We start from the raw sequence: 144,179 nt of genomic DNA, 5'->3' as shown, positions 1-144,179 counted from the left end.
GAAACCATTTCATCATCTTATATAACCTGCTGCACATAATAACGCAAAGTTGTGTGATATTATACAATTATCGACCTGTTTCAGGTGAATATGATGATTTATAAACTCGAGAAAATGATATTTCCCGAGGCCGAAGGTCATCGTATTCACCTGAAAACCGATAGATAACTGCTTTATTATATGACAAAACTGCAACATTTTCATATTACAGAATGCATATCATTACCTGTCATAGGATTGCATGAATAATAGTGATCGACTTGAGAAAAGCTCAAATTGACAATTAATAAGTCAAAGTTAGCAATGAATTTAAACTTCATATACTTCGTATACATTTTTGACGACACGGATAGTTGGAAATTCCCTTGTTACTACATTGTATATTCGGGTGCGTAATCGAGTTGTTGGATTATTATATCACCCTGGATTTGACGTCACAGATTGCGGGAAAGTCCCTGTTATTATATATGAGTACGAACTCGAGTTATTGGGTGGTTGTATCACTCTGTAGCACGGATTCGGGGTTGAAAATAATATTTGAGCAAAGTGAGAATGTTTAGAATTGGCCAATCAGGAAAGGGGGAAATCACAGTCATATGATAATACGCGTTATTTAAGAAATAATTAACGATGATTCGTGTATTATTGCAGGATACACAACGAGGACGAGGATATTTTGCAATAAAATTAATAACGAAGGCCGCAGGCCTGAGTTATTAATTAAAATTGCAAAATATCCGAGTCCGAGTAATAACGCGTAATAACGCGAAAGTTTCGCGATATAACGCGTTAGTTTCGCGTAATAACGCGAAAGTTTCGCGATATAACGCGTTAGTTTCGCGATATAACGCGAAAAAAATATTATTTTCTTCTACGAAAATGGTCCCAACCGGCTTTCGTAGTATTCAAAAACGTATCATCCTTAATAAAAAGTCTGGGTTCATCGGTCAGGTTAAGAGAAATTCGGGATTGTGACAGAACTCATACAGTTTGTTTCTTTTTCAAAACTTTCGAATGAATCAATTGAGAAGCACCAGGTGCCGGAGGAAAACGCCAATCAATAACGCATAATTGTAAAGGTACTTAACACAAGCGCGATGGTGATTGATGAATTGGCGCATAGGGACTTTGCCCGAATTCCCAACCCACGGTCAATGTGTATATTATAGTATCGACTGCGGGCTGGAAAATCGTGCCAAGCCCCTGTGAATTGGAGCACGGAAATATTTGCGCTTAACTAAGACTACAGCTTAAGTATGTAGGTTTGCTGTTCTTTAATCTATTTTTTAAAACCTAAAATTTGGGCGGGCGTATAACAATGATCTGTAATGAATGCCACTGTAGTTCTATTAACAGTGTCCAAACACAGGGACCACGAAATGTTTTGCATGTATCTGTAGAATGAGCCCAGAGCGTCAAAAATGCCCTGTACACACTGGATATTTCCAAATACACTTAGACTTATCAAATCACCAGGCCCCTGTGTCTAGGATAGGTTCAAATACACTAAACCAGGTCCCTCTGGCTACATATTACATGCCCAAGTACGCCAGAATTGTAACGAATTCCACGGTTCCTGCACAGGAGTTTGACGTCCTATCAACAAGAATACATCAATATAAGAATCCCTCGTTATAGTATACAGGGTATTATTATATGTTTTATTATATATTCTTATTGATAGAGCGTCAAACTCCTGTGGTTCCTGTGACAAGGAAAGGTCCATATACAGATGTACACCTATACCGTAACGATTTAAAGGTCCCTGTGTCCAGCCTTGATCCTGGTATTCTTGGACATCGATATCTATGTTCATCAAAGCTAAATGGTCAGTTACTGACCACTATTGACTGGTCATTGGTCGTCTTGGATGCTTGTAATGTAACGTAAGCAATTACGATGTAAAGGAATCAAGATCGACCAAAATCATACAGACCGGCCAAGCCTCTTTAACGCAAACCGACAATCAACCGATTCTTACAGTCGTCTCTGCAGAGAGCGCCATAATTGAGTCGCCGCTAGAACGCATAGCAGAAGTCAATACCATGTCTCTAGCGCGTTTGAATTCAAGCGGAGATACTGTGGTAGAACTTTGTAGATAAAGTAAGATAAGGCTTGTAATATATGATATTGCAGTAAATTTTGAAAGTTTGTAAAGCCATGATCTAAAACATTTGAAGATATATTGTATATGAGAATATATACGGTACCTTGAGGAATAAGAAAATGAAGATACTTGCAGCATTGCCTAAATCACAGTTCAGTTGTATAAGATAACTGTAATTCCGGTAGGAGAGGATGGTTAAAATAAAATAAGATAAAATAATAGACCCCTTACTTATCCCCAAGGTGGGATGTTCGTTTAAATGTCTGATCATCACATGATATTCCTATAGGAACGAGCCAGCCCAATGGGATTTACTTTCAACGTGCCATTTATAGTGTTATCTTACTGAAATATCATGTAGAAGGCACATTGGCACGGCATCTTTCCCGGTCCATTATACTGACACGGAATTGTCGAATCGCAGGGCACATTGGCACAACATATCATCTCACAAAGCACTTACTCCAACAATGTTAGAGGATAACACAGCAAAAAACTTATGACAGGCGCCGTGTCACGTCGGTTGGCTTCAGAACCAAAAAATAGCCAGAGACCTTTACCTAGCTGAAGTAACAAAGGACTTTGTCATGACGTCATCTATATCAGGTCAATACTACCTGAAACCTTGAGGTTCTCGTTTTCCACAACTGGCAACTGGGGTTTCCAATGAAGATTCGAATGTGATAGCAGTGTGTCGTAAACTGAAGTCAATCAATGCGAGATTCCCGGCCATCTCCTCAAGTAGCTGTTCACTGATTTCTCTAAAACCTCGACACTTGTGACAGGAACCTCATAATTCAGTAACAGCAACACCTGTCAGTCTTTGCAGGATTCCACGTTTTATTTGCATTATGGGTTTTGGGTACTGTTTCAAATGATGTATTTCTGTATGAACATAGGGCACTGGAATCACGGTTTTATATTACATTCATACTATAGCTGCCATAATGGTGGAATGGTTATCACTCTCCGTTCAACATGAACACATATTTTAATATCTTGTCGTGAAACCTTTATAAAAAACATGTCATAATGATACGACCAAGATAGATGCTTGTTAGATTGGCTGCTTATTCTGGACTATAGAAGATATATCTCCCGTACATTATTGTAATGTAATTTTTATTATTTAAGAAATAATTAACGATGATTCGTGTATTATTGCAGGATATACAACGAGGACGAGGATATTTTGCAATTGAATTAATAACGAAGGCCGCAGGCCTGAGTTATTAATTAAAATTGCAAAATATCCTAGTCCGAGTTGCATATTCTGCAACAATACACGAGTCAAAGTTGATTATTTCTATTCTACCATGTACTGTTTAGTTCTGAGATCGACCTCTTTCTAATAGAAAAATAGCAAAGAAACCCCAAGAAAACCGTGTAATTTATTTCTTGAGTATTGCATTATTTGTTGATGAAATATACAGGCAATACAGTACTACGATCAAGAGCATCTATCATATAGCATTGATTTTAAAAATAAAAAAGGATTAAAAAAAGAAAGAAAAAAAAAAGAAAAAAGGGGGGCCTCCGTAGGATTCGAACTCGTGTCGTGATAAAAATTTATTGACTAACCCATTAGCCCACTCGGCTATGGTAACCTTTTATAAAATGGACGAATATTAGATATATAAAATTGTTACATCCGTGACTCCCGACCGTGTATTATTGGCACGAGCGTGGGTTATTGGAAAATAATACATGGTTTTTAACCAATCAAAACTGTCGTTACATAGCAAACATGGTAGAATATAATCTTTACCACACGTTTAAACAACTCTCAGGACTTCCCAAGCATCGGATCCATGAATATATCACAGGCGTCTGTATCTGGTAAGTATTTATAGAAAACATATTAGCCCCCTACTATACCTACCACATCAACGTTGATATAGTACGAGTAGGGGCTAATATTTGTGCTATATAGTATAACTTAAAAAGGAAATGCAGATTTTATTTATTTATTTTATAGAAAGTCTGTATCACAAGTTGGAACTTATTTGGTGAGCTGAATTATAAGGGGTGGTCAAAAACTTTAACTTTTTCCCCCGGTTTCACCGGTAGGGGTCTAATAATAATCTGTCACTTTGTCAGTGGATGGTTGTATGTATATTAATTCCTCCACCCTTTAGAGTTCTTGTTAAGAGATAGTGTTAGTGGTCACAAAAACTGTTTACAGACTAATGTCTAAATTATGGGTATTAGACCCAGATGATATTATATTGACTGTACATAGTGTTAAATACTGTCGCTCAGCTGACAGAAAATTCTTCTTTGGCTCAGAAAGCAGACCAGTGGATTAGCAGCTGAAGACATGGGTTCGATTCTTGTTGGGGAGAGCAGTGAGAATGTTTTCCCTTTTTTTATCAAATCGGTACCTTAGGAGATGGTGTGTTATTGAGACTGGTATGGGATTTCTGAAATCACAAAAAAAGATCATGTCCATGTGACTTGTACACAGATTTAAATATGGTCTGTCACTCTGAGGTCAGAGCATTCTTCTTTGGTTCAGTAGAGTTTGGGATTATTAGTCCCCTGCCGTTAAAAATTCCGAAATGCGATAAAAATGGCTATATTTCGTCACCTGGGGAGTAAAATAGCTCAAAGTCATAGGTCATTTGAGGTCAAATGTCACTTTTTTTTTCTCAGAAAATTGGAGCTTGTCCGGGGCATAACTTCGGTGTTATTTCACCTATGTTTCACCAAGTAGGTATACTTATGTATTTTTGTTTTTTAGAATATTTGTTGTCAGCAATCTGAAATATTCTTCCTGTTGTTCTGTTGGGAAAACTAGTTTAATATATCTATTGAAGTTCTGTCGAAAATGGACTAATAGATAGGTGTACTCCTAGGTCAGGCAGGGGACTTTGTATTGCTGTTGCAATACTATCCATCCTTGTTATGCTTGATTCCCTGGTTGGATAGTTATTTGAACCCTCAGATGGAAAGCAAAAATAACCCCTACATAAAGTTAATTTTGGCATTTCATTTATTTCATAAAATTTAAATATGTGGCAATATAACAGTCATAGAGAACAAGACAAAATATTATTAACATTTAAGGATAAAATTACATTCAAGCTTCAGAACCACATATCACCTTCCACAACACACACATAAAACTACCATACTTCTCCCTAGCTAAGGTAGGAATAAGACATTGGATGATATATGATTGACAAGTCATGGCAGTGAATTTTGTCTAACAACGAGGGGGAGGTAACAATGATACAACTATTCAGTCCCTAAGGTTAATGAGCTGGGGCCAGATACACCAACATTCCTTAACTTAAGGATATTCCTCTACTTAAAATTTCCCATATGAAAGCGTTACAGAATTTAAGACAGGTTCCTTAACAAAGAGTTTTTTTTTAATTCTTTAATGCTTTCTTATGGAAAATCTTAAGTTAAGGAATGTTGATGAAACAAGGGCCTGTTCTTCTTACAACTGGGTAATCCTCGCCAAACCATGGTTCAAACACATCTCAAAGAAATTTAAGCATTTTTCCAATAATTTTTTCAATCGCTGTACATTGGATGAACTTCAGGAGAGCATTTTTTACCCAAATTTTTGTTTAAGTGCTAGGATGATATACCGGTATTAAAGTAAAAACACACGTATGAGGTGAAACTGTCCTTTGAAAAGTTATCGTGAATTTTACCAAATTTCCAATAATTTTACCATATTATAAAAAAAAATTATATTTGTATAATACCAAATTTTGTGATTGTTTTACTAAAATTTCCAACAATTATATAAAAAAATTTCCAATAAAGAGTGAGAGTGAGTTATGCATGTATTGTCAATAATTCTGTCATCTGGTGAAAAATTTGGACATGAAATTTCTGCAAAGTCATAGTTCCAACAAAATCTTATTAAAATCTGTTGATGAAGCTTAACACGCCTACATGCAGATGTGGCATGTAGTAAACGAGGCCATGAACAGAACAGAAGTTTTCTGTCTCACTCACATTGTAATGCCTTTATAAGAGCCACATAAAATGTACTAGAAATCAGATCTTTCTTACATCCTAAACCGACAACTTTCTTATTATCGATATTTCTATCTTGCACCCATAGGAATGGGAGAAGAAAATATTCAGACATGATTTAATCTAGACTTTGACACGAAATAGACAAAACATAATACCTGACATGAGTTATTTACCTACTACATGAAAACAACCTATTTTCCTGACGAGTCAAGGTCGCGATAGCTCAGTCAGAGAGCCAGATGTCTAACCCAAGGTGAAGATCTGAGGTGTGGTTCAATGCTTACGTTTGTGTTTCTTAGGAAGCTAAGAAACGATCTGGTCTATGCTATAGTGGTTGAGTCCTTGGGCAAGACACTTTACTCTACCTGCTCTGGATGACATGCGACGTGCCTCCTGCATGTTGTTTAGTGAAGTAGTCACCAGCTACTACTGTTTATAGGGCGATAAACCAAGCAAACAAACAAACAAATCCTGACTAGCATGGTTATGGTGACAACAATTATCATAAAAACTTTCTCCAGAAAGCTTGAATCCAAGTTGAGGAATGATATGGCTGTGGGTTTTGGTGCAAAAAAAGGCTGTGGGTTTTGGTGCCAAAAAAGTTCACAAAATGGTAAAATGAAAAAAAAATTAGAATTTTTTTCTTCATGATTTTGGCAAAGCACCACTCCTGGACCTCTAAAGAATGTATAAACCAAATTAGAAGGTTGTGAGGTGTATACTTTTGGACTTACAAGCTTTCCAAAAATTTACCCCAAAAACTTTAAAGTGGGGTGGGAAACCTACGCAGACGCTGGGAGTACAGCATTAGCTCACGGTTACTCATAACCGGTGAGCTAAAAAGAAGACATTTTAAGAAAATTAACAGAAACCACTTATCAACATTTTAGAAAATATCACATTCTTATAAAGTACACTTATCAATATTTGCTTCTATATACACATCTATCAACTTGGATCATGTCATTAAGTGTTTGACCATCCACACATACTTAAGCCACACCTATAAAATAAGACACTTCTTACTTAACAATTCTCACTTTGGTTAAACAGAATAAATAGTCATCTTTGGTAAATGCTTCAATCTTCTATAATTCAAACTTTATTATGTTCATACACTGTATATTTCAGGAAAAATGCCCATGATCCTACTTCAATAAAAATTGAGTTAAAACACTTAAATTAAGCTATTGATGTCCAAAACGCGTAAAAAAAATTCTGAAAAAAAACAACTGTAACTAATCTGACTACAGCATTAATGTATAGTACAATCGAATTATCTTTCCTGAAATGTGATTTCCCAACAAGTTTCTTACAACCGTTGACCCTTCCGAAGTACCAGCAATTAGAACTTCAGCTTCAAACCGAGCTTCCGTAACCAAGCCTCCCTTTAGGATGGTGCCATCCTTTAAAACAACTATGTTTCCTTTAAGGATTATTCTGGGTCAGAGGTTTAAATTGTGGAAAGTTTAAGCTTTAAAGGAATGTATTAATGTTCAGATTTATTTTTCAGTAATGACAGTTTTTCATTTATCAAAACACAAAATGCTGTTCAATCATTATATAAGTAATGTTCAATTACAAGTACACTTTTAACATGCTCACATACAATGGTTCATTCTTATAACAGACTGTATACAAAGGTATAAATATTCAAACAAACAACAAGTCTACATAATCTTACATCTGAAAAACAAAAATTCTTTACCAGTATCTTCATAAAAACAACTTTAAGTGACTTTCTTTTTCTTTTGAAGATAAATTACGGCACCGTAAAAACAAATCTCTTGCCTACATAATGTACATCAAAATACCATAGAAAGGCTTACTTTTATTATTCTCTGAAATTACACACTGTAGCACTATTTGGAAGAGTTCTTACTCAATCATGAGCGACCGGGCGTGAAACGCTTTTAAAATAATGGCCAAAAAGCATTTTGCTAATCAATATATAACAATATACTAGAAAACTATTTCCGGCAGTTAGCATAGTAGACACCTAAGATATTGCAAATTAGCTTTTCCCCCATTATGATAATGGCGGTATATCACAATTACACATTAAATCACAGTTATCTGTCCTTTTTTCTACCTCTTTTGTGTGAAGGAGAAGGAGCGGATCCAGTTGCCCCGACAACTACATGACCTTCTTGTATTTCCTCCTGAGATACCGCCGTGGTCGATGCCAGTTTCTGCTGAGCCTCCAGATAAAACATCACGTCTCGTAACTGATCTCGCAGTTCTTGAATCTCCTGGAGGAGACAGATGAACAGTGTAAGCAAAGACAGATATAGACTATCAGGGGAATGTTTCAATAGCATCCATCAGTACAATGTATCATATAAGAATTTAAGGAAAAAGGCAATGCAAGAAAAATTATTGGGGAAAAAAAGTGACAAATTTCAAAAAAAAAATTTTTTGGATGGAATGATATAAAATAAGTGCAAGATATTTAACGTAAACATATATATATCATATGTTGTTTTTACTTATCAAGGGAACATTTCAATCACATCGATCAACATCATGTAAGAATTTAAGAAATAAACGGCAATACAAGAATGAGTGTATGATATCAGACGTAAACATATACATTTGTATATATATATATATATTTATATGTCAAGTAGTAATAATGACATTACAGACAAGTAAATTGTCAAATTTTCGAGGCAATCTGATCCTTTATCAAAACACAGTAAATTACAAACGATCACATATATATCATCTTATATTTTAAATCAATATAAAAATAATGTTTCATAAATTAAAATATCAGTTGGAAAAAATAGTTTTAATGAAAGTTTGTATGTTTCTGTAGATTCTAACCCTCCCCCCACCCCTTCTGCCACTTCCTTTACTGTACCCCAAACCTCAACCCCTACCCCCCACTTCCTTGACTGTACCCCCCAACCCCCACCCCCACTTCCTTGTCTGTACCCCCAACCCCCACCCCCCACTTCCTTGTCTGTACCCCCAACCCCCACCCCCCACTTCCTTGTCTGTACCCCCAACCCCCACTTCATTGTCTGTACCCCCACTTCCTTGTCTGTACCCCCAACCCTACCCCCACTTCCTTGTCTGTACCCCCCAACCCTACCCCCACTTCCTTGTCTGTACCCCCCAACCCTTCCCCCACTTCCTTGTCTGTACCCCCCGACCCTACCCCCACTTCCTTGTCTGTACCCCCAACCCTACCCCCACTTCCTTGTTTGTACCCCCCAATCCTACCCCCACTTCCTTGTCTGTACCCCCCAACCCTACCCCCACTTCCTTGTCTGTACCCCCAACCCTACTTCCTTGTCTGTACCCCCCAACCCTACCCCCACTTCCTTGTCTGTACCCCCAACCCTACCCCCACTTCCTTGTCTGTACCCCCCAATCCTACCCCCACTTCCTTGTCTGTACCCCCCAACCCTACCCCCACTTCCTTGTCTGTACCCCCCAACCCTACCCCCACTTCATTGTCTGTACCCCCCAACCCTACCCCCACTTCCTTGTCTGTACCCCCCAGCCTTACCCCCACTTCATTGTCTGTACCCCCCCCCCCCAACCCTACCCCCACTTCCTTCTATGTACCCCCCACCTCCAACCCTCCTTCCTAAGTGTGAAGACTTTACCTTTTCCTTGTCTACAGACAGAGTGCGGACCTGTCCCTCCAGCATCTCCACACGTTTCTGCCACGCTCCCTGATTCTCCTGTAAGCATTTATTCATCTCCCGCTCTTCCTGTAGCTCCTTCAGTGTTTTTGTTAGTCTGCTGTGCAGCTGTATTAGAGGAAAAACACAATTTCGTTTACACTTAATATCTCCAAGAAAGAGGTTCATGTGTTTTCACACTTTATTCTGACAGAAAATAAGACAATTCTGTTATAGCTGCCGCCCCCCCCCCCCCCCCCCCCCCCCCCCCCCCCCCTCAATGGACAAACTTTCTTCTTTGTTGTAGGTTAATGGTCGAAATTCAAATCAAGAGTGACCTCCTTTTAAAACATTGCCTCACCTTGATTGACCCATGTTCCATGTATGAAGTAGTACAGGAGATGGAGCCAAGAAAAGATAGAGTTCAAAAGGACATGAGAGTTCAAAAGGACAGCAGAAAGGAAGGACAATGGACAAAAAGAAAAAAGTTTAGTTCCCTTAGGTTCCGGTCGGGAATCATAAATTCATTAGTCCAGAGCTTAATTTTAGTCATGATACAGAATCCACTCACATGAGCAATACTAATTACTGGGGTACATGTACATTACAAATGTACACATTCCTCTTCTTCCTTTGCAACTTTTTTTTAAAAACAAAACCAATGAGTCATGTTTTCTTTCTCATTTGTCCATATATGACCAACTTACATTTGACGACTTTTTGTCCAGTCCTTGTTTTTCTTTTCGAGTTTCAGCTAACATTTGTTGGACTTGTTGGAACTCGTTGAAGTTTTCCTGGTGTCGCTTTTCCAGCTGCTGTATCTGTGATGAAGAAATCACACTTTTGAATTTTAAATTCTTGGTATCTCTCAGAATTATTTAAGAAATCACACTTTAGAATTTTAAATTCTTGGTATCTCTAAGAATTATTAAGTTTCGAAAATTTGTCACCTATCCACACGTCCGTTAATAACAAAATATGTTTTAAGTCAACAAGGAACACTTTTGAAACCTGATCAATCTTCAGGATAGCTGACTGGTAGCCTTCTCTACTCAATCCAACCTGTTTTTGACTCTACATCAAACACTTTTTATTTAATACAAAGGGGGGGGGGGGAAATAGCAGATCAAAACAGTAAGCAAAGGTACACAACTTGATTGTACATGTGTGCTGTGTATTAAAGTTTCCAGTAGTTTGGACAGAAAATGTTTGAAGAGTTGGTGGGACAAGCTTCTGTCTGTAATCATAGGAGAAGGGGCATAACTGCCATTAAAAGTTTATACAGCCGTCAATATCTTCACGTCGGAATTTGCAAAAAACAAAAACAAATAAAAAATGATTTATATAATTATGCAAAATGCTGCCTTGGCTTAAATATGCAGCAAAGAAATCATGGTGAATTTTTTCTCCTTGCATTCCATCTTATCCTCGAATGATAGTTATTGGATTCCAGTTAAGATACCATCACATTTACCGCCTCCAAAAATAAGGCTTTTGTTCCCATTAGTAACCTTGGCTTAACAGAGATTGTGCGGTACCCCTTGAATTTGGGGATGCTCAGATACAAAGGACAGGGGCTGCATTCACTTTTGCTCCCAACACCCCTAGAATCAAATGTGGCTAAATCCAAGGCCTATGACTAACTTGACCAACTGCTGATACATCTTTTTCGAGAAGAAATAACAACCTGGTTCTAACCAGTAAATTAAACAGTATGACAACTTCGAAATTTTGTTTTGTATTTTTTTTTTATCCACAAGTTGGTGATGTCCGAGTCTTCAATTTTGCTATCGTATGTGATTATGTTGCATGGGTGCCGAGTGTTACAGTGAAGGTAAGCCCTACAGTATTGAGGATTTGGTAGAAGTAGAATATGTATGACATATAAGTTTCAATCCATCACATAATTTCCTGAAGCCTTACTCTTTCTAGAGCCTCCTGTTCCACAAAGTTCATCTTCTCTTCAAAATAGAAACGTTGGGACTCCAACTGACTGGTAAGTAGGTAGGTATACTGAAAGTAAAAGATATTCATATATGTAAAGTAAAATATAATTATATATGTAAAGTGAAAAATATTTATATATGTATACCACTGTTAAATTCATTTACATCATATCAATCATGTCAAGAGGCAATATATTGACTCAAATTAAGGATGGACATATTTTGGAACAAAGAAATAACATTGTCACTTAAAAGGGCATTCCTTCGCTCGGACATCAGAAACATGCAAAATTTCTATTGATAAAATCTATGCCCGAATGAGGATTATATTATGACTTTTTATGTCTACCAGTAATGAAAGTAATGCCAAAATGTTCAGAAAAATGACATTTCGTACACAAATACCGTCTGCCTTTGCGGTAATTAGTGATATTTTGGGTTGAGTTAAGATTTTTTATTTGATACTTGAAGCACTTGTTTTCCTTAAGAGTAAAAACTCTTCGTATTAATTTAAAGGTTATATCTTTTATTGCTTGTGAAAAATACACATTCCCCATTAAATTTCATATGGCAACATACACTTTATTCAAAAGAAGGAATGCGCCTTTAACTGAAATATACATATGTAGTTTTACTAGGCATAGAATATTGACAGATAATTGTATTAAAATGCTTCACATGTATTTACATTACACAAATTACCAACCTCTAAACTGATCGAGTCGAGTTTCTCGCCCTGGACTTGACTACTACCACCTTCACCCACTTGGACAAGTTTTCCATCACCCTTACTCTGAACAAGACGATGGACGTAGTTGTCGCCGGCGTAGTCCCACACTTGGTTGTGACCCAGCTGCATGGAGTATGTGTGTTGAGTCTCTTGAAAGTGCCTGTAAGTTCAAAGGTCATGATGAAGGTCATAAATTTCTGTAATTAATCTGTAATAAGCCTGAGGAAGGAGGACACAAAAAGTTAAGAACTGCTTGTAATTATTTAACTCAAAGTCAAAGATGGTCACCTGTCAGCAATTTTTCACTTGATCAATCTCAAAATTACATCATAAAACTGTTAAATGTACAGTCAGGGATAAAGGGAAATCTACTTTTGAAATCAATATATTCTAGAGTACATCTTGAGAAACAGGGAAAGCAATGATTGTTTTAAGACCGACAGACTACCAACCACAGACAAATGCTGATTCACGAAGCTCATTATTCTATGACAGTGGAATTATCAGGGCATCTAGTAGACCCTTGAGAGCATGTTTTTAACTCCCCAAGTTGAGATCGAACTCTCTTGAATTTAAAGGGACTTGCCTATTTGACATATGTTTTGACCCTTCAGACTTCTGAGAAATAGTGATTTGACTCTGAAATTGCTAAAAGTCAAGTGTCAACTAGATGCTGTAGCATCTATTGTGCTTCATGTATATAGATTGAATCCAGGTCTCCGGATTTAACCTCCATGATTCACGTGGCACATGTAAAACTCAACATTCATTGGAATTCCATTTTACATACCAACTTTATTAACTTTTACATCGGAGAGTTCCAATATTTCAGATTACATAGTCTCATACAAGTTATGTCCCTTTACCTAACTTCATACTACTATAAATATATAAGAGATACCACAGATGCCCTGAACAATAAATGTATACTGACTTGTAGGCATGGAGACCAACATAACGTCCACATCCGATGTGTCCACAAATCAGACATATCCACAGGCTCTGAAACAAACCACCAAGGTCAAGGTCAACAACTGTACAACATGAATGTAAGTATAAATAACACTCATAAAATTTGCTATGATGGGCCCTTTCACTCCCATCCCAGGACTTTTAATACCAGTTTATAAATCATAAATACGTACCAATGTCTGTACAATATGCCTGACTCCATTCATGTTGATGTTGTTGTGACTAATACTATAATATACAGTAGTTAATTCTCAATCACATTTGATCAATACAGTAAAACCTGTAAACTTGAGCTTCTTGTTCAGAGTTCCTGGGAGTCCAACACATACTCTCTGACAAAAAGTAGAGGACGGGCTTATCATAGGTCACAGAAATTGTATTTGTTGGTATTCAAATGAGGAACCATTATAGATAGGGATTGGCTTATTACAAGACATGGGCTTATTGCCAGGTAAGTACGGATTCTGTCTTATGTTCAAAGGACATAACATTTAGATAATTATTGGTGAATACTATGGTTCATAAATAAGCCCTCCCCAAACTTTCATACTAGACTTTAGCACCAGAAGATGGGACTTATTTGAGGATAAATAGGTACTAAACTTTAACACCAGGAGATGGGACTAATTTGAGGATAAATACGGTACTAAACTTTAACACCAGAAGATGGGACTTATTTGAGGATAAATACGGTACTAAACTTTAACACCAGGAGATGGGACTTATTTGAGGATAGATACAGTACTAAACTTTAACACCAGGAGATGGGACTTATTTGAGGATAAATACGGTACTAAACTTTAACACCAGGAGATGGGACTTATTTGAGGATAAATACGTACTAAACTATAGCACTAGCTGATGGGACTTATTTGAGGATAAATACGGTAAAGTCACTCACTTCTTGTGAAGAACACTTCATGCATCTGTTGTTGGCCGACTCCTCAGGTGTCTGACTGTACCGACATACCGGACAGCTAGGAAATAAATTACATATATAAAGTATAAATCTATATCATCAGTTACAGACTTAAAACACTTACAGTAAGATTGTTTTTTTGTTTGTTTGATTGGCCGTGACCAGCGTTCTAACCAACTCAGCTATCACAGACCCATTTTACTTACGACATAAAACATTTAAAACTGAAAAAAAACAACTCCACATGCTGTGAAATTCTACGGTATGTAGTTTTTACTCAAATAATAAAATATCATAATTTTCACATGAATATTATTTTCAGATCATAAAAAATTAACTCTCGTATGTTTCAATAAACGTGGTACATGTATTCTCAAGGGCAAACTTTTGGTATAAAACTAAAAAAAAAAAGAGAAAAAAAAGAGAGAGAAAATTGATACATATATTAATTTTCCCTTTAAACTGAGTTTATTTCAGTACCTGAGGATGTATTATGATGTTTAAGCAACAGAAGACTTATTTTAAGACACAAACCAAAAAACTCAAATTTTGAAATATTTCTCCAACCTAAGATCTCTATTTTTCAACATATGACCCTTTGACATATATGTAGTACCTTGTGTCTCCCCATTGTTCCAGACATTTAGTGTGGAAAGCGTGGTTACACAGAATGGTCAGGATCCCATCTACTGACTCGTCCTACAAAAACACAAAATCTTCCAGCTCTGAGATCTAGTAATTACAGGATTACTGCCTACATATATCGACCTATTTTCATTTCCCCGACTATTATCATATAGCAAAATCTGCTTAAATTCAACATGTATCCAATTAAGACAAGAATTAAGGTATTTGTGCGGGAGCTTGTAATGAGATAAATGTCAGGGTCAAATGTCACGATTATTTACCAGATTAATTCACTATGAAATGGTACAATGCCCATTTAATTTTACCTCACAGGGTCATCTACCAGTAATTCTTATCCCAATTTTTTTTTATACTTCCTAAATTATTTACATTTGAGAAAATCAAAGATATATTTACCATTCTCTCCAGACAGACAGGACAGCAGGGTAGTTCAGTGATGCCTGGGGTGGGCAGACAAGCACCCTGTCAAAATAAAATTTTACTCAAACTTTTATATCTATATTCTGAGTGTTAAATCGTTATATGAACATACCAAGTGAAAACAACCAACATTTGGTCATGAAAACACTATGAATACAGTATGAAAACATTGTTTCATGTGCTGATTTTCCACACATTACATCAGTTAAATAACAATACGCCCGAAAAATAGTCCCCATTTCATTTCCATAAATTGTGTTTTCTTTGCCATCTATCTACATAAAATAATTCTAATTTATCAAGAATTATGGTATTTGATGTTATTTGATGACTTATTGTTTTGAATAAAAAGCAAAAACAAAAAACAAAAAACAAAAAAATTGACTGGAATTTGTGGAGCGGAAGGACATGGTAAACGATGGTGCATTGGCAGGATCACCGGCTGTTCCATTGATTTAGCATCTTTTCGTTTATAGATATCAAAAGATAAAATTTTTAAAATGACTCTATTCTTGATGGGTTTTTTTTTCAAATCACCCCAATGTAAATATATTAACTGAATGGATTTATTTCATTTTCCTGGAGGCTATGAATAGCAGTAGCTATCTACATATCTTCCGAGGTGCACTAAATGATAGCAACTACAAATCTAATAATCGAGATAATGGTTTTTAAAGTTGAATCTTCTAAACTTTCTTTTAATATAAGATTCACCTTCTAAGCAGAAAATATCTTTGTAAAATACACATATTTACTAATTCCTGTGGAATTCATTGCAAGGGCTATTCCAATAAAATATATATCCAACAGGAAGAATTCAGAAATACAGATATAGATATTTTACTGGATTAGCCCTTAACAGGTTTTACTGGATAAGATATTGTAGCTGCTTGTAGCTTATTTGAAGCTGTATATTGTACTATGTATCTTTTTGTACTAAAATTTTAGTGCATTATTGAATTTTACCAGAAATGCAGAATTATAAATGTTCCTGCCCGCTTATATAAACCCTACATAAAGACAGCAAAACTGAAATAAGTAGGATTAATTTAACTGAGCAAAGTTCTTCAAGAATCACAAACACTTAAATAAGAGACACACTGAAATATGGATGCTGAGTATATTTCTATGACTGTGGCACTTGAAGCATTAAAGAAATAAACCTAAATGCAAAGTCTAACAATGTCAAACGGACAGATGAACTGACAGAAAAAGATATCCATAAACATGTTTTCCACTGCAGCTGTAAAGTCTGCTTTTCCATGTATAAATAGAAATTTTCCTGTTTTAACCAATCTTGAATAATACATATTTTTGAATAAGTTTTGAAAGTAACTGTTTAAATATTTTTTCCTAAGATTTATCTTCAAAGTTTTTTTGGATTTCGATTTACCTTTGAAAATAGGGGGAAAACAGAACATCTGAAAATAACAGGTATTACAGTACATGTGTGTTGTGTAGTGATAAAACGTATACTTTCAGAAGAGGAAATCCAATTTTTTTTTCAAAAATTTTGCTTTAAAGTAATTTTAGTTTTGTCTTACCTCAGTGTCCTTCATTGTCTCGACCCTGGCAACATAGATGAGGTGGCAGATATCTGGCTCTATAGAGTTGTATGGAGAGTTGTTGTAGGTGGTGAAAAACTCATCTGCTTGGTCCTGTCAACACAAACACGTCATGACTTATGATAAACATATATAACCAATTAAACTGATGCAGTTAAAAAGGTGAAAATATATTCAATTTAATTCAAATAAAATATTTCAACCAGGAAACTCAAAAGGACAGCAGTATTCTGGTAAAATATTTACTCAACAGAAGGACTCCAGGTTTACAACACAGGACCATAACATGTTTCAATTCAAATAGTACCATACAAAGAATAATAAGATACATTTCCTCCTATGCTCATGTCCAATGAGTTTAATTCTGGAGTCATCTGATAGGATATATACATAAAGTGAAGAAATCATGACAAAAACACATAATACATATACACTTATTTCATAATTAGTCATATAATAAAACACTTGTTGACTTCGGATATCGGTTAACACCAAGATTTATCAACCCCTAAAAATCTGATAATCACCGTGATCAGCCATCAACCTTGGTGATGGTAAAATTTCAATGGTTTATAATTCCAGGCGTTAACCTCATCCAAAGTTAACAACTGTTTTTATTTTAGTATCACTATACATCTACTATATCTATAGGTAGACCTTACAGTAGGAGATCGCGCCTTAAATCTATTGTCTATATAGTAGGTACAAACCTTCTATTGTCTATATATTAAGTACAAACCTTCTATTGTCTATATATTAAGTACAAACCATCTATTGTCTAGATAGTAAATACAAACCCTCTATTGTCTATATAGTAAGTACAAACCTTCTATTGTCTATATAGTAAGTACAAACCTTCTATTGTCTATATAGTAAGTACAAACCTTCTATTGTCTATATAGTAAGTACAAACCTTCTATTGTCTAGATAGTAAGTACAAACCCTCTATTGTCTATATAGTAAGTACAAACCTTCTATTGTCTATATAGTAAGTACAAACCATCTATTGTCTATATAGTAAGTACAAACCTTCTATTGTCTATATAGTAAGTACAAACCTTCTATTGTCTGTATAGTAAGTACAAACCTTCTATTGTCTATATAGTAAGTACAAACCTTCTATTGTCTATATAGTAAGTACAAACCTGACTCCTGAACTTGAGCAGCACCATAAACTGGTTAGGACTTGGATCTCTTATAATCCTCATATACTCAATCCCTTCACTGTAAATCAACAATTCAAATATAATTGATACTATTACATTTAAAGGCAAACTTTGTTATCTCAAATAAACTGAAGACCCTGTTTAACTCGAAATATAAATTTACTTCCAACAGTAAAACTTCTATATAAATCAAGCTTAAATACATGAATATCACAAAGTTTTTTTATGATCCCACTTTCTTTGAGATAACAAGATTCAACTGTAAGTTTATCTGGAGATATCCTAGTCAAACTTTGTCATCTCAAACTCTAACAAGGACGGATAGTATTGCAACAGCAATACAAAGTCCCCTGCCTGAGCTAGAAGTGCACCTATTCATTTCCCATTTTTTTTAATGGTTTTTCGAAAAAAACAAATGTGGGATGCACAACTACATGTTATACTGATCATGTATACCAAGTTTTGTTAAGATCGGAGTAGCACTTTAGGAGTTGTCCGGACAACTATTGCGTGACAGACAGACGGACGGACGGGCAGACGGACGGAGGGTAAACCTATAGTCCCCCCGTTTTTCAAACGGCAGGGGACTAATAAATGAAAAGACAATGTTTAACTTGAAATATAAATTTACTTCCAACAGTAAAAATTCTATAAACTTTAACCTTGTTTACTGGAATATCACAAAGTTCTTATCATAAAACAGACTCATAAACATTCCTTTTGAATTTCTTAAACTTATAAAACAGATAAACATACAATTATCTTAGAATCTGAAAGCAGTTTTGAGCTTTTACTTTTTCAGGAGTTTAAACAACTGCATTTCTACTGTACCTGACTGGAGCAGTGAATTTGAGAAGATCGTGAACTGTGTATGCCCCAGGAACGGACAACATACAGATCAACTCACTACGACTGTGATCTCCCTTTACAGGTGTAGGCTTACTGCAAGCAAAAGCACATTCAGTCTAAATATTAGAATCTGTTTAGCTAGATCAATTTTATACTTATTATAACTCAATATTGTTCTCTGTAAAAATATCCAGTAATTTCTGTTTTTCCTGGATTGCATAAGATCTTAGCATTGCTTTAATACCAAATTTGTAAAGTAACTTGCAGTGTAAGTAATAATTTTTTATTTAATTAATTCCAATTATTAGAAAACATACACCTTCTCAATGTACTGAAAGTTTACTGGATCCAAGTGAACATGTGACATTCTATTATGATAAAAGGGTGACAATTCTCCGAAATAAGGTGAAAAAAATGATAATGCTCAGGTGATAAATCAAAAAGTATTTTTAATTTCTTTCAATCAATAATCCTTTCATGAGGCATTCCATCATAAAAATTGTGCTTTCATGGCAAAAACAATCAAAAGGTACACTCTTTAAGTGTAAATGAAAAAAAACTTAACTTTGACTCTAAAATGAGGCCAAGACAGAAGAAATCTAGCTTAACATTGACTTTAAAATGAGGCAGAGAGGGGTGAAATCTAGATTAACTTGGACTCTACTGAAGTCAGGACAGGCGAAATCTACCTTAACTTGGATTCTGCTGAGGCAGAGATAGGTAAAATCTACCTTAACTTGGATTCTTCTGAGGTCAAGACAGGTGAAATCTACATTAACTTGGACTCTTCTGAGGTCAAGACAGGTGAAATCTACCTTAAAATGGACTCTACTGAGGTCAAGACAAGTGAAATCTAGCTTAGCTTTGACTCGAGTGAAGTCGAGACAGCTAAAATCTACCATTACTTAAACTCTACTGAGACAGGTGAAATCTAGCTTAACTTGGACTCTACTGAGGCTGAGACAGGTGAAATCTAGCTTAAATTAGCTTTGACTCGAGTGAAGTCGAGACAGAGGAAATCTACCTTAACTTGGACTCTAGATCTACTGAAACTGAGACAGGTGAGTGAAATCTACCTTAGCTTGGCCTTTACTGAAGTCAAGATGAGTGAAATCTAGCTTAGCTTTGACTCTAGTGAAGCTGTGATGAGTGAAATCTAGCTTAACTTGGACTCTACTAAGGTAAAGACAAGTGAAATCTAGCTTAGTTTTGACTCTTGTGAAGCTGTGATGAGTGAAATCTAGCTTAACTTGGACTCTGCTTAAGCTGTGACAGGTGAAATTTAGCTTAAATTGTGGACTCTAATGAAGCCAAGATGACTGAAATTTAGCTTAACTTGGACTCAATTGAGGCCAACACCGGTGAAATATAGTTCAACTTGGAACATGTACTCATTACGAAATTAACCAGATCTGATATATTTTCAGATTTAACACATGATCTTTCCCTTTGATGGTATTACTTTCCTTAATCTGAATGGTTTCATTTTTGTACTACTTAGTAATAATAAAAAAAGACTACTAAATATATTTAAGAACATGTACAGGGATTTTCCTACAATCTTTCAACTGGGTCCAGGGTCCATTAAATTGGGAATTTCTACGTGACAAAATGTGACAGAAAAAAACAACAAAAAATAGTGAAATTCATACTAATTTCAGTTTTTCTTTCAAATATTGCCTTTATATTATTTTTGGTTTCATTTTGTTATCTATAGCTGCTTTTTTATTTTTCAAAAGTACCTTAGTATAGGTGTTCGCAGAAAAAACTTACCTAATCATTCAAAAGTGACTTCAAAATTGGGAATATTTCAGTGAAAAATTGGAATTTCACAAGGTTTTTTTCAGAGGAATGGGTCTTTTTAACGGACCCTATTTCTATTGTAGGAAAATCCCTGATGTAGTATATCATGGTGAAGTGGTGAAACATCAAAGCCTCTCTATGTTTTCGTAACATATGTTGAATGTTTGTTTGTTTTTATTTAACGTCCTATTAACAGCCAGGGTCATTTAAGGAAGTGCCAGGTTTTGGAGGTGGAGGAAAGCCAGAGTTCCCGGAGAAAAACCACCGTTCTACGGTCAGTACCTGGCAACTGCCCCAGGTAGGATTTGAACTCGCAACCCAGAGGTGGAGGGCTAGTATTAAAGTGTCGGGAGACCTTAACCACTTGGCCACCGCAGCCCCCATGTTGAATGATAGAATAAATACCTTAATGATGATATAATATGAGAATACCATATTTTTGCATGATTGCATGAAAAAAACCAGAAAACTATCCACTGATTATGGGGAATTTTTAATGTGGTGCTCCATTCTCTATATGCAAATGAGCTGCTGAAAATACATAATGCACACATGCATGTGCAAACTGGTTTGTTTTGAAGAATAGCAATGCGATCAAAGCTATGCAAGAGAAGCTGAACGTCGATCAGATGTACTGCTGACTGTCGCAAAGACAAAGAAAAGAATTGGGTAAAAGCACAACATCACCTATGACTTACAGTGTCGACGTGAGTCTGTTAGACAAAAATCAAAAATAGGTTAAATGCCGAAAGACACCATGAATAGGCGGTGAAACTTCTCATAATTTCATAAACAATCTGATGCTTTTCTGTTTATCATCCGGGGATTAAACTAGGCACAAAAGATTGGTTAACATTCTATTTTAATATGTTTATTACATATTTTTCTCGTGTATTGTTGACACTACTGAGCAAATTTGATGGAAACTCAATGAAGATCACCCCATACAGAATTATGAAGTTTAACTTGATAAAGTTTTATATCTATAAACAAAAACATAAAGAGGCTTTAAAAAACAATGTGTATAAAAATCATTGTTGTTAAAAGATTTGAAAACTTGTAAGTATTGAATTGAATAAAGTGTACACTAAATCTACAAATAAAACCCAACATTTTACATACATATGAAAAGAACTTGTGTTTTGTTGTGGAAAGACACTAGATGGAAACTCACTTGTCTTTGTACAGATGTAAGACACCCTGGACACACTCCACAGCAGGATTGCCGGAGTAGTAGTGGATGGTGGCAGGGTAACGTGCAGAAGGGCTGTGGCTCTTCCTGCCACTACCGGGCCGGGAGGAACCACCACTGGTTGGAGAAGGGGCTGGTCCTGGCCCTTCCTCTCCATAAGACCTTGGTGGGGATGGAGCTGGTCCAGGCCCTTCATCCATGTAAGATCGGATTGGTCGGAAATATGCCTCCTTGGGCCCCATCTTGTTCGCCCCACCCATGGAAGCTGTAGAGGACTCTGATCCCTCTCTGGACCGTGTTAGTTCTGGTTCCCTAGAGCTAGATTTTCTATCGGTATGTTTATGTAAATCAGGTGAATCTGATCCTTGGGTGGTGGTGTTCTGATGTAAATCAGACTTTTCTTCTTTGTTTTCCTCCATATTTTCTGTAAAAAAAATACCATGATTCTCACATTATATCAGTATTGTCTTTCTACCACAGTAAAGTGTAAAAAACTTACAACATGTCAAATAATCATTCCTGCTATAAATATGGTATTTATTTCTGCTTATACTTCACAGCTGAAATGCTTGTTGAAATGTCCCCTATGTGATCAACTATTAGTACTACTAAATCAATGGCATCAGGTTCTGTTAAAGAGTGACTTACACATTTTAAGCAACATGTCAAAATGCAAAACTTTGTATCACTATAGTGAATTTCCAATGCAGGAAGGTTAAAAAACTAATTTCTATTTGTCCATAAACTAATGCATATTTTTAAAACACACATGCCTATTTCCTATTTTATCTGAAATTTTAATGGAATTAAATGTAACCCTTACCAATATCAGTCTGTATACTTTTGCCCAAAAGTTCAAAATGTATCAGGAATTTGAAACAGTGGTTATATAATTAACTACATTTAAGAAACAGATGCTTTCAAGTGAAAAATCAACATTCTAAAACTGTAATTGATTGGAAAATAAAGCTAATCACAATGTCCAACCAAGTGGAACACAGGGGTGGAAGGACTAGTTGACAAACACACCATGCCCTTGGCCTTGGTTATTTAATAGCAGAGGTCGACATTGACAGTAAAAATTTCTAATTGTAGTTTTTTCTAATCACCTTTTTAGAATAATATTGCATAACTAACCATAATAATATGTCTCTATTGTAATATCAGAGAACTTTCTGTTTCCTTGGCACTCCTTGATTAAGTCTTCCTTTGTCTGTGGGTTGTCCTCTCTCTCTTGTGATGAAGATGAGCAGGACAATGATTCAGCATATGTTCTCTTAGACTTTTGTTGTAACTCTTCATCCAAGGAGTGACCAGGAGCTGAAAAACAAAAACACATCTTTTACAATTAAGTCAGACAAAGACTCTGCATATGTTTTTATATTCAGAATTTCAGGGATTTTTCTATGGATAATGACTAGTCTACTCATTACAAAGCAGAATAGGGTAACTGATACTGATAGCTCTTTTCAACCCCTACAGTTCTATTCTCAATTCCAGAAGGAAACCCTTATATAGCTAATCAAAAACAAGGCATCAGAGACATGAATTCCATTGTATCAGGAACTAATTGGAAATGTAATATATGTATGAAATTTCACAAGAAATGGATACAAAGTAAAGTCAGTAGAGCAAGACATTAAATTTTGTTTGCTTGCTTTTTTTAGTAACAGTTTTTTACTTTATTTATGACCATAGTTTATCAATAAGTTTACAAATTTCCATGGAAATTTGATTTAACGTCTGCAATCTTCGTAAATACTAGCTGTAGTATACGGTTCAGCTAAAGAGAACTTATCTCTAAGTTGGACAGAGCTAAGCAACGGTGGCCAGGTAGTTAAAATAAAATTATATTTTAAATAAAGATGTTTACTGAAAGTGTTGTCTATTTAGAAACTTGGTGTTACTCTACAAGAAGTATTGTATCAATTCTTGGTACTTTCCTACATACAAATAATTTTTATTTGTGTATTCGAATGATGGTTTTTGACTAAATAAATGCGGCTTGGACAATTTTAAAAAAAAGTTAACATAAGTCCTTTAAGTAATTGTAACCCTGGTGAATACTAGCCACAATATACTGCTCGGTTAGACAGATCTTCTCTTTAGCTCGATCGGTTGAGTGTAAGACTGGTAAGTCAGAGGTCCCGGGTTCGATCCCTAGCGGAGGCAGTGATTTAAATTTAATAAATCATGCATGCAGTCTGTTACATGATTATGGCTAATTTATGTGTTATATATATATGTCAAACGGTGTAGAAGAATTCACCGTTTTCATATGGTAGTGCGCTCTAGCCCTACACCAGACATGGTGACATGGCCAGAGGGAACTCAGGCTATTCAAACAGTAAATTTTGGTTTGTTTTGGTTTAACGTCCTATTAACATTCAAACAGTAAAGACATATCAAGAAAGTTAGTTAGTGCTATGCAAGACTTTTTCATGTGAAGGAATCATAAAAGTAACATTTGTCCAAATATATCTGTCAACCGAAACTATTTAGACTCGGCCAATACGGTTTCGACAATACTGTGTTACTTGATCTGTTGAAAATATAAGGAAATAATTCAAATCAATGTGCAATTCTAATCATTAATCCATAACACCATCCAACAGGCAATTCCGTTGTGTGTATTGAGGGTTCATATGCATGTACCTACGAAAAACTAGCTGTGTCAGCAATTTTAGATAAATACGTAATATGCCGATGAGAATCTATATCTTGTCGATACATTCTTTGAACGTAAAACTCACCGATATACTGAAGGTATTCCAAGCCCTCTTTGGACCCGATTATCTCAAATCTCAACCAAACGAGGAAAATTGACTCTGACATGAGATATCACATGTGATTAAAATCACCATCAGATTGTTGTGTAGCAAATGTCACAAAAATACTTTGCATTCATGTGATTTGCTCAGCATTCATCACCCTTTATTTTCATCGTTGACTAATAATTGTAAACTTCACATAGGAGAGTTCCGAAGTTTGAAGATCATAAAGACGTTTGAATCCAGCTCGATTTTAATGCTAAGCTCTAAGGTGATAAAACTCCTCATGACATCATAAGGAAAGTGGCGGAATTTTCAAAGAGGTAAAACATTATTACCACATTCTGTTCTTATCTGTAATTCTGACATGGAGACAGTGGTAGAATAATCTGTATTCTGTGACACCAAGGTAATATTGTCATAAAACGGATAAACAAGAAATTGCGCAGAGTGCTGAGAAACGAAGACATAAACGGCTGTTTCTACATCAGCAACACAGGATCCTGGATTCTTGACAGTAAATTGCAATAGCCTGAATAGGTTCCTATATATGGACACGGACATTCGGTCCATCAGTGGTTTATTCAAACCACGGACTTAGATTAATATAAACATATAAACATATCTTCTTTTGCATTTTTGGTTTGGGTTCATGTTTCACTGTTTATGCACAGGTGCATGTCTAGTCTTAAAAAAATAAACAGAAATACCTGTATAGGTATTTCTGTTTTTTAATTTTAATTTGATATAAGATTAGACATGCCCCTGTGGTTTATGACTGAAGTTATGTTGCAAGAATGAGTTGATTTATAAATTATCTTTTTCGATTATATAATTTCAGACAATATTTGTTAGTGTGTAACCTGAGCAGTAAGGGATGGAGACTGCCCTGAAGGAAACCTACGACAGGTTCAATAACATCCAACTAAAAGATGAACCTGATTTGAAAAGTGGTCTGTCTTCTCGTGTAAAAGAAGATTCTGACACCAAGGGTTTGTATGAAACTCATGATCACATATAAATAAAACTTCAATCTGAGAGATATTATTCTGATTTATAAGTAAAATCACTTTTTCAACATTACTCATTTTTAAATCTTATAACATGGTCACTAAACACATGTTTTGTTAATATATATTTGGTCATAATGTTTGTATCCATTGGATTTTAAATTCTTTTAAATATTCTAATTTCTAATTTGGTCATATATATTTGAACAGAAAATGTGAAGCCTCGTACAGAAAGTCAAGAGGACTTGGGACATGATGAGCAGGTGAAATTCAATCGCTTGGTCACTAAAGCCTCACAGCTGGCATCAGAGGGACAAGTGCGAATGGCTTTGGAGCTGAACAAGCGAGCACTGAAGATACACCACAAAGACAAGCTGGTCCGACGCATACAGAAGATGGAGGTATATACTAGACACAGAAACAAAGTATTTATTGATACAAATCCTATCAGATCTAATGAGGGTTATACAGGTCCAGAGTACTTGTATACAATCTTGAAAAATCCTTGAATATATATTGTTTGGCCTTGAAAATCCTTGAACATACTGTATGTATTTGGGGCCTTGAATCCTGATATGTGACTTTGAAATGTCCATGAATACAGTTATAATACTGGTATGCCATTCAGCTCTTGACATCCAGGATAATTACACAAAGACAAGCATATACTGTAGGGAAGTGTACTTCAATCCAAATTGGAAAAGTGTGTTTGGTCTATGAATAATGAAATGTGAATAACTATTTTATGTCCTAGACATAAAAAAAATGAGTGTTGTGTATTGACTGTATTCATATTGAAACCAGCCAAGAAAAGCATGAAGCATCAGGCATTGAAAAAATTGTGAATGTAAATCACCTTTAAATGCCCTTTATTCTGTATGAAAAATGAAAATTTGCTAAAAAAATTAATAAAGGTTTTGATATGGCTATTAAAGCCACATACTCCCGAACAACCTAAAATTCTAGTTGCACACTTGTATTAATGGCAATCCAAGATGCTCATTCACGCTCTCCCAACATTAAAATGACCTCTGGCCTGGACGCTTGACCAGGGAGTCCTTGAGACATCAGTGTATAAAAATAACTCGACGCATTTATATTTATAGCGAGATTTGTCAGGGAGCTGAGAACGAGGCTAAAACAACATGCACTGCACATAAACTACACACATGGCCGTTGTTTACATATCGAGCATACGTGATCTATTTTATTTTTGGCGGAATCTGTCTGCGTTTTCGCAGTTCCATGCTTGCGAACATTCCGTCATTTTGTATGGACTGTAAATCCCGCCGTTGCATTGTGGGACTAATTTCAGAGAAGCTTGGTCCGGCAGCCACAGTTATTATTTTTGGGAATCCCCAGTATACTTTCATAAATACACATTTTCTTTCAGTTTCTGATTCACGATAGTCTGTTAGGTATGTATCAAGCCCAAATAGGAAAAAAAACTCAAAATGTAAACATTGATATAAGTTTCTTCGTGAGTATGTGGCTTTAAATTGCAAAAGATTTGGTTTTATCATATCTACATTTTGTATATGCATTGGAGGTATATTTTTATACATATATTTGATTGATTACAAAGTATATCGGGATTTAGGCATACCTTGAGCAGTATGGTGATGGGGAGGATGAGGAATCGGAGGAAGAAGATGATAATGGAATGGTCCTGTTAGGGAAAGGATTCTACCTTTACAGAGACCTATACAACAAACTGTACGACCACCAGAAAGCAGGTGTCCTCTGGTTCTGGTCTTTATTTAAGAAACACAAGGGTGGTATCCTTGGTGATGATATGGGGTAAGATCACATGGTCAATGGTGTGTGGAAACTCCTGGTGCCAACACCCTCTGCCACGCACTAACATAGAAGAATATATTTAATGTACATGCATGTTAAACTTTCATATTTTATGCATTTTGATACAAGAATCCATGTCACTTTGGCATCCGCCCACGGTATTCTTACTTGATTAAATAAAGATTGTATCACTTTAGCAACTTATATGAAAATAAATCAAGTTGCAATTACGTTTTATCAAATGCATCTTAGTTTAAAGGTAGCATTTTGAAGCAAGAGCACGTTCCACAAACAGATGCATAATATTCTTGTTTGACCTTATCCAATGATTTTTTTTTTTTTGGTATTTAAAGAATTCTTAGTCTTGCTGTCCCAAAAAAAGTTAAGTCCAAAATGAGTAAAAAAAAAAAAAAAAAAAAAATCATTACCAGAAATTAACTCCAAATTTTCTTAACACGTCCAGAATTTCAAAAAATAAAAATTATTTCCCCAAATTAAATGCATATTGTCCTTGTTAAACTCCACATTCATGCCAAGAAGTTTTTCCAGTAGTTGTTTTCTATATGCAGCCTGGGTAAGACGATACAGATGATAGCTTTCCTATCAGGATTGTTTGACATGGATAAAGTCCACGCTGTCCTTATTGTGATGCCGGTATCCCTGATCACTAACTGGGAGAAAGAGTTCAAAAAGTGGTAAGGATGAGGAATGTACTGAAATTATTCTAAAATTAGCATCTTTAGATCTTTAATGGTTGTCATTAAGCAGGGATTTTCCTACAATAGAAACGGTCCTTTAAAAGGACCCATTCTCCTTAAAAAATCTTGTGAACAATTCCCAATTTGTCACTAAAAATTTCCCAATTTGGAAGTCACTTTTGAATGATTAAGTAAGTTTTATATACAAAGACCTATATTAAGGCAATTTTGAAAAATAAAAACAGCTACAGATAGCGAAATGAAATCAAAAGTAATATAAAGGCAATATTCATCAAAGAAAAACTGAAATTTGTATGAATTTCACTATTTTTGGTTTTTCCCAATGTCACATTTTGTAGCGTAGAAATTCTCAATTCAATGGATCCTGGACCCAGTTGAAAAATTGTAGGAAAATCCCGGTTAAAAATTAGGAGATTGTATTCTCGTATACTTGACAGTGATCCTGTGCTTGCTAGTGATGGTATAAATTGATCTCACATGGGGGTAGGGAAAAACACCTGGCACACACTATGACGCTACTCTTGTATCGTCACCTATTTACGTAGTATAAACACGTAAATTGATAAGGTCAACAATTTTGACGCTTATTTCATTGCATTTAGACATTGACGATTGCACTAAGAAAAGGTTTCATAACACCTTACGATTTGTTAATTTTTTGTTTAAGTAAGTGAGAAAAATAATCAAACTCTGCAAGCCTTGTGTTGCCAGCCAAACTCTTACACTTGGGTTGAGATATGTCTGTCCATGGAGCAGACCCATGTAAGATTCTATCAATATTCTAAAACATAATCTTTATTTGACAAAAGAGACACAAATGTGTCTACAAATTTACTTTTAGCACAAAAAATGCTACAAATTCACAGGAATACATTTTTGCTTCGTAAATACAGTCAAACTTCGATGTTTCGAAGTTCAAGGGACTAACAGAAAAACTTCGAAACAGCGGTACTTCAAATTATTCATGGTTGACAATAGATCGATGTTTTCTTGAAAATGACCATATATGTTAACGTTACATGTCCTCAGTGTCTTCGTGTTGATCGTTGCCCGTCAGGCTCACATCGAAAAGTTTAGTTAATTTATACCTCAAACACAATAAAATAAAAATACTTTTCATTAATTATACCTAAGCATTTTATTAATTAAACAAACTATGTATCGGTTACAAAGCACTTATATCGCGTTTAACAGATAAGGCAAAAGAAGTACAATGCACACTTACGTAAGTCGTTAGGCTTTTCTGCTAAAGACACGTGCGGTTACGTTATGTGCATATAAAATACGGAATGCCGATCGGTTGGAGAATGCATGATTGAATGACAAATAATCGATTTACTTGGATAGTTATGTATAAGTTTGCAATGTGACACTTATGAGTGAAGACATCGCTAATTGTTTGTGTTTAAAATTGGTCCGCTTGTTTTATAGTTCCGTAAAATTTACTCAACGACCGCTGATTTCAATGGCGGCGAAGATTATCAGAGACGACTACCGAAATGTTTTACCGGAGTGATTAAATGTTATGGCTTCTAAATACACCTTTTATCTATCAATTTGGTCTGATTATTAATTAACCCCATGATCGGGTGTGACAACACACGCTATCGTTATCCCTATTGTCAGTCAGGGCATCTAGGGTAGAAGTGTGAAATCTTGCCGCGGGGGTCACGACCAACACCTGTCCAGTGGTCAGTACAGGTAAATTTTTGTTCGAATCATGAGATGTCAATTACCTATGACATCATAGCTAACGGGCCATGAAAAAAGTTTGATACATCGAAAACTTCGATTTATAAAAATTCAAATCATGCATAGGTTCGTTAGTAGCGTTATATAGTAAGGAAATTCGGGACCAAGCAAAAAGTTCGATACAGCGAGAAATTCGAATCAACGAAGTTCGAATCATCGAGGTTTGACTGTATTGAAAATTCTCTCTTGATTTCTTTTCTTTTCTTTTTTTACTAGAGAGACAAAAAAAATCAATAAAGATGTAAGACATTTTATTACAGGGCACCTGGTATACGAGTGACCTTGTTCCATGGGAGCAGTAAGCGAGAGAAGGAGCGAGCATTAGCTAAGGTCCAGCGGCGTGGAGGAGTGTGTCTCACTTCCTACGGTCTTGTGGTCACCAGCTCTGAGCAGCTAAGTCAGAGGGATAGACGGGACTTTGAATGGGTGAGTGGTAGGGTTGTTTTCAGATTTTCTGTCAAATTTCTCTCAGATCGGGTCCCGATGAAGCCTTTGTGATAGACGGGACTTTGAATGGGTGAGTGGTAGGGTTGTTTTCAGATTTTCTGTCAAATTTCTCTCAGATCAGGGTCCCGATGAAGCCTTCGTGATAGACAGGACTTTGAATGGGTGAGTGGTAGGGATGTTTTAAGATTTTCACTCTCAAATTTCTCTCAGATCGGGTCCCGATGAAGCCTTCGTGTTAGACAGGGACTTTGAATGGGTGAGTGGAAGGGTTGTTTTCAGATTTTTCACTCTCAAATTTCTCTCAGATCGGGTCCCGATGAAGCCTTTGTGATAGAGCCAAAAAAAGTAGACCTGTTCATCCTTTCAAAAACCTTCTTACTGGTAATGCTTGAGTGTTGTGATTAAACCCTGTGTACATTTAAAAATATCATTTACATACAATACGAAGCTATTAAAGAATGTCCATAAATGGACATTATATTTGGCTTGGCATCACTTTAATATCTCAATTTGTTTGTTTGCTGGGTTTATCTCCCCATGAACAGCCAGGGTCATTTTGAGGCAAGATCTTCTTGTAGTAGTTGGTGACTACCTCACTGAACAACATATGGAGCAATTAGGGTAAAGTATCTTGCCAAAGGACAAAACCACAGCAGCAGAGTCCAGTCCATTTCTCAGCTTCCTGAGAAACACAAACTGACACGGGTAGGATGTCACCTGAGATTAAGTGGCCCGCGCACTAACCGACTGACCTAGCATGGCCCCTAATATCACAAATGCTACTTCGAAAAGTATTAGGTTAGGTATTTGAAAATTCTATATATTAAGGAACCTTGAATATTTCTCTCTCTTTTAGGACTACATGATATTAGATGAAGGCCATAAAATAAAGAATCCCACAAAAACCACGAAGGGTGTTCATGCCATTGGCGCCAAGAACAGGATCGTCCTGACAGGAACTCCCGTGCAGAACAATCTGAAGGTGATAAATACAGTTACTTTTCAGACATATTTTTGACAACTTGTTTGTTTTGATATTGAAATTTCAGTAAAAAAAAAACATGCCATGAAGAAGAATTTGATAATTTACTTGGTTGAACAGGACAAAACTTACTGCTGGATAAAAGCAATTATTTTCAATATATTGACTGAGTAAATGACAGATGTTTATAGGTTTTTTTTGTAGATGAATATATAACCTTAATATTTTATTTTTTCATTATTTTATTTTTAGGAGTTATGGGCCCTGTTTGATTTCGTCCACAAAGGAACATTATTGGGGACAGCAAGAACATTCAAAATGGAATATGATACTCCCATAACAAGGGTACTGTATGTCGAAATTTAAATTTGTATAAGATCACGATTTTTACATATGCCAACAATTATCTAAAAGATAATGGTATTTTTTTGCTTCGATTTAAACAACCAGTCTTTCTTCTTCTTTCTTTTTTTCTGGAATATGAACAATGGAAAAACTGCTTTCTCTGTTTGAAATAAAAGCTACAAAATAAAGATGTTGAAAAAGATCTCAATATATATGTAAAGACAATGATTCAACGTTTCAATGGTCTATATGCTACTGATTTTGCAGGCAAGAGAGCGTGATGCGACAGCAGGAGAAAGGAAACTTGGAATGATGATGGCTGACAGCTTAAAACAGATTATTGCTCCCTATTTTCCTCCGGCGAACAAAGGCAGAGGTCGCTAAAAAGGAAAAAACTCTTGATGATAAAACAACCTCAGAGGACGAAAGTGGCAAGGAGTGCAAACAGATCAAGTATGGAGATCTGGCTGTTGTGGTGCGGGATATGTAAATGAGGGGTCGAGTTCTTCAAGCTCTTTTGTCTATTTAAAACTGTTTATTCAGATACTGTAAGGAAGGAAATACAAAAAAATATAGTTACAATGCCATAAGTACATATATGTATGTCTTTGTGTTCCAATCTTTTATATATTTTTTTTTTTTTTTTTTTTTTTACAAATTTAATATTTTGAATCATAGAAAGTTTGTATTGGAGTGTCAGAGATAACTGACTGGACTAGTTACCAGTTAACAATCAATATTGGAACTTATCTACCTAGTTTAACTTTTATCAATTCTGCATTCTATGTACTGTAAACGTGGAAATTTACGCGAGGGAGAAATTTACACCAATTACGCTGAGTCATTTTGATCGCGAAAATTTGCCCCACATATATTATTTGGATACCAATTGGCGTAAGCTCGAACTACAAATGGGTGGATCAATCGTGAAAATTAACCCCACATGTATAGTTTGCATATCAAAATCATGATTAACCCCATGCAAAACTAACCACGTTTACAGTATTCATAAACTTTCAATGCATTTTTAATGGTTCAAAGATACAAAATGTCATCTGATCAATAGATATCCCCCAATCCTTTCTGGTCAAAATGGATCACTTCTCCAAACCGAACCCTCTCCAAACTGACCAAATATTCATGTATCTTGCATGATTGGTTCAGAGAAGTTCCACAGTTTTACAAAATTGCATTTAAATCTGTGTCATCATTAATAGAATTGTTCACATGTACCTGATACCTATATTTTGGTTCAGGATGCCGACCATGACACGCAAGAACGATTTCATTGTGTGGCTATTCCTAACGAGGACTCAACAACAGATATACCAGGATTTCCTGTCGCTGGACTCCGTCAAAGAGGTGAGTCATTTGTAAGAGACTAAGAGCTATAGATACTGCGATGTCAGTAAAGAGATGAGTTACCACACTCATAGCGTTATTCAGAAGAGATTTGATCAGGTACATATGTTGCATCTGTAGATTTAATGATGTCAGAAACCAGGGCCGAGTTGTTCAAAAGTGGTAAGCTTAATCACTTGATTAGTGAAAATCTCATTTCTCCGTTACGTCAAAACCCGAGTGTATGTATTCCTTACAATTGTCAGGTAGAAAGAGACTGACAAGTGTTATAGCTTCATGAAATTTTGTCAAGTTAGTTTTACCAGAAATGATTTTATCAGGATTGTAAAATTGTTGTTAAAATGTGATAAGCCTAATCACCTTTTGAACAACTGGGCCCAGATGGGAAGCAGGGATATATCTGTAAGTTCAAATGTTCAGTTCTTATTCAAAGTATGTATCATTTTTAGCTCACCGGGACAAAGTCCAGGGGAGCTATTGCTATACCTGTGACGTCGTTGGTGTCGTCCATAGACAGCTAGGTTAAAACTTACATAAAATAGTGATTGCCAATACTACTTAGATATTTTACATCTGTGTTCCTTGTCATATGATAATGATGATATGACCATTTCATTTGTACTGAATTTGCCTCCCTGGACCCAGTTACACTAAAGGTCGTAAATCTACACGTAAATGTAAATGTAGACGTAAATAGAGTTACAACTTTCTTTACGATTCTGTAAGGTGTGTCTCACAAAGTGTCGTAACTCTGAATGTAAACGTACATGTAGACATAGACGTAAACGTAACTTAAGACTGGAATGGAGATCAATTATTCCGTAGTTACGAAAACAGATTCTGTGGATTACTTACTTTCGTTTCAGTGTTTTTGTCTTCTGCTACCGGTAATAATAATGGTTGAAAAAAGCAAAATAATAAAAATTAAAAAAAAAACACGGGAACTGAAGTGGACGATTGAATTTCTGGCTGAGTCCTTTTTGTTTGTTCTCCATGGTAAACTTTGTCCTCCATTGACCGCCTACACTAAAAAGGTTGATTAGGAAAACATTACAGAGAAGTGAGTTTTCCCTGTGCTGTCATCAGTAGGGTCGAGTGTTAGTTAATCGTTAAGGGCAACTACAGTAAGTTACTTCAAATAAATGACCTTAACCTTCATTTAATGTCACAGGTGTGAAATACGCTAAAATCTTCACAAACCGAGATGCATAGGGACTTGATATTTGGCCTGTATTTGGCCTTAATATATGGAAAAAAAGTTCTGCAACAAGCCTTTAGATTGTTTTGTTTCACTTACGTTTAATTTTAAGTGTACTCAAGAACAGACTTACATGTAGATTTAAGCATAACTTTTCGCTTTGCGGAGTTATGACTTTTTGTGAAACTCATTGTAGACATAAGATACGTCTGCATGTAGACTTACGACCTTTAGTGAAACTGGGTCCTGCTGACCTTGACGTGACCTTAACCTGCTTTTAAAAAACTCCTTCCAAGTTTCAACCCACTTGGCAAGCCATGTTGTCTGATAAATCCTGTTCAATCATGCACATACAAATGTATATGAAATTATTTAGCTGTTAAAATTATCCACATGTTGTTTAAAGCTGTTGATGACCAAGAAATCTCCCCTGGTGGCGTTGACTGTGCTGAAGAAGATAACGGACCATCCCCGTCTCCTGTCAAAGCGAGCCTGTGCACAGCTTGGACTGGATGGAGAGGATGCGTAAGTATTTCAAACTTTCAAAAAAAGCCAGGTCATTCTTCAATATGATTTTTTAAAGAATAACACATACATATCATGCCTTACAAATATGATAGAATACCCTATGTTCATGAGTGTCAGCTTTTACTTGCAGTTTGATGAAAGATATTAATTCTGCAGTACCAAGATTTTCTTGACAAAGTTTAGATGAAAAGTTTATTTGAATTCCATGGTAACATATCTTATCTGCAAATAAGCTCTGTCAACAAATAAGTCCCTTGTCACAAACAAGCTTTTGTCCTCAAATAAGCCCCCTTCATTTTTGCAGAATTCAGTTTTATCAAGAGTAAGCAAAAAGTGATTAAGAAATAAGCCGTCCCTAAAATTAATAACAAAACTTTAACACTTAAGCATTATTCTCAATTTATTTTTGGTTTATGAAGTCATAGATAAAAAAACGGATGGGCATTCTTCATTGACGCAAAGCGTCTATGAAAAAGAATGCCCATCCGTTTTTTTGTCTATGACTTCATAAACCAAAATATATTGAGAATAATGCTCAAATTTTACTGTAATAACTAAAAACAATACTTATTAGACATAAACCATCATTTATTCAATTTATTTTAACAAATTAATAGATTGATGTGCGGCGCATCAATATTACACCAGCGGTTCATTGAGGCCAATAACTGTGCCGCTGTTAAAATTTCCCGCGAAAACGATCATGCCGAACCGGTTTGATCCAGTTCGCACTAGTCTGAGGACGCAGTCAACAGTCACTCACGGTGCTGTATGCTAACAAATCAGAAACACTGGAATGTTTGTTTATATGTAAGAGCCTTGTGAGGAAAATTAAACACTCAGTTATTGAAAGATGAGTTGGAAAACATCCCCGATGACAGAACATTGCTAATCGAGGAGGCGTATGAGTTGGACGGTATCAGAGGCAAATTGTATTTTCCGCGGCCACAAGTGGGCCTACGCCATTTTGATTATGGCCGCAGTTTTGATTGATTATCGAAGCTAAAGTGTTGCTGATTACACGTTTTTGGTTTGCAGAACATTCTCGACTGTAGCTTCTGATAGAGCTTTCGTATCTCCGATGACTTTATAATCGATATTCTGTTCGATAACCAATCCGAAAATATCCGACGTTGAACGACACATTGATAGTCGCAAGCAGACGACGTCAAAAGTACTTCTACGTGTATTACGTCATTAAAAATGACGTAATTTTTTTCTTAATTTTCCAACCAATGAAAATGAGTGTAACAGATGAAATAAAATTATTAGGGGATGGCACTTATTTGAGGATAAATATGGTACTTAACTTTTACACTAGGGGAGGGGGCTTATTTGAGGATAAATAAGGTATATCATGTATACATGATCCCTCAATCTTTGCATAACCAGGTTGAAAAGGTGTGACTCATGAAAACAAACTATCATAAGCAAACTTTTTTTATATGTACTAGATATTAGTAAATAGGTCAATCTAAAAATGCAGTTTCTACTTCCCGTATTTGTAAGCAATGGTGTATTTATGGATAAACATGGTATGTCTAAAATAGTAAATGAAAAGGTGTTTATTTCATGTGTACAAAATATGTCATTATTTTTACTTGTATATATATATTATATATATACTTGTACATGCACTGACCTTGACATATGAAGAAATTCTTAAATCTGGTGCCATTCAGCCATTTACAGGTAGTTTTGGAACCTTGAATCTTCACATGTTTAAGATTCTAATTATATAGAGAAAGCTTCTCTCCAAATCTGGAACCATAATTGTCTTTCATGATCAATTGTTCCAACCATTTTGACCACAGGCCAGTTACCGTACACATAAACATTTTTAAACAAGCTACTTACTTACCAATATGACAGTGTTTTAATTTTCTAACCAAAAAAAAGATTTATAGATATTTAAAAGAGGGGAAAATATGGCCATTATTACAAAGGGAACTGACAGTCGTCTGTTCAGGGGACATCAAAGACCAGAGAATAATGTCCCCAGTATTCCACTCATGTTGATATAGAAAGCGACTAAAGTCGGTCCCTACAGAATCATGGATTTTTTTTCTGTATCTTCTATTTAGGGAACATCAAAGAGACAAAAATAGATTTGCTGTCCTGATATGAACCTGGCTGTTGGGATTGATAAACCCCTTAAAACAAACAATTTAAATCTTTGTACAGGATGGATAACTCTCTGCTGGAGTCAGAGGAAGGATTGAGCAGTGCAGCAACAGAAATCCATAACATTGATGATAGCACTCTCATCAACGAGTCAGGAAAACTCATCTTTATCATCGAGCTTCTTACACAACTGAAGGCAGAGGGTCACCGCACACTGATCTTCTCACAATCACGCAAGATCTTAGATATAATCGATAAAGTCACCACCAATAGGGTATGGTTTGAGCTGTTAACTGTTAACAACACAAAACTTAGTGAAAGGGGGGGGGGGGGGGGGGGATGTTACAGTGTTCAGTTTGTGAGTCCTTACAAAGGTTAGGAATGAGACATCTCATTGACCCATGTTTAGCCAATATCCACATCATAATGTCCCACCATCAAGCTCTAGACCTGAACAGGTTTTAGTGTTAATTGGACAAAGTTAACGGGTCTAAGGTCACATTTGACCACTTTTGAAAATCAATGCCTTGACACCCTAACATCACACCGTCAAGTTCTAAACCTAAAAAGATTTTGGTTGTCATCTGTCAAGGTTAAATGTCAAAGGTCACATTTTATCACTTTTAAGATTAGAAATAAGATACCTGTGTATGAGAAATCTCATGGATTTCTGGACAAATTAAGTTCATATTCCCACTTTGACATCACACCATCAATTTCTATAGACCTGAATGGATTTTGGAGGTCATCTTTCAAGGTAAAATGTCAAAGATCATAGTTGACCACTTTTGAAATTTAAAATAAAACTCCTGTATACGGGAAATCACATGAACCTCTGGGCAGATTTAGTTTATATTCTCACAAGCAGATGACATCATCCACTCTACATATTTACCAAAGGTTAAAGGTCACACTGCTGACAGCTCTCCTTCCTCATCTGTGTAGAGATTGAGGTACTGTAAACAGCACAGTTCTTCATTTATTAAAGTGTGGATGATTCAAGAATAACTTACACCAAAAAATCTGTCTAAACATTGGACCTTATAAAAACTGATTTAGCAGAGTTGTTTCCCTTGCAATGAGTTTGAAACTGACGAGATAAAGGCTTTACAAGTATGAACATAACTCCAGCTCTACTAGTTTCATTCATCATTATTATTTGTTATAATTCTTTTGGTTATGTTTATATATGTAACAGAGCGCATGATTAATTAAATTTAAATCACTGCCTCCGCTAGGGATCGAACCTAGGATATCTGGATTACTAGTCTTACTTTCAACTGATCGAGCTAAAGAGAAGATCTCTCTAGCCGAGCAGTATATTGTGGCTAGTATTTACTAGGGTTACATATTTATTTTTTTTAATCTGATTTTTGTGAAACTTCATTCTGCTTGACTAATTTTTGCAAGAGTTATGGCCCTTACCCTGTCAGTCTGTCCCCTCAGTTTTCTGCATTTTCTCATCCATGCTTGAAGGTATGTTGGTGAAAGTTGGTATGCAACTCGAGAGTTTCGAGGGTTTGTTGGTCAAGGTCAAGGTAACTTTTACTATTTTAGCAGAGGCCGGTAGGGGACATGTATGGCTTTAGCAATACCCAGCATGCTTGTTTTGATTATTTGATTATTAACAGTATTTGTTGAATGCAGGGTCCCATATTGTTTCACTGTATAGAGACATAGTTTGCTCTTTAGAGTAATAATTATGCCCAAATAGAGATACTGAGTTATCAATATAATTATACAATAAAGATACAATTCAAAAGTGAACAAAATAAATGTACTGTTTGACGTTGAATAATAATTTTGATGGCAGGGCCACAAGGTGATGAGACTAGATGGCACGGTCATCCACATCTGTGAGCGAGACCAGAGGATACACAAGTTCCAGACCGACACCAGCTACACACTCTTCTTACTCACAACACAGGTTGGATAGTAATTCAGAAAACAGTTATTTTCCTGCAGATATATTGGTGTCAGAAATAAGACCCCATTCCCAATGGTGTATGTGTATGTTTATTTCCAAGTAGTCATCAGAATTCGCAAAATATTTTAAATCTGGTATTTTTTAGCCCACCATCATCAGATGGTGGGCTATTCAAATCGCCCTGCGTCCGTGGTCCGTCGTCCTTCGTCCGTCGTCTGTCCGTCCCTCCATCCGTAAACAATTCTTGTTATCGCTATTTCTCAGAAAGTACTGAAGGGATCTTTCTCAAATTTCATATTTAGGTTCCCCTTGGTGCCTAGTTATGCATATTGCATTTTGAGACTAATCTGAAAACAACATGGCCGACAGGCAGCCATCTTGGATTTTGACAATTGAAGTTTGTTATCACTATTTCTCAGAAACTAATGAGGGGATGTTTCTGAAATTTCATATGTAGGTTCCCCTTGGTGCCTAGTTATGCATATTGCATTTTGAGACCAATCGAAAAACAACATGGCCGACAGGCAGCCATCTTGGATTTTGACAATTGAAGTTTGTTATCGCTATTTCTCAGAAACTAATAAGGGGATCTTTCTGAAATTTTATATGTAGGTCCCCCTCAGTGCCTAGTTATGCATATTGTATTTTGAGACTAATCGGAAAACAACATGGCCGACAGGCAGCCATCTTGGATTTTGACAATTGAAGTTTGTTATCGCTATTTCTGAGAAAGCACCAAAGGGATCTTTCTCAAATTTCATATAAAGGTTCCTCTTGGTGCCTAGTTATGCATATTGCATTTTGAGACCAATTGGAAAACAACATGGCCGACAGGCAGCCATCTTGGATTTTGACAATTGAAGTTTGTTATAGCTATTTCTCAGAAACGAATGAAGGGATCTGTCTGAAATTTCATATGTAGGTTCCTCTCAGTGACTAGTTATGCACATTGAATTTTGAGACTAATCGGAAAACAACATGGCCGACAGGCAGCCATCTTGGATTTTGACAATTGAAGTTTGTTATCGCTATTTCTCAGAAACTGATGAAGGGATCTTTCTCAAATTTCATATAAAGGTTCCTCTTGATGCCTAGTTATGCATATTGCATTTTGAGAACCAATTGGAAAACAACATGGCCGACAGGCAGCCATCTTGGATTTTGACAATTGAAGTTTGTTATAGCTATTTCTCAGAAACTTATGAAGGGATCTTTCTGAAATTTCATATGTAGGTTTCCCTCGGTGCCTAGTTATGCATATTGCATTTTGAGACTAATCTGAAAACAACATGGCCGACAGGCAGCCATCTTGGATTTTGACAATTGAAGTTTGTTATAGCTATTTCTCAGAAACTTTTGAAGGGATCTTTCTGAAATTTCATATGTAGGTTTCCCTCGGTGCCTAGTTATGCATATTGCATTTTGAGACTATTCGGAAAACAACATGGCCGACAGGCAGTCATCTTGGATTTTGACAATTGAAGTTTGTTATCGCTATTTCTGAGAAAGTACTGAAGGGATCTTTCTCAAATTTCATATGTAGGTTTCCCTCAGTGCGTAGTTATACATACTGCAATTTGAGACCAATCGAAAAACAACATGGCCGACAGGCAGCCATATTGGATTTTGACAATTGAAGATTGTTATCGCTATTTATCAGAAATTGCTGAAAGGATCTTTCTGAATTTCATTTGTAGGTTGCCCTCTGTGTCTAGTTATGCATATTGGATTTTGAGACTAGTCAGAAAACAACCTGGCTGTCAGGCAGCCATCTTGTATTTTGAAAATTGAAGTTTGTTATCGCTATTGTACAGAAGGTACTGAAGGGATTTTTCTCAAATTTCATCTGTAGGTTCCCCTTGGTCCCTGGTATTGCATTTTGGGACCAATCGGAAAACAACATGGCCGACAGACAGCCATTATCGCTAAATCTTAAATTTATATATAGGTTGCCCTTGTTTGAAAAGTACTAGAGGGCTGTTTCTGAATTTACACAGATTAGTAAGACTTAGAGGAAGGGAAAAGTAGAGAAAAGATCAATCTGACATGGAACCTATAAAGATCATTCAATGGTGGGCGCCAAGATCCCTCTGGGATCTTTTGTTAAGCATAGACACCAAATCAAGCATCCTATATGTTACCCTTTCCTCCCTGCTGCCCAAAAAAATTTGTATATCCTAAAAATGACAAAAAAAATGCTTTTCATGCAAGGATGCAAATCCAGCAACCTTTATGTGACCCTCATTCTTGCTGCACAAAAAATTCTGAATTTCCTAAAATGACCAGAAAAAATGCTGATGTGGCAATCATTCATTTAACACTCTTTGTAGTAGAAGTTAATAATAATAAAAAAATGTGTTTAAGTTAATATTTGATAATTTCTTGCTTTCTTAATGCATTTATACATGTGTCAGTAAAATAAAATGTTCATGCCTACATTTCTATATTGAAAGATGTTTATCCAGACTTTTTTAACAATGGTTTCTGCAGAGGATATTTGGGATGAGAAAACGTTTTCTTCTTTTTTAGAAATTGTTTATATACCCTGATGTCAGAATGAATTTATATCAACGTGTATTACTTTTGTACCAGCATTTGAAGAAAAATATTAGTTTTCTCATACTCCACTGTTACAAAAATCACATAAATATTGATAATAATTTATGCTGTCTTTATGTTTCAGGTGGGAGGTGTAGGGCTAACACTGACGGCAGCAGACCGTGTGATCATCTGTAAGTCAACGAAGACAAATATCTACCTTTAGATTGTACTTACTATGAAAAGTTCTCACATTTCAAATTAGTGCTTTTAATATCTAATATATAGGTCCTTCGTAAGAAAATAAATGCAGAATTACACAATTATCAATATTTCGAACTGCTGCAGCATGATTTAGTGATGCTATGTCAACAGGTCCTTTCAATGTGTTTTCTTGTTTTATTAGTTGATCCGAGTTGGAATCCAGCAACTGATGCCCAGGCGGTGGATAGGGTGTTCCGTATTGGTCAGGACAAAAACGTTGTCATCTACCGCCTCATAACGTGTGGTACAGTGGAGGAGAAAATTTACAGGCGACAGGTGTTTAAGGATTCCATCACACGACAGACTACGGGCAACACCAAAAACCCATACAGGTTAGTACAGGGTAACACCAAAAACCCATACAGGTTAGTACAGGGTAACACCAAAAACCCATACAGGTTAGTACAGGGTAACACCAAAAACCCATACAGGTTAGTACAGGGTAACACCAAAAACCCATACAGGTTAGTACAGGGTAACACCAAAAACCCATACAGGTTAGTACAGGGTAACACCAAAAACCCATACAGGTAAGTACAGGGTATACCAAAAACCCATACAGGTTAGTACAGGGTAACACTAAAAACCCATACAGGTTAGTACAGGGTAACACTAAAAACCCATACAGGTTAGTACAGGGTAACACCAAAAACCAATACAGGTTAGTACAGGGTAACACCAAAAACCCATACAGGTAAGTACAGGGAATAACAAAAACCCATACAGGTTAGTACAGGGTAACACCAAAAACCCATACAGGTTAGTACAGGGTAACACCAAAAACCCATACAGGTAAGTACAGGGTATACCAAAAACCCATACAGGTTAGTACAGGGTAACACCAAAAACCCATACAGGTAAGTACAGGGTATACCAAAAACCCATACAGGTTAGTACAGGGAAACAAATACTTCGCAGAAGGAGACAAGATTGTCTAGTGTGTTGTAAGCGTTTTTTGGGGAAAAATATTTCCGGTCCCATCCTGAACTCATTGGTAGTTATCATTGAAATAAGCAACATTTTGATTCCGGCATAGTTCCGAAAGAATTTGTTCCAGCGAAACTTGGACACACCAGAACAATTACAGGTATCTAGAGACACACATTAAAAACAATTACAGGTAACTAGAGACACACCAGAACAATTACAGGTAACTAAGAGACAAACCAAAACAATTACAGGTAACTAGAGACACGCTAAAACAATAACAGGTAACTAGAGACACACTAAAACAATTACAGATAACTACAGACACACTAAAACAATTACATGTAACTAGAGACACACATAAAAAAAACAATTACAGGTAACTAGAGACACACCAGAACAATTACAGGTAACTAGAGACAAACCAAAACAATTACAGGTAACTAGAGACACACATTAAAAACAATTACAGGTAACTAGAGACACACCAGAACAATTACAGGTAACTAGAGACACACATTAAAAACAATTACAGGTAACTAGAGACACACCAAAACAATAACAGGTAACTAGAGACACACCAGGACAATTACAGGTAACTAGAGACAAACCAAAAGCAATTACAGGTAACTAGAGACACACATTAAAAACAATTACAGGTAACTAGAGACACATTAAAAACAATTACAGGTAACTAGAGACACACTGAAACAATTACAGGTAACTAGAGACACACTAAAAACAATTACAGGTAACTAGAGACACACTAAAAACAATTACATGTAACTAGAGACACACCAGAACAATTACAGGTAACTAGAGACACACTTAAAACAATAACAGGTAACTAGAGACACACTAAATCAATTACAGGTAACTAGAGACACACTAAAAACAATTACAGGTAGCTAGAGACACACCAGGACAATTACAGGTAACTAGAGACACGCCAAAACAATTACAGGTAACTAGATACATGCCAAAACAATTACAGGTAACTAGAGACAAACCAAAACAATTACAGGTAACTAGAGACACACCAGGACACTTACAGGTATCACTGTATCTACATGTAGCTATGTATATATAATTACAAGGTAACTCGGTTGCTTGGTACCCATTATGTCCCCACTCGGTTGCTTGGTACCCATTATGTCCCCACTCGGTTGCTTGGTACCCATTATGTCCCCACTCGGTTGCTTGGTACCCATTATGTCCCCACTCGGTTGCTTGGTACCCATTGTGTCCCCAGCATATGTAAGTGCTAGTATTGATAGTGTCACCAGCACATTACACATCCTAGGAAGGTAGTGGGTTGACTATTCTCTATAGCTTCTCAGAATCATCTCCAGCTTAGAGTTCACCACTCAGGCTCGAATAAATCAAGTACTGAAAAAGCTGTATATTCTGCAATTCAGTTCAAAATTGACTGAGCTATCACAGGATTCAAAGCAAATTTTTTTCTTAAATTATTTCTATATCCGATTTTACAAAGGATATTCAGATTATATTGTACTGTATTAAAGAAATATTGAGATATAATTATAATAATATTTTGTAATGTGTAAGAAAGAAAGAATTTCTTCAAACAAGGTAATTTTACGTAGTGTACTTGTCCTAATTAACAGTTGAAGACATTTATCAGAATAGTCAGAAATATTACTAATGTTGATCGGTGAATGTATTTTGGATTTGGAAATGAGCCCTGATCAGCCACACATGGAAGTACATTCCTCAACACGACCCCAGCATCAATAAGTGCTTGTTGCTAGGATACACAAGCCCAAATGTGATACTAGGGCCCAGCAGGGAACTGTTGTGTCTGGTCCTGTAATCTTATCTCATTGCCCTGTCTGGGCTACAGGGTATATATATATGGTAGACTATAGAACCCCTGTGGTTACCAGACACCCCAAGGGCTGGGGTCTTTATCATTGATTAACACAAACTCATAAAATAAGATGTTTCTAGAATGTCTTCCTTGTAATCCTAGACCACTGGTATGTAGTGGTGCATGGGCTTATTATCAGATAGGGGATTATTGGAGGATAAATACAAAGTTGTTTTCACAGAAATTATTTTTGAATTAACTGCTTATTTTTCAAAAAGACAAATGTAACACTCTATTTTTTAGCTGCCATGTTTTCGTGCAAGAGAAAGGTTTCATTTAATCCTCTTATCTTAAAAGTTCTGAAAGAATTTCAATTAAAACATAAAGTCATAAAAATCTAAAGCTATTACAATTGCCAATGAAAATTAATCTGTTGCAATATTAAATTACCATCACCAATAAGATAGCCTGATACAAAGCTATTTCGACCAATGAGATTGCCTATAACAGCTACGCGCCTACTTTTAAAAAAGAAGTACAGTACTGCTTCCTGTGTGTAACTGGCAATGTTCCCCAGCATTTGTAAGTGCTAGTTTGTTTCAGACACTACCACACTGCAAATACCAGGAAACATTTGGCAGTTTTAGTGGATATATAACTGCATCATACAGGTGTTTTGTCTGTCTAAAACTCAAGAGATAAATTAGCAGCTAAAATGCTGAAATCAAAAAGCCAAGAAAATGAACAGGGCCAACAAGAAATGTTTAAATCAAAAAGGGTCGCCAAGAAAAATCAAAATGGCCGACAACAAATGTTTAAATCTAAAAGGGTCGCCAAGAAAAATCAAAATGGCCAACAAGAAATGTTACAATCAAAAAAGGATCGCCAAGAATAAATCAAAAGGGCCAACAAGAAATGTTTAAATCAAAAAAGGGTCGCCAAGAAAAATCAAAATGGCTGACAACAAATGTTTAAATTTAAAAGGGTCGCCAAGAAAAATCAAAATGGCCAACAAGAAATGTTTAAGTATAGAAGGGCAGGATTATTTAAGCTATGATTTAATAAGTTTAATGATTTTTTTTCAATTTTAGATGAATTTGTTATGATCGTGTGTACTGATATACCCTCAACTGGTGCTGCTGTTCATAAAAAAATTAAAATGTAGCATGGGAAACCTCAGATCCTTAATGTCTGCCAGCAGAGCTTACCAACTATTAATAATAATCTTAAACAATTTTAAAAATCAAACTACTGTCATGGAAACAAGTAAATCTTTATCAATATTTTGTTTGAATGTATCAAGCAGTAAAGATTTTAGTGTAAATGAATCCTAAGAAAATGCAAAAAGTTATTTTTCAGTTAGATGACAGGCACAAACTTAATCATTGATAAAGAAAAAAGGGAAATAGTAAAATGTTCAGTTGTTTCCTTTTAATTAAGGAACATTACATACGTAGTTATCATACTCAGTCCAGCAAGTTGTATGAGATTGGTCAGATTTTACTTTGATGTTGGCCCCCAGCATTTGTAAGTGCTTGTTTTGTGTAATTACATGCACTTTACAAATCCCAGGGGTCAACACCTGCCTCGTGACCTTTTTGACCTTAAACTGAATTTAGTATTGAATATTGTGGATGATAAATAAGTAAAGTAAAAAGGTATCAGCAGAAGATAAAATATTCCATAGGTCTGAAGTAATTATAAGAGCAGTTATGGAAAATAACTGATGTTTCTTATTTTTAAAAGAACATTTAAATTCTCTCAGAAATGAAGTAATTGTATGACTGCTGATTTGCCCTATAAAATCACCTGGCATCTTATTGGTGCAGATTATCTTATTTTCAGCACACAACGAGATCCCAGGGAGCTTATGAGACTGGTGTACAGCGTATTAAATACACAAATTGATGAAATATGAAAGATTTGTAAAAATTCAACATTTTGAATTATCTTTGGAATCTCTAAAACAAAGTAATTAAGAACTGAATCATCTAGATGTTCAAAAAGCAGATATAAAAAAAATGAAAAATGTAAAAGTTGTTAAATTGATTCTTGGTAAAAATAACTGGAAATTTAAGAATAGTTGTAAATGTTGTTGTTGTGTTACCATGACAGCCCTCCGGCATCACATTGGTGCAGTTTTAAAATGTTTAACCTTCACCAAATGAGATACAGAGGCTTCCACAATATCATGTCTTTTCAATTTTCAGTTCAAAATAAACCGTAAATGTTATTCAAGAAATTTTGCATTTAAATGAGATCAGAAATTCAATTATTTTGAAAGCAACCAAAAGTGAAAAATATACATATATAAAAAGCGATAAAATTACAATAATTTGCTTACCTTGTCATGAACTACATATACCTGTTGTGTTCTCAGACTTGAGCCAAAGATGTGAATACCAGAATTGTTGATACAGTATTTATACACAAGATTATTTGTGAAAATCAACTTATTCTGACAAATCCTGTTTTGTGACATTCCATAGTAATAGTATTATAAGCTCTTGAGAATTTTACCTCAAAGGGATGTTTTGTAAATCCCTGTATTGTCCTATAAATTTACTACTTAATTGACACAACAAAAATATCCAGGAATTTTTCTCGGATAAGATATTCTTCCTGAAAAGTGTTTTTGTAAATCCCTGCTATTGTCCTTTAAATTGACTATGTAATTGACACAACAACAAAGAGCTGTCTAAGATAGGATTAATAGATACAGCCCACCTGTAAATCTTATCTCTGTTGTTTTGGTAATAAAAGAGTCAGACCAGGTGTGCCATACCTATACATAATTAACAAAGACATGAACAGGTAGGCAGGTTCACCAGTAATTCAGTTATCGCCCTGTAACCTTAGTCTTTTGTACTCAAACTTGTTTTTTTTTACTTGAAGCAGTTGTCTCCCCTGGAGACTTACATGTCTAGTAATTTGTTTCATCTGAAAAAGGTGTGATTTGGGACAGTTGTTTACATACCTGTTTGTAACCATGACTACCAATTACTTATGTACCTACAGATAGATTACACAATCTCCTTTGTCCTCTCTGCCCTGACATGGGGCCCCAGAAGGGAGATAATCACAAATTTAAGATAACAATATAGATTGAACCTGAATGTATTTTGCTATGAATTTGATATCAGTTAAAAGCTTGATTGGAAAACTTATTTTCATCATAGCTTTTAAAAAATTGTAATGATATTGCCTTGAAAGGTAAATTTAAGTAGCCAGTTAGAGCTGTGTAGTATTTGAAATCTGATTTCCAATAGATGGCTGTTGTAGAACAAATGTCAGCCTGGCATCAAGTTGGTGCAGAACTTATTTATATCAGTCATCAACTTGATCCCAGCGAACCTCTGATCTTGCATAGGAAAACCATAAGAGATTTCAACGATATTTTGTCTTCGGTCGATACGAAAAATAGATTAACAAGAATAAAAAAGGGAATCATTGTTGTTTCTTAAGTAAGATTTTGGAAAGAAGATTTATTTTTTCAGGCTAAAGAGAGAAGGAATCGTATAGATCTGCTGTTTATTAATTTTCAAAATTTTTATATTTCCAAATTTAGTTCTGTTCTTTTATTTAATTTCTCACAAAGAAGTCATCCTAAAATTACCTAGTTCTTATTTGATATTTTGTATGCCAAGACATAAAATCTAGCAACCTAATATTATCAATTAATTATAAATTTTCCCTGATTTTATAATTTTACTGTAAAAAAATGTCACTAGATGGAAATTCCAGGAAAGGTACTGACACCTAATGACAGGAAATATGGATAAACAGGACATTAAACAGGAAATAAAGGAATGATTGAAACCTAATTTTTTGTTATTTCTATTATGTCCCAGGTGCCATTGCCCCTTGAGCTCCCAATCACAAGGGGCCAGGGATGTTACATAATACAGGTAAATAGCAGACATACAGGTGTTTTCTTAGGGACTGAAAGGGGCCTAGTCGTAACAAAGACATCAGAGCCATGTCAAACTGAGAGGTGCCCTAGGGCTTTCACATGTTCTTACATGAATTGGTCAAGTTTTCCTTACATTGGTCAATAGAAGCCCCTAGTTATACATAACCACTAACATCAAAACTAACATGTTGATCAACTGATAGTAGCTCAATGGAATTCCAGAAATGTTTGTGCAGTTTACAAGAAGAATATCTTTAATAAACCAAATAAAAGAATAATTATGTATACCTAGATTATCTATAAACTACATGTTTAATTAATATAGAATTAGGTAGATATCAAAAAGCAAAACAAAAAACTTTCAATATCTAATATTGAAGAATAGTTTGCAAAATTATTTTAATGTAAAATGATCCTATTCTCATCAGGAGTCAATGTATACACTTTTATTGAGTTATTTTAAGATAAATTCTTGAGAAGAATTTTAACATTTCAGTAAGATATTTTTTAACAATTTTGGTATATACCTTATTACTGATTATTTTCCATGAGAAATATTTTATTTACAATTTAACATGTAACAGACATGATTTCTACACATTGCGGGTGTGCCTAATGAGTGTCCTGTGAGGAATGAGTGTCCTGTGAGAGTTTTTTCACGCCCCGCAATTCGTTAAGTGATATTTTTAAATATTTTTTTCTGTATCATACAGATGAACATCGAACCCATTAACATGCAAAATTTGACTTGGATTGGACGTGTGCATATTATGCATTTTTAACGACATAGTTACGGTGCAGTGCACATGCGAGTGTCCTGTGAGGTTTTCGCACGCCCCGCAATTCATTAAACGATATTTTAAAATTATTTTTTCTGTATCATACAGATGAATATTAAACCTAATAACAGGCAAAATTTGACTTTGATTGGACGGGTGCATAACATGCAAATGTAACGGCGAAGACGAAGTAACGGTGCCATAAAACTGCGAGTGTCCTGCGAGGAATGTGACCTGTGAGGAATGAGTGTCCTGTGAGTGTTTTTGCACGCCCCGCAATTCATTAAATGATATTTTAGAATTTTTTTTTCTGTATCATACAGATGAATATCTAACCTATTAACATGTAAAATTTGACTGTGATATAACGAGTGCATACTATACAAATGTACCGGCGAACACGAAGTTACGGTGCCATAAACATACGAGTGTCCTGTGAGGAATGAGTGTACTGTGATTGTTTTTGCACGCCCCGCAACTCATTAAATGATATTTTAGAATTATTTTTTCTGTATCATACAAATGCACATGGAGCCTATTACCATGCAAAAGTTGACCTTGATTGCACGAGTGCATATTATATAAATGCACCGTCAAAGTTACATTGCAGGGTGTCCCGCGAGGTGTTCGCACGCCCCGTGATTTTGTTTACCTTTCGAATACAGTGTGTACTAGGCTAACTAGTGAGTGTCCTGTGGCGCCGTGCCAACCTCGGGTACCTTGCCGCAGGCATGGTCACTGGTGATTGAACTGCTCAAACTTCAAAACTATGTCCGTTATATAAGAAATACAAATACACCTATTTTCTCCCAAAGTCCGTTTATAAGAATTATACAATAAATAACTTTATTACGCCTGAAATATACGTATTTTATCCCCAAGTCCGTATATAATAATTATTCAAAAAATTTACTTTATCATGCTCGAAATATACGTATTTTCTCCCAAAGTCCGTTTATAGGAATTCTACAAGAAATAACTTTATTACGCCTGAAATATACGTATTTTATCCCCAAGTCCGTATATAATAATTATACATGTATATTTATATAAAGTGAGTTAGTTGGCATCACTAATCAATTCATATACCCTGTACTGTTAATTACCTTTTGAAAAAGGAACGATGTAAACAAATAATTATGGTTAATAAAATATAATGAAAAGTAAAATCCTTCAATATTTAACTAACGCTCACTATCAACATGTACACCAAGAAAATGCACAGTCTTAACTTTTAATGTAATTTCTAATTACACGTATTTATTAAAAGTGCAAATACACTGTCTACATAGTTAACGCACTTTAAAGTTTAAATACATTTAAACATATAACGGCAGTACTGCTTTTCGTACATTACCAATAACAGTTGTTTTTAACGTTTAAAATTTAAGGCCTTTATTTCGTAGAGCAGCGCAAAAATCTTAACCTATTTACCCTTTACTCAGTGATGACTTCAAAATAGTTATACTATTAGTTAATATTCATATCTATTACACGCCTATCAATTCAACAAAACGTGCAAAAAACTGACATGACACTCACCTTAAACTTACTGTAAATTCGTCGTAGCATTTATTTTATCCAAATATATTTTATTGACAAAAAGTACAGGGGCATTTGGCACAAGTTTTTGCAACTTATCAACGCCCTTTCCCAAAACAAATACAAAATTACAATATTTGACAAAATAAAGACTAAAGGTCACCAATTCAATATTTTTGTAATATCTTTGTAACATTGCTCTCCGATTTGTCAAAAGGCAGGAAGTACAGAACAAACAAATATCATACATTTTAAAATCTATTACTTGTTTTTCGTAGCATTTGCTAAAATGTACTTGTTGATAGTAATAGACATCGCGTATATGTACGAATTGTGGGGTGTGAAAAAACCGCACTGGACACTGCACCGAAAATGAATAAATTTTCGATGTTCATCTGTATGGTACAGAAGGAGTTAACAAAAAGTACTACTTATCGAATTGTGGGGCGTACAAAAACTCTCACAGGACACTCATTCCTCACAGGACACTCACATATATGTATTGCACCGTAACTTCGCCAGTATATTTGCATATTATGCACTCGTCCAATCAGAGTCAAATTTTGCATGCTAATAGTTTATATGTTCATCTGTATGGTACAGACAAAATAATTTTAAAATATCTTTTAATGAATCGCGGGGCGTGAAAAAACTCACAGGACACTCATTCCTCACGGGACACTCATTCCTCACGGGACACTCATTCCTCACAGGACACTCATTCTTCTCAGGACGCTCACATGTGTAATGCATCGTAACTTTGGCGGTACATTAGCATAATATTCACACGTCCCATCTAAGTTAAATTTGGCATATCAATCGGTTAGATGTTCATCTCTATGATACAGAAAAAAATATTTTAAAATATCACTTAACGAATTGCGGGGCGTGAAAAAACTTTCACAGGACACTCATTCCTCACGGGACACTCATTCCTCTCAGGACGCTCACATCGTAACTTTGGCGATACATTAGCATAATATGCACACGTCCCATCTAAGTTAAATTTGGCATATTAATCGGTTAGATGTTTTTCTGTATGATACAGATTTTTTTTTTTTTTAAATATCACTTAACGAATATTGCGGGGCAGATCAATCGATTAGATGTCCATCTTTATTATACAGCAAACATAATTTTAAAACATCAAATAATGAATTGCGGGGCGTGAACAAAAACGCTCAAATTTTATTAACATGACAATATATCACCTGTCGACCTGTTTGTGATTGTACATTACAAGTTTTCAGACTGAGATTAACAAATTCTATGTATTAATAACAGTTTACCATTATATTTGGTTATATATTATGTATAAGTTATATTGTTCAATTCTATATTAATACGTCTAACTCAAGTAGCTTAAACAATGCATTAAGTTATCATATGTGCGTAAATTACATGTAAAAGGAGCAGCACAAACCGGCCCGCACATTTAAGAAAAAAAGGTTTCAGCAGTTTAATTAACAGTGATCCATGCCTGCGGCAAGGATATATAACTAACACGTCAAGGTACCCGAGGTTGGCACGGCGCCACAGGACACAGGTGGTACATGTGTATAACCATCGGTAAATGGGGCGTGCGAACAAATCGATCAGCACCGTAACTTTGTCGTAAAAAATGCATCATATGCACACGTCCAATCGAAGTCAAATTTGGCATGGTTATGGGTTAGATGTTCATCTGTATGAAACAGAAAAAAAAATTAAAAATATCACTTAACGAATTGCGGGGCGTGTAAAATCACTCACAGGACACTCATTCCTCACAGGACACTCGCGTGTGTAGTGCACCGTAGCTTCGCCGATAGATTTGCATATATTTGCATTATATGCCCTTGTCCAATCATAGTCAAATTTTGCGTGCTAATATGTTCTATGTTCATCTGTATGCTAGAGAAAAAATAATTTTAAAATGTCTATTAATGAATCGCGGGGCGTGAAAAAAGTCTCACAGGACACTCATTCCTCACAGGACGCTCACATGTGTAATGCATCGTAACTTTGCCGGTACATTAGCATAATATGCACCCGTTCAATCAAAGTCAAATTTGGCAAATTAATCGGTTAGATGTTCATCTGTATGATACAGAAAAAAATATTCGAAAATGTCACTTAACGAATTGCGGGGCGTGAAAAAACCTCACAGGACACTCGCATGTGCGCTGCACCGTAACTTTGTCGTAAAAATGCATAATATGCACACGTCCAATCAAAGTGAAATTTGGCATGGTAATGGGTTCGACGTTCATCTGTATGATACAGAAAAAAATATTTAAAAATATTACTTAACGAATTGCGGGGCGTGAAAAAACTCTCACAGGACACTCATTCCCCACAGGTCACTCATTAGGTGGACCGCACATTGCAAGCTGAAGGACAAGCACAAATCTATCACTTTAACAAACAGATTGTTATGTATTTCAAGTTTAGGTCATGTTTAAGCAGTAGCAAAATGTATCATGATTGCAGTATAAATTTGTATTCCTAATACTTGCATGCCTTCAATTAATAATCCATACATAACAACTTAATTTTGAAAGCTCAGCAAATTAATGTTATGTGAATTTTCTTGTTAAAACGTTCACATGAATTTGTGTTCATTTCCAATGATACATTTCTTTTTCACAAGATACATATTTTTGGATCCCTTAAGATTCTGATAGATGCAAGTCTCAAAACAAAAAATGTTGATGCATGGACAATTTACCTTTAACTTAAGGTCTTAAAAGATGTATGAATAAAAATAGAGAAAATGTTTTGCATTTCTCTTGATCACAAATTAAAGGACTGAAAATATCCAAAGGATTAAAGTTCTTACCTTTCTGTTTTAAGACATACAATGTATGCATGAAGATAGAGAAAATGTCTTGGATACTCATAGTATAAAAGTCCTTACCTTTCTGGTGAGCTGTGAGACTTACCACAGGTGTCCTGGATTGTGTGGAAATGTCTCACTGCACCTCGGTTTTCTTGGTTGTATCTGTCAACAGCAAGTCCAAGCAACTTCTCTTCTTCTTAAACTGGTAAATTAGTCTCATTGTATTCTAGGAATGCCAAGAACAATATCTGCTTAGCTCCAACTTTCTGATCCCTACTTTTCACCCTACCACCTAAAACCCTAACAGCCAAACCAGAGAAAGGGAGTTCGGGAAACAATGGTGTTGATTAAGGCTCTAGAGTGGCAAGCTAGTCTGTTGTTGGCTTAGAGGGTTAGATCTGCCACCCTACTGGCTTGGGCCACCCCTGATTGTAATCCCTGGGGTGTTTGTTATTGGTCAAGCTGGAGAGTTATTAGGGGTCAGTTTCTATGCATACACTAGTGACCCCCTACAGCTATTAGCAAGACAGTCAAAACAAGAGCATGTCTACACTATAGGAGATTGTGGGGCTACTTAGGGGTAATTGTTTATCAGCAATACCATTGTGTATAAATAAATATATATTTCATTTGTTTTGGTCGTTTTTACTAACAAATTAATTTTCTTCTTGTTGATAATTCAGTCATATATTCATTTCAAACGTATCTTTCATTTTTATTTTAGATCATGAGTTCTCAGAAATGTCCCTAATTTTCCCCCTCTGGTACCCAGGTTAGTCATACTGACAATGGATACCTTGGTAGATATATTATGTAGTGCTGTTTCTTCTTGTCTAGTTGGATACATCAACTGGTATCATGTCAGATTCACCATTACCTACAAAAATCACAAAAACCTCACTGACCATCCATAAACATGTCTAATAATAGTTAAAGCAGTATAGGAATGATTTTTCTGTATGCCCAAATTCAAGTCATGTCAGAAATATTGAAAACTTATTGATATTTTAAGAAAATTGTATTTTGAAAAAAAAGAAGGAATAGGATGACAGCTTTCTTTCTTTCTTTCTTTCTTTCTTTCTTTCAGAGACGTATATACCTGATATACAAGTCTTTCTTTCTTTCTTTCTTTCCAGTAAAGAAGATTTCTACCTTTTCTTGATAATATATGTCTTACTTGCAGTATTTGCCCCCCCCCCCCTCCTTTTCATGTAAGTCATTAATAGAAATCAATTGTGAGATGTTTAAATCTTTACAACAAGCATTCTCATAAAGAACAACATAAATGGACTGTGCATGGTTACATAGGGAATATGTGTTCTGTCTCAGTGTCAAATAGAATACTGGCAAATCATGTTGCTGAATTTAAAAGTATCTACATACATTTGTATATAAGTAAATTTATTTATTGTATTTTTTTTTAAATTTGTAATTAAATACCGAAATTTTGTTATTTTAATATTGAAATTTTGTAAGTAAATATTGAAATTTTGAAGTATAATATTGAAATTTGTAATTTGATATTGAAATTCTTATTTTCTTTTGTCTTTATGAAACGCACAAAAATATTCGCAGTGAACAAGTTGATTTTATAGAAAATGTCTGGACTTTTTTGTTTGTTTGTGTGCAGTAAAACATCATGAAGTACTTGATTGTGTTTACCAAAACAGAAATTTACATGTTCCTAGATATGCAAGTTATCCAACATTGAGATTCTTTAGATAAGTACCTGGTCTAATGTTAAGTAATCTGGTTTTAAGTTAAAGAGATTAACTTACTGTAAATACCTTGTTACACAATAGATTACAATTAGCCTGCCCCTGTTCATGTATATACCTGGTCTCGGTGAAGATTAGAAATTTACCACAGGTAAACAAAATTTACGTTAACCCTGATTTAATAACAGTTTATCAATTGCATAAAATGAAATGGAGAAAAAAGAAAAGAAAGTTAAATATTAAAAATTCACTAATAAAGTATTGTATGAATTGAGTATATGTATCCTTCAGTCATATTTATTTGCTCATTTTTTTTTTTTTTTTTTTGTAGTTGGCTAGACTTCAATTAATGATTTTTTTTTCAAGAATTAAAATTGTTCCATTATGTTGACTGATCACTATAATATTCCCTTGTTCTTTTATTTCATGAAATGATTATATCTTTATATTTTTTGTAAGAGGCTATAACAATATATATGTCTAAAAAACAAATGACTTTTTCTTTTTCTGATTTCAAGAAAGATTACTTATATAAGAAAACCCGACTTTAAGATCCCTGTACCTTAACAGGCCTTGGTTTGATTGGTTATATCACATCCAATGTACTGTTGTCACTCGATCAAGGCATTGTTTACCTGATTATAAGTGGTCACTAAATATGTATCCCATATACCTTCTAGATAAATTAATTCTGCTCAAAGATCAAACTTGCACAATTCTACCTACAAATATGTTCACAAATTTTGAAACTTTTAGAATTTTAAGACATCAATTAATTTGAAAACATTTTAAATTTTGAACTGGCAAGACAGGTGAAGCTAACACTACTTTTTATCTTTGAAATATTGTCTTTTTCTGAAGCTAATGACCATCTAGCTAATTGCCATGAATATTATGTCTAATTAGTGACACCTATCAGAGATATGTTAATGAGCTGGCCAGGTGGTCAGAACCTTCAGTGATTGGTAGGTTGGCAGGCTTGTAATAGAGTAGAGCTGGCTGGGATGATCTGCCATCTGTTGATAGGGTATGTGTGACTTACACCAGGGAGTGGGTATGGCTGTAATAGATAGCGTAGAATCTGTTAATAATATAAAACAGTGGATTAGAGTTATTTCTTCTCTCAAAGGCTGTTATAGCGGAACGTAAAACCCATACATAAATAAAATAGGGTATTTCTTCTTCCCTTTCTATGGGACAATGAATGGATGTATCATGGAATGTTTGTCCATCTGTCTATCTATCTGTCTGTCTGTCAACAACACCTTTTGATAAAAGCTTCGAGGAATTCTATAGTTCTCTTCAGGGCTCTAACCAAGATGCTACTGAAGAAACTTCCCCCAGAAATTTATCCTGATTTTTCTTTTACCAAAAATGGCTATGAATTTAATTTGTAAAAAATATTTCTGTATTTTTCATTATTTATTTACTATTTGTACATTTTTCATGTCTTTATTAAAACAATTGTTTTACTTCTTTTGTTTGGCAATTTACGTTTTGGTAAAAAAAAAAAAGATTCAGATTACATGGTAACATTTAAGGTGATGTTCTTCCAAGTCCTACTTCTTCAAATTATAAAATGTATGTAATGTCCTAGTTTGTCAGTGCTCTAACAGCTTCCTTCCTTAAAAGATTTTGATCAAATTTCACGCAATGATAAAGGACCATAATATCTCGGATAGAATTGAGTTTCCGGTTTTTTTTGTCAAGGTGAAGGTCACTATTTTTTAGAAGGGGACATATATTGATTCAGCAATACCCAGTATGCCTGTTGTTCATGTCTCCATCTTGGCAATGGAGAAGAATTCAATGTTTCCCTTTGTCTATCTGTCCATCATCCTCATTACTACCATTGGTTAATTTTAATTTTATTTTCTGCACCCACGGAATATTTTGTGCCAAACTGAAGGCTCTGTCACCACCACCATCTTGTAGAAAAAGCAAAAAAGACTGCTTTGATCCTTTGATGTGATCAAATGAATCTCAAGTGTCACCATACAGGTATTTTACATTGACTGACTTTAGTGTAGCAGCGAGGAAAGATTATGCCTGCTGTATCTCACTGCATGATGTAAGAGGTAACTAATTGGGGACCTCCGTCAGGGTTAGTTCTCTTTTCTCTTCTGTTCAGGGCACATAAGAGAGCCCAAGAATAAGACCACTGTATGTTGATCGTAGAAGAAGACTAAATTAGATGAAAACTGGGCCCCCTGAAGAAAAAGGGATTTCAGGTGTTGTCTTTTTAGTGTTGTGCTATGTTTTCTTACTCTAGGTATCTCCTTGACACCTATCCTTATATGACCCTGGTTGTTGGTGTCTCTTTGATAGCTGTCCTTATATGACCCTGGCTGTTGGTGTCTCCTTGACACCTATCCTCATACTACCCTGGCTGTTAAAAACCTAAAAACAAAAAAACTTTTTTTGCGCCCCTCCTGTGTACTTTGAATACACACCCTATCCCCCCCACCACACGCTTAGTAAAGGTTAAAGGTCAAAGGTCACAGTTGACCACATTTGAAATAAAAAGATTACATGTTCACACCATGACATCACAGCATCTTTAATTCTACCCCTAGTTTGATTTTAGTGGTCATCAGTACTAGTCAAGGTTATAGGTCAAAGGTTACACCTGACCACCTCTGGGATGAAAAATAGGTAATTATACCCCCACAATGAAGTTAGGGGGGCATACTGGAATCAGGTTGTCCGTCCGTCTGTCCGTCTGTCTGTAGACACATTTTGTCCAGACAACTCCTCCTAAACCGATGCGCCGAATCCAATTAAACTTCACACAAATATTAATGATCATGTGTAGATGTGCATGCCACTTTCTTTTCTCAAAATTATGGTTGCTATGGTAACTGGTCACTATAAACAGGTTTTCCGATAAGAACCATAACTTTGAGATTGTCCAGACAACTCCTCCTTAATTTATGGGTCGATTCCAATGAAACTTCACACAAATATAGAGGACCATGTGTAGATGTGCATGCAGCTGTTTAAATTCTGAAAATTTGGTTGCCATGATAACTGGTCACTAGTAACATGTTTTTCTTGGCCGAATAACTTCTCCTAAACCTGTGGACCGATTTTCACTAAACTCTGCATGAATGTTTGGGAACATGTATAGCTGTTTAAATTCCAAAATTCAGTTGCCATGGTAACTGATCATAATCAGGTTTTCCTTGTTAATATTAAAAATTTTGATGTCGCCATGACGGATTGCAGGGGTATCAGTCAGCCATTCTGGCGACAGTTCTAGTTGTGTACAAGATAACCCTTTGAACTCCAGGGTAGATTTATTTTATTATTGAGGGGGGTGGGGTATATGTATGAGCCCCCGAATTCATTATGAATACCAAAAAATGCTATTAATTTCACTGTCCTGTAATAAGCTCATCCTCCTACTTTGATTCAGAGAATGTGTTGTTTCCATTGGATTATTGCGAAGAAAATTCTGTAAGATTGTTTATTGAAGATATAAATTCATGTCTTCAACTTATTACAGGTACTTCACGAAGCAGGAGTTGAAGGAGCTGTTTATCCTGGACAATCCTCATCACTCCAAGACTCAGGTTCAACTACAGGAGATGCACCATGGAAGTCGTATCTCCGACACCTCCCTAGATACTCACATTGCTTTTCTCCACTCTCTTGGTGAGTCATTTCGAGTTATTACTGTCTCCACTCTCTAGGTGAGTCATTTCGAGTTATTACTGTCTCCACTCTCTAGGTGAGTCATTTCGAGTTATTACTGTCTCCACTCTCTAGGTGAGTCATTTCGTGTTATTACTGTCTCCACTCTCTAGGTGAGTCATTTCGAGTTATTACTGTCTCCACTCTCTAGGTGAGTCATTTCGAGTTATTACTGTCTCCACTCTCTAGGTGAGTCATTTCGAGTTATTACTGTCTCCACTCTCTAGGTGAGTCATTTCGAGTTATTACTGTCTCCACTCTCTAGGTGAGTCATTTCGAGTTATTACTGTCTCCACTCTCTAGGTGAGTCATTTCGAGTTATTACTGTCTCCACTCTCTAGGTGAGTCATTTCGAGTTATTACTGTCTCCACTCTCTAGGTGAGTCATTTCGATTGTTATTACTGTCTCCACTCTCTAGGTGAGTCATTTCGAGTTATTACTGTCTCCACTCTCTAGGTGAGTCATTTCGATTGTTATTACTGTCTCCACTCTCTAGGTGAGTCATTTCGATTGTTATTACTGTCTCCACTCTCTAGGTGAGTCATTTCGAGTTATTACTGTCTTCACTCTCTAGGTGAGTCATTTCGATTGTTATTACTGTCTCCACTCTCTAGGTGAGTCATTTCGAGTTATAACTGTCTCCACTCTCTAGGTGAGTCATTTCGAGTTATAACTGTCTCCACTCTCTAGGTGAGTCATGTCGATTGTTATTACTGTTACATGTATAATCTAACTTAAATTCCACTTGATAAGTCTCATTGCTAACACATTTATACAAGATGGGGTCTGGACAGGGTATGTTTTTGGCATTGCCAGACCATGAGTTTGTCAGTACATGACTCAGAGTTGCCAAACTTTCTTTAGCTATAATTTCAGAATCGAGATGTATCGCATACTGAAATTGTACAACAGGTACAATCACTGACCAGAGTTATTGTCCTTTCTTCTGCTTGTCTGAGCAAAGACTGACCAGCATAACATCTTTGGATATGGCAGTATCCCACACTTATGGTTTTACTCTGGTCAGGTGGCAGAGTGGATATCGCATACGCTTTTCACTGCGACAACATAGTTCAGTTTCTCAGTGTGGAAATTTATGGGCTACCTGAATGACTATGTAGTTTATCTATCAGTTTTCCCTTGGTACCCCTGTCTTAATTGGTTTACATAAAAGTCAATGGTCAAATCAAGATAAACTGTATTATAAAATAAATTACAACTTGTATACACATTATGCATATATATATACTGTATGGTTGTAGACCTGTTTGGACTCAGTGATCATGATCTGATGTTTAACAAAGCCAGTGAGGCTATGGATGACCAGCCGGAGGACCAAGAGGAACCAGTGTCCAAGTCTCACCTCGAGGGCAATGACTACATACAGCACAGGGTAAGGGGAGACAATTACATACAGCACAGGGTAAGGGGAGACAATTACATACAGTACAGGCTAAGGGGAGACAATTACATACACTACAGGGTAAGGGGAGACAATTACATACACTACAGGGTAAGGGGAGACAATTACATACACTACAGGGTAAGGGGAGACAACTACATACAGTACAGGGTAAGGGGAGACAGTTACATACAGTACAGGCTAAGGGGAGACAATTACATCCACTACAGGGTAAGGGGAGACAATTACATACAGTACAGGGTAAGGGGAGACAATTACATACAGTACAGGCTAAGGGGAGACAATTACATACAGTACGGGGTAAGGGCAGACAATAACATACAGAACAGGCTAAGGGGAGACAATTACATCCACTACAGGCTAAGGGGAGACAATCACATACACTAACAGGCTAAGGGGAAACAATTGAATACGGTACAGGCTAAGGGGAGACAATTACATACAGTACAGGGTAAGGGGAGACAACTACATACAGTACTGGCTAAGGGGAGACAATTAAATATGGTACAGGGTAAGGGGAGACAATTACATACAGTACAGGGTAAGGGGTGACAATTACATACAGTACAGGCTAAGGGGAGACAATTACATACACTACAGGGTAAGGGGAGACAATTACATACACTACAGGGTAAGGGGAGACAATTACATACACTACAGGGTAAGGGGAGACAACTACATACAGTACAGGGTAAGGGGAGACAGTTACATACAGTACAGGCTAAGGGGAGACAATTACATCCACTACAGGCTAAGGGGAGACAATTACATACAGTGCAGGGTAGGGGGAGACAATTACATACAGTACAGGGTAGGGGGAGACAATTACATACAGTACAGGGTAAGGGGAGACAATTACATACAGTGCAGGGTAGGGGGAGACAATTACATACAGTGCAGGGTAAGGGGAGACAATTACATACACTACAGGCTAAGGGGAGACAATTACATACAGTACAGGGTAGGGGGAGACAATTACATACAGTGCAGGGTAAGGGGAGACAATTACATACAGTACAGGGTAGGGGGAGACAATTACATACAGTGCATGGTAAGGGGAGACAATTACATACAGTACAGGGTAAGGGGAGACAATTACATACAGTACAGGGTAAGGGGAGACAATTACATACAGTACAGGGTAGGGGGAGACAATTACATACAGTGCAGGGTAAGGGGAGACAATTACATACAGTACAGGGTAAGGGCATACAATTACATACAGTACAGGGTAAGGGGAGACAATTACATACAGTACAGGGTAGGGGGAGACAATTACATACAGTGCAGGGTAAGGGGAGACAATTACATACAGTGCAGGGTAGGGGGAGACAATTACATACAGTACATCGCATATAGTAATCACGTTGACTGTGTCTGATAACATTGTGTACACAATATTTCATGAACCCCTAGACAGATTTACTAATTGTTCATATTCACATTACACCATCAAGGTCTACTCCTGATTTTGGTGGTCATTGGTCAAGTTCAAAGGCAAATCCTTGACAATTTTTGAAATAAAAAAAAGCTTGTAGATATCTCAAGTGACCTATTCTAATACCCTTTTGTCCGTCGTTGTCCGTCCGTAACAATTTACATTTTCGACTTCTTCTCCAAAACCCCTAAACCAAATTCAATGAAATTTGGCAGGAAGCTTTCATGGCTATAGGTCAACCAAAATTGTGAATTATATAGTCCCCACCCCCAAGGGGCCTGAGGGGCGGGGCTAAAAAGGGTCAAATTGACTAAAACTTCAAAAATCTTCTTCTCTACTCTCAGATATGGTGGAATCAAACACTCTTCATAGATGGAAGGGTCTTAAGGTGCTTTACCAAAATTGTGAATTTCCTGACCCTGGGGTCTCACGTTTGCCCCTGGGGAGGGGGTAAACTTTACTATAGTTTATATAGGGAAATCATATTTTTGACTTTTATTTGTTGGATTTCTATTGGAATTCATTCTTACTTTGTTAACATTATCAGCTTGTGATGGCAGTTTGATGGTTTAAACATGTTGGCCCTGGCTGACCCCCAGGGGCTGATGGGTGGGGCTAAAAAGGGTCAAATTGACTGAAATTTCAAAAGTCTTCTTCTCTAATCTCAGATATGGTGGAATCAAATACTCTTCATAGATTGAAGGGTTTTAAGGTGCTTTTCCAAAATTTTGAATTTCATGACCCTAGGGTCTCAAGTTTGCCCCTGGGGAGGGGGTATACTTTACTATAGTTTATATAGGGAAATCACATTTTTGACTATTATCTGTTTGATTTCTATTGGAATTCATTCTAACTTTGTTAACACTATCAGCATTGGATGACAGCTTAATGGTATACACCTGTTGGCCCTGACTGACCCCTGGGGGCTGATGGGTGGGCTCAAAAAGGGTCAATTAAATTAACTGAAATATTTCAAATCTCAGATGACCGTTAAGGCCCATGGGCCTCTTGTTTATTGATGAAGGGGTGAGTGTATATGTGACCCCATGCTCACTTTACTTTTAATGGATTATCAAGGGGAGACAACTAAACACCTAATATGGGGATTAAGGAGTTAGATAGCGGGAAGTGAAGATTCCAGTTAAAAAAATGTTTTGATATTCTGGTTATGAAATGACTAGTAACAGAAAAATGAATATTTTAAGTACTGATTGTTGCTTTCTTCTTAGGTTCAAAAAGCACAACAGCTACTGCAAATGGAGTCGGAGCTCGGAGAAGGATCAACCCTGGAAGAGCGTTTTTCAAAGTATCCAAGACCTGCAACACACAGAGAACTGCCCCAGTTTAATTTTGGATCCAGTGTAGGACCATCCTACCCACTTCCAGGAGATGTGGAACCTGAGAGAAAATGTAGGTGAAAGATTAGAGGAAATCCTTCACAATATTAAATTCACATCAAACTACATTTCAATTTGAAGACTTTTTCAAAAATTTTCAAAATAAAAATTTAAATTGTTTTTACCATTAATGGCATTAAGGAGGCTATCACCACCAAATTTAAAAAATAAATGGATCATAACGCTTTTGTTGAAAATATTGCTTGATTGTTATACAAGATCTTCAAAATAAAAAAAAGTTTGTGTACAAGATATTTCATTCATTCATAAAAAGATTTGTTCATTTGTATTCATATCATAGTATCATAACATCAAGATCTACACCTGATTAGATTATGATGGTCATAGGTCAAAGTGAACAGGTCAAAAGTCGCAATTTACCACTAAAGATATAACATGATTATATAATGACATTCAAGAAACACTATTCACTTGATAATGGAGTGGGGTGGGGTGGGGTTATGCTGGAATCAGGTTGTCTGTCCATCCGTCTGTCTGTCTGTCTGTCTGTCTGTCTGTCTGTCTGTCTGTCTGTCTGTCTGTCTGTCTGTCTGTCTGTCTGTCTGTAGACACAACGATGTACCAGCTACTCCTCCTAAACTACTGAGGGAATTTCAACAAAACTTTATGGCAATAAACCTTATACATTGTAGATGTGCGTAATCTATATCATATTGTAGTTTCGTGGTTACCATGGTAACAAGGAATTTTGTCCAGTCAACTTCTCACAACCCTGTGAACTGCTTCAAGTCAAACTACACAGGAGTGATAGGGACCATGCATGTGTAAATGTGTATGCATGATATTTCTCTACAGAATTTTGGTTTCCATGGTTACCAGGTTTCAATACCCATATTCTTGTGGAAAACGTTGTCCTATATAGGTATCAACCGATTTCATTTGAAGTACACAGGAATGTTAGGGACTCATAATGTGTACATATGCATGCAGGTTTTTTCCCCCACAAATTTAGGATGCCATAGTAACTTGTTCACAAAAAGCAGGTTTTTGTTGGAAAATCTTCACCAGAGGGGCGGGGGTATGAGTTAGCGGTCTGGACGACAGTTCTAGTTTTATCTGACAGATGATCACTGATTTTTAAATCTTCATATTTTAGATAAAGTGGAGCCTGACAGTGTTGATTTGACAACAGTAGAATCACCTGACCAATCAGATAATAGTACTGGTGATAGTGACGACCCTATTGTTTTGGATGCCTCCACAGATGACCTGGAGGTCAAGGACATTGAAGAGAAAATAGCTGACATGTCAATACAGGTAGTACCTTGCTTGCAATATTCTTAATAAAAACTCTATCACATTTGTATAAATGAATGGATATGAATCATTGCAAAAGTGTTAAGCATTAAGTTTTCTTTTTTTTCTCTGATCCTTTACTATAAGGCCTATGGTGAAGATAATTAGCATGTAACATCCTGAAATATGATTGAAAAATTGTACTCATGCTTTTATGTCTAGATTGTTATTTTCACTGCTTTAAAAAGCTTGTTATCAAACCTTTCTTTAGGTGTCACAAATATGAGCTATATTTGCCAAAACCTTATGTTAGGATAGCGATACAGGCTAATTTGGACTTTTGTTTTCATTCTTTAATGAAAATAATGTTGATTGTCGAATCATTGGCAGGATTAGATTAGCTATAGAAACTTACTTTACATGATTATGTTATAGAATGCTATAGAAACTGGCAATATATCTGTAAGTTATAGAAACCGACTATACAAATGTACATCAATAAGTTATAGAAACTGACTATATATCAATAAATTATAGAAACTGACTATATATCAATAAGTTATAGAAACTGACTATACATCAATAAGTTATAGAAACAGACTATATATCTGTAAATTAGAAACAGACTATATATCTGTAAGGTATAGAAACTGACTATATATCAATAAGTTATAGAAACTGCTAGACTATACATCAATATGTTATAGAAACTGACTATACATCAATAAGTTATAGAAACTGACTATACATCAATAAGTTATAGAAACTGACTATACATCAATAAGTTATAGAAACTGACTATACATCAATATGTTATAGAAACTGACTATACATCAATAAGTTATAGAAACTGACTATACATCAATAAGTTATAGAAACTGACTATACATCAATAAGTTATAGAAACAGGCTATATATCTTAAGTTATAGAAACTTAATTACTACATATACATCAATAAGTTATAGGAACAGACTATATATCTGTAAGTTATAGAAACTGACTATACATCAGTAAGTTACAGAAGCAGGCTATATATCGGTAAGTTATAGAAACTGACCATACATATTGTGCACTTGTAGATAACAGAACCCCCAGAGGAGAAACATGAAGTAGTGGAGATTGACTCTGACCTTGAAGAAATTCAGTCAAATCAGGATGGAAATTCAGACACAGAAGAATGGTCAAAAGCTCCAGAAAAGAAGGACAGTCGTATACCTGTCAAACATGAGGACATTACTGATATAAAACAGGAGGCCATAGTTTCAGGTGAACTCAATCTACAGCAAAACAGCAGTATCAAGACAGAAAAACTAGAGAGCTCCCCAAACAAGGGAGATAACTCTGATTATGACATGGGAGAGAATGATTCCATTCCAACTGAATCACCTGTGAAAAACTGCTCCAGTTTAATGGAAACTTCTATGACAAAAACGCCTGATAAAAGATCTATGGAGGAAAATGGGATGGAAGACATGACTACTCCCAACAGCCATGGTACCAGGACACCTGGCAGTTTGAAAAAGAAAACTCCTGTTACTATGGCAATGACAACACCTAAAGGACGGAATAACAAGAGGAAGAGTGTATCCCACAGCCCCTGGTTGTCACGGACACCAAAGTCAGGCAAGTATAGCCCAGTTGTCAACGAGGAGATATTCATATCACCGGATGCATCTCGTCCCATTGTGAAGGTGGAACCTAAACCCTTGTCGTCATTATTTAGTAACATGTCAGATTCAAACACACCAAAGCTGCGTAAACACCCATCATTGAACACCACCATCTTTTCTGCTTTCTCTACCGATAGTCCTGATGTACAGAATGATTCCTCCGAGTTCTAGCTCGGAGCAGGAAACATCTCCCCAGGTATCTGATGGGGGTAAAGGAGGGAGAGACAATCTCTACATGACATTTGTTGGAGATTCCCCCGGAGATTCAGACAACCACAAAACCAGATATGACAGTTGTGGTGAATTCTAGCGAGGATGAAGAGGAGGAGTCCGCAGGTAGCACACCAGATGTGACAGATTCTATAGAAAATTCTCTCTCTCTAGGTCGGGCAGACGTAGTGGCCGAATCTGATGAGGAAGACTCCCCTGATGAACCAGTGAGTCATAACTCTTCAATAGACAGTGTGCCTGGTGATAGGTCTAGTCACAATAGGTCAGTAGACAGCCCCTTACCGACTATTACGAGACAGAAAAAGGTCAGGAAAGCTGTTATAGAAAGTTCTGATGAGGAAGGAAGTGATGAACACTCTTCAGCAGCTGTAGAAGATGAGAGTGACTCTAGAAAGACTTCACTCAAGATTTCAAGAAAAAATGTGATTGAAAGTTCAGATGAAGATGAAAACAACGAAGGTTCTGAAGATGAAAAACAAATCTCAACAAAAAAATTGAAGAAACATACCATTAAAAGCTCAGAGGATGAAATGTCTGATGAGGAAGATACAAACTTACAAAGTAAGAAATCTGTGAAAAGGTTTGAAGATGTAGAAACTGATGATGAAAGTGACGAAGAGGACTCGGATATGAGTGGTTTTATTAATGATGAAGATGAGGAAAGTGGAGATGAAAGCGACTACAGTGAAGAGGGGGAGACAAGTGAGGAGGAAGAGGAGACCACACAAAGACAATCTCAGAAGTCTGGTAAGTCCTCTAGTACTGGGGAATTAAGGCTTCATCTCTTATTAACCCTTTCACCCCTACTGACCATATTGGACTTCAAATGATGAATGAATGGCAGAGTCCACTAATGTTTCTTAGGGTTGAAAGGGTTATCTGATACCAGGTTTAGTCAGATAAAAGAGGGTTTGGATTAGAAAATTACTTAATATTAGAATAGAGTGAAATTTTTGGGGTCAGAGTAGATAGATAGGAAATTTAGGGTCAGATAAGAAAAAGTTTGGGGTCAGATTAGATATGGAGTTTGAAGTCAGAGTGGACAGAAAGTTAAGGTTCAGACTAGACAGAAAGTTTGGGGTCAGATTAGACAGAATGTTTAGGGTCAGTTTAGACAGTAATTTTGGGTCAGATTAGACAGGAAGTTAAGGGTCAGAATAGAAAAAAATTTGGGGTAGTTTAGATAGAATACCGGGAACAGATTCAATGGGTGTGATGTCAAGGTGAAATAACATGAAAGGTCAAGTCATATTATTTAGGTTGAGTCTTCATATAATGGAATGCTCATTGTTTACAATCCTATTTCAGCTTTCGACCGCCTCTCAGAGGATATGAAGGTCATGTACAAGGAACTGATCCACTCAGGCAGGTGAGTGTTCTAGTTAATTTGAGTTAAGTTTATTTTGTTTAAAGTCCTATGAACAGCCAGGGTCATTTAAGGACGTGGCAGGTTTGGAGGTGGAGGAAAGCCGGAGTACCCTGAGAAAAACCACCAGCCTGCGGTCAGTACCTGGCAACTGTCCCACGTAGGTTTCGAACTCGCAACCCAGAGGTGGAGGGCTAGTGATAAAGTGTCGGGACACATTAACCACTCGCCTTACACAGCTCCTAGTTAGCTCACCTCACCGGTTACGAGTAACCGAGAGCTAATGCTGTCACCCCGGCATCCGCGTCGGCGTCCGCGTCCCACCCCAAAACTTTATAGTTTTTGGGGTCAGTTTTTGGAAAGCTTGTAAATCCAAAAGTATACACCTCATGCCCTTCTAAATTGGTTTATACATTCATTAGAGGTCTAGGAGTGATGTTATGGCAAAATCATGCAGAAAAAATTGTGATTTTTTCACATTATACCATTTTGTGGACTTAACTTTTTTAGCACCAAAACTCACTTTTGGGGGTAAGTCCAAAAGTATACACCTACCACCCTTCTAATTTGGTTTATACATTCATTAGAGATCCAGGAGTGATGCTGTGGCAAAATCATGCAGAAAAAAAATGTGATTTTTTTTGGGCATTTTTACCATTTAGTGGACTTACTTTTTTGACACAAAAACCCACTTTAAAGATTTTGGGGTTAGTTTTGGAAAGCTTGTAAGTCCACACCCTTCTTATTTGGTTTATACATCCATTAAAGGTCTAGGAGCGATGTTATGTGACATACATACATAAAAAATGAATGCATAGTGTGATTGCTGCCGCCGGTGAGCTTTCACAATCATTGATTGCACTTGTTAATATGAGTTCTCACTGTTGTATGGATTACCTGTGAAGGAATATGTCAGCACTTTGTATGGAGATAAAGGAAATAAAGGCTTATTTCTTAGGGCTATTCAAGTAAAATATTATATATCCTACAGGAGGACTCCAGTGATAATCATCTATGCATGATGGGCTCAGGAGGAAATGTACCTTCTTGTATCATACTGTTAAATCTAATTCTCTTCTGTTGGTGGTTTCTGTTTGACAAATCTAGAGTCCCCTCGTTGGTAGATATTGTACTGGAATAATTCTGAATTACCCCAATGTCCTCGCTCTTCTGACTTTTAATTTCATTATCATGATCAAAATTTTCAAAACTTGTTTTTGACCATCTCGTTTGCATATTTCTCAAGTTTGCATATCAACCACCTTGGGTAAAGTCAAGGTTACTGTTACCATAAATAGAATGTTCCACATCCTCTCTCTACTGACCATATTTTCCCCTGACTGACATGAAACTTCATGAAGGTGTTAACAATAATCATGTAATGTATTAGTTTGAGTACCGACCATCCGGGTTCAGAAATTAGCTGATCATGATGGATTACTAAAAATAGAATTTGCAGTGTGTTCATTTCTACAGAATGAAATTTGTATACATTTCACATGGAACTTTTGTACTTGTACTTGATATGAGGGATAGATTTGTGATCGTAGTTGGGGGGAGGGTGGGTATGGGGTACTATAGGTTTCCTCTCCGTCGGCTATGTACATACATACTCTACATAACGCCAAAGTTTGTCAGCACTCTGACGGCTTCATTCCTTGAGGGATTTACTTCACACAATTACAAAGGATCATATTATCTCAGATAAGTTTGAGTGTCAGGGTTGTTGAGTCAAGGTCAAGGTCACTGTCTTTAGAAAATCCAGTTTTTGTTATCCCCCTGTTGAAGCCTGACTATATTATCAAGCGGGATGTTATAATATCCGATATAAGTTAGATTCACTGTACATGGTAATATTTACAAATGTGATTATGCAAGTATTTACTGATAAAACATGTTTTTTTGTTTAGATCACTTCTGAAGTCTGGCCAATATGAAGAAGCTCTGGCGAACGTGCTGCAGGCTATAGAGATATGTCCCGAGCCCTCGGCACAAGCACTGGCTCTCACCATCCACAGGGCAATGGACACTTAAAGTCTCCATCTAAAACCAACCTCATCCAGAGGATGTTTATCTCTGTTAAAGTGACAAATGATTGTAGTCACTTCAGAAGGACTGTCGGTTGATTTCTGTTGATGTGCCAAATAGTTTGGTGATGTATCTTGTCTTTGGATGTGACAATAGAAGTTATCGATGGAGAAGGTGGTTAAATGTTTAGCCATATTCTGTAATGTGCAACTTCTGTTGACCATGAATATAAAGAGACTGACCATACACACCCTAAGCTGTGTACCAAGAAATAAAATGTATAATGAAACATCTGTAACAAACTTGGTTGATATTATGATACATTATGAAATTAATTTTCATATTTATTTTTTTTTTAACTGAATATTTATGTGTGTATATAGAATAAATGTGATCAAGTCTCGTGGTACATATAAAACTATTATTTTATTTTCAATTTTGTTGAGGATATTTTATTTTAAATGTACTTTGAAGTGTTGTTAAGGTGTGTATTCTTTTTTGTTCAAATGAGTTCAGAAGTGACGTATCTATTGAGAATTTCCAGTGAGTAATCAGCAGGGTACTGAAAACTGTGCAGCATGTTTATTGATACATTCCAAAATTTAAATTTGGCATCTGTATACAAATGGAATCCTGGAAAAAGTCTACATACATATCATGGAAATCTCTACCAAAACATAAATTCAGTTTCCTGGTACAATCAGTAGAGTTCTGAAACAAGGAAATCCTGCAGACCTTGGTATTCTCTTCCAAATCCTAAGTTTCCCAGGTTGGTGAAATACTGTCAATTAGTAAGCTGTACATCTTAATTTTTGAATGTTTTACTGTACAATTTAAGTATAACTAGTGCTGTGTATGTATTGGAATGTTTTATCATCCATAAAAAAGGATCTGTCTGTCATCTGGAATGACATACATTACAATGGTAAAACTTTTTTAAAGATTGTGCTTACTATTCAAGTACATGTATATATAATTTTGCAAACATAACTTGAGAAACCAACTTCAAGTTGGCACACAAAAACATCAGCACATTGTCAAAAGGCAGATGTTTAAAGAAAACAAGTGATGTTAAGATAAGTGATACACAGCCAGAGTATTCACTCATATTACAATTAGTATGACTTAGCATGGTGCTTCTAAAATAAAAAGCACTGAAATTAGTTCAATAACACTATTTCTCTACTCAAATGTAAAAGATGTCTATGAACGAAAAACATGGTCTTTTGGGTATGATTTGCTGACTAGATCACTTTGATATGTGCATTATACTGTAGCTTTATCATCTTAAACATGGTCTTTTGGGTATGATTTGCTGACTAGATCACTGTGATACGTACATTATACTCTAGCTGTATCATCTTAATCATGCTTTTGTTGTTGTATAGTTTTTTTTCTTGTTGATACTGTATTGTAACATTACTTTGTAGGGGAACCATAGACGACCTCCAAATGGAGTTATGCCCCTTTCATGATTAAAGTATGCTGGCCTCTGTCTATGTTCAATGGAATGTAGATGCTCATACATGTCTTTGAATTCTTTATCAAGGCTTCTCTGAAACCTACAAAAGACCACTATGTCCGTCCTTCTTTCAAATAAATGACTCTGGTCCAACTGGCCCAACAGTTCCGACTTCGATAAATGAAAAAAAGCCATGTAATCTGTATACACATTACCTTGGTATTCAACTCTGCCTTTTCAGTATCGGACTGTCATCACATCTACTAGTGCAGGGCTCAAAGTGACGTCTATTTTAGTGGCCATGGCACCTTAAATTCACCATTGGCGACCAGTTATTGACCTATAAGGCGCCTGCATGCATATGGCCACTAAAAAAAAATGTGTTTATTTGCGATTTGATTAATCTTTCAAAGTTGCAGGCGATGCTAAAATGACGTTCACAATAAAAAAAGTTACAGAGCTGTTATACTGATCTGAAGAATTAAAAGATTTTTCTTTTTTAATTTAAAACAACTAGGACAGGCACCTAACTTTTCCAATTGGCGCCTAGATTTTATGACTTGGTAGCCAAATAGGCCACCTTGTAAAACTATCCACTTTGAGCCCTGACTAGTTAATGGATACCATACTGATATAATCCAGTTATGTTAACAGTCAACTTCATAAATAACAAAGTTAGGAACTAGGATATTTCATCAACAACTTGATTTGCCTCACTACACATCTTGTGAATAAGAATAAGCAAATTTTGGATATAATTAAGCATTGTCTCCATCGCTTGATTATTAGTGAAGTTGACTGCACTTTGATATTGATTGTCTGGAAGATTTACATGTAATTTAAGTAATTAATCATCTCATAATTGTTTATTCGAAGTTTGTAACCTCAATAAACATTCAGCAGAGATAATAAATGATACAACTTTTGTTCTGGTGTTTTGCAAATATTTGTTTGGATAAGAGACCTAGCCATCTGAAGTCATCATTATGTACAAAAAAATATGCTTCATACCAAGCTTGCAAAAGTATTTGAATTCCATTTTTTAGCCCTGTATCATCAGATGGTGGGCAGTTCAAATCGCTCTTCATCTGTCCATGAACAATTCTTGTTACCTTTATGTCTTAGAAAATGTGCAATCGATCTTTCTCGCATTTCATGATTAGAGTCCCCTGGGTCTCCTGTTTTGCATATTCAATTTTCAGACTGCTAGGAAAACAAAATAGCCAATAAGCGCCAATTTCGAATTTTTTTCAGAAAGTTCTTAATGGGTTTGTAAGTTTCCCTTGGTCCTTTGTTGTGTATAATGTTCAATTTTGAGACTGGTCAGAAAACAAAATGGGTAAAGGGTGCTTATCTATGATTTTGACAGATGAAGTTTTGTAATGATCATTTGTAATTACAGAAATTAATTAATGTCTTTTGTGGTTTCTTCTTCATCGCTACATGTAGTTGCACATGGACATTGTTTGAGACTGAAGAACTAAAGCACAGTATTTTTTGTCAATATCTTCTATATGTCCAGAGGTTAATACATGTATGAGGAAAAGAAGAGGAAAGAGCAATCTTACTAGTAATATGACCCATCAAAGAATTTTGTCTTGTAAGTTTCCATTTAAAAGTGAAATACAAGCCTTTTAGTCCATGCCATAGACAAAACTACCACTGTCACCCAAATCTGCAGGAAAGATTGGAAAAAGAGCAGATGACGACTGTTTTCCTCATTCCATCTATGATGTCATCAACAATGAACTTCCCTAGAGCTGGGTTGTTTTCATTTATCGCGGTGCAAATGGTTTGACCAGGATGTTTGTTTATGAAATCAGGACAGGCCTGGTGATTTCATGCTGTTTTCAGAAGGTCTTTCACAAAGACTTTCAAGGCCTGCATCAACAAATGCAGGTCTGTCAGGATATATGCCTGAAATATTACATTTAAAAACTAGACGAAACGGTTTGTCTGTATAAACGAACTGACCCCTGTGCTGTTTACACACTATGAATGTCAATAAGTTTTCACAACAATATTGTATGTAAATACTCTAAACCTTGACCAGATCATTTTTGTATCTGATGGAAATAAATAATAATCTCAACTGTCAACAATTTTTAATTTCATTCATATTTTACATGAAATTGACATCAATCATTCTGAATGAGTTAAGAACAATGCATTTATTTTATTTCACATTTATATTTCAAAAACAAAATTTCCAAAGTCAAACATTTATGACCATGACTTTCTGCATTTGTTTACTAAAGAATGTCCTTGAAAAATTACATCCATGGCGTCTGAATATCAGCAGTATAGCTTGATTAGCTCATCCGAGATGGCCGAAGGCGTCAGGACGCCAAGGTCCGTGAAAAGAAGTGTGATATAGGAGGGAGGTGTATAGTCCACCAGAGGGTGTTCTTTAGATAGGTCTGTCGTCGTCCGAAGTGTACTTGCGTGGTACTGAAACATACAAAAGGTATTCAAATCTCCAGATATACATATATCACAATATCATAGATCGAAATATCCTACAATGTCTCAAGCAATAGATTACAGAAAGACCTATTGATTCCATGTTTTAGCAAAATTCTTGATCTTGTAATAAAAATATTCATATTTTACCTATTCTACCCATGAGTCAACAATGTTTTCCTGTCACCTCGTTTTTTGGGGGTTTTTTGGGGTTTTTTTGTTGTCTTTTTTGTATTTTGACAATTCCTCATTTATTCTACAAGGATAGGACAACTAGAATGCTATATGAATGTAAACAATATGTTGCCTGAAAGTTTGTATGATATTATTAAAAGATAACTATATTTTCTTTTAAAGGATATATTGTTAATACAGAAGGACAGTTTTGAGGACTAAACATAAACCTTGAAAGACTCTATCAAGGCCATACTCTATACTCCACAAGTTACAATCACAAAGAAAGAATATGTAATCGTAACCCCAGGAGTATTGAAGATGTATTGTAACCCAAGGAGTATTGAAGATGTATCATGGCCCACTAGAAAGTATAAAATCATTGACTGTCCTTATTTCATAAACAACTCTGGATCAACTGAACCACGTTTAATGAAAATATTTTACAGAACTGGCATTTTTCACTTTAATGAACAAAGTTGTCTTCATGATAAAAGTTTTCTAACAGCTGCTTAGCAATTAACCAAGGAAGCAGCTAAACACATTTTCCCATACTAGCAGATTTACCCTCAGATATTTCCCATATAAGCAGATTTACCCTCAGAGATTTCCCATACTAGCAAATTCACAATCAGAGATTTCCCATACTAGCAAATTTACCCTCAGAGATTTCCCATACTAGCAAATTCACCATCAGAGATTTCCCATACTAGCAGATTTACCCTCAGAGATTTCCCATATAAGCAGATTTACCCTCAGAGATTTCCCATATAAGCAGATTTACCCTCAGAGATTTCCCATATAAGCAGATTTACCCTCAGAAATGTCCCATACTAGCAGATTTACCCTCAGAAATGTCCCATACTAGCAGATTCACCATCAGAGATTTCCCATACTAGCAGATTCACCATCAGAGAAAGCATTAAATCAATACCAACCTTAAACTGATTTGGCACATCATGTTGATTTAGCGGAAAAAGTCGTGTAAATTTGAAACTCTCTGCTACAACATAGACCGGCTTATTCATAGCTTTGGCTGAAATTGCCAATGTATATGTACCAATCTGAAAATGAAATAAACAGTGGATATAAAGAAGCTGACTTATCTGAAATCATTCTCCAGTCAAATATTACTACAGTTATCAATAATTAACTCCAATATTTCTACCCACCCAGAACTAATGCTTTCCACTCAGTCTGGTTAATCTATCTACCCGTCCCAGAACCACCAGTTTCCACTGGTCCAATATTTCTTCCCATCCCAGAAATCAGAAACAGCGGTTTCCTTTGGCCCAATATTTCTCCCCGCCCAGAACCACCAGTTTCCACTGGTCCAATATTTCTTCCCATCCCAGAAATCAGAAACAGCGGTTTCCTCTGGCCCAATATTTCTCCCCGCCCAGAACCAGCAGTTTCCTCTGGTCAATATTTCTCCCCGCCCAGAACCAGCAGTTTCCTCTGGTCAATATTTCTCCCCGCCCAGAACCAGCAGTTTCCTCTGGTCAATATTTCCCCCTGCCCAGAACCAGCGGTTTCCTCTGGCCCAATATTTCTCCCCGCCCAGAACCAGCAGTTTCCTCTGGTCAATATTTCTCCCCGCCCAGAACCAGCAGTTTCCTCTGGTCAATATTTCTCCCCGCCCAGAACCAGCAGTTTCCTCTGGCCCAATATTTCTCCCCGCCCAGAACCAGCAGTTTCCTCTGGTCAATATTTCTCCCCGCCCAGAACCAGCAGTTTCCTCTGGTCAATATTTCTCCCCGCCCAGAACCAGCAGTTTCCTCTGGCCCAATATTTCTCCCCGCCCAGAACCAGCAGTTTCCTCTGGTCAATATTTCTCCCCGCCATGAACTAGCAGTTTCCTCTGGCCCAATATTTCTCCCCGCCAAGAACCAGCAGTTTCCTCTGGCCCAATATTTCTCCCTGCCCAGAACCATCAGTTTCCTCTGGCCCAGACCCAGTGGTTTTCGCTGTCAAATTTACCTTGTTGATAATGCCCCCACTCTCCACAACGCCCTCCGCTCCGACCAACACCATGTCCACCTTCTCCATCACATACCTGTCAAACCATGTTACTCGTTAAATGTGTGACTATGTTTAGTTGAAAAAAATATTGGTAAATATCACATCATACTTTTAATATATATATTTTTTGATTTCTCATTCACAAAAAAACAAAAAAACTTCATACTTGTTATATTTTGCTACAGTGCTATTTTTGTGGTACTCTAACTTTAAGACAAGTATTACAAGTACCTGCATGTACTTAAATAATCTTCATAATCTGTAATCTCTAAAGTTTAGCTTGCTGGAGTTATAATGTAAAAATGTCTTGATGTGCTAGGAAAAAGGAATACCCAGGAAAAACCAGCATGATTAGGTCAATGACCCCATACTACTTCACATCTGATCAGGCGGTCTAGGTTTTGTTTTTTGTTTTTTTGGTTTTTTTTTAGTAGGTTTAACGTCCTTACCAAGGACAGATGAAATGCATGAGCCCATATCCACTGAGCTACCCAATAACTAACAGAACTCAAAAACATTTATACAAAAAAACTAGGGTTGGGACAGAATTAAAATTTGGTGTATTTCTGAAATAATGGTTAGACTGATGTGTGGATTCTCTGGATTCTGGACCAAGACAATTGTTCAAGGAATGGATGGCATGAGATAATTTAAATCACATTTGAGGAAGTAGGTTTCACTGTGACATGGATTTACACTTACCCAACAGCAGCATCCAAAACCACTGTGGTGGGGATACCCATATCTGTAAGCTCCTTAGACACTTCACGACTGTTGAGGGGAAAAAAACATGTATATAATTAATTTCACATTGTTTGTACAAAGAATGCAGCTTTCTGATTGGTTGAGAATTTTTTCACGCCTCTATGGAAAAAAAATCGGAAAAATGGTGCGAAAAATGTAACGTCACAATATGACCATTGACTGCATATTGATTTGTGAAAAATAATCCCTTATAAGATCAGTTAAATTGTACATAAAACATGTTTTAATTTTGAAAATCATTTTCAAAATTAATTATAAGCTTTGATGTCAATTATTTTTTATTTTCATAGGAGTACGAAAAAAAATGTTTGCAATCTTTTGTAAGAATCCGCTACGCAGATTCATTCAGTTTGTAAATTTTTTTTCATAGCCCAACGAAACTTTAAAAAAAAAGTGACACCAATGCTTAAGTATTTGAAAAGTCCATTTAGCACATTTCTACAGCAAAAATGAGAAGAAATTGAAAGAAAAGCTAGCATGTGGGTTTTTTTTTCAAGCAGACCTATGCTTTAAAGTTAACAAGTGAAGTTAGACACGTTTTAAATTTTAGAACAATACATCTTCTTAGCCATGATACATTTCCCAGTATACATAACCTTCTGACTTTCAAAAATTACAGTGTGTGCATAGATAATTTTGGGAACACTAATAAGCACACATTAAAGAAATAGAATCTTAGGTAATTTTTTCCATATAAACCTCGAATCAGCAATTTCAAGGTCCTGCCTAGTACATGATGTATTTTTGTTTTGCTATTCGTAGGCTGGGTAGATATGTAAATGGAATAGTCATCTGTGTTAGTTCAGGAATGTCTATTTATAGAATAAGAGATACACACAAACACCCATCATGATAATTACCCTGAGAACTCAGAATTATCAGAATTTTAATGAAAATTAAAGGGAGATAACTAATGTTAGGTAGCATATACCCTTAACAGATCTCTTGATTATAAATTACTGTACCCTGAGTTGTCTGGTAGAGATTCTGTGATGAACACATTGAAGCGTTTCTTTGCCTCGGCCGCCTCCTTCAACACTTGTAATACAACTCTGGACTTGGAATGGGTCAGAATCGTCTACAAAATGGTGATCATAGGTCAATGAAGTACAATTATGATTCTGTCGGGTAAAGGTGCTACATCACTGACAGTGTATACACAGCTTGTCATAAAATTGCACCTCTATTATAGAAATATACTTATTCAACATTAATAAATGAAAAAACAACAACAGTGTCTTAATCAGAGGCGTAGCTAGAACAACAAAAATGTATAAGCCCAGGTGAGGGGTGTGTGGACCGCCCAGGTCCCCAGTGGGTCCAGGGCAGAGCTCTGGTGGGGGGAACGGGGGCAAAGCCCCCCCCGACGGAAAATGAATTTAAAGATTTTATGAGGGTTTTAAATTGATTTCTGAGATAGTAATTTCAAAATATGTTTAATTCTAAATTATACTGAACTACAAGTTTTCCGATATAAACATATAATTAATGTTAATTTGTTTCTATAGTTTAGACAAGACAATTGTCTGTCTAAATAAAAGATATTTTCAATTTGGGTTAGAAATCCCATGCCTAGGTAATACGGGCCTTTCTGGGATAATTATTTTTGGTCGGAACATGTAGGTCCGACTTTGTCATGTTTCTGTGGTATGTTAGGACATGAGCTATCAGCGGACTGGTTGGGGTGACAGTAATAAACAAATATGATGGGATAGCTATTCCGGAATGCACTAGACCTATATTGTATAATATATAGCACACAGTGGTACATTTTCTGGCATTATCAATAATTTGGTTATAATATTAAATCAAAACTTTGAAGTCATAATCACTACTTTTTTTCAGAGGCTACTTGAAATGTTGGATCATAACATAAAGGTAAGATTTTTATGTGTTTTCTAATGGACGCTACGCCCCTGTTAATAATGATCACTTAAAAGGCAGAAAGCGTCCTAGTAACATGAGAATCATGGAGATGGAGAATATTAGAACTTCTTTGGGATGCAACTCATTATTTATTCATTTTAAATTTAAAAGATATAAAGAGAAGTTGAAACTTTTGGACGATGGTGAAAACAAAAAGAATATAGTTTCTGGCATTGTATAAAACTATACAACAGTTTATCCTTGTTATCAAACTATCTTAATTACTCTTTATCATTTCCTTTTATACACAAGGGGCAAACATGTAAATTTTGATCAGTTTCAAGCATTTTACAAAACTCCAATTAGTATGGGAGGGCTTAATTGCTAGACAAAGGAAAATATTATTTTGACTTACCGCACCGTCTCGTATAAAGGGGTGAGCTTGTCTTGCGATCTTCTGACGGGAATCTGAAACTTTTTGCAAGAACAAATTCCCTCTTTTGACTAGAATTCTCTGGCATTCCTGAATCGTCTGGAAAATAACGATAACACTCTGATCTAGATTCACCAAATATACAGTTCCATCACTAACATATACAGCATCATCTATATATTCTTATATGCCCAGTATATATACATGCATTGCAAAACAATGACTTCAGAATTCACAAAATAAAAAGATTATTCTACATCCATCGATTTGTATTTTGTGTTACAAACAACAAGAATATGTTTAAAGTAGCATTATATAAAATATTTCATAACAAGTAGGATCCCACCATTTAAAAAAAAAAAAAATCTCCATTTTTCTTTTTTTTTTTAAATATTTTTTTTTGTTTTTGTTTTTGTCAAAACTGAAACCTAACGTTATATAATGATATCCATTTTGGATCTATGTAAAACAAGTTGATTGCCTTTAACATTTTTTCTGTTTTACACAAAACAAGCCTTGATTACTGTAACAATTTAACTTACTGAATGTTCTAGAGTAGCGAGTGTTATGAAGCGTAGGAAGAGTTCTCCAGCAGAGGAAATAGATGTTGTACTACTGTCTGTTTCCGTCAGTGTCAATATAGCATCCTTCATACGGTCACGCATCTCTGCTAATGTGTCCACTGTAAGAACAGAAAGGTCATTTTAGTTTTTGACTTATCCACAGGAACTTGACACAAATTCCCAACTTAGATAATTAGATATGGACTGTGGGATAGGAATTTGTGTCAAGCCCCTGTGATTTTTTAATACCTGTAATTGTAGGAATAATTTATCAACATAACTCTCATGAATGAATACAGCCACAGATCAAATTGCCTTTAAAATGGAGACTATTTATTATCTTTCAAATTCATTTTTTTGCTTTAAAACCTTTTTTTTTTAAAATATAATCACCATTCTCCCTTATTGGTCTCCAAAAATATAGCATGCATGTTTATATTACATCTATAAGGGTACAATATTGTAACATTAATTCACTTCGTTCAATCTGTTAAACAATGTGTCTGCTAATTACTATTTAATGGATTTTTTGTGTGCGTTTTGCAGATAAAATAAAACCAGAAGCATATAAAAAGAACAAACACATTTTTTTTTCTATTTTTCCACAGGAAAATGTCAGATTTTCTGCAACCTTGAAAGAAAGACTGTTGAGGGAAATGATTTAATTTTTTTTTTAATATTTTTCTCCCAATCCTATAACTTTACAGTTTTAACAATTGACAACAAAGTACATGTATAGTATTTATCCAGGAATAAGCCCATACCAGGTAATAACCCCACCTACATCTATTAGTTATGTAGAATACCAACAGACTTTTTTCTGCATTTTTTCTACCAAGATTTTAAGTCTTGTCATGTGTTACTCTAGCCATTGTAGGATAAAAACAATATGCATAAAAATTGTTTAATAATATGATGAAGGTTGTTGAAAATGTTGATCTCCAAATACATCATCTGACCTTTGTTGACCTCCAGAAAGTGCAATAATGTCTTGATGGCAGCCACAGCAGCGGACATGTCCGGGTCTGCATGGACCAAATTACTGAAATAGGACAGGATACCTGGAGAGAAAAAAAGACCAATAATTTAGTTTGACTGACATTAATCTCAATGCACATTTTTATAAATTTTCATCATGAATATATATAAAACAACAAACAACATTTATATGTTCTTTTCTTCATTGATACGAAGTATTTTAATGTTAATGAAATTGATCTGTGCATCAACCTTGTTTTGTGTATAAATTCTAAATCCCAGCCATTGTTATCAATAAAGTTTTGGATAGGCTATGGTAAATTCCATTGATCTGTCAGAGTACCTACTGATCTGCAACGGTATAATAAATATATCACATACACTCTACAGGGGGCTACTGGGCCTGGTGTCTATGGCAATGGAACATTTACAACCTTAACTTACCATATTAACTATCCACAACACTAACACACATATATAACTATATACAAGCATACACATGAAATGAAACACAAGTTTGGAGCGATCAACTACCATATCTACCTGCCCCATCCCACCCCCCTCCCCTCCCCCAGGATGCACATGTAGACACCAGCTTCTGTCTAAGGTCTAAAACCACAAGGGAAAACAACTGTGCGTTCATGGGGACAGTTAAACCTACAAATAGTTATAGTTTTACAGTATAGAATACAATGTATTATATTTCCAGTACAGGAACACATCATGTTCCTCTACACCGGACTCAATGTTTTTTATAGTTCATATCATTTAAAGTTCATTTTCCGGTTATGTTACGGTTGCTCTATAGTTATATACAATAAATTATATCATGATTACTCCAAAATTTATCCAGTCTATTTTTAAATATATTGATATTTGGAGCAGAACCTGTGCTGTTGGCTGACTGGCCTGTAGTTCCCTGCTACCTTTTTGTCTCCCTTGTTATATATTTCACACACTCAGGCATGTTTCCAATTGTTCGGGATGGTTCCCTCTCTAAGTGTTTGGTAGAAGATTTGGGCTAATAAAATATCACCTGAAGAACAGGTTTTTTTTTTTTTTTACAAATGATACGATGTATAAAATGGGTCAAATATATATGTAGGAATATATATGTGTGACCCACCTCATATATATCACTTGTAACAAACCCCTGTGCCTGGAATAGGAGACAACCCCCTTACTGAAGAGAGAGATCTGCAGTTCAAATTCAAGGACTTGGTCTGGTGATTCCTGTCAATACATTTGCGATCACAGCCACCAAAGCACCATAATAATCCGACTCAAAAATCTGTAAATTTCCAAGGGCAAGTATAGATCTGTGCTCAGTCCTGATTTGTGCCCAACGCTGAGTTTCAACGGCTTATGTGAAATTATGAAAACATTGAAGACTACACATTCACGTAACCTGTCAAAAGGGTTGAAGCTAAACGACAAACACGTGCACTAAAATCAAAAATGGGATTTTTTTTTAACTGTTTGTGGTAATTGTGTTTAATATGACAATAAACAGTTGTGTTTATTTTCACTGAGTATTGCTTCAATCAGGCTTTTCATATCCAAAAGAAACCTTATTTGTCAAAAATATTGGATGACGCCAAATATGAACTGTAATGTTTTGTTGTATAATGTATCTGTAAATTAACTAATTGTAAATGATATTTATGTTCGGTATATCTATATAATATGTTCTGTATAACATTTACCTGTATTCGCTAGATCATACTCTATTGTATTGTTCACTGTGTATAAGCATGGCTTTTTCTGAGGGCTTTTTAGGGCCGTTAATGGGCCCCATTCCCAATTGGAATTATTTCATTTTAAAGCCAAATTCCCAAAATTTCCATGTCATGTCCTGCTAATATATGTAATTAAATGTCTTATATCTGTACGATCTTTGTTTGATTTCGTTAACAAAAACCTTGACTACAAAAGTACGCCAACTAGGCAGGGAGACGCCTTGAGGAGTTTTAACAGCTGAGACAACACTTCCCGGCAAGAGGAGATAATCCTTTACAGAACTAAAAACTGTCGATGGTTTCTGACGCAATGTCAAGACATGTGTTACTAGTATTAGCCCGAGTCGTGTTCCATCCCAGATCGCACATGTAACAACTACCAGTACTGTAACAGCTTAGCACATGTCTTGAAAGTCAATACCGAGACTTATCAACAAGGAGCGTCCTACATTGTAAAGTAGTTTCGCTATAGAAGATCTAGTCTAATTTACAGTAAACGATCTCATAAAAGAAATTCTGCCTTCTGGTTCTTGAAAGCCATGAAGAAGATAGGGCCTAATCCAAATCAATTTAAGCGTTCTCCAGAAAACGGGACCATTATAAGTTATGCATTAATTACCATCTCTGTCCATGATGAAAATCCAGTGATAACTTTTCCAAAACAGATGTTCGTCTAGGAACTAAACCGGAAGTCAACTGTGATTAATTTGGTTGCACTAATCAAAGCCTAGTTTATTTTAGAAGGAAGAAGTAGTAATGCCGCCAAGTAAGACAAAAACGGATTGGGAGCGTCTGGAAACCGACTAACAATTAACGGTTACACAGTGCCATTGCAGCAACAATTGTTTTATACAGTACAGCAACAAAGAGGAATTCAAATTCTCTTCTTTTTTTTATTTCTAGTAGAATGTTTTACCCTTTTTATGTAAGCAAAAGAAAATTAATTAGCATGAAAAATGTCCCTACGCAGAGTTATTTCCCTTCGCTGTCGTCTCCGGAAAAAAAAATGTACCGACACTGATTTTATAAACTTTGTGGAACAGGAAGTGACGTATTACGCATTAGCACATTGAGAACCACATGGGCATGTTGATATTAAAATAATTTCTTATATACCGGACATTGGTCCAAAATGGGGAAGAAATCGAAGACAGGAAAATCGAGGAAGGATAAATTCTACCATTTGGCTAAGGAAACAGGTATATTTGTTGTAAATACGTTAATCTCATTCGAGTTTCTGCTGTTTAAATAATTTTCGAGGGGGACTGGGAGGGGGGGGGGGGGTGTCATGCATTGCCTTTTTTGGGAAAAAAAATAAAATATCACAACAATTCAGCCTTAGAATTAGAAGCATCTTTTTGTTATCAGTATATTTATTTGGGATCGAACCAGGACCTCTAGTTTACTAATGTATATGACATCAACAAATCATACCAGATTACAGAATGCCATTCTCCTTATATAAAATTAATACCCATGCCTATTCTGTAAAGAAACTTGAGTATGTGTCTCCCATGTTCTGTAGTGTCCTTATTTCTTCCATGTTCTGTAGAGAGTACTCACGTCTCCTTTGTTCTGTAGAGTGTACTTGTATCCCCGAGGTTCTGTAGAGTGTCCTTGTGTCTCCCATGTTCTGTAGAGTGTACTTGTATCCCCGAGGTTCTGTAGAGTACTCATGTCTCCCATGTTCTGTAGAGTGTACTCATGTCTCCCCATGTTCTGTAGAGTACTCGTGTCTCCCATGTTCTGTAGAGTGTCCTTGTGTCTCCCATGTTCTGTAGAGTGTACTCATGTCTCCCATGTTCTGTAGAGTGTACTCATGTCTCCCATGTTCTGTAGAGTGTACTAATGTCTCCTAATTTGTGATAGTTTTTTAAACATTGTATCATTGCAGAATTTATATAATTATGACTTAATCTTATTCTTACCAAAGATATTTTTTCTGTTTAAAGGTTACAGAGCTAGGTCTGCCTTCAAGCTAATCCAGTTGAACAGGAAGTATGAGTTTCTTCAGAAGTCAAGAGTTGTTATTGACTTGTGTGCAGCCCCTGGAGGTTGGCTACAAGTGGTGGCAGAAAATGCACCAGTCTCCAGTCTCATCGTCGGTATGTATACCAAAGACATTAAAATTTATCCACAGTCTCATCATTTTTAAGAGTTTCATCCGTCGCTTCCTAGGTATAACATTTCACTGTCAAGTCCTAGAGGGACAAGAAAGTAAGAAATGATATCCCTGGACTAAAAATCTGCAGACAAATTTGGAAAAGTTTTCTAGACAGTGTGATCTGAATATTAAAACATGATCAAGCCATGGCATGAAAATTCTCTGGCTGAAGTAATACAGTGCAACTTCCTAAAACCGATCCTTCTTAAAACGGATCACTTCTTGATACCAATACATTCTCTGGCTAAAGTAAGTACTGGTCAGTATTCCATATTCCAATATTACGATTGTTTATACAATGCTACTATTGTGAATAATCAAATGCCTAATTAATTTGCTGGATTGTTATACAGGTGTTGACTTGGTGCCGATACGTCCTATCAGAAACTGTAAAACCCTTGTAGAGGACATCACAACAGAAAAATGTAGACAGGTAAGTGTTGGTCTTGGCAGGTAACAGTTTTCATGGACTGTTTAAAAATTAATCTACAACTTAAAAATCAATGATACACCAGTGTTAAGAAACTGGCCGAAATATGAAATATAGTTTATAATTGTGGTCTGAAATATTAACTGAAATGGTCGGCAGGGCATCCAGTTGACCCTTGACTATTAGCAATTTCAGAAGTCAAATCACTATTTCTGAGAAATCTGAAGGGTCAAAACATATGTCAAATATATTTCCCTTCAAACCCAAGAGTCTGATCTCAATTTGAGGAGTCATAAAGATAAAGGAAGAGTCAAGACTACAAGATTTTGCATTTTAGATAATATTTTTTGTCAAGAGTTTTCATGGGCTTTAGAATAAAGGCTACAGATGCTGAATTTGACCTACATTTCACATTCTTGTGAACGTGGTTAATAATTGTTTGGTCTATATTGAAATCACTACAGGTGATTCAGGTCTGCACACTTACATGAGTTTTGCCAGAGTGTTCAACTGAAATTTTTATCGTTTAGACTTGACAGTGGCTACAATTCACTTATTATATAAAAAAAAATCATTGAATATGGTCAGATGGGCATAGTATGCATCTGTTTGCAGTACTCTTGTTTAATTTGAAAAATTATCTTCAATATACAGTCATTGAAGAAGGAACTTCAGACATGGAAAGCTGATTCTGTGATTCACGACGGTGCTGGAAATGTCGGAAAGAACTGGCTCCATGATGCCTTTCAACAAGGTGAAAATCCTAATAATGATAAATATTATTATTTCCCTTCCTTGCACTTCAAAAGTTATTTGTATCAAATAATCTACAAGCCAGTCTCCACACTGTTTATATGATTAGATACACTTAACTTTATTTTGTGTTATTGTAGGACTTTTTAAAAATTTTCTTTCTCTGATGATAGGTATGAAGATTTCTTGAATTCTTTGATATTAGGTAAAGAGTCTGTATTTTCCAAAATATTGGAACATTTTGCCTGGTTTTCACATCGCCAACATTATATAGATGGTTCTTATTTATTTCTGAATTCTGTGTGTAACACCAGTGTGCATTGTTTGTATTATTACTTATCTGATAAAGAGAACAATTATTTCAGTGATATCAAATTATTATATCTATTTCAAAATTCCTGACCAGGCCTCATACTCACAATCTATGGCACCTAATCACCTAGCCAGAAATAACTGCAGCTTATACCACTGCACTACATCCACATTCTTACAAACTCTCCCTTCCCCTCCGCCTTGTTGTTTTTTATAATTAATTCTTAAAATATTATAGAGAGGCAAAATGGGTATTGGTTCAAAATAATACATAGTGTTGTTAGGTTGTATCAAACTTTGTCATTTTTGAAGTTGACTATAATTCTTTCTAGAAGGAAGGTCAAACATCGTTATACAAAATGATATATGTTTTGGTTTAATATTTTTAGATCGATGTAAATATTTTAGGTGATTAAATAAATGCTGGTTGAGAAGAAGAAACATGTTAATTCTGCTGTCCCTAGTGATTGTCCTATACTGTGTTCACCTCTATCTACAGCTCAGCTCACCCTACAGTCCCTGAAACTGGCCACGGAATTCCTGAAGAAAGGCGGTTGGTTTGTAACCAAAGTGTTCAGATCTAAGGACTACAACTCCCTACTTTGGGTATTTCAGCAACTCTTTCAGAAAGTCCACGCCACCAAACCACAGGCTTCTCGTAACGAGTCTGCAGAAATCTTTGTCGTCTGTGAAAAGTTCCTGGCCCCTGACAAAATTGATCCCAAGTTCTTAGATCCCAAGTTTGTTTTTAAGGAGACTGATACAGAGCCAAGACAGATGATTAACCTTATACATCCAGAGAAAAAGAGACGGTAGGTATGAGGCAATATTGAAACTGCGTATATAGGTTTATTGAATTTTTAGGATTCGTTTGTTTGTTTGTTTGTTTGTTGTTTTTTTCTTTGTCTGATATTAAGCTTAAACATCATTGCCCTAATGTACAGTTATTCAGTCAGGCAATATTTTTATTTGAATTTACCTCCACAAAGTAAGATGGCCGGGGGGGGGGGGGGGGGGGGGGGGGGGGCATCTATCCATGATATGCCTGAGTGAAATACATTTCATTAATCGCTGTACATATTTAGTTCATATTCACACTATAACATCGCAGTACCTACATTGTGGTTGTCATGGGTCAAGGTCCTAGATTTTGGTGAAAATAAAAGGTCAAAGGCCACAGTTGACACTTTTGAAATAGGAAAAACTTGTATACAAGACAGAGTTAGTTGCTACCTACCAACTCAGCATGGGAGAATTTTGTTTTTACTCATTCGATTGAGCACAAGTGAAGTAAGCCATGGGTCTGGGGTTCGATCCCTAAAGGAGGTATTTAAGATTATTACTTCTGCTACATGCAAAACAAGCAGTACATTCCTATCTTAAAGGTGTTGGAATATTATAAATAGTTTGTTATACTCATTGTCTTGTTAACCAGGGTTACACATGCCTGTATCTCCTTACAGACAGCGGGACGGTTACGCAGAAGGGGACTATACTCTGTATCACACCCTGAAGGCATCTAGCTTCATTGACAGTGACAACTACCTAGACTTAATGGCACAGTCCAATGCTGTAAGTATATCTCGGATTGTCTCGCTTTATGTAACACTATTTTTGAATATTTTTCTGATGAGCAAATCAAACTTTTAAACTTTGGTTACAAAGTTAAATTTAAGCATTGAACTGCCTTGCTTTTGAATTTTCAGTGTTATAAATGGCAAGGATTATCAGGCAAACATATAGGGAACTGTCGCCTTCACCATTGTTACAGCATAATTCCTTCGGGGAATATGGCATCACGGCAATGCCATGCAAATGAACATAATTTCATATGTATATTACTAATAACTGCTGTTTGAAATGAAGTTTGAAGGACAGGAACAAAAAAATAAATAAACTGAAGAAAAATGTGCTAAAAATACTTCTTTCTTGATAACAGGTGGTATTGGATGATGATAAAATTTCCAAACTACCAGAAACAACAAAGGAAATCAAAGAATGCTTGGGGGACTTAAAAGTGCTTGGCAAAAAAGATATCAGGTACGGGTACTGCTAATGAGGCAGTAACTATGACAACTAGAAAATATAATGTTATACAATTACTGTATGGTCGTTGTTTCTATCGATAGAAGGATTGATTGAGCGAAGATGAACAATATTTATAGAAACAAAGTTCCATAACTGTTTTATTACAGAACACAGAGATCACATGCTATTCTACTCGCATCTTATTCAATATTATTGAACACAGCATCTTTAATAAAGCATCATACTGCATTTGCATGTAACTTGGTGGACATGTGCCCAACACATCTGGCTGAAATTACACGACATCACAGAACACTTGCTTATGCCTACAATACAATGTTTTATCTGTTGTACAGGTCGCTGATCAAGTGGCGAGCACAAGTAAGGAAGATTTTGGGAAAAGACGAGGAATCCAAGGACAGCAAGGAAAAAAAGTAAGTAAATGTGTAAAAAACTTACTGATACCTGACCATGTCTATCATCTTGTGATATGTTCCTCAAGCTTTCTTTAAAGATCAGCTGTCTGTAAAAACACCTGTCTATAAAGACCACCTGTCTGTAAAAACAGCGTTCTATAAAGATCTATCTGTCCGTAAAAACTCCTGTCTCTAAAGATCACCTGTCTGTACAAACACCTGTCTATAAAGATCAACTGTCTGTACAAACACCTGTCTACAAAGTTCACCTGTCCGTAAAACACCTGTCTATAAAGATCAACTGTCTGTACAAACACGTGTCTATAAAGATTACCTGTCTGTATAAACACCTGTCTATAAAGATCACCTGTCTGTATAAACACCTGTCTATAAAAATCACCTGTCTGTATAAACACCTGTCTATAAAAATCACCTGTCTGTATAAACACCTGTCTATAAAGATCACCTGTCTGTAAAAACACCTGTCTATAAAGATCACCTGTCTGTATAAACACCTGTCTATAAAGATCACCTGTCTGTATAAACACCTGTCTATAAAGATCACCTGTCTGTATAAACACCTGTCTATAAAAATCACCTGTCTATAAAGAGCACCTGTCTGTATAAACATCTGTCTATAAAGATCACCTGTCTGTAAAAATATGTCTGTAAAGATAGCTGTCTGTAAATGCACACAAATGGGTTTGTCTTTTATAAGGCTTTTAAAGTTTGTCAAGACTTGTCTGAAAACAAAATAAAATCACCATCCTTAATTCATCAATGAACAACCAACAAATGAAAACAGTGTATAAAGGCTAAATGTTTGTAAGGACACATGTCTGTAAAGATGATTTACTGAAACATCTGTAAAAAACAACTCCTGGGAATTCATTAGACCTGTCTTTAATTTACTTGTGCAGGGATGAGGTAGCGGAGGAGAGTGAAGACGAGGAGGCTCAGATAGAGGCTCAACTGACAAAGGCCAAGGATGAGGAGAGGAAGGTCCTTAAAAGGTGAGAGGTCAAATTCAAGTTCATCAAAATGTGAAGGGTCACACTATTAGGTAAAAATGTCATCAAAAGGTGAGAGGTCATGTTGGAGTCTGTCATCAAAAGGTTAGAGGTCATGTTGGAGTCTATGTCATCAAAAGGTGAGAGGTCATGTTGGAGTCTATGTCATCAAAAAGTTAGAGGCCACATCCTAGTCTTAGGTCATCAAAAGGTGAGAGGTCAAATTCTTGTCAAGGTCATCAAAAGGTGAAGGGTCACATATGAGGTAGAAATATCATCGAAAGGTTAGAGATCATGTTGGAGCCCATGTCATCGAAAGGTGAGAGCTTATGTTGGAGTCCATGACATCGAAAGGTGAGAGGTCACATCCTATACAAGGTCATCGAAAAGTTAAGGGTCACATGCTGAAGTTGATATCATCAAAGGGTGAGAGATCACATTTGAGTCATCATAAAAAGTTAAAGGGGTAGCATTCTTCAATCAATATCAAAATAAGTGAAGAGTCAAATTCTCTCAACTGATTAATGTTATCAAAGGGTGAAAGGTCACATGATGTCAATAGGTAAAGGGTCACATACTACATTTAAGGTTATGGTTCAATGTCAGCAAAAGCTGAAGATTCAATTCTGAGATAACTACATTAAATGTTTTCACTTATGATCATAACAAAACTTTACAGCCAGACTCTTGTATTCCTTATGGAACCCTTCGGCTGGGTAACACAGAACCACACCGAACTTTTTACACAGACGTTGGATCTCCCACCTCCCGTATATTATGATCATAACAGATTACATCACCATGATAGATTCACACCTCCCACTAGTGTGAAAACAAACTATACTGAAACTTGAAAATGAAATGTCAGATTCCTCAGGAAACTATCTTAGATTTTGATACAGGGAACAAATGTGATGAGTATACATAAAACACGTTAAAAAAAGTCATCAATTCATCACTGCTTACCAGAAATAGAACTATAACCTTGATCAATATAGCTTCCATGGTTTGATATCATGTTAAAAATAATGCTCATAATGTATGGTTTGTGTAGGAAACTGAAGAAGGTACGTCGAAGAGAGAAAGCTCGTCTGCGGCAGAAAATGGACATGAAAATGGTAATTCCTGGAGACAAACATGACTTCACTGATGATGTCGGCCTCTTCAACCTCAACAAAATGAAAAGCAAGGCGGTAAGTGAATTTTGGGTTAATTTATAATATTTCTGCTGTACTAATAAAGATTTCTTAAATTTTCATTGAGTATGGACAAATTTATTAAAAATACATGTTTTCTACCAGTGATCCGAGTCTATGAAAATTATAAATCAACACAAGCCATTATTTCTATCATTAACAGTGCCCTTTACCACAAGAAATGATTAAAAATGAATTAATATAAACATAAACCTTGTGAGGTATATTTAAAATTTCTACAATATATATTAATCCAATACAATCATTTTCTATATTATTTTGTTGGGATTGATGTTCTTTTATCAAAGTAAATATATCAGATTTTTCAATGGTTGAGAAAGCTTCATAGATGCTGAAGTTATAAATTATTCTCATTTGTCGTTACAGCAACTGGACAAGGTCGAAGCAGGTGAGAATCATTTTGCTGATGAATTTGTATTGGAGGAGCTTGAAGCCAATGCAGAAACAACTCCACACCAGAAACGAAAGGCCTACGATCGAGATAGTCATGATCACCTGGACGAAATGTACTCTTCATCCGAGGATGAGGAAAATCTAGAGGAACCTGATTTAGAGAATTTGGAAGATGAGGAAGATGCCGAGGAAGAGTGAGTTCTTATTGTGAGCTCTGGAAAAAATATTGCTGGGCAAAATATTTTCATCAGAACATCTGATAATAGACAAATACTCTGTTTACTCTGATTAATGTCAAATAGATAATTTTATCTTTGTAATGTGAGCCAAAGACTTGTGTATTAATCAAAAGTTAATTTTATCTTTGTAATGTGAGTCAAAGACTTGTGTTTGCTCCCTAGTACTTGTTACAGGATAAATACAGTATACATATAGAGTAGCTAAACAATATGATCAAGTAATTGAATTATTTTGCTGATTACAGAGATAAGGAACGACTCAGTATATACATAGTGTGCCAACAAATCTGATTTGTTGTCCTGTAAGGAACTTACCATTTTTTGACCCTTATGACCTTTTTAGAGTTGATGGGTCATTAAGAATGTTATTAAATTAGATTACATTAATTCTGTCCACGTCTTTTTTGAGTTAAAGGTTTCTGTTGGTTCCTTGGGCCTGTTACCGAATAAATACATATATAGAGGAGGTAAACAGTACAATGAAGTATTTGAATTAATTTTGTTGATTATAGGTTGTAACCCTGGTAAATACTAGCCGCAATATACCGCTCGGCTAGAGAGATCTTCTCATTAGCTTAATCGGTTGAGCGTAAGACTAGTAAGCCAGAGGTCCTGGGTTCGATCCCTAGCGGAGGCAGTGATTTAAATTTAATTAATCATGCGCTCTGTTACATTGGCGCCCATGTAGGGACTCGGGAATAATACTCATCGCTGCTTGCGAAAGCATCGCTGTTAACCCTGGAAACTCGAGGACGAGTTCTTTCCTGGAGGGGGAGTATGTAACCCTGGTAAATACTAGCCGCAATATACCGCTCGGCTAGAGAGATCTTCTCTTTAGCTTCGATCAGTTGAGCGTAAGGCTAGTAAGCCAGAGGTCCCAGGTTTGTTCCCTAGCGGAGGCAGTGATTTAAATTTAATTAATCATGCACTCTGTTACATAGGGATATGGAGTTTGAAGATGATGAGCAGGTAAAAAAAGATGCCAATCCACTCATAGTCAACTTGGAGAAAGTCTCGACACAGGTGGAACGTAAACTCAACTCCTGGTTCAACAAGGTAACTACTAGCCATGGGGTCTTCGGTAATGTATTGATGGTGTTGTTGTGTTACTGTGTGTTTCATTTGGTTTTTAAGGGCAATCCAGTAGGTCAAATTTAGGTAATTGTCACCAGAACATGACACCCTCTGTGATGTTGTCAGATCTTGATGTAGCAGTGTGTAGTTGAGGTAACGGAGCTTTGATCAGGATATTAATTTGGTTAAAGTGTTGCTTGTTTGTATCAGTTAAAGTACATCAAAATGACTTGCAGGAAGATATCTGTAAAGGAATTAAAAACAAGGACAAAATAACTTTATTGTATTTTGATATTTTTTTCTGTGGAAATGTCCAAATGAAGTTGTTCAAAGTAGAAAAAGTTTTTTTGTTTTCGTTTTTGTTTTTTTTTCAAAGGGACAAATAGTATTGCTGGAGAAACTTAGATATATGTCTATGTAAATGCCTTAATGACAATATCCAGAGAAAAAAAAATTTAAAAAGGACATTAAATAATTTTCCTTTGTGAGAAATATAATTATACATTTCTGTGCAAATGGCAGTGTCTAAAAGCAAAATAACAAAAACAATTTAAAAGGGACAAAAGGGACAAAAAATATCTGTGGAGCACTGTCCAATATCAAAAATTAAAAAAAAAATATAAAGACAAGCAATACTGCTTTAGTACTGAAAAATAAATAAACATTAAATTAGGACTGTTCATAACAAAAATACATATTAATAAACAGCAAATTAGGACTGTTCATAGCAAAAATAAATGTAGGCAGCTGTTATACTATTGGAATAGAAGGTCATGTTAATTGGTGAATATTCGTGTACTGTTGGAATAGATATTAATTGGTGATGTTAATTGGTGATTGTTCGTGTTTAGAAGTGGAGAGATAAATGAAATAAGTTTACATTTGATGTGTGCAGGAATCATTTGCCGGTTTAGATGATGAAGTTGACGAGGATGTAGAGATTGAGAAAATGATGGAGGACTACAAACGACGAGGAGGAACCATTACAGGTAAAGGACTTTGTATGTCTTATTCATCGAGTGGAAAACTCCATGAAAACTTTAAACCAATGAAAATTGAGGTGGGATTCATACTGTAATTTACATGTCAGGGGACTTATCTACTAGTCCCAGATCTGATATTGGGGGATTCATACTGTAATTTACATGTCAGGGGACTTATCTCCTCATCCCAGATCTGATATTGGGGGATTCATACTGTAATTTACTTGTCGGGGACTTATCTACTAGTCCCAGATCTGATATTGGGGGATTCATACTGTAATTTACTTGTCAGGGACTTATCTACTAGTCCCAGATCTGATATTGGGGGATTCATACTGTAATTTACATGTCGGGACTTTTTTTTTTTTGTAATTTATATTTTATTCAGTTAAACATATATTATCAACAAACACAAGACATCTACATTTTATGGTCATTCACACCTTTCAGCACTGATGTGTATTTCTATTATAATTTACTACGCACAAGCTTACACACACACATACACACCAACACACCCCCATTCTCGCCCCCCAGAGTCTGCTAAGCTACACCACCGTACTGACCGAGTGACATATGAAACGAAGGGAAGTAACTCTGATGAATGAGAATGACACACCCCACGCAAACACCTTCCCACACACATGAATGTTCTAGTACATATACATACATGTACACAACACTATACACATATACATGTTCATACGTACTACATATAGTCATATACTAACTATTGCATATGACAATGAGCACACATGCTTTACTACACATACATGTACTATTTTGATATCCATCCATTGGCATGTACACACAGCACTTACATGAAGACATATCCACATACCGCACCTACTACAACTCAAATATACCCATACAAGTGCACACATACTACACATGTTGTATATATTATTGTATACATACATATATAAGAAAATGCATATTAAACACACATTCTGTTTCTATTATCCTGCTATTCATCCATGTACAGACAAACAGACAGACATACACACAGACAGATACATAAACCAACACCAACCTACTTAGACAGAAAGATACAGACAGACTAAACAGAGACACAGACATATACAGAAAGACTGACAGACATACACACAGACAGACAGATACATAGACTAACAACACCAACCTACTTAGACAAAAAGACACAGACAGACTAAACAGAGACACAGACATATACAGAAAGACTGACAGACATATACAGACAAACAGATACATAGACTAACACCAACCTACTTAGACCGAAAGACACAGACAGACTTAACAGAGACAGACATACAGACAGTATTGACATACATAAATAGAAAGATAAATAGACAAAAAAGGGAGAGAAAGGGGATGGAAAAATCACAATATATTATCAGAGCAACAAAGCAAAATTATTGACCAGTTTAGTGTTTTAGAGCCTAAGAGACATGTCAGTTAAATATATTATGAAATGAAAGCTATAACCTAATTAATTTTTCCCATTTTAGCCATTCGTTTCTAAATCTCTCCTTATACATACCTCCTTTGCTATAAGCTACACATCTTTGTATATTAAAATAGTCCTGTATAGTATTTATTAAAGCATTTAAATTTAAGGACTTGTGCAGACAGCGCATTTTATATATGTACTGTTTAATTACAATGAGAATTTCATTATCAATTTTACCATTTACATTTTGTGTGAGAAGACCAAATAAAAATGATTCTTTATTAAAACCAAAAGGAATAAGGAGTGTATCTAAAAGAGTTTCAAAGCTAAGAAGAAGATTTTGAACCTCCTGACATTCCCATAAAATATGAATAATGGTTTCAATCTCTGAGTTACACAGTGTACACAAAGGCGATGGCACCATTCGAGTTTTAAATAAAAGAGAGTTTGTTGTAAGAATATGGTGATTGATTCTATATTGAAACCATTGGAATTTTGTGTTATTAGTTACAATAAACGGAAGTTTGAAAACCTGACTCCAGTAAATATTGCTTCTATCAAAAATTGAATTCCATTTTCTTTGTCCTGAGGGCACAATATTATTTCTGATCATAATGTTATAAAAGTGTTTTGACCCTTTGAAATGTTTAAAAAAAAATTCAAAGTTTACTGGAATAAATGGATGTGTTATTTCCAGCATGGGGAGAACAGGATTGGGATTGAACTTTTTTACAGCTGAAATGACACTATGATATTGGAGAAAATTAGTCCGTATTCGATACAGTTGTGTAAAATCTTGAAACGTATAAAATGTACCAGCATTATGATCCTTTATCAAATCATTTATATTTACAACTCCTTTCTTATACCAGTCTTGGAAAAAAACAGACTTTTTGTCCATAGTAATTTTGTCATTAAACCATAATGGTGCCTTCAGATACGCATTTATACAATTAATATTTATATTTACTTCATTTGATGTAACAAACTTTCTACATGCTTTCAAAACATCTATCCCAAACAAATTTTTACATTTCTTTTCACATTGCTGTTAATAGTCTGAGCCACACTGTATCAACATATCAGTATTCACATATGTTTTTATAATTGCTTGCCATTTGGAGGTGCTAGAAAATAATCTTCTTATCCAACCTAACTTAAGAGAGTCTATGAAAGCCTTAATATTTATCATTTTTAAACCACCATTAATGTAGTCTTGAACAATTACATCTCTTTTAACTTTGTCAACTTTGCTATTCCATAAAAATTCAAAGAAAATAGTATTTAACTTACTAATAAACCTATAATCTGGGTTGGGTAGTGAGATAAATAAATGATTAAATTGTGAAACTAAAATTGATTTAATAATGTTAATTCTACCAATTGGCGTTAAAATTCTCCTGTTCCATGATCTAATAAGAGATTTAAGCTTAGTTAATTTCTTATCGAAATTGAGCTTTGGAATCTCATGTAAATTAATATGGAATTCAATTCCCAAAAGTGTAAAAATTTTCCCTTCCCCACTGTAAACCCAGATCTGGAAGAAATTTGTCAGAACTAAACTTTTTACTACCTATCCAAACCACTTGAGTTTTAGAAATATTAATTTTTAATCCAGATATATTTGCATAAAAATTAAGTTCGGATATTGATTCCTGTAGAGATAGTTCTGTACCATCAAGAGCAAGAGACGTATCATCTGCATATTGTGACAAAAGTATGGGACAGTTATCAACATCAATACCTTTGATTTTTGAATTATTTCGGAGTTTTATCGCTAGTATTTCTGCACAGAGGATGAAAATATAGGGGGCGATCGGGTCACCTTGACGACAGCCTCTTTTAATTTGGAAGAAAGAAGACAGATTCCCACCCTGATTAATAGGAGCACTTAAATTATTATTAAAAGTTTTAACCCAGTTTATTAAACTATTTCCAAAGCCAAAATACATTAATACTTTTTCAACAAATTCCCAGGACACTGAATCAAAAGCTTTTTCGAAATCGATCATTAAAAACATACCTGGAATATCATTTTCTTCTGTATACTGCATTATATCATAGACTAGTCTGGTATTTTCCCCTATATATCTACCTGCTAAAAACCCTGTTTGATCTTTATCAATTATTTTATCCAACACTGTCTTTATTCTACTTGCTATTGAACCTGATGCTATTTTATACACAACACTTAACAAAGTAATGGGCCTCCAATTTTTTATAAAATGTCTGGGTTTATCTCCCTTTGGAATGCAAGAAATAATACCTCGTCGTTGTGAAATAGAAAGAGATCCCTGTTTATAACCTAAATTTATAGATCGAACGATGAAATTACCCAAATATTTCCAAAAGCACTTAAAAAATTCAACTGTAAAGCCATCTATACCTGGACTTTTGTTATTTTTCATATTTCTTAAAGTTTTGCCAGCTTCTATCAATGTGATTGGACCTTCAAGATTGTCAGATTCTTGTTTACTAATTTTATTTATGTTATATGATTCTAAAAGTTCATTCAAATTTACATCTGCTATTTCATTGTTATTACTGTATAAATTTTCATAAAATTTCTTGACCTCTTCCAAAATATTTGCCTGCTGAGTAACTATATCTCCATTATCTAGTTCTAATTTAGGTATAATTTTAGATGTAAAATTTCTATTCTCTAAATTTAAAAAATATCTAGTAGGCTTCTCACCCTCCTCCACCCACTTAGCACGTGACCTTACTAAACTACCTTTTATTTTCTTACATGTCGGGACTTATCTAATAGTCCCAGATCTGATATTGGGAATTTTAGGGCATTTTCAACAGTTTTGGGAATTTTATACAAAACCGGTATTAAGGCAAAACAAGTATTCTGTAGATAACTATATTAGATAACAATCAAAGTATTTGACCTCATGGTAATATGGGTACCATTATGAATTGATTTTTTTTAAATCAAAGACGCAATGCTTGAGCCTTCATTTGACAGAAACTAACATTTAAACTGGAATTAGGGGTCAGCGCTTGAAAAGTGCTTGAATTTTGGTATGAAAAATCTACATTTCCGCACATTCGGGCCAATAAATGGTGAGTAAAAAGCAGTATGAAATGAAACACTCGTATCTTGTGGTACAAACCAAGGATATAGTTAAATGAGGCTATGGTTACTGGTATCTTGTTGTACAGCAGCCCCGACATCTTTCAGATTAATATAGTTCCAATTGTAGATTTAGACATGTTATACTGTTATAGAATCTATTCTTGTAGGTTTTAGATCAATATAAGCCAATAAAAGTGCTTAATGGTAAATGGCTCATTACACGAGATACAGAGGCTGGTCCTCACACTTCAATAATTAAGAATGTATTACAAATGTGTGACCCGTTTGAGAGACAAGTCTTACAGGTTAACCTATACTCATAGGAACATAGAGATTACATACACTAACAGAGTCATGATATTGTTTTCATGTCATCACCAGATGCTCATCAATAAGAAGAAATTATTAACTTTTTGATAAATCTCATTTTAGACTCCTGCTAAAACTTACTCATGTACATAGAAAGGATTGTAACCTCAAAGTATACAGAAATGATTGTAACCCTCAAAGATAACATTATACTCCATGCTTAATTCTTCTAAAGGAATATTAGCTTTGTTTCATGTTAATTGAGATGTGTTCAATTTGATTAATTGTTTAACAAAACCTGACTCATTTTTTTTCAGGAAGAAAAGAAGAAAGTAAAGGAAAGAAAACAAAAAATGTTGACAATGAAGAGGATGATAGTGGTGTGGATGAAAAACAGGACTCTGATTCAGAAATGTCTGATTCAGACGATAAAGACGACGATAAAGACAATGAAAGTGATGATGAGGATGATAGTGACGAGAGTGACAGTGATAGCAGCGAGAGTGATTTGGATACAGCCGAGATGAAAAAGGCATCCAATAAAAAACACTCAACTTCAACAGGCTTCGAGGAAGTTCCTGCAGGTTAGTTATCTTCTTGGTTTAAAATCACACAAAATCATGTGTTTACACTTCAACAAGCTTCGAGGAAGTTCCTGCAGGTAAATGATCTTCGTAGTTTAAAATCACACAGAATTGTGTGTCTACACTTCAACAGGCTTCGAGGAAGTTCCTGCAGGCAAGTGATCTCCTTGGTTTAAAATCACACAGAATTGTGTGTCTACACTTCAACAGGCTTCGAGGAAGTTCCTACAGGTAAGTGATCTCCTTGGTTTAAAATCACACAGAATTGTGTGTCTACACGGACGTTTTCATTTATTGGTTGGACCAGAGTGGTTCACTTGGACCTGGTGATTTAATGTTGCTTTCTGACAAGTTTTGATAAGGACTTTCAAGGCCTGTATTAACATCTGATGGTCTGTCAAGGTCTATGCCTGAAATAACACATTTGAAAATAGATGAACTGGTTTGTCTGTATAGAAGAGGAAGACCTGGTATCCTATTTTCATACCTAAAAATAGCGTTAATCTGATTAATCAATTTAATCTGTTATTGGTCAGACTCTTGACTAATTGATCCTGATTTTTGGTGTTCGATCATGGTTTGACTAGTAACATCAAAGCTTTCAGGAGTTATTATAATTATAACAGTGCAATTGAAAAGTGATTTCATTGGCATATTCATGATAAATTTAAACTAAAATGCATGAAAACAATATTTTAGAACATAATCTAGATACCTAAAAACACTTAATTTTCTACAATTTTATTATTAGAACATAATTTATTTTCCACTGTATATATATATATATGTCAGTGTTAAAGTGAGGCAAAACCTGCTGTTTCACTTTTTCAAGAATTGGACATTTCATCCATGTTCATGATCAATCAATCTTCAATCATTTGAGAGATTGTGATGATCGATCATGACTTTTAAAGTGATTCCTAACACTGCCTTGAGATATGTATAGTTTAAATCCATACATCTGGCACAGGTAACTTTGTCTTTTACACTTTGATTTGTGAAGGAGTAAAATTTGTGCCAACAGTAATCAGAAGGATAATTAGCTACACTGTCTCGGTGACAGATGTAGTCAGTCCCCTTCTAACACACAGAAAAAAGCTGTTTTACCTCAACTGAATTCTACTAAGGATAGATAAGAAAAATCTTCAACCCTGCCAAATTCTTGAATTTACCTTGGATGATATTGTGCCTGTTAAAACTTTCAGCGAATAACATTTATAGACAAGACATTCTCCTGACAAGCAAATATATTGAATAAAACATGTTTTAAGTTGCTCTTTTGGTTGAATTGATCAGACTGACCCATTTTTATCTCACCATCATCGGATGTAGGGCTATTCAAATCGTCTTTTGTGCATGGTTCGTCATCCTTCCGGCCAACCGTAAACAATTCTTGTTTTCACAATTTCTCAAAAATTTCTTCATGGATCTTCCTCATGCTTCATACATTGGTTCCCATTGATCCCTAGTTATGCATGATCAATTTTGAGACTGAAAACAAAATGGCTGACATGCAGCCATCTTCAATATAAATTGTTGAAATTTTGCTCCACTATTTTTAATCAAGTTCTTCTTAAATCTTTCTTAGATTTTATACAGATTCCCTTTGTTATCAAATGATTAAGAAGAAAAGGGAAAAGAAGGGTGAAGTTGAAAACAGATCAGTCTTACATAGAACTAGTCAAGGTCATTCAATGGTGGGTGCCAAGATCCTCTGGGATCACCTCTAAAAATTATGAATGATAGAATAAAAATGTTTTATGATAATTCAAAACTTATTGATGGTCAAAATATGAGATTTTATTTTTTTATAGGTTATATAGATCCCACAGGGCTGGCTATAGGGGCTGCCATGGTTCAGTCACGGAAACGTAAACGAGATATAGTGGACAGTGGATACCACAGGTAAAGTACTGTTGTAATGGTTTCAGTGGTCAAGACTCTTGTCAGTATTTTGTTTTACTCAGATAGGTCGATTTATGAAGAGATCAGACCAGAACATCTTACATCACTTTAAGTAAAACTCTTTAACCTGATCTCAGCTGACATTTTCTGTTGGTTGATTTTTTTTTTAATTGAAACAATGTTTTCCTTTAATTAATAGATATCCAGTGTTAGATAGAAGAGAGTTGACATTTGATTAAGTTTTTTCTTTTTCAGATACATGTTTGATGATGAAAATTTGCCAGAATGGTTTTTAAAGGAAGAATCTAAACATACCAAGCGTGAAATGCCAGTTTCAAAGGTATCCTTCATACTAAGCTGAAAAAATTTGCAAAGAATCTATAGCAAATAAATTGGCAGTAAACTGATCACAGCTTATATTGAAGGACACTTGCATGTAAAATAAAAATATTAATGACAAGGGAACTACATAGTAATTTTTACTGGACTTATTCAAGGAAATGCATTATGCCCTCAGCCATTTTATGCTAATTAGGGGCATCTAGTGTTAATTCTGTTATGTTGGTAATTTCATTGTATGCAGATCAAGGTCTAATTTGGTTGTGGTCAGTTCATTTTTTTTGAATAATATGGCCATTTAAATCTTTAATTTTAGTTAAATTTTCACAAACACAGTTAAGGACTAAAATCAAAGAGCCTTTTTCAATTTCAAAAAATCACAAAAAGAAATCGTTTGCCAAATTTAGAATCTCTGTACACTAAATGACAATCTCTGGAGTGTAAATTTAAGTGACTTCACCTTGAATGAAATTTAAACCAGGTCAGCTGGTAATTTACTTCACCAACTATCCTTTGTCAATCAATACCCAGCATTGTTCTGAAAAGTCAGGAGTACAACTCTACTCTTACAAAGCCAATAACACTGACAAGCTCTATTTTAAAACTTCTCTTTGTTTACATGTACCAGTGGGCGCAATCCTGTCTCTCCATGTCTAGATATCTAGTTCTTTTGAATAAAGCTATTTGTCAATGTTAATACCTGGGTACATATACTGTATACCAACTTATTTTTGTGGTGACTTAATTTCTCGTTTTCATGCCTAACAACTTTTTGTGGGGATTTGCTATTTACAGTAATATAAGGCCAACTTTACCTTAGCCTGAGTTTTCCTCTGGCCCTGACACAGTTTTCATATAGTAATGTGCTCTAGTCCTACACCAGACATGGTGTCAGGGCCAGAGGAAACTCAGGCTAACTGTGCCTATGATTGAAACTGTATGTCGCAGTGATTAACTTCCCAAATTCAAATCGCCAGAGAAAATAAGTTGGTTTGCAGAAGATGAAGGATCACTCCAAGGCCATTATCATCGCCTGTAGATATGAACCTGAAACACTATACTCTAATGAGAGGAGGTTTAAGATGAAATCACTTAATGTAGCAATTCTTTACTGTAACATTTCACTACAGGGGGACGTCCAGGAATACTTGATGAAGATGAGGTCAATCGATGCTCGACCTATCAAAAAGATCGCTCAGGCCAAAGCTAGGAAAAAGAAGAAGGTAATGACTCACATTTCCCTTTTCTTGAACCATCATGTGGAATAAATTCTTAACACCTTTTGATTGGTTGACACAGTGATCACTTCATTCAATGCATTTTGATTGGCTAGTACTTGAAGGCCACTTCACGAGGTTTGTGAAAATGATAACACACAAAAACAAAAAGTAGTTCGAATGGTTTCTATGGTAATTCATTTTATATAGGTTTATATCAAATTAATGCTTTAAAAAATTTAACTTGCTTATCATTTGTTATGATTATTAATAAATTGTCAGTTTTGCATATTTATTATCAGCATTTCGTTTTAGGTCATATCATTACACCCCACCTGATATTGTCAAAAGAATACACATTGACACTAAACAGGTCAATTCATCCTCAAAATAGCTTTTCTATTGTGGTAGAAACCGGTCAAACAAACTCATGGTTGTTGTATATGGTATTTCTTTTACTCTGGTTATTTTCCATAACATCATGTTTTTGGTAACTTTTGAAAAATTCCTAGCTCAAGTGAAAGAAATATCATATACATACACCAACCACTCCATGTGTAACCTCTATATATACCATATACACCAACCACTCCATGTGTAACCTCTATATATACCATACACACCAACCACTCCATGTGTAACCTCTATATATACCATACACACCAACCACTCCTTGTGTAACCTCTATATATACCATACACACCAACCACTCCATGTGTAGCCTCTATATATACCATACACACCAACCACTCCATGTGTAACCTCTATATATACCATATACACCAACCACTCCATGTGTAACCTCTATATATACCATACACACCAACCACTCCATGTGTAACCTCTATATATACAACAACCCCTCCTTGTGTAACCTCTATATATACCATACACACCAACCACTCCATGTGTAACCTCTATATATACAACAAACACTCCATGTGTAACCTCTATATATACAACAACCACTCCATGTATAACCTCTATATATACCATACACACCAACCACCCCATGTGTAACCTCTATATATACAACAACCACTCCATGTGTAACCTCTATATATACAACAACCCCTCCATGTGTAACCTCTATATATACAACAACCCCTCCTTGTGTAACCTCTATATATACCATACACACCAACCACTCCATGTGTAACCTCTATATATACCATACACACCAACCACTCCTTGTGTAACCTCTATATATACCATACACACCAACCACTCCATGTGTAACCTCTATATATACCATACACACCAACCACTCCTTGTGTAAGCTCTATATATACCATACACACCAACCACTCCATGTGTAACCTCTATATATACCATACACACCAACCACTCCATGTGTAATCTCTATATATACCATACACACCAACCACTCCTTGTGTAACCTCTATATATACCATACACACCAACCACTCCTTGTGTAACCTCTATATATACCATACACACCAACCACTCCTTGTGTAACCTCTATATATACCATACACACCAAGCACTCCTTGTGTAACCTCTATATATACCATACACACCAAGCACTCCTTGTGTAACCTCTATATATACCATACACACCAAGCACTCCTTGTGTAACCTCTATATATACCATACACACCAACCACTCCTTGTGTAACCTCTATATATACCATACACACCAACCACTCCATGTGTAACCTCTATATATACCATACACACCAACCACTCCTTGTGTAACCTCTATATATACCATACACACCAACCACTCCATGTGTAACCTCTATATATACCATACACACCAACCACTCCTTGTGTAACCTCTATATATACCATACACACCAACCACTCCATGTGTAACCTCTATATATACCATACACACCAACCACTCCATGTGTAACCTCTATATATACCATACACACCAACCACTTCATGTGTAACCTCTATATATACCATATACAACAACCACTCCATGTGTAACCTCTATATATACCATACACACCAACCCCTCCTTGTGTAACCTCTATATATACCATACACACCAACCACTCCTTGTGTAACCTCTATATATACAACAACCCCTCCTTGTGTAACCTCTATATATACAACAACCCCTCCTTGTGTAACCTCTATATATACCATACACACCAACCACTCCTTGTGTAACCTCTATATATACCATACACACCAACCACTCCATGTGTAACGTCTATATATACCATACACACCAACCACTCCATGTGTAACCTCTATATATACCATACACACCAACCACTCCTTGTGTAACCTATATATATACCATACACACCAACCACTCCTTGTGTAACCTCTATATATACCATACACACCAACCACTCCATGTGTAACCTCTATATATATACCATACACACCAACCACTCCATGTGTAACCTCTATATATACCATACACACCAACCACTCCATGTGTAACCTCTATATATACCATACACACCAACCACTCCATGTGTAACCTCTATATATACCATACACACCAACCACTCCATGTGTAACCTCTATATATACCATACACACCAACCACTCCTTGTGTAACCTCTATATATACCATACACACCAACCACTCCATGTGTAACCTCTATATATACCATACACACCAACCACTCCTTGTGTAACCTCTATATATCCTTGCAGCAAAGTCCAAGAGGGGATATAAAGTGTATTATTTGTTTGTTTCCTTCATATCTTCATATCAGATTCATCATTGTTTTCAGGAAATGAGACGACTTGATCGAGCGAGGAAGAAGGCGGAGGTGATATCTGACACGGCAGATATTACAGATAGGGACAGATGGCAGCAAATCAAACAGTATGTATAGAGGAGGTCACCATTCCTCCGATATTGTAACGACAGTCAAACAGTATGTATAGTGGAGGTCACCATTCCTCCGATATTGTAACGATAGTCAAACAGTATGTATAGAGGAGGTCACCATTCCTCCAATATTGTAACGACAGTCAAACAGTATGTATAGTGGAGGTCACCATTCCTCCGATATTGTAACGACAATCAAACAGTATGTATAGTGGAGGTCACCATTCCTCCGATATTGTAACCACAGTCAAACAGTATGTATAGTGGTGGTCACCATTCCCTCCGATATTGTAACAACAGTCAAACAGTATGTATAGTGGAGGTCACCATTCCTCCGATATTGTAACGACAGTCAAACAGTATGTATAGTGGAGGTCACCATTCCTCCGATATTGTAACCACAGTCAAACAATATGTATAGTGGAGGTCACCATTCCTCCGATATTGTAACCACAGTCAAACAGTATGTATAGCGGAGGTCACCATTCCTCCGATATTGTAACCACAGTCAAACAGTATGTATAGCGGAGGTCACCATTCCTCCGATATTGTAACCACAGTCAAACAGTATGTATAGCGGAGGTCACCATTCCTCCGATATTGTAACCACAGTCAAACAGTATGTATAGCGGAGGTCACCATTCCTCCGATATTGTAACCACAGTCAAACAGTATGTATAGATGTCACCATTCCTCCGATATTGTAACCACAGTCAAACAGTATGTATAGATGTCACCATTCCTCCGATATTGTAACGACAGTCAAACAGTATGTATAGTGGAGGTCACCATTCCTCCGATATTGTAACGACAGTCAAACAGTATGTATAGCGGAGGTCACCATTCCTCCGATATTGTAACCACAGTCAAACAGTATGTATAGTGGAAGTCACTATTCCCCGGAAATCTTAACACCAGTCAAACAGTATGTATAGTGGAGGTCAACACTCCTCCGATATTGTAACGACAGTCAAACAGTATGTATTGTGGAGGTCACCATTCCTCCGATATTGTAACGACAGTCAAACAGTATGTATAGCGGAGGTCACCATTCCTCCGATATTGTAACGACAGTCAAACAGTATGTATAGCGGGGGTCACCATTCCTCCGATATTGTAACGACAGTCAAACAGTATGTATAGTGGAGGTCACCATTCCTCCGATATTGTAACGACAGTCAAACAGTATTTATAGTGGAGGTCACCATTCCTCCTATATTGTAACCACAGTCAAACAGTATGTATAGTGGAGGTCACCATTCCTCCGATATTGTAATGACAGTCAAACAGTATGTATAGTGGTGGTCACCATTCCTCCGATATTGTAACAACAGTCAAACAGTATGTATAGTGGAGGTCACCATTCCTCCGATATTGTAACGACAGTCAAACAGTATGTATAGAGGAGGTCACCATTCCTCCGATATTGTAATGACAGTCAAACAGTATGTATAGAGGTCACCAGTCCTCCGATATTGTAACGACAGTCAAACAGTATGTATAGAGGTCACCAGTCCTCCGATATTGTAACCACAGTCAAACAGTATGTATAGTGGAGGTCACCATTCCTCCGATATTGTAACCACAGTCAAACAGTATGTATAGTGGTGGTCACCATTCCTCCGATATTGTAACCACAGTCAAACAGTATGTATAGTGGAGGTCACCATTCCTCTGATATTGTAACGACAGTCAAACAGTATGTATAGTGGAGGTCACCATTCCTCCGGTATTGTAACGACAGTCAAACAGTATGTATAGAGGAGGTCACCATTCCTCCGATATTGTAATGACAGTCAAACAGTATGTATAGAGGTCACCAGTCCTCCGATATTGTAACCACAGTCAAACAGTATGTATAGTGGAGGTCACCATTCCTGCGATATTGTAACGACAGTCAAACAGTATGTATAGTGGAGGTCACCATTCCTCCGATATTGTAACGACAGTCAAACAGTATGTATAGTGGTGGTCACCATTCCTCCGATATTGTAACGACAGTCAAACAGTATGTATAGTGGTGGTCACCATTCCTCCGATATTGTAACGACAATCAAACAGTATGTATAGTGGAGGTCACCATTCCTCCTATATTGTAACGACAGTCAAACAGTATGTATAACGGAGGTCACCATTCCTCCGATATTGTAACGACAGTCAAACAGTATGTATAGTGGAGGTCACCATTCCTCCCATATTGTAACCACAGTCAAACAGTATGTATAGTGGAGGTCAACATTCCTCCGATATTGTAACGACAGTCAAACAGTATGTATAGTGGAGGTCACCATTCCTCCGATATTGTAACGACAGTCAAACAGTATGTATAGTGGAGGTCACCATTCCTCCGATATTGTAACGACAGTCAAACAGTATGTATAGTGGAGGTCACCATTCCTCCCATATTGTAACCACAGTCAAACAGTATGTATAGTGGAGGTCAACATTCCTCCGATATTGTAACGACAGTCAAACAGTATGTATAGTGGAGGTCACCATTCCTCCGATATTGTAACGACAGTCAAACAGTATGTATAGTGGTGGTCACCATTCCTCCGATATTGTAACGACAGTCAAACAGTATGTATAGTGGAGGTCAACACTCCTCCGATATTGTAACGAAAGTCAAACAGTATGTATAGCGGAGGTCACCATTCCTCCGATATTGTAACCACAGTCAAACAGTATATATAGTGGAGGTCACCACTCCTCCGATATTGTAACCACAGTCAAACAGTATGTATAGTGGAGGTCACCATTCCTCCGATATTGTAACCACAGTCAAACATTAGGAATGAATGAATGAATGAATGAATGACAGTCTATACTGATGTTTGAACACAGTTAATCTTTTCCTGGAGTTAATGCAACCTCAAACTTTATACATGAAATTCTTACCTAGTGTTATTGCTTATGAATGCTGTTACTTAGAATGCTGCATATCTGAACACCATATAAGGAAATTTCTAACTATCCAAGGTTCTGATTGTGTCCCTCATACAAGTTTGCCTGTTATTGTGAAATCGCTCATCCGAACATCTGCATAACAAATTATATGTCCCCCAATCGGTACAAATATGCAGTTTCCTACTGATAATTAATTATTTGATTCAAGGTCAGTTCTACCTGGTTATTTATAAGCTCATCAACTTCATTTATTAAATTCTTTCTTCTCCTGAATTCCTTATATAGTATTGCTTTTTAGGGCAAAATGTGAAAATCAGAATTACTCGATTCCCTCTGGTGAACAAATATTGCTCAATATAAGGTCATTGTAACTACATGTATAAATGGAAAATTAGTTTCTTGTCAATTCACAGAAGTTCCTTTGGATTATTCAAGCTAATAGTTCATGCACAACTTGATTGACCTATGACCCTGATGATAACTGTAGAGAAGTGCTAAATTTCACACTTTTTGCGTCTGTTACAGGGTTTATAAGAAAGCTGGGCTGCTGACTGCTAAAAAGAAGGAGGTAACATATGTGGTAGCGAAGAAAGGTGCAGGCAAGAGGGTCCGGCGACCTGCTGGTGTGCAAGGGCCATACAAGGTTGTAGATGGCCGCATGAAAAAGGACATGAAACAGAAAAAACAACAGTTGAAAATGCAAAAAAAGAAAGGCAAAAGTGCAGGGAAAAGGAAAAAATAAATATTTTTTGTTTCATTTTATGGTGTTTAGTTCTTGTGTCCACATCCTGATGTTTAGATACATTATATCATATTAACATTAATCAAAATGTCGTTGACCAGATCCCTGGAATATGAAACATGTATGCTTCAGGATTATAATAAAAATAGATTTTATAATTTTGATAATTTCACTTATTAGCTCACCTGTCCCATAGATCCAAGTGAACTTATACCGAAATGCAGCGTCTGATGTCTGTTCATCGTCCGTCTGGCATAAACTTTTCCTTTAAACAACTTCTTCTCAAAACAAAAGGTCTAGAATCACGATATTTGTCTGGTATATTCCTGGGTTGCAGCCCTACAATGCTGGTGAAAAGAAAAACCTTTATCCATATTCAAGGGCACAGGGGTCAAATTTGTTAAATCGATTTTTCATAAATCAAAATGCTTATAATCATATTTGTCCAGTAAGTTCAAGCTTACTGGGGTCAATAGGCCAATATCATGATATTTATTTGGTAGGTTCCTGAAATGAAGCCGCAATAATTATGAGTTTGCAAAAAGAAAATGTCACAAAGTAATATTCATGGGTCTTATTCTAATGAACTGGAAGGAAGGTCTAGAATAAAGTTCTTTTGATTAACTGAATAGCAGAGAATCGTCACAAAAGTTAATACTAGGTGAACAATGCAGGACGTTTGGGCCTCTTGTTCAATTTAGAATAAAGTATAAATCTAGACCAGGTCTGGATTCTGTGCCACATTTAGCTAAATCAAAAACTTTTTCTTTTTTTTTTAATTCCAGACTTTTTGCAAATTCAAACTACATGTACTTGTCCCTACCATACGTATGTTCCTTTGATCAAAGAATAGCTGTTACTGATGTAAGATCTACCTAATACAGCACTTCTCCAAATGTTAATTTGTATTACACTTGACAACAAATCCATCCAGCTCAGACATCAAGCTTTAACTTCCACTCCAATGGCCAGGTCCCTAATGTTGGACAGGTTATGAGATTGATGAATTGGTACAGTAACAATTAGTCTCATTTATTCTTACATTTTATTGACGATTTTAATAGACGACAGACTGATGTGGATGTTTCTCACATGAAGGTTCCCCCTGGTCCCTAGTTGTACTAATCCAATTCAGAGTCTGATCGTTGAATATTGTTATTATTTCTTGAGAAGTAATAGTGTAACTAGCTCATTTGTAGAGTATCCGGCTTGTGTTCGGAGGCCCGGGTTCAAACCCCGGTCTGGCCATGCATTTTTCCACACCTACTTTCAAGTGTAGGATCCAGTTGGTGCCTGTTCAATTGCGAGTCAGATCTGGGTATCAAGGTGGTCATCTTGTATTTTGACATTTGAAATTTGTTATTGATATATGTCAGAGAGTTCTTAGATCTTTCTTGGACTTATATGTGGGTTCCTCGTGCTATCAAATGATTAAGATGAAGATGGGAAAAAATTAGGTAAAGAAAAAATCTGTCTTTCATAGCACGGATAAAGATGATTCAATGGTGGGGGCCAAGATGCCTCTGGGATCACTTGTTCCATTTCCTTCTCATCCACGAGTTGAGACAGAAGATTCCCCTTTCACAAAAATTGTTATGACATCATGATGGCAACAACACAATGATGTGTGGAAAGTGTGGATACACTTTAATAAGATTCATCAGTTTGGATATACATTATGTATATTTATATTTCTCTCGGTTCAACTACGACAGGAAAATCAAATCTATATCTTCGGATCACCAACACATAGTGTATACGATACATTGTGCTAATAAATAGATATATAACTTAGCAACACAAATGACGAAGGAAGACAACTTGTTGACTCGTGCCCTGACTGGGCCTCAAACTCACGATCTACGGCACCCAATCGCCTAGCCAGAAATACCCGCAGCTTATACCGCTGCACCACATCGGCGTTCTTAAAAAGAACGTTTCAAAATATATAACAGGTTTATCTTGACACAAACAGTTTAACAGTACAAGTAAAATTGTGTACGAATGCCGTTGCACATTTCAAGACCGACTTGTCTCTTTGTCAAGCTCTGACTGTGTGAGCAAAAATCATGTTTACCTATACATCTAAGTGAATGCTTGATGTGGACATTACACACTATACCTGAATAGGCTACTAAACAGTCAGTCACTCAGAGCTTGACAAAGACACCAATCAGTCTTGAAACGTTGCAACGACACTCGTACAAATTGTTACATACCGTATTTATTCTAATAAACGCCCCGGGGGCGTGAAATTTTTCCAAGGGGGGAGGCGTTTAACGGAGATCAAAATTTCAGAGTTGGTAAGTTGTGAGATCTGTTGTATGTACCCATTTCACACCATGAAACATAGTGGTACTGTGTATATAGTTACTGAAACTTTGTTTTGTGGTTTGTGTTAGTTTTATGTTGGATATCCTTTAAATAATTACCTCTGGACACACGTGGATGGATATATAACTGTGCCACGGTAAGTTCTTTTTCTCGAATTGAGGAATTTTTCTTTCCATAAAAAGGGGGGGGGGGGGGGGGGGGGGGGGGGCGTTTATTAGAATAAATACGGTATACTGTTTTTGTAAAGATAATCCTTGTATGTATGTGGATACTCTTGTCTAGGGCATGATAAACTCGGTCTGACATAGAGCTGGAGACAGCTGGCACATTATTTGATGTAGTAACAATGGATTGTTGTTATGGCTTAATGTATTGTTTCAGCAACATCATACAATTCTCGAGAGAAACCTCCACCCCCACACTCCATTTCGGCCCTTATGTTTTTGGTGGATAAAGTAAAGATGTTTATTATTCCTGTGAAAGGTATTTGCTGGCGATATTAAATTGCACCCTGTGAAGTGCTCCACAAATACCAATGCATCTACTTCATTTCTTTCTACTCACTGTAATTACTGGTAGCTCCCAGCTGTTACAAACCATTAGATAATCTCATCTTACTGCCCCAATCAGGCCAGCTCAGCATCACTGGTAGCCTTATACATAAAGCCGTGGCCGAAGGTCAACCAAAATTGTGAATTATATTGTCCTCATCCCCCTGGGGCCGTAGGGGCGGGCAAAAAAGGATCAAATTGCTTTAAATTTCAAAATACATCCTCTCAACTCCCAGATATGATGAATAAAATACTATAGATAGAAAGGTCTTAAGGCCCTTTACAAAAATCAATTTCATCACCCTGGGGTCTCACGTTTGCCCCTGGGTAGGAGGTAAACTTTACAATAGTTTATATCAGAAAATCACATTTTTGACTATCATTTGTTGGATTTCTCTGGGAATAACTTCTTACTTGGTTAGAATCAGCAGTTTTGGAAGGCAGTTTGATGGTAAGCAAATGTAGGCCCCAGCTGACCCCAAGGAGCTGATGGGCGGGGTTCAAAAACGGTCAAATTGACCGAAATATTTCAAAATTCAGGTGACCTCTTCTTATCTTATGAAGGTCAAACAGAGGTTAGTAATTTATTGTTTTTAATTATGAAGGTCAAAGGTCAGAATATATGTCAGTGGCCTACTTTGGTATGTGACACGCTGTCTTCTTGTGATGAACACACACTTTGAAGATGAAAAGAGGATGAAGAGGAAACACTACTGAACAGAATTCATGGACTAACATCAAGACATACAATACAATCCCCAAGTTTTCCAAGTGGGGCTGAAAATATTGAGAACAAAAGCCATAGAATTTTATCACAAATTTTATTTGAAATTTCTCCATAAAATAGATATTGCATTGCCAAGAGACGTCATACAACATTGTTAAAGCTAGTTTCATCATGAGAATCAAGTGTTGACCATCCATTAGAAACAGCTAAAGTTTTTGTTCCCAATTTCATAAAATCTTGTTCACATGGAAAACTTGCTAAACAAGTTGTCTGAAGAATCTTGGGTGATATGAATATATCTCATTTTTAAGAAATATAATTACACCAATTATAAATAATGAATGGATTTGCCAGTCATACACACGATCGTTCCAAACACAGACATTCATACCGTACAAGAGATTATTAAACCTGAATATTTCTATAAGGAAACATGTTTTATTGCACATGTATATTGCGTAGCTATAAAATATCTGGGGGGAAAGAAATATTTCTAAAGTAAAATATTTAAGATACTGGTAAAATATTTAAATTCTGTAACAGGAGAAAAGGAATACAGTCTGAACAAAAACAAACACTTTGAAGTCTTGACCGATGTTCTAAGTCTTGACCGATGTTCTATCCAAATTTATCTACCTGGCCTCCACCAACCCAAGCTGTCCAGTTTTACTACATCTTATCAATTCTAATCTTTAAAATATACCCATATAACTGTTCTAACTTATTCTTTTCAATTTTACAGGTTGTACCTCAAGATCATTTAATAATGATAATCTAATACATGTACAATCATTCATCAGATTTATTTTCACAATACTGGACTAAGTTATTTTTCAAGATTGCCTTTTGTGATATTCACTGTGAATCACTTTCATCCTTGTTTTCACTCAAAATAATTATCAAAATATTCTTCACAGCCTTCCATCCCATAAGGTACATTGATGACTTACTGGGACTTTTAAGCTTCAAATTTGTTTCTAATTTCAGAGAAAATTCTTAATTTATCTAGAAAATGACATGAAAGTAGTCAATTTCAACAAATAAGCTACAGATTAATAGACAAACAACTTCCATCACTCCCAGTTTTGCCTAATAAAATTATTCACTTGAAAAACTGGGGGGTTTCTTTATGAGGGACTAAAATGAACCAAAATTCTTATCAACAGGATTTCTTGTAAAATATTGTAACAAGGAAATCTTGAAATTAACATAAAAATAAATTTACTGTTTATTCAAACTAATTCCTTCATTTATCTATAAATCCTCCTTAACAGAAGCATTTGAATCTTTTGCCTTTCTCTTAAACCCTCTGTCCTCCATGAGTTTCCGGCATGACTCCAAGTCATGTTCCTCTAGACTTATTCTCTGAAAAAGAAAACATATCCTTAATGTACAATAAAAAAAGCATAAATTGTTTGATGACTACATGGGTCGTGTTCACTTTATGTTTGGAATACAAAGAAGCAAGATAATTTGCCATTAATACTGTATTTTTCCTATAATAAGCCCAAGACTTAAAAGTAGATGCTGGGCTTATTTGAGGTACTGAAATAGCATCTGGTATCACTTTTAAAGATTTGAAATAAGTATAGATGCTCTCACTACCAGATGTATTGTGGGAGATTCAGACTGTAGGAGATTCGGATGTATTGTGGGAGATTCAGACTGTAGGAGATTCGGATGTAGGAGATTTGGATGTATTGTGGGAGATTCGGACTGTAGGAGATTCGGACGTATTTTGGGAGATTCAGACTGTAGGAGATTCGGATGTATTGTGGGAGATTCAGACTGTAGGAGATTCGGATGTATTGTGGGAGATTCAGACTGTAGGAGATTCGGATGTATTTGTATTGCAAGAGGATTCAGATATTGTGAGAGATTCAGACATTTTGTGGAAGATTCAGACATATTCTAGGAGATTCAGACATTGTAGGAGATTCAGAGATATTTTGGGAGATTCAGACATATTCTAGGAGATTCAGACATATTCTAGGAGATTCAGACATATTGTGGGAGATTCAGAGATATTGTGGGAGATTCTGACATATTGTAGGAGATTCAGAGATATTGTGGGAGATTCTGACATATTGTGGGAGATTCAGACATATTGTGGGAGATTCAGAGATATTGTGGGAGATTCTGACATATTGTGGAAGATTCAGACATATTCTAGGAGATTCAGACATTGTAGGAGATTCAGAGATATTTTGGGAGATTCAGACATTCTAGGAGATTCAGACATATTCTAGGAGATTCAGACATATTGTGGGAGATTCAGAGATATTGTGGGAGATTCTGACATATTGTAGGAGATTCAGACAATGTGGGAGATTCTGAAATATTGTGCGAGATTCACATATATTGTACGAGATTCTGACATATTGTAGGAGATTCAGACATATTCTAGGAGATTCAGACATATTGTGGGAGATTCAGAGATATTGTGGGAGATTCTGACATATTGTAGGAGATTCAGAGATATTGTGGGAGATTCTGACATATTGTGGGAGATTCAGACATATTGTGGGAGATTCAGAGATATTGTGGGAGATTCTGACATATTGTGGAAGATTCAGACATATTCTAGGAGATTCAGACATTGTAGGAGATTCAGAGATATTTTGGGAGATTCAGACATTCTAGGAGATTCAGACATATTCTAGGAGATTCAGACATATTGTGGGAGATTCAGAGATATTGTGGGAGATTCTGACATATTGTAGGAGATTCAGACAATGTGGGAGATTCTGAAATATTGTGCGAGATTCACATATATTGTACGAGATTCTGACATATTGTAGGAGATTCAGAGATATTGTACGAGATTCTGACATTTTGTAGGAGATTCAGAGATATTGTACGAGATTCAGACATTGTGGGAAATCCACATACATTGTGGGAGATTCAGAGATATTGTAGGAGATTCTGACATATTGTGGGGGATTCAGACTAGGAGATTCAGACATATTGTACGAGATTCTGACATATTGTGGGAGATTCTGGCATATTGTGGGAGATTCTGACATATTGTGGGAGATTCACAGATATTGTGGGAGATTCTGACATATTGTGGGAGATTCACAGATATTGTGGGAGATTCACAGATATTGTGGGAGATTCTGACATATTGTGGGAGATTCACAGATATTGTGGGAGATTCTGACATATTGTGGGAGATTCACAGATATTGTGGGAGATTCAGAGATTTTGTAGGAGATTCTGACATACTGTGGGAGATTCTGACTAGAAGATTCAGAGATGTACAAGATTCTGACATATTGTGGGAGATTCTGGCATATTGTGGGAGATTCAGAGATATTGTGGGAGATTCTGACATATTGTGGGAGATTCACAGATATTGTGGGAGATTCTGACATATTGTGGGAGATTCACAGATATTGTGGGAGATTCTGACATATTGTGGGAGATTCAGAGATTTTGTAGGAGATTCTGACATATTGTGGGAGATTCAGACTAGGAGATTCAGAGATGTACGAGATTCTGACATATTGTGGGAGATTCAGAGATATTGTGGGAGATTCTGACATATTGTGGGAGATTCACAGATATTGTGGGAGATTCTGACATATTGTGGGAGATTCACAGATATTGTTGGAGATTCAGATATATTGTAGCAAATTCAGACATTGTAGGAGATTCGGAGATATTGTACGAGATTCTGACATTGTAGGAGATTCAGACTGAACAAAATTCAGGAAGTACAAGATTCAGAGATATTGTGGGAGATTCAGACATTGTGGGAGATTCAGACATATTGTAGGAGATTCAGACATAATGTGGAAGATTCAGATATATTTCAAGAGGATTCAGACATATTGTGGAAGATTCCGACTTATTGTGGGAGATTCTGACATAATGTGGAAGATTCAGACATATTGTAGGAGATTCAGACATAATGTGGAAGATTCAGACATATTTCAAGAGGATTCAGACATATTGTGGGAGATTCAGACAATTAGAGATTCAGACTGAACGAGATTCAGAACGCAGGAGATTCCAAGATATTGTTGGAGATTCAGACATTGTGGGAGATTCTGACATATTGTAGGAGATTCAGACATAATGTGGAAGATTCAGTCATATTTCAAGAGGATTCAGACATATTGTAGGAATTAATTATCAAATAATTAGGTATTAGTTTAATGTAGACAATACAATGAGAAGACAGGAGGGGACTAAATTTGCCGACATAAAAATCATTGTTTTTATATATTTTTTTAAAGGATTGAATGACACTTAAAATAATGATACAAATATTAACATAATCATAATTTGTTCTAAAATTATCACTTTTAAAATAATTAACTATAACTGCATTTTACCTCCTCATTTTCCTCGCCCTCGTTGATGATCAACACAGGTGGAGCTCCAGACTTCTTGCGGAACTCAACACCTGGACTGTTACTTTGTCAAGGAATATGTAATACACAGTCTCATACTATACTATAGAATATAGTATATCTTGTAATACACAGTCACATATCTATAATATAGAATATAGTATATCTTGTAATACAGTCTCATATCTATACTATAGAATATAGTATATCTTGTAATACACACTCTCATATCTATACTATAGAATATAGTATATCTTGTAATACACAGTATCATATCTATAATATAGAATATAGTATATCATGTAATGCACAGTCTCATATCTATAATATAGAATATAGTATATCTTGTAATACAGAGTCACATATCTATACTATAGAATATAGTATATCCTGTAATGCACAGTCTCATATCTATACTATAGAATATAGTATATCTTGTAATGCACAATCTCATATCTATACTATAGAATATAGTATATCTTGTAATACACAGTATCATATCTATACTATAGAATATAGTATATCTTGTAATTCACAGTCTCATATCTATACTATAGAATATAGTATATCTTGTAATACACACTCTCATATCTATACTATAGAATAAAGTATATCTTGTAATACACAGAATTATCTAACTTTATACTATAGAATATAGTATATCTGTATTGTATGTAGTATAATACTGTAACAGAGCATATGATTGATTACATTAAAATCACTGCCTCCCCTAGGGATCGAACCCGGGACCTCTGGCTTACTAGTCTTAAACTCCACCGATCGAGCTAAAGAGAAGATCTCTCTAGCCGAGTGGAATAATGCAGCTAGTATTCACCAGGGTTACATTACATCAAATGTAGCACTACCTATAATCCCTACCAGGCAGAAAGGCATCACCCATATAAACAATTTCAGGGCTTTTTCTCATTGGTTTGGGAAAGGGCCTTTTGTCTCATTTTGGGAAGAAAATTGGTGAATTGAGAAAGATTTTCTCCAGGAGTAAACTACAGTACAAGTTTTGGAAATTTGGCTTAAATATGAAATAATTTCAATTGGGAATGGGGCCCATAAACAGCCCCAAAAAGCCCCCAGAAAAAGCCCTGGTCTTAATTTACCAGATTTATCCTGCAATATGCTCAGGTGGGGGGCATATATCTTATACATGCTCAATAGAAATATATTTCAAATCTGTTGGCATCTGAAAAATGCCTTCACTGTTTGAAGGATACTACAATCCAGCGTTGACATCTTCATATACAAATCTCTTCACAGCAGGAAAACGATTCAAACGTCATCCACTGCAACTCTGAAATGTAAAGCAAATGAAACTGTTACAGTGTAATGTTCCTGGTGCGTTGTCTCAAGGTATGACTGATAATTGGATGACGATCACACAATTCCAAACAAGACATGTGTCAGTGTGACTCAGATGGCAGCAGGTTTCCATTCATACACAAGTCCTATAGGCCCTAATACAGTACCACAGTGACTTGCCACAAATTCTTATCACGGGCAATAGGTTGTGTATCTGTGCCAGGTCCCTGTGGATTTCGTAGGGAATGTTGCCTTCCTACGGTGAATATGGGTTAATAAATAATGAAGAGCAAGCCTAACAATTACAACAGAGTAACGTACCGATAGGCTTATATATGATGTACGTTAACTTTTCACATTCCCAATCCCGCACGAAAAATGCAACAATGCTTAGCGGCGTAAGGACATAATTCAGCTATGCGAGCCCGATTTATTTGAACCTTTGAAAACATTACCTCCACAACTGCTGTATTGGTTCCTGTTTCGCCTTCAGACAAGCATGCAGTAAAGAAAATCGGTAACAGCAGCACCGCCGCTAGACTCATGTTCACCATCTTGACCGTCGATGTGGTACTCAACCGATATTGATCGTTGGAATGTTTTAGTAGGTAGGGTTCGTCACAAAGCGTGTTGTTCACACGGACAGCCACGTTGCAAAATTAGAACCAATCACGGATCACCTGTTTGCGGTTCTCATTCCCTCCAGCTGTAACCAAAGTAGCCCAAAAGCTGTTGCTTAAATAGCATTCTCTTTGATGTGCTAAGCATAACATCTTTTTAATTTTCAAAGAAGAATCGTGTGAACCTACATTATTGTATAATTTATTCACGAAAACTCACTATGGCATACCATCTCCTTCATTAGATTTTTTTCTTCTCACTAGACATTGATTGAGCATTATTTTTGTGAGTTAAGACATCCAATATTGATATCTCAGACTCCGGTGTGAATGACGAGGTTCACTGCACATATATATGTATATAAATGAATCTATTTGAATAATCGGCTTGTCAATAATATATTTGAGCGACTGATGATGCATGTGTATAACTTCGCTCAAAAGTCAGACAACATACTGTACTTTGCCTATTTTTATGGTCATATTTAGTGAGCAGATTTTATGTACATCTGTAAGAGTGAGAATTTTCATTTAGCCAAGTATTAAATATAAGTGTTTAGATCAGAGTCTATGCATCACATGGTCCTAAAACAGCCCAGCAAACAAATCAGAAGTATCATTCTCTTAGCATGATATACATGTGAATTAAGTATCAATTAACACTTTCAGTTATGTGGCCTTGAAAGTATGTCAAGGTCATTCATTTGAACAAACTAGAGACCTTCATAATATTATTAACATGTTTTTGGCGAAATAATGCATGCATTTTCTTCTTGCAAGTTATTCAGAAGTTCATAGTTTGTCCCTATGACCTTGAAAGTAGATCAAGGTCATTCATTTTAACAAACTTGATAGAGACCTATACATGTCAACAATCTTCTGCCTTGTATCCCTTTGTACTTCTGGTATCATATCTGTTCTGAAGTTTTAAAGATGGTAACACATTGACCCCAGTGACCTTAAAAACATGCCAAGGTCATTATGCGAACATTTGTTGGTACCCCTCATTGCAGCATACTAATAACTCACCAATGTTGATGGCATTTAGTTAGTCTAGAGTATAGCCAACAATTATAAAGTGCATAAAGATATGATGATTATGTGCTTGATCCAACCTGAACACAAATACATCAAAATGTCATCTCCAAAGGTCAACAAGGTCATTATTTTTCTAGATATATAGAATGGACCTGGGACGATTGCTCAATGACAATTCTAGCACAATGCTCTGGATTATGTGAAATAATTCAGACAAAAATCAATAATATATATTAACTTTATTTTCTTAACATGCTTATATGTTTTATCTTAACAAATACATGAATGAAAAAATTAAATTTACATTAAATGTTTTAAATTTGATAATCAAATATCACAAACAAGGCTAGTAAATCAATGCACCAAATAATATGTACATGTACACGGTGGCCTATACATTATAACAATTAACACTAAACGTGTCATAAAAATCTAATTCATGGTTATTACAGACATTGAGACTTTGAATTCGAAGACTTTTACAGGACTTACTGTCATTAAATTCACTGACTTTTCCAAGACTTTAGTTGAGGCAGTGACCAACTTTTGGAGAAAATCTGACAGACATTTAGCATCATGCAAAGTACTAATTAAGCTTGATACATAGTCGAATTTCCATAGCAAGTACATTTTATAAACACATCGCCTGTAACAATCGTTAAAAAAAAAGAGATAGAGATTGAATAAAGCTCATGATCGTAACATTCTGCAAATCTTTTTTTTCTGAATATTTTTGAAAAAATAATTATCTTCTGTTTTACTTTTGTTTCTAATATCAAAATAATGCAAGGCAAGAGTACACACATTTGGCTTTATTGTACACCAATTAAGCATAAAAAAACAACCTCAATATTACATCACAACCCATTATGCACCAAAAATGACAAATGTGCATAATCCACATTATGTAGTGATCTTAAACACAAGGATACACTGTATGACAATGACAGTGTTCAACTTGTACTATTTGTGAAACTTTAGGGGCCCTGACAGAATAATAAATGTACATAGAACATATACAAGAACAACAAAGTGGAATCAAAAAGCATATAACCAAGAACACCCTAGTAATTCTACTGGGAGGGCGGGTGGGTGAGCAAATAACAATATTTAGCTTTACATGAGCATGTAAAAATTTTTGAAGAAGCTTCATCCTTTGCGAGCACATGGAAATTGAAAACAAGGCAGCGTTAACTTTCAAAGCAGAGCCAGCAAATTGGCAAAATCCGAAACTAACTGCACAAAATCCGAAACTAAAATTCTATTTACATGTAAATAACACGTTTAATAGACTTAAAGGACAAATCAAGGCATTTATGCCAAATTCCAAGACATTTCCTGTGTATGTTATCTTTCAAGGGTTCCAATTTTCACTTTTGAATACAATGAAAATGCTATATGAAATGAATGCAGAAAACTGTGTTTCAGAAATGAATAAGGAAACTATAGTCTGTTTCAGAAATGAATAAAGGAAAGTATGGTCTGTTTCAGAAATGAATAAAGGAAACAATGGTCTGTTTCAAAAATGAATAAAGGAGACTATGGTCGGTTTCATAGTTGTTGAAACACACCCTTTCTGCTTCAAACATTTAAAGGAAACCATAAACATTTCAACCTTCCGAAAATTCTAAAGTAGTAAGGGTGCATTGGTTAGTCCAAATAAGACTAAGCACCTTCTGTCTGATCCCACTACCAGTAGTGGACCTCACCAAAATTGTCAGGAAATTTTGTCCTGCAGAAAATCCATCAAAATAGGCTTTTGAATTAGGTAAAACCTGAGCTTTCTGAGAATTGCTTAGTCAAAATCTTGAAGTTCTGATGAATGAATGTCCTTTCCAATAGTGTTAGTCATTAGAGTAATATTTCTCATTCAAAATGCCTAAATTAACTAAGAAACTCTGAAGACAATACAAATTTCCCCTTGAGCTTTTTGGACAATAACCAACTGGTTAGCAAGATTAGTCAATCTCATTTACCAAATTCTGCACAAAAAAGTTAATTCTGTCTTGTAAATGGTAAATATGTTACTCAAGATTTCATAATACCAACCTTAATCACATCAATGCATGAAATATTCTCAATTAAAAAATATATCTCAAATGAATGAACAAAAAATATCTAATTATATGAACAGCTAAATTAAAACAAAAGGCCCAGAGGGCTTGGGCCTGTCACTTTCCTAGATATCTCCTTGATTATGGCAATACATTTCCCATGGAGTATGAATGACCTTGACCTTTGACCCAGTGACCTAGATATTTTGTCAGTTGACTCCTTGTTTAATTTCAACCAACAAAATATTCATCAGTGAAAAGATACAAAATTTGAACTTGACCTTTTGGCCTTAGGACATTGACCTTTGTCTCCGATTTTTTAACTGTTTGTATGTTTGTGAATTGTGACTTCTTGACTGAATTTCATGTAAATCGGTTAATTAGTTCTAAAGTTACCAATTAGGAACTAATTTGCTGATGAACAAAAAGACAGCCAGATAGATAGACATAGTGATTGCTAAAGGGCACCCTATAATATCTCCAAAAATCTTGTCATTCCTACAAAAGAAAGATTTTAAAGAAATAACCCCAATTGGCCCCACCCCTCAGGAGCCCTAATACCAACGTTTGTACAAAATTTATTTCCCTCAACTCAAGGATGGTTCAAACCAAATTGGAAAAGTAACAGAAGAATGATTTTGAAGAATTTGAAATTGTTCCCCTATTGGACCTCATCCTTTAGACTCCTGGAGGTCCAGCCTCTTTGTTTATATAAAATGGTTTTCCCTTCACCAAAGTATGCATCAGACCAAATATGGACCAAATTCTTTCATTCCTACAGAATTAAAAGAATGATTTTAAAGAATTTGCTATATTTCCCTTAATGGGTATTTCTTTTATTGGGCCACACCCCTCATGAGGCCCCTGAAAGGTCTGACCAACAACTTGTACAATTTTGAATCCCCGGCATTTAGGGAAAAGTATGAATGATATCTAGTGCATAGTTCTAGTCTAAGAGAAGAAGTTGTTTAAAGCAATATAGCCGAATTTCCCCATTTTGGCCAAATCCCTCTGCCCCAGTTAGCTCTACCATTTGTACAATTTTGAATCCCCAACATCCAGGGAAGCAGTCGTTTATAGTAATATAGCCAATTTGCTCCCTTTTGGCCCTGCCCCCAAGCCCTCTGGGGTATTACCTCCACCATTTGTACAATTTTGAATCCCCATTACCAGGGGAAGTTTCCAGTTAAAATTTAGTTATCATCGGTAAAGAAGAAGAAGTCATTTGAAGAAAATATTGACATACAAGCAGATCACAGACGACGGATGACGGATAATGGATGGACACTCCAGTATGGCAAAAGCTGACCTTGGCCCTTCTAGCCAGGTGAGTCAATGATAATTTGATGATTAAAGCCATGGTGCTGTGTAAAAGATTAAAGTAGACATGAACATAAATTAAACTTCATGTTGATGTAGCAGAATTGATACAATTAAATAATATCAAGGTAAAATGTACATACATTGGAAGAGTCTGCCACAAGCAGTCTTCATTAATCATTCTTCCCTCATTTCTTCTCCATCATATATTTCACTATAAACCAGGCCAGTATGTTATTGTTAAACAATTAATAATAATCAATTAATAAACAAACAATAATAATCAACTAGAGATCATTATTTACATAAGCATAATTTATACTTATTCAGATCAAGTAAAAATATATGTATGTATAAAAATATTTACAAAATATAAGTAAATTAGACATCAAGCCATGTAAAAAGGTACTAAAACGAAGTTCAATGAACCTAAAATACATAAAATGTAATACAATGCCCATCGATGCTTAGAAAAGATTGGCTACATAACAAATACATACAACGGGCCCAGTTGTTCAAAAGGTAATTAGCTTAATCACTTGATTAGTGAAAACTTCAGTTTTAATTTCTTGCAAAACCTGTGAGTATATCATCTTTAAATTATGCCAGTTGGAAGAGAATTAAGAATTATAGAATTTCATAAAGTTTTGTCAAGTTAGTTCTACCAGAAATTATCATATCAGGATTTGAAAAATGTTGTTAAAATGTGATTAGCCTAATCACCTTTTGAACAACTGGGCCCAGATGATAATAATGTAGTCATCCTGCAAAAAGCCAAGGGTCGTGGGGGGTCAGTTGAACACTAAAATACACTAACCAAAACATCCATTGCATACATTTCATAAAGTGAGTATATATTGATATGAATAAAATTTACAAAGTATCTGCTTCTGGCAATACACAAGTTACAGTCTGGATACAAGTCAGACTGCAAAAATCATCTTTCAACCTTTGATCCTTTATTGTGATGTTTACCTTGAATTGTGGGTCATGAAAATGGGTACTCAAACAATACTGGAGGTTTTACACGGCAAAATACTTTTGACAGGGGCCGTGTAACAGTCGGCAAAATCATATCCGACAGAAAAAGGGCCGACCAGCGGCCTCTTATGTTGTAGGAGTAGAAGATGGGGTGTGTGAAAGAGCATACTGCAGTGATAAATATGAAATCAAAATTCGATAAAAAGTATGACATTTTTCTAAGAGTCTTTGAGCAAACATATCTATGATAAATGTAAATTTTACAAAATTTATGAGCAAAGATACAAGTTTGTTTCATAATTGTTGTAAAACTTGGAGGAAACTCCAATCTCCACAAGAATATGTATGATTCATTCACAGATTTGGTGGTCGAGTCATGGCCATCTTACTTGAACGTGAACTGCTTTAGCTAGATTTCTCCTTCAGTTTCACTGGCACAGCACCGAGTTAATCCATCAGTATGAAGAGCATTGTGATGAGAACCGTCTTGTTCTAACACTAGAGGGACTGCTCTTGCTGCGGTTAGGAGTTGAGGCACGGTTACTTGAGTTCATCACGTAATTATACAAGTCTTTCTTATAGTCTTCTTCTTCTCCAGTGATCAAATCCATGACCGACACACCACGATCCGTTACCAAGGTTTCCATGTAGTTTTTATTTCCTTTGGCCGACTCCTCCTGTATGACTAAGGCTTCGATAGCTTTGTAGCAGTCCAGATTCCATGACATAGCTGTGTAGTGGATACAGTGCATACCAAATTTATCCTTAATAGATAAAAGTGATGGATATTTTTCACACAAATACATGCAAATATCTTTGCTCCCAAACCAACAAGCCCTAAGCAGAACTGTACCGCCATACAGACTTGTGACATTTTCCATGAATAGCTTACGCTCCAAGTGACTCATGCCTCTAAGAACCAGAGACTCAATACATTTGTAAAATTCTACATTACCAGCCTCAGTTGTGTAGTGAAGACAGTGGCGGCCATTTTTATCTCTAAGAGATAGCAGGGATGGATATGTACTGCAAAGATACATGGCAAGATCGCAATTACCAGACTGACAGGCAACATGTAGAACTGACCGCCGGTCATTGGTCAGCAGACTCTCCATATAATTTCTACTCTCTAACTCAGGCTTATCACAAAGAACAAATCTGGTCAATGCTTCAAAACAGGCTACATCAGATGCTACAGCTGCAAAATGAAGACAATGAAGTCCATTTTTGTCTATCTGGGATACCAGGTATGGGTGTCCCTCACATATAAATGAGCATAACTCTCTACAGCCTGACTCACAAGCCCAGTGTAAGACTGTCCTCTGATACTTGTTGTCCACTAATGCTACCATCAAGCTTTGACGTTCCTCCTGGGTCTTGCCCTTCAGGGTAAGAGCTGCGATATATTTGAAGCATTCCAAATTTCCAGACATGGCAGTGAAATGCAGAGCATGGCGTCCATACCTGTCTTTCATTGACATCAGAGATGAATATTTCACACACAGGTATTCACAAAGTTCCAAGCTACCCGAGGCACAAGCAGCATGCAGTAAAGTTTTGCCATCCACGTCTTGGAGAGACTCGATGTACTGATGGTCTTGTCCAGTGAAACCTTCTAATACAAGTCGTTCCATCTGTTTGTAAAGTGACGTGTTTCCTGTCCTTGCGATGAAATGGAGGCTACTGTAGCTATAGCGACCATCCTCTTGCAACAGAGACGGATATTTCTCCAGTAAGAAATGAACCATTTCATCATGCTGGAACAAACAGGCCTCATGAAACACATTAACATCTTCTAACTGATAAACTGACCTTGAAACTTCTGCCCTGGATGTCGGGATAATGCCATATTGATCTAACCTCCGTAGTAGATTTATCTTTCCTCCTTCCACAGCAGAGAAGCATGACCTTGAATCAGGTGTCACACCAGCCTCCAACAACAGTGATACACTCTCTTCACTTCCTGAGCTTAGTGCTTGCTCCAAAGCTTCCTTCAATTCCCCAGCAGAGGCAAGATTTCCGTCAATCAGTTGTTTCAATAAGCAATAGGAATTTACTTTTGCGACAACTACAAAGAAACTGCATCTTTCATCTTCATTCATTTCTGTATCAAAAACATTGTCACCCTCATCACTCATTGTTTTTCCTAATTTCGTTTGATAGCGGAAATCCTCCGGCACATCAACTTGTCCATCAACTTGTCCATCAATCCAGTCAAAAAATCCTGTCAAAAACTGAGCATCATTCCATGGTGAAAGAGAGGCTATGACACTGTATTTTGTAGAATTTCTTGACTTCAGTTCTTCAAATATTCGTTGATACACATATTCATAAATGTCCTCATCCACAACGATCTTGCATAACATTTCTTTACACGTTGATGTCACAATGTAACGTAAACATTCACTGTTGCAATTCTTCAAAAAGCCCTGAGGTGTAAGTTCACCATAGAGTATAGCTACAGCATCATGTATGGAGTCATGGAAAAAGTAATACACTCCTTTTTCTTTCCTTACAAAGGAGCCACACAAAGATTCTAATCCTTTCTTGATACATTGGAGTTTTGAACCTAGATCCCCTTTCAAGTTCTCTTGAATTTTTTCCGACATTGACATATTGAACACTTTTTCAACAGTTATTTGGTCCATATTTTCATTTTCTAAATCTAGATGTTTTGCATGAGCCTGTCCGTGGGACAGAAAAAGATAAAGAAGTGCTTTTTGTTGCTCTTCATGAAATTTCCCTTTGATCACATCTCTCATGTATTTTAGCGGATGTTTGAAAAAGTTAACCCTCTCTTGTTGTAATTCTGGAGAAGAAGCGAAAACCCGACAGCACTCTGGAAATCCAATTCCTGGGGAGTTCCTTAAAACTTCAGCAATTTCCACCTCAGAAAAATGTTGAAAATTTCCCAATGTAGCTGTATACATTTGTAAAATACTTTTCTTTTCCTCCTCCAATAGAAATTCAGGAGAGCTCAGATCGATAACATTTTCCTGCGTAAAAAGGCCCTGTCTGTCTAACAAGGATCTGTGTTCATTATAAATGTCATTTCGCATGGTTATAATCAAACAATTGGCTCTCTCATTCATTGCTCCCTGTAAACAGGGTTGAATAAAACTTTCACGTTTTTTCCACCAGTCAATCTCCTTCTGAACATCACAGCCATACCCAAACATATCATCTAACAATACAGCTAAATGAGAATTTGGCGAGATTGTAGTGTCCCAAGTCATCAAGTTTGTGAGAGAAAGAGGTTCTTTATGTGGACAATCAGCTTCTTGATTATGTCGGCTGGCCATGTCACTTCCATTCATCAGCCAGTGAAGCAGTTCCACAGCTAAGCGAGTCTTTCCATCCCCAGAATTCCCTTTAATTATCAAGATCTTGTTCTTTGAAATTTTCTCTTTGGCAACTGCAATGGCTCTTGTAGGTACATACGGGCATTTATCCTTTTGATCCTTAACCCAAGCTTTTGTTTGACCTATAAATAAACAAAGATATGATAGAGAGATTAGCTTGTATCAGAAACAAAATGCCCAATGGGCCAGTATTACACACCTGTTACTAATCTAACACTGGAGAACTCCTCCAAGATAAGTAGAAGGTATATCATCAAACAAGAGCTGTTGGAGAACAGCATAGCTCGTCTCGCAAATGTTTGTCAATAAATAATTAAAATATATTAATTGGAATGGTTTCGCAAATTGCATTAATAATATTTATATTGTTTACTTGATCAGATTATGTTTTGTGAATTCATGCCATTTTCAAAACCATACCAATTTATATATATATAAATTATTCATTGACAAACATTCGGGAGACAAGCTATGCTGTTGTAGATTAAATGAATATATTAAATACAAATGTAATTGCTTTTGGACATATTTCTTCAATTTTATGACAAAATATTATCCTAATGAGAGTTGTCTCCCTTGAAAAATGTGGACCGGTATAGATTGTCTATTGTGAGCATTTTCACATTGTTTTATTTTCAGTTTCACCCCAAGAAGGGATAGTGTAACTCCATAGGGACTCTTTTACCAAATATCAGCACCCTTGTACAATCATAAAGTGATGTGTTAAATAGCTTTGAACATTTGCAAAAAATTTTTTTAAATGTGTTTTTCCCCCAAAAAAATATTTCAGTTTAACTCCGGCAAGGGATAGTTTAACCTCCACAGGGAACCTAATACCATGTATTACTATGCCTTTCAACACTCACAATATAAACTTAACACAAAGTCCAAAGATTTAAAAACAAAAACAAACCAAGAGGCCCATGGGCCTTAACGGTCACCTGAGATTTGAAATATTTCAGTTAATTAAATTGACCATTTTTGGCCCCGCCCATCAGCCCCTAGGGGTCAGTCAGGGCCAACATTTGCATATTATCAAACTTTCATCCCATGCTGAAAATGTTTACCAAGTTAGAATGAATTGCAATAGAAATCAAACAAATCATTCAAAAACATGATTTCCCTATATAAACTATAGTAAAATTTACCCCCTCCCAAGGGGTAAATGTGTGACCCCAGGGTCATGAAATTCACAATTTTAGTAAAGCGCCTTAAGACCCTTCCATCTATAAACAGTATTTGATTCTATCTTATTTCGGTCTGAAAAGAAGATTTTTGAAATTTCAGTCAATTTGACCCTTTTTAGCCCCACCCATTAGCCCCTAGGGGTCAGTCAGGGCCAACATGTGCATACCCTCAAACTGCCATCCCAAGCTGATAATGTTAACCAAATTAGAATGAATTCCATTAGAAATCAAACATATTATAGTCAAAAATGTGATTTCCCTATATAAAATATAGTAAAGTTTACCCCCTCCCCAGGGGCAAACTTGAGACCCCAGGGTCATGAAACTCAAAATTTTAGTAAAGCACTTTAAGATGCTTCTAACTACAAAGAGTATTTGATTCCAACTTATTTCCGTCTTGAGAAGAAGATTTTTTAAATTTCAGTCAATTTGGCCCTATTTAGCCCCGCCCACTAGCCCCTGGGGGTCAGTCAGGGCAAACATGTGTATACCATCAAACTGCCTTCACAAGGTGATAATGTTAACCAAGTTAGAATGAATTCCAATAGAATTCAAACAAATTATAATAAAAAATGTGATTTCCCTATATAAACTTTAGTAAAGTTTCCCCCCTCCCCAGGGGCAAACTTGAGACCCCAGGGTCATGAAATTCACACTTTTAGTAAAGCACCTTAAGACCCTTCCAACTATAAAGAGTATTTGATTCCACCTTATTTTGGTCTTGAGAAGAAGATTTTTGAAATTTCAGTCAATTTGGCCCTTTTTAGCCCTGCCCATTAGCCCCTGGGGGTCAGTCAGGGCCAACATGTGCATGCCATCAAACTGTCATCCCATGCTGACAATGTTTACCAAATTAGAATGAATTCCAATACAAATCAAACAAATAAAAGTCAAAAATGTGATTTCCCTATATAAACTATAGTAAAGTTTACCCCCTCCCCAGGGGCAAACGTGAGACCCCTGGGTCATGAAATTTACAATTTTGGTAAAGCACCTTAAGACCCTTCCATCTATTAAGAGTGTTTGATTCCACCATATCTGAGAGTAGAGAAGAAGATTTTTGAAGTTTTAGTCAATTTGACCCTTTTTAGCCCCGCCCCTCAGGCCCCTGGGGGGTGGGGACCATATAATTTACAATTTTGGTTGACCTTTAGCCATAGAAGCTTCCTGCCAAATTTCATGGAATTTGGTTTAGGGGTTTTGGAGAAGAAGTCGAAAATGTAAATTGTTTACGGACGGACGACGCACGACGCACGACGCACGACGACGGACAAAAGGGGATTAGAATAGGTCACTTGAGACTTTGTCTCAGGTGACCTAAAAACACAGATTTAAAAAGAAAAAATCCAATTTTTTTTTTTAAAGTTTTACTCCAGGAAGGGATTGTCTTACTCCATAGGGACTCTATTGCCAAATATCAGCACCCTAGTACAATTATAAAGTGATGTATTAATACCTTTCAACACTTGCACCAAAAACTTAACGCAGAAATATTCTAAGTCCAAAAATTTGAAAATTCAGGTTTTTTCCCCAAAAAATCTGTTAGTTTAACTCCGGCAGGGGATAGTTTAACCCAAGAGGGAGTCTATTACTAATTATCAGCACCCTAGTACAATTATAAAGTGATGTATTAAAACCTCTTAACACTTGCACCAAAAACTTAACGCAGAAATATTTTAAGTCCAAAAATTTGAAAATTCTGGTTTTTTCCCCAAAAAATCTGTTAGTTTAACTCCGGCAGGGGATAGTTTAACCCAAGAGGGAGTCTATTACCAATTATCAGCACCCTAGTAAAATTATAAAGTGATGTATTAATACCTTTCAACACTTGCACCAAAAACTTAACGCAGAAATATTCTAAGTCCAAAAATTTGAAAATTCAAGTTTTTCCCCAAAAAAATCTTTTAGTTTAACTCTGGCAGGGGATAGTTTAACCCAAGAGGGAGTTTATTACCAATTATCAGCACCGTAGTACAATTATAAAGTGATGTATTAATACCTTTCAACACTTGCACCAAAAACTTAACGCAAAAATTTTCTAAGTTCAAAAATTTTCAAAAATCTGTGTTTTTTCCAAAAAATCTTTTAGTTTAACTCCGGCAGGGGATAGTTTGACCCCCACAGGGACCATATTACCATAAATTACTTTGCCTTTCAACACTTGCACCAAAAATTTAACATTTGGAAAACCAACGCCGACGCCGGAGTGACGACATAAGCTCTCACTCTTCTTCGAAGAGACGAGCTAAAAAGACAAGTAATCTCTACCTGGCGTCTGCTAAAAATAGCAAGTGACCTTGACCTTGACCTTGACCTTGAATTCGTCCAATATAAACATTTTCTTTCATTTATTAATGATCCGATTGTTATATATTAACAAGTCATTTAAATCTTCTAAACATTCATTGTCTACATTGAAAGTAGCAAGATAAATTAAAGAAAAAGCAAAACTTCCTTATACATACTTATTAAGCAGCTCTGCTTTGGTAAATCCACAGTTTTTCTTTCTGCAAACACAAGAAATGATACAGATCATATCAACTGGTAAACAATACATGAAACAGTCTACAGGTGATAACTTGGTCAACTGTCATGTAATAAGAAATATCTATAATTCTAGACCAGTAAATCCAAGGATACAGTATCCAGCAATAATTATTTCACTATACATATAGTATAACAGCACAGCTGTTATGTAAATATCTGGATATATGGTTTCATGATAACAGAACTTATGTGGAGGACATAAAAAATGTTGTTTAAATTTGCTCACAATGGTTAAGTTAAACTTACCTCCCCCATTGAAGATACTGCCTCCTTCGCCGAATACCAGATTTTCTGCATGGTCAACATTAAAGGTCATCTGAACGTTTTGAACACTAGAGGATTTCTGGAATACTTGGTTAGAAATCTCAGCAATATTAACCACTGAAAAAAAAAGAGAAAACATTTCCGTTTCATTCTTGCCTGGTTATATTCTGATTTCTGGATATATAGTAATGGTTGTTTATAGAAGGAACTAGAAAAGGTCTAAGATATAGATGCCCTAACTCCTCTGCTGCAACACATTTCATGCAGAAGGGTCAAACATGACCTTTGACCTTGAAAAATGACCACCAGAATGTGACCAGGTGTGGAACTTCATATGATGATACTATGGTATAAATATTGGGCTCTCAGAATATGTCACTGATTTTTGGAAAAGGAACCGGAAGGATATACATAATTACCAGTTTGTGAATGCTGCGAGTTACACAATGTTGCCCCTAGTACATCTCCATCTTGTTGCCCATTAACTATCAAATCTCCACCGACAGTTCCAGTAGTTTCATCCTGTTCTGGTTGGATACTGTCCGCCATTTCTCATCAGTATTGCTGTTGGGAAGGATCCTGATAAATACAATAATTTCATTCAAGTCTAAACATTATCAGTAATTCCTGAAATACACAATGAATAGTTGAAACATTCAAGTCTAAACATCTATCATCTTGGTGCCCACAACTGAATGATCTTTACTGGATCTATGTCAGACTGATCTTCTCTCTATTTTTCCCTTCTTTCTTATTAATGTGATTACAAGAACAAGAGGAACCTACATGCTAAGTTTGAGAAACATTCTTCCAGTGCTTTTCAATAAATAGCGATAACAAACATCAATTCTCAAAATCCAAGATGACCACCTGTCAGCATTTTCTTTTTCTGATCAAACATCTAAATTGAATTGGCACAACTAGGGACCAAGGGAAACCTACACATAGAGTTTCAGAAATATCCCTCCAGTACTTTTCAATAAATATATTAACAAGGATTTTTTTACGGACGGATGGATGACGGACCATGGACTGATGACCTACTGACGCAGGGCGATTTGAATAGCCCACCATCTAATGATGTGGGCTAAAAATACAATGAATAAACAGTTACACTCATCTAAAAAAAATTCCAATATAACTCCTAAAATATACCATGAATATTCACACTCAAGTCTAAAAGTTTTATCAATGACTCCTGAAAAATTCAGGAATATAAATTCAGCTAAAAGATTTTCATCTCCTGATCTGTCGATGACTCTTGTGAATACAATAAATTAAAGGGGGAATTACATCGTTCAGACATCAGAAATATGAGCAATTTCTATTGTTGAAATCTATGTCCAAACGATGATTATTGTTTGTGCCTACATGTAATGTAATTAATGCCGAAATATACAGGAAAAAGGTGTATCTTATACAAATACTGTATGTTTTTGTGGTAATTAGTGAAACTTGGGTCAAATTAAGAATTTTCAGGGTTTAATACTCGAAGAACTTTGCTCTATCTTGAGAGTAAATCTGCCGTATTAATGTAAACATTATAACTTTTACTACTTGGAAAAAATACACATTTTCCAGTAAGCTTAATTTTGACGACCTAAACTTTATTCAAATGAATGCCCCGCCCCTTTAACAATCAAGTCTACAAATGTTGTCAATAACTAACACATTATAAGCCTAAGCTCCATCGTCAGTTTATGCATACTTGTCATCTTTTTAGAAATCTCATTGGGAGAAAAGTGTGCGAGTGACATTTTTGACCAGACAACACATTTTGCACGCGACACATTTAGCAACACAGTAAGGAAACAAAAACTAAGGGGAGATAATTTCTATAGAAAAATTACTTCCCTGCTTGAATGCCTCCCTCACTAACTTAAAAAAAAAAAAAAAAAAAATTTTTTTATCAAGATTGGCCAATGATCGTTTATATTCAAGTTTGGAAATTAAATCATATACATTGTATTAGCAGCCAGTAACAAAAATAAATACAAAACTATTTTGTTTTATTTTTAATTATTTCTGAGAATCATTTATCATAACTCATTAATTAAAGCTGTCTTGAAAGACTCTAAAATTCTTACTTAGATATGTTAGGAAAGGCATGCTGTAAACTAATTAAGCGACTTCATGTCAGTCACTGAATGCAAATTATCTCAAGGATATCACACTCTAGCAAGCTTTCTATCAGTAAACTTAAAAATAAAATGTCCTATAATACACAAATGGAACTCTGCAAAATATGATTTCTTGGGAAAACAAAACAATGACTAAACACATAATCATAATAATTACATCAATCAACAGTTTAGATCACTGATCTCTGAAAAAATATTTTAAAGACTATAAAATCTTCTACTACTTTTCTCAAAAATGTTAATACAAACAATGTTTAACCAATTACATTGTCCTACTTACAGCACACCTTAGGTTTAGTTTATACTTTTTTTGTTTACTACTACATGTCCGTTATCAATGATGTACAGTAATCCCTCGACCTATCGCCACTCGATAATACCGCCACCCTCGCATACCGCCACCTTGTCCCCTAGAACGGATTTTTGCACTCTTTAATTCCCCCGTTAAGTCCGCCACCCTCGCATACCGCCATCCGCCATATGCTTTCAAGAACAAATGTGCCGAATCACTGTATATTTCCCTCGATTTCACCGCCATGTTTTTATCGCCGTGGAACTCTTTAGTGTTCTATTTTTAGATACTGGTACTTCCCCATTCAAGCACAGGTGAAGTTACGCTTCAGTGATTCTATTCGCTGATCGAATCGTCATCGGTATTGACAAGAGGAATGTTTGTTTTGTAATAAAACAAGTTATGAATTCTACTCACATTGTGTAATGCGATTTTTAGAAACGTCGGACAAAACAACAGAATTAGAAATAGACTCTTGCAGAATGATTTCAAAAAAATTATCGGAAATTATCACAGACAATATGCGACAAAAGCATATCAGTCATTTTTTTACCAAACTGCAAAAACAATAACCATGTTTAGACACTCATACTGTTCAGTACCTGAAATTGAAATGTTTGTGTTTTCTGATTGATCACAATAAAAGACATTGGATTCCTACATTTTTGTTTTTGTCAAATTCGATACTACCGCCACCCTCTTTATACCGCCAATTACAACAAGAACAAAAGGTGGCGGTATAACGAGGGATTACTGTATAATGAGCTCAGCTGAGCTGTATCAGTGATAATCTACATGCCAATCCTGGGTCTTAGACAAAACCTGAGGAAAATGACACATGTAAATATTAATGTAGATTAATCCTTGGTACATACAGCTATACATCCCAACTTTTAATTTATATCCAGTCAATTCAATCATAATGGCCTTCGCTAGAGGAAGATAAGCCTTCACAAACATTGTGTCTTGATAAAATCTAAAATCATGAGCCAGTGAAAACAGTACCACAATACAAAAGCATACCTGTTCTTACTGATAACCGATATCAAATTGCCATCTATAGAAATCTGGGGGACACTTCAAGTAACATTCATAAATCAATCCACTACAACTTAACATGCTGGAATGAAACTTCATCTTAATAATTATCATCATTTCTCACCAAATTGTGGCTAATAAACAGCTACAGCTTGAAAATATCTAAAAGCTACCATGTTCCCATCAAATAACTAAATTTAGCCATGACAAGTTTCCATTTAGTAATATGATCCCCTTGATAATGTCACTGTAACTACAATTGTGTCATGGTCATGGTAGCTGAATATCTCCAGTCAAGGATAAAAATGTTCAAAACATAACCATCCTGGATTTTTTTTTGCCCTCCTATAATATTGACATAAGGATGTACAGTATTATAACACTTCAAGGACATTTAAAGGGCAAATAACTTCACATTCTCTATCAAAGTTGTCACGTTCTCAAGTTAGGTACAGAAGTCACTCATTTTTCTACTACACAGTACATATAAACAAGCCCATTGATTATTTTGGGTTACCGAATGGATGGGTCATTTTCAAGAAAATGAACTATCTGTAATCAAATTTATAGGCCATTTATTGAAATTTGAAGGATTTTTCTTAATTAGGTGGGTTATTCAGGAAAATTGTGGGCCATTGGCCCCATGATGATGATGGCCCCCTCCAAATAATCCCTGCAGGCCCTCAAAAGTTTCTATTTTCTGTTAAGGTAAACAACCACCCTTTTTCTACTTTACACACATCATGAAAAGGTATCAGTCTTTAATTCTTTTCATGATCATTGTACGGTATACAAAATGTGTTCAGTTACTTTAATATGGTAGCTTGAGACTAGACAGTCCCAACATGTATTATACTGTTAAAGTAGTTACCAGTACTGTAGACTAGAGTCCCAATATGTATTATACTGTTAAAGTAGTTACCAGTACTGTAGACTAGAGAGTCCCAACATGTATTATACTGTTAAAGTAGTTACCAGTACTGTAGACTAGAGTCCCAATATGTATTATACTGTTAAAGTAGTTACCAGTACTGTAGACTAGAGTCCCAATATGTATTATACTGTTAAAGTAGTTACCAGTACTGTAGACTAGAGAGTCCCAATATGTATTATACTGTTAAAGTAGTTACCAGTACTGTAGACTAGAGAGTCCCAATATGTATTATACTGTTAAAGTAGTTACCAGTACTGTAGACTAGAGAGTCCCAATATGTATTATACTGTTAAAGTAGTTACCAGTACTGTAGACTAGAGAGTCCCAATATGTATTATACTGTTAAAGTAGTTACCAGTACCGTAGACTAGACAGTCCCAATATGTATTATACAGTTAAAGTAGTTACCAGTACTGTAGACTAGAGAGTCCCAATATGTATTATACTGTTAAAGTAGTTACCAGTACTGTAGACTAGAGTCCCAATATGTATTATACTGTTAAAGTAGTTACCAGTACTGTAGACTAGAGAGTCCCAATATGTATTATACTGTTAAAGTAGTTACCAGTACTGTAGACTAGAGAGTCCCAATATGTATTATACTGTTAAAGTAGTTACCAGTACTGTAGACCTAGAGAGTCCCAATATGTATTATACTGTTAAAGTAGTTACCAGTACTGTAGACTAGAGAGTCCCAATATGTATTATACTGTTAAAGTAGCTACCAGTACTGTAGACTAGAGAATCCCATCATGTATTATACTGTTAAAGTAGTTACCAGTACTGTAGACTAGAGAGTCCCAATATGTATTATACTGTTAAAGTAGTTACCAGTACTGTAGACTAGAGAGTCCCAATATGTATTATACTGTTAAAGTAGTCACCAGTACTGTAGACTAGAGAATCCCCCCAAATACATATTATACTGTTACAGTAGTTACCAGTACTGTAGACTAGAGAGTCCCAATATGTATTATACTGTTAAAGTAGTTACCAGTACTGTAGACTAGAGAGTCCCAATATGTATTATACTGTTAAAGTAGTTACCAGTACTGTAGACTAGAGAGTCCCAATATGTATTATACTGTTAAAGTAGTTACCAGTACTGTAGACTAGAGAGTCCCAATATGTATTATACTGTTAAAGTAGTTACCAGTACTGTAGACTAGAGAGTCCCAATATGTATTATACTGTTAAAGTAGTTACCAGTACTGTAGACTAGAGAGTCCCAATATGTATTATACTGTTAAAGTAGTTACCAGTACTGTAGACTAGAGAGTCCCAATATGTATTATACTGTTAAAGTAGTTACCAGTACTGTAGACTAGATAAGTAGTTTTGTAGACTAGAGAGTCCCAATATGTATTATACTGATAAAGTAGTTACCAGTACTGTAGACTAGAGTCCCAATATGTATTATACTATTAAAGTGGTTACCAGTACTGTAGACTAGAGAATCCCAATATGTATTATACTGTTAAAGTAGTTACCAGTACTGTAGACTAGAGAGTCCCAATATGTATTATACTGTTAAAGTAGTTACCAGTACTGTAGACTAGAGAGTCCCAATATGTATTATACTGTTAAAGTAGTTACCAGTACTGTAGACTAGAGAGTCCCAATATGTATTATACTGTTAAAGTAGTTACCAGTACTGTAGACTAGAGAGTCCCAATATGTATTATACTTTTAAAGTAGTTACCAGTACTGTAGACTAGAGAGTCCCAATATGTATTATACTTTTAAAGTAGTTACCAGTACTTTAGACTAGAGTCCCAATATGTATTATACTTTTAAAGTAGTTACCAGTACTGTAGACTAGAGTCCCAGTATGTATTATACAGTTAAAGTAGTTACCAGTACTGTAGACTAGAGTCCCAATATGTATTATACTGTTAAAGTAGTTACCAGTACTGTAGACTAGAGAGTCCCAATATGTATTATACTGTTAAAGTAGTTACCAGTACTGTAGACTAGAGAGTCCCAATATGTATTATACTGTTAAAGTAGTTACCAGTACTGTAGACTAGAGAGTCCCAATATGTATTATACTGTTAAAGTAGTTACCAGTACTGTAGACTAGAGAGTCCAAATATGTATTATACTGTTAAAGTAGTTACCAGTACTGTAGACTAGAGAGTCCCAATATGTATTATACTGTTAAAGTAGTTACCAGTACTGTAGACTAGAGAGTCCCAACATGTATTATACTGTTACAGTAGTTACGTACCAGTACTGTAGACTAGAGAGTCCCAATATATATTATACAGTTAAAGTAGTTACCAGTAAAGTAGACTTGAGTCCCAATATGTATTATACAGTTAAAGTAGTTACCAGTACTGTAGACTAGAGAGTCCCAATATGTATTATACTGTTAAAGTAGTTACCAGTACTGTAGACTAGATAAGTAGTTACCAGTACTGTAGACTAGAGAGTCCCAATATGTATTATACAGTTAAAGTAGTTACCAGTAGTGTAGACTTGAGTCCCAATATGTATTATACTGTTAAAGTAGTTACCAGTAGTGTAGACTTGAGTCCCAATATGTATTATACTGTTAAAGTAATTACCAGTACTGTAGACTAGAGAGTCCCAATATGTATTACCCATATACTGTTAAAGTAGTTACCAGTACTGTAGACTAGAGAGTCCCAATATGTATTATACTTTTAAAGTAGTTACCAGTACTGTAGACTAGAGTCCCAATATGTATTATACTTTTAAAGTAGTTACCAGTACTGTAGACTAGATAAGTAGTTACCAGTACTGTAGACTAGATAAGTAGTTACCAGTACTGTAGACTAGATAAGTGGTTACCAGTACTGTAGACTAGATAAGTGGTTACCAGTACTGTAGACTAGATAAGTGGTTACCAGTACTGTAGACTAGATAAGTGGTTACCAGTACTGTAGACTAGATAAGTAGTTACCAGTACTGTAGACTAGATAAGTAGTTACCAGTACTGTAGACTAGATAAGTAGTTACCAGTACTGTAGACTAGATAAGTAGTTACCAGTACTGTAGACTGGATAAGTGGTTACCAGTACTTTAGACTAGATAAGTAGTTACCAGTACTGTAGACTAGAGTCCTATCATTTTTTATATTATGGTAGAGGGACGACTACTTCCAATCTCATATTTTTCTGTTAAGGTTACATAGATTCTCACCATTTTTTTGCTGGTATAATCATTGGAAACCTATTTTTATGTTAAAGTAGTGAGTTCCACCATTTTTATACTGTATACAGTTACTTTCCTGTTAAATTTATGTTATTTCCTATTTATCTGCTTTTAAGACAAATACTAAATAAATGTTCTTCTGTGATTCTAAGTAAAATGGCCAAGGCAACTGCCAAAATTTACCTGGAAACAATATATAACAGCACTATCGAGCTAGTAATTAAACTATTATCTTTTTTACCAGACCCAATAAACATTTCATAAAATCCCTATATGAATGCATCTTCAATTTTTTGGGGGAAATTAAACTGAACCTTGCCTTCATAGACATGAAGCCTCCACCTAGACGGTCACACGCCAATACCTCAAAACTTTTAAATTCCTGCAAAATGTACTTCGGTAGTACAACACAGGGAAACTCTTGTTTTCGATTTCACAATTTTTTTTGCTCAGAGTTTACCTACTTCGTACTGGAAATAACTTAATTTGATGAAAGCAAACTTCAATTAAGTTTTCTGTAAGAGGGTAAACATTTTCTCGTAGGCAGTACTGGTGGTGATGTGCATAATATGGTCATACGGATCCTTGAATTTCTGGATTTCAACTTTTCAATTGGCAAAAACATATCGGAAAGTGATCGTTACAGATGGATTACTCCTATTTAATCTTGGATTAATCATAAAAGAAATCAAATAATAGATACCGGCCCCCCTCAACCACCCTCCACCCCAAAAGTAAGCCAGGAGGGTCGGGTCCCTATATTATAATGTATATTATAGGACATATCTTAGTTTGTTATTTAAAGTTAACAACAGTTGTCAGAAGACAACACAGCTCGACGAATGGGATGAAAATCGGAATTAATTTTTCAAAAGTATGTCACGGTCAAGGTCCACAGGTATGGAAATGTAGTACTTATTAATGGAAAGGTTTTGTCACAAGAAAAACATACGGCAAATATGAAAGCCCTATCTCATATGGTTGACATACAGTGGCCATGGTTAATGTAGGGCAAAGGTTAAGGTAAGCAGATGCACAAATATAGTATGAATGGTAAGGAATACATGTCAAATCCTCATTACAATACAACACTGTTTTATAACAAGAGGCCCATGGGCCTTAACGGTCGTTTGACTCTAAAGACCTTTATACTATTGTAGTATAGATACTCTGTAGCAATTATAGTGGCACTGTTAGCCATGGTGGCCATCTTGGATTTCGGACCGACCCAAAAAATAACAAAATTTGATCAGGACCATCTCGGGATCATTTCAGGTAATTTAGAGCTGAATCCCAATGGTGGAACTTGAGAAGTTTGAAATTGGTGTTGTTCAGGAAAACCATGATTGCGCAATCATGTTACAAAATGGCTGCCATGGCTGCCATGTTAAAGTTTTTAAGAGGCTGAAAAATAACAGCACTTTGTTGGCTCCCCTGCCTTACATCTTCACTAATTTCCAACTCAATGGCACCGGTTGAACTGGAGAAGAAATTTAAAATGTGTTTTTCAAGATGGCTGCAATGGCGGCCATCTTGATTTTCTGACTGACCCGAAAAATAACTTGGTCAGCACTACCTCCAGATCATTTCATGCAAGTTTCAGCTCAATCACACAGTTGGAATTTGAGAAGAAGTTTGAAATGTGAAAAGTTGACGCACAGTGGACAACAACGAACAAAGCACGACTAATATAGGTCATCATGATGATGCTTAAGGATAGTAAAACGAGACATAGGTTTTTTATCAAAATACATCCCTGTTTTTTTCCTGTGTAAAATTTTAAAGTTTGGTGTGAATTTGAAAATGAAGCCTTCCAAAAGGAGTTCAGACTACTACTTTCGTAGATTTTTTTGTTTTGTTGATTTTCTGATGGTGAATATTGCCGTGAATATTGCCATGAATAAATAAAACACTTACCGTATATGGAATTAAGAAAGAGTGTTAATTTCTTTGTGTATATAGAATAAGCGTGCCACAAATATTGGTTTCTCACAAAATTCAATTTTCTTAGTATTTTTCAGACAGGGTCATATTTGAGCATATTTGGGATTTTTTGTAAAATAATCTATTAGACGAAATATCTTTTTTCTTTTAAATTCTTTCTTCATGGCCTAGATATTCACTGAAAATGAAATAGAAATTTTCTATCCACAGTGAAATTTTGATGGTAGGTGTAGGCAACCATCTTAAATGTTAGTTAAGAATTCTGAGGGTGAAAACCCTCTGACCATCATCTAACAGCAGTTATATATAGGATTAGATCTAGCTTTAGGGGGCCCACACCCTCATTATCCCTCAGAAGATCATCAAGACTGGAATCTGGAGCCCTCCATGCCATTGTATCTATGAATGCTAAGACGCCCACCAATTCTTCCCAGGGAGTGTACAGAGTCCAGGAGGGGGCCTTCATAAAACCTGGGGAGTTATCTCCCTTGGTTGGAACTCATTCCACGCGTGAACTGGTATATAATTCCATGAGTGTCAGAGAGCTGTTTCTTTGATCCTGAGCCCCGCAATGTATATGTGAAGCCACTAAACGTGAGTACTTATCACTGCACTGTTGGGTTTTGGGATATGGGAGCAGTCATAAGTCTTCAAGAGAGGACTGGTGATATTCAAGAGACCAGTTTTCTCTACACTTTGATTGGTCAAAAAGGAAAAACTGTTATTTCATTTTTGCCAGTGAAATATAGAAATTTATCAAACTAATAAAACTTATATTTTCACTGCAGCGATGAGCAGTGGAAATATAGGATTTTGCAGTGAAAATATAAGTTTTGCAGTGAAAATATAAGTTTTGCAGTGAAAATATAAGTTTTTCGATTTTGACCAATCTGCGTGAACCTTTGTATTTACTCCATTGAAACTTGCCGATTTTTCCAGTCGAAGCAGAGATAGATAAATTGGTTATTTTGCTGTATTTCTGAAATATTCAGACTTTTTTTTTTTTTTTTTTACAAAATACTCACTTGACGTTAGCTATTAATGCACAGATTCTCCAGCAGAAAACGCTTAAATTGCGTTGCTCAGTCCTTTCAAAATGGCGCTGTCAAGTTGACGTGGAATAACGTCACAAAAAGATAATGTTAATACTGATTCCCGCACTTTTTGACACTAAGCCTATTAATTTTTTGATGTTTTAGATTTTGTTTTTAAAATGAAATGCAATAAAAAGAAAATTGAATGATTTCCTGTTAAATATAACATATACTAACTCGTATGACAGAATATTTCAATATTTTTCACTTGTGCTTTGCACTCGTGAAAATATTGATATTCTAGCTGTCATACTCATGAAATATATATGTTATATTAATTCTTATATTTTCACTGCTCATCGCTGCAGTGAAAATATAAGTTTGATCAGTTTGACTATATTTCCTTTGCAAAAATGCAATAAACTTAAAGGGCTTTTGCGTTATTCAAATTCATTTAATCTACTTAATTTAAATAGCTTCAACTAGTCTATCTCATTTTTATAACAAAATCCTCCAACGAAGTCTTTTAAGATCTTATGATAATTTGTATTCTCAATTTATCTTATTTTTGTAATTTCTTTCCTGCACGGTATAAATGTGGAAAATGACTATGTAATTGCACTGTAGGTAGGGAAGGCCCCCTCCCTCACTTGCTACACATGTCAGCTGCCATTTATTATCTGTGATAATTTCAATATTATAATTCAAGTGCCAAAATATTAATCATAATCAACACAAACATCATATCATATATTATGTGCCATATTAGACCTTTATTACATTTTTACCAGTGAAATATCAAAAATTATTCATTCTATAAAAGTGATATTTTTCACTAGTGAAAAATATCACTTTTGCTGATTTGACCAATCAAATAAATGATTAGAAAATACCAAAATAATTGACCAATCAGAGAGCCTGACATATATCTCAGCACCTGGACAGGGGGAGCTACATTTTTTGTTTACAAATTATCGCTGTAGGCCTAGTTAGCATACGGGGTAGGTTTTTCGTTGATAAAAAATGTAATAAACAGAATATCTAACAGTGTCTTCAGTAATACCAAATATATTTCACGAGTGGGGCTAATATTTAGATATTTTTCACGAGTGCTGCGCGCACTCGTGAAAAATATCTAAATATTAGCCCCACTCGTGAAATATATTTGGTATTACTGAAGACACTGTTAGATATCCTCTATATCTTAATATATTTTAATTTCTTAAATTGTTGTATTTCATGCTAATGTCATAAATTGCTTACATTATTAATATTATTTATCCCAGTACATTGTCATATTCACAGGGGCTTGTTTGAGAGATTTTGAAACATTGTTAACTATAAAAGCCTGGTACTGGTAGCCCGAGTTTCCTCTGGCCTGGAGCTTCGATCATGTCTGGTGTCAGAGCCACAGAAAACTCGGGCCTGGTAGGTCCAGGTCTATTTAGATAATTACAAAATATAAAACAATATAAAATTGGGTAATTTTAAGTTAAGTGTGTTTTAAGATCTGCATAAATACTTATTTTAGTGATTAGGCCTAGGCCTATTTACTGATATCAGAGACTTGTATATCACAAGTGACTTGTGATATACAAGTCTCTGCTGATATCAGCTTAGGAAACTGTCATCCGCCTGTGCACTTAGGTATGATCTTAGAACGGTACTGGCGTAATGCACTGAAACGATTAAAAAAATATTCTGTTGATCCAATTAATGCAAAATCAACCAATTAAATTACTTACCCAACTAGCAATGTCAGAGTGCCATTGACATCCTTGTAGGGCCTTGAATATCACCTTCTCGAGTTTGACAAGGCCACTTTCGCTTCACATCAGTCACCAAAACCGACAAACTTATATTTTTAATACGCATGCGTAAACTGCGGAAGACTTGTCAAGTCCGGCCCGTCAAGTCCCAGGATGTAGTCCCAAAGATCGTGAAAAATTACTTATCTATCGGTCATATTGCGTGTTTGTGAAGAATTGGCGAATTCTAATACGAACTTTATCTCGTCAAGAATCACACATATTCTCCGTAATAATTCCACCATGATTTTTTAATTAAATATAACCAGAGATTCGAAGGATAGGTAAATCTCGCAACATCACGCACATATGTCCCTTTTGTTATCTGGAGCGGAAGTAGACTGGATTACCTGCCTTAGTACCATTTCTCTCCGCTAGGTTGCGCTCATGATAGTTGTATTTTCGAAGCGAAGCCTAGCGGAGAGTAGAAAAACTACGGCAGGTAATCCAGTCTAGAGCGGAAGCTTTATGTCGCGAGATTTGGCTGTGCGCCTAAAATTTTACCTAAAATCAAAGTTTTGACTGTCACAGTTTGAGACGTTAAAACAGTTTCAGGA

The 144,179-nt window shown here is 35.8% G+C and overlaps 5 protein-coding genes across 6 annotated transcripts; 2 read left to right on the top strand and 3 right to left on the bottom strand.

Annotated features, from left to right (window-relative positions):
* Window positions 1-5,084: 5,084 nt before the first annotated feature.
* On the bottom strand, window positions 5,085-24,895 carry LOC117332677 (BRCA1-associated protein-like). Of its 2 annotated transcripts, XM_033891673.1 has the most exons (16): window positions 24,711-24,895; window positions 23,095-23,277; window positions 21,940-22,381; window positions 21,464-21,478; window positions 18,945-19,055; window positions 18,093-18,171; window positions 16,927-17,040; window positions 15,359-15,424; window positions 14,931-15,013; window positions 14,297-14,372; window positions 13,358-13,425; window positions 12,400-12,583; window positions 11,671-11,760; window positions 10,455-10,568; window positions 9,730-9,876; window positions 5,085-8,361 (listed from the first exon to the last, which is right to left on the bottom strand). In XM_033891673.1, exons 1-16 carry the CDS (start codon window positions 24,790-24,792, stop codon window positions 8,182-8,184), a joined length of 2,034 nt encoding a protein of 677 aa, XP_033747564.1. In that variant the 5' UTR covers window positions 24,793-24,895; the 3' UTR covers window positions 5,085-8,181. The 2 variants fall into 2 exon arrangements, with proteins under 2 accessions (XP_033747564.1, XP_033747565.1); XM_033891674.1 differs by lacking the exon at window positions 21,464-21,478.
* Window positions 24,896-25,016: 121 nt separating this feature from the next.
* On the top strand, window positions 25,017-72,152 carry LOC117332168 (DNA excision repair protein ERCC-6-like). The gene is given in 24 exon segments (XM_033891053.1): window positions 25,017-25,051; window positions 25,570-25,720; window positions 25,949-26,139; window positions 27,339-27,538; window positions 28,108-28,233; window positions 30,270-30,435; window positions 31,313-31,438; window positions 31,691-31,783; window positions 32,051-32,134; window positions 32,136-32,269; window positions 33,040-33,145; window positions 34,750-34,868; window positions 37,056-37,269; window positions 38,809-38,922; window positions 41,606-41,654; window positions 41,867-42,056; window positions 58,764-58,912; window positions 60,215-60,345; window positions 63,043-63,223; window positions 64,328-64,488; window positions 65,548-66,308; window positions 66,380-67,116; window positions 67,678-67,738; window positions 69,646-72,152. Coding segments are annotated over 23 exon segments (4,332 nt in total). The 5' UTR covers window positions 25,017-25,051; window positions 25,570-25,605; the 3' UTR covers window positions 69,770-72,152.
* Window positions 72,153-73,313: 1,161 nt separating this feature from the next.
* LOC117332676 (translation initiation factor eIF-2B subunit alpha-like) lies at window positions 73,314-82,956 on the bottom strand. Its single transcript, XM_033891672.1, has 9 exons — window positions 82,848-82,956; window positions 80,471-80,572; window positions 79,491-79,630; window positions 78,931-79,047; window positions 77,615-77,727; window positions 76,587-76,655; window positions 75,843-75,918; window positions 74,801-74,926; window positions 73,314-73,676 (listed from the first exon to the last, which is right to left on the bottom strand). Exons 1-9 carry the CDS (start codon window positions 82,858-82,860, stop codon window positions 73,521-73,523), a joined length of 912 nt encoding a protein of 303 aa, XP_033747563.1. The 5' UTR covers window positions 82,861-82,956; the 3' UTR covers window positions 73,314-73,520.
* Window positions 82,957-83,235: 279 nt separating this feature from the next.
* On the top strand, window positions 83,236-108,607 carry LOC117332674 (pre-rRNA 2'-O-ribose RNA methyltransferase FTSJ3-like). Its single transcript, XM_033891671.1, has 19 exons — window positions 83,236-83,427; window positions 84,181-84,333; window positions 84,746-84,825; window positions 85,477-85,576; window positions 86,387-86,699; window positions 87,351-87,459; window positions 87,827-87,927; window positions 88,272-88,349; window positions 89,252-89,344; window positions 90,396-90,534; window positions 90,925-91,145; window positions 92,132-92,246; window positions 93,160-93,253; window positions 98,388-98,654; window positions 100,469-100,559; window positions 100,815-100,899; window positions 102,029-102,121; window positions 104,842-104,936; window positions 108,375-108,607. Exons 1-19 carry the CDS (start codon window positions 83,361-83,363, stop codon window positions 108,589-108,591), a joined length of 2,511 nt encoding a protein of 836 aa, XP_033747562.1. The 5' UTR covers window positions 83,236-83,360; the 3' UTR covers window positions 108,592-108,607.
* Window positions 108,608-112,280: 3,673 nt separating this feature from the next.
* Window positions 112,281-143,926, bottom strand: LOC117332673. Its single transcript, XM_033891670.1, has 8 exons — window positions 143,560-143,926; window positions 131,671-131,830; window positions 131,234-131,368; window positions 130,906-130,947; window positions 118,334-127,375; window positions 117,794-117,870; window positions 116,547-116,622; window positions 112,281-113,568 (listed from the first exon to the last, which is right to left on the bottom strand). The coding sequence occupies exons 2-5, from the start codon at window positions 131,798-131,800 to the stop codon at window positions 124,347-124,349; spliced, it is 3,336 nt and encodes a 1,111-aa protein (XP_033747561.1). The 5' UTR covers window positions 131,801-131,830; window positions 143,560-143,926; the 3' UTR covers window positions 112,281-113,568; window positions 116,547-116,622; window positions 117,794-117,870; window positions 118,334-124,346.
* Window positions 143,927-144,179: the final 253 nt, after the last annotated feature.

This window comes from Pecten maximus, chromosome 8, assembly GCF_902652985.1.
Source record: "Pecten maximus chromosome 8, xPecMax1.1, whole genome shotgun sequence".
NCBI classification, from domain to species: Eukaryota; Metazoa; Mollusca; class Bivalvia; order Pectinida; family Pectinidae; genus Pecten; species Pecten maximus.
The sequence above is the reverse complement of the archived record's forward strand: the minus strand, read 5'-3'. Positions and strand labels throughout refer to the sequence as shown.

Bases quoted from the DNA above. Each gene is read 5' to 3' on its own strand.
- LOC117332677 (XM_033891673.1), bottom strand. From the start codon at position 24,792: ATGTCAGAGTCAATTTTCCTCGTTTGGTTGAGATTTGAGATAATCGGG. The intron at 17,041-18,092 runs GTTTGTACTTAC...TTGTGTTGACAG, and splicing joins TGCTCAAGTTCAGGAGTCAG to GACCAAGCAGATGAGTTTTT. The intron at 10,569-11,670 runs GTAAGGCTTCAG...TCTTCATCACAG, and splicing joins AACAGGAGGCTCTAGAAAGA to ATACAGCAGCTGGAAAAGCG.
- LOC117332676 (XM_033891672.1), bottom strand. The intron at 79,631-80,470 runs GTCAGATGATGT...CTGTTCTTACAG, and splicing joins CTTTCTGGAGGTCAACAAAG to TGGACACATTAGCAGAGATG. The intron at 77,728-78,930 runs GTAAGTCAAAAT...ACCATTTTGTAG, and splicing joins CCTTTATACGAGACGGTGCG to ACGATTCTGACCCATTCCAA.
- LOC117332674 (XM_033891671.1), top strand. From the start codon at position 83,361: ATGGGGAAGAAATCGAAGACAGGAAAATCGAGGAAGGATAAATTCTAC. The intron at 86,700-87,350 runs GTAGGTATGAGG...ATCTCCTTACAG, and splicing joins CATCCAGAGAAAAAGAGACG to ACAGCGGGACGGTTACGCAG. The intron at 100,900-102,028 runs GTATCCTTCATA...ATTTCACTACAG, and splicing joins GTGAAATGCCAGTTTCAAAG to GGGGACGTCCAGGAATACTT.
- LOC117332673 (XM_033891670.1), bottom strand. From the start codon at position 131,800: ATGGCGGACAGTATCCAACCAGAACAGGATGAAACTACTGGAACTGTC. The intron at 131,369-131,670 runs GTAATTATGTAT...TTTTTTTTTCAG, and splicing joins CTCGCAGCATTCACAAACTG to TGGTTAATATTGCTGAGATT. The intron at 130,948-131,233 runs GTAAGTTTAACT...TTGTGTTTGCAG, and splicing joins CAGTATCTTCAATGGGGGAG to AAAGAAAAACTGTGGATTTA.